This window comes from Cryptomeria japonica, chromosome 2 (assembly GCF_030272615.1).
Source record: "Cryptomeria japonica chromosome 2, Sugi_1.0, whole genome shotgun sequence".
Lineage (NCBI taxonomy): Eukaryota > Viridiplantae > Streptophyta > Pinopsida > Cupressales > Cupressaceae > Cryptomeria > Cryptomeria japonica.
Window position 1 is genome coordinate 391,006,760 of NC_081406.1, and position 144,179 is coordinate 391,150,938.

The window sequence follows — 144,179 nt, forward strand, 5'->3', positions numbered from 1 at the left end:
ATTAGCAGTGAGAAGGACAAAGAAATCTTCAGGAAGATGCAATCAATAGGAGTAAAGCCCCTTCCACGTGTGAGTCAAAGGGCATCAAATAAACTTTCAAACAATTGCAATTTGCAAGTGTAAGACAAACTGCTGCAACCTGTATCAGCTCCTCCCCTGCATGGTAGATTAAAGTCTTTTGAAGTTTCAATGCAAATGAAGATGAGCAGGTGTATTGCTATACTCCATTAGCAGAATGCTAAAGTCCACCTTGTTGTGCATAAAATGGATAAAGGCTCGGGAGACTTTCAAGCAAATGCTCTGGCAGATTGATCTCTTATCAATGCTAGTTGTTGGCCATAAGACCACGAGTTCTGTGTTAACATGGGCAATATATGTTTTGAGTCAGAAACCTACTTCACTGAAGAAAGCCCAAGAGGAGGCTGATATTTTGCCTGGAGGTTATAAGGTGGATGTTGGTCAAGATATAATGATTTCTGTTTACAACATCCATCATTCACCAATGGTATGGGATATGGATGATGAGTTCATACCTGAGAGGTTTGATTTGAATGGTCTCATGTCAAATGGGACAAACACAAACTTCAGGCTCATACCCTTCAGTGGTAGACCATGTAAGTGTGTAGGTGATCATTTTGCATTGCTGGAATCACTGGGTGCATTGTCAATCCTACTACAGAACTTCAATTTTGAGCTCATTCAAAATCAAACCAGTAGTATCCTCCATGGCATGTTGCAGAATAAAATAAAATTTTGAAGAAGTTTGAATAGCAAATGAATGCCGAAACCTTCTGTTGTGTAGAGAGTTGAAGAAGAGCATTGAGCTCCCAAGCCAATAAGAAAAAGCCTTGCCCTACGTGGTGGAGGAGAAGCAGTGTTAAAACCAAAGCAAAGGACATCATAAATCTTCCAAGCAATGTAAGTTTCAAAAATTGCCATTAACACTCTCAGAAAAACCTTCAAAACATTCAGTCTCAGGAAAAACACTTTATCCCACATTCATTGGGAATTGGGGTCTTTTGATATTTTTAAGTAATAATGCACACAACTAAGATGCCAAAGCCATCAAGGCTTTTGATGGACGGTGCCTGATGGGCGCCCAAGGTGGGCCCACGCGTGGGCGTGGATCCCAAGGCAACCAGAGGTGGCGATTGAGCGGCAACTAGGTGGACCCCACATGGGCATGCTTCCCAAGGTAGACTGGGTGAATTTTGTAGAGAAGGGTCGGCTTAACCAGTGAGTAGGTCCGAGATGATCCGACGAAGCGCGTTGATTCACAGGCCAAAGGTGCTCACCGGTTAGAGGCTGGGAAATGGCGAAAGGAAAAAAGGTCAACGAGTTAAAGACCCTACAGGTTCTGGAGATCAGACGGCTTGAGTGACTTCATGAAGGAAATTTGCTCACCAGTTAAGGTCTGCAAAATGGCGAAAAGCATCTCTGAAAATGAGCAAGGTGAAAGGTCGAGCAAGTCCCGAGCAGATCTACGGTGTGTGTGGTTTTGTGAGGTGAAGATGCACGAAACATACCGTCTGTGAAATGGCAAAAGCCAGGTGGCGATGACGTGGCAGGTCCAATCAGCAGTCTAGCAGGCAGGCCCCAATGAGGTGGTTGTCCGGTGGCACGTAGGTGGAGCTTAGGTGGCAATGACGTGGTGCCAAGGTGGTGCTGAGGTGGCCAACAAGCAAGCGAACACGTGGCAGAGTGATGAGGTGTCATTCAAGGTGGCGTCCAGTCAACCCTATCGACCAATCAGGTCCCACCACTTGGCAAGGCATCAGGGCACAATCAGAGCAAAAGTCAAAGTTAAATGCATGTTAATTACATAGTGCAAACTATATTAAAAATTCAAAAATTTAAATGATTGGGCACATGTGAATGATTAATTCGCCCAAGGTTGTATTTTTGGCCAAAGTATAAAGTATTATATATTGCCGGAAAGCTCTAGGAGTGAGGAATCCGATCAAGCAATTAATTTTAACAAATATGGGATATTTAGAGAGAAGTTTAAATTGTAAAGAAGAAGGTAAAGAATTTCAGTTAGAGAAAATAGACAATGGGCAATTTCGATTGCAGATTTGATCTTTCCTTCCTCTTCTTATTCTCAATTCTTCTCATTTGTAAGGGTTTCGGAAATTTGGAGAAATGCTCTAGATTTGATGGCTTCCATTTTCTGAATATCTTGACCCAAGTTTGTAAATGCTTTTGTTTGGTTTCAAGGTACAGAGGATTTGAGTGCAGCATTCAAGATGCATTTTCTAGTTGCAAGCTTTACTTGTGTCAGGCATGAGTAATTTCCCACCATATTGTCTCTGTGTATGCATTTCAGTATTATGAATTCAATCCTCAAGGAGGATGAAATTTGTCAATTTCAAGGAAGTTGTGTGATTGTTTGTGGGTATCCTTCAATGAAGGTTTTAAATTCTATAATCAATCATAAATAATGGAATGTGTCTCAGATTTGATAATGTTGTGAATGGATCTGAGTAATGCATTAATATAAGGTGTTAATGCAGGGATATTCTATAAGGAAAACAAATTTGCAACTGTAATTGACATATTTGCAATTCTGTGTGAGACTTTATTGGCCAATGAACAAGGCACTGGTCTTGCAAGTTTGGGGATGTTTTCAGATACACATTTTAAAAGAAAATATAATTTCCCTTCATGTTTAGGGGTGTGTGTTCCATTCTTTCAAAGCTCTATTCCATCTTATTGTTTGTATAGACCTAGCCACTCTGTAGTGTTTCCTAACCTGCTGAGCTTGTGAAATAATCTATCTACTTAGTGTTGATGTAGTTATGTGTCTGTAATCGTTGTATTTAATGCATCAAAAGGGTGTCCCCCCCTTAGTCTAGTAGAACCTGAAGTGCAGGAGGATCAATTAGGGTCCTATGTTATGTTGTCCAAGCCCTGATGTGTTTCGTAGACTGAAATTGGCCATTTCATAGAAGGATTGTAGGTGTTCTTGGGTTATCACTTTTTGGTGAACAACAAAAATGGTGACTCTGCTGGGGAAAATATGGATTCAAAAGTTTGATTGATAGGGTTAGAAGTTGAATGTATTCTTCATTCTATCAATTTCATATCCAGCCAGTCTATCCATTGTGTATGCACAGAGTTTGAGATTGATTTTATGGTGAAGGGAGTGTTTAGTGTTCTGGATCTGTAGAATGATATGTTTTCTCATGTCATATATTATGAAGGAGTAATAGTAAATTCATGCTGCTGAGTTGTGAGCAAGTCCTTGCAGTTGTATGCGAATTTTTCCCCAATTCCTTATTGGGTGGCAACTTTGTTGTTCATACCAGTGTTTAATGTCTATGCAACTAGTATTGTACAAGGTTTTTACGATTTTTTATATAAGTGCAGAGATATGGGTTATCACTGCTAATGTAGATCTACACATGAATTCTTCATCATAAAAGTTTGGTATAAAGTGCAGTAGAAATATATACATAGATGTGGTGTTGATTATTCCCAAATCTATGTGTTTGTGGCTTGGAGTGTTAATTGCAGCGAGATTGAAAGAGAAATAGAGAATTTAAATTTGTGATTTAATGGTATTTTGCTATTCAAAAATGTCCTCTATGCAAGAGGTGGTGACTCTATGATAAAAGACCGTGCTGAAAGTGGAAGTTAATCTTCAAATCTACAAGTTTTGTACAGCTGCAAATCTCCAGGTATTTTCAGAGGTTTTAAATGCAAGACATCTCTTCTGAAAATTTGAATGTGTAATGTTGTTTTCCCATTTAGTGAACAACACTAGTCTAGAGGGAAAGAAGAATCACAAAATTAATTTGCATATCTATGACGCTAAAGTATCCAGTGTATATGATCTTCCGTAGTATGCAAATTTGGAAAACCTTATGTCAAGCAATGTTAATGAATAGATTTGAATAAGGATATGTGCTTGAAGTTTTTTATCCAAGATTGTATAATCATTTGTGGGAGTAGGAAGAAATGAGTTGTGAAGTTTTTCAACCCCAATCTTATCCACATATGACCATGCCTAGTAAACCAGAACAACCATGTAATAGGAAAAGTTTCAGTATGAAGTATTATGCTGCTCTAAACTTTGAAGGTATTTCGGGTTACCCAAATCCCATACCCATAGAAATCAAAAAGTATTTGCCCATATTCAGTGGAAAAAAATCAGAATCAGCATGTCAACATGTGAAAAGATTTTCAGATTTGATAGGAGAGTTTGAAATTTGTCAGGAAGATATATCCATGAAATTGTTTGTTCAGTCATTGAAAGAGGATGCAAGGGATTGATTCTCTTTTTTGCCAGTGAATTCTATTACCTCATGGGAAGGATTGATTTCGGATTTCATGGATCAATTTGATGAAAAAATGAGTGATTATGATATGATGAAAGAGTTCACTTATATACAAATCAGGGAAGATGAATTGGTACCAACATTTAATATCAGATTTTCGCAAGCTTTGTCTAAAATTTCTAGAAAGTATAAATTTGATGATAAAGTATGTATGGATATTTATATGAGTTCTTTTTGTAAGAAGATGGGTTTCCTATTGAGAAACAAAGAACCTAAGACCTTGTATGAAGCTTTTAACATAGCTAGAGACATTGAAAATAATTTGAAATTTGGGATAGCCAAGAAATTTGTGTCTGTTGTAGTTTCTTGTCAAAGCACCTTCAATGGTGAAATACCATGTGAAGTTGAGCAAGTCATTCCGTGTCTAGGTGCATCAAGCTTTGCAGTTCCAAATGGTTTTGTTGATGCATGTGTTTCAAATTTGAATGAGAGTCAAGATCCTCTGCTGTTAATGCCAGTTGCCTCTCATAGTAATGATGGAATGATTAGTGTGCAATGTTGTGATAATGCTGATATGAAGATTGATATATACAAGGGATATGTACCATTTGATTTGTATGATGGTTATGTTGATTATGTGGCTGCCAATTATTAAGTTAATCATGCATCTCCTAAGGTTAACAATAGTGAAAATTATGGTAATAATGACCATCAATCTTTACATGTTGTTGATGTATTTGATGTTGAAATGCCAAGTACTGATGGATCACCAAATGTTGCTGATTATGTAAGTGAAGATGTGCAATATGATGAAAATCAGATTTTGTTTAAGTCTGATAAATTTGAAAATGAAATTATGAATGATGCTGATGATGTGTTCAGTGCAAGTATACCCAGTGATGAATGTGTTTCAGAATGGAGTGGTGCTACTGATTATGAGGACACTAAGTTCTATTCCCAACACCTTGAAGGTATACAAATGAACAATGAAGAGCAATTTCATAATGAGAATGATCTTGGCATGGGTTTTTCACTTTCTTTTGATTAGCAAATGAATGCCATTTATGCAGCTGATGATGATTATGAGAATTCTTATTATTCATCTTGTGAAGATGATATAAGAGAAGACCAAGTTATGTGCCTCGGTTATGAATCTGAAAATGAAAGTGTTTTTGAAGATAAGAATGTATGTGACAGTGCTGATAATGTTCTATTTTCAGATTTAAGTAAACCCATGTTTGAATGCTTTCAGAATTTGAGGTACCATGAAGAGAATGAAAATGATGATAGTATGCTTGAACCGGATATGGAGTTCTTTGCTTTTGATACTAATGTTCATGGTGCTGATTTCATTGATGAAAATGCTGAAGTTTTCCCTTGTGTTGAACAAGTTTGTAATGCTGATGAAGTTCCAAATAGTAGTAGCATGTGTGGCAAAGTTTTACTTGATGATGAAGATAAGAGGCATGGGTTATGTGATGACTTCTTCAGACCACAAATGGAAGTGTTTCAGGTGGATGTAAGCCTGGAAGAGAAAGACTTAGCTGAGCATTTGCTTCAGCCAGAGGTATGCATTCTTTTCCATGAATGGGATATTGAGAATGCGGAAGTTTGGAGTTTGATAGACAAGGAGAGTATAGAGTGTGATTAGCATAGTGAAGTATCACATCTGGATTGTAACATTTATGTTCCTTGTTTGCATCAGTTGGTTAGTAGTGTCCCTCATTCTATTGGTTTAAATGATAATAAGGCATGTGCTGATGGGAATTATAATGTTGAGATTGAATGCTTCATTTTTGAAGTTCAGCATGATGATGCCCTTACCAAGGATAGATTGATTAGGATAGTGAAGTGTATTGCAGCTTGTGGGAAGGCCTCTATTGTGGATTGTCTCATGTTTTTACTTGTGCTAAAATAGTGTGTGATTAGAAAGTTCAAAATTAGACAGAAGGTATGCACACCAGCTATTGTGGAAATGAGATGAAAGATGTTGATTATAAGGAGTATGCTCAGTTGTTATTGAAAAGTGCCTTTGTTTGGATCATGACATCAAGTGATGAGAATCAGATTTTTGACAGATGTAAATTCTAAGATTGTTTGAGCAGTTTATAATCAGTTGTCAGTATGTTTGTATATCTTGTATAGTTGCTTTGCTTTAGTTGTGTGGTTTTTAATAAAGTGCCCTGTTGTTTGGGTAGAATAAGGATGCCCTATTTTTGAGAAGAGAAGAGATATGATCCGTCTTTTGGATGGTCTGCTTAACCATAGATTCTTGATTCTTGTGTTGATCTTGCAATCAACCATCCCCAGTCAGAGCCACTGTTGGGACTCATTAAATTTGAGTCAAGTTTAGAGGCCCATTTCAAAATTTTGCCCTGCATTTCCAAATGATAAAAAATGAGTCAGTTTGAATGGCCTAGTTAGAGAGGGGGTAAAATGGAGCTAGTTGATTTTCAGGGGGTAAGGCTCGCGATTCATGTCCTACAACTTTAATTTGGCCTATACAGTGATGTGCAAATTTTAGAATTCAATTTGGATAAGTTTACAAGGTACCCATTTCGAGGGGTGAGCTGATAGTGCATTTTAGGCACAAATGCAGATTTTATTGAGTAGCCTACTTTGAGTGTTTATGTCCTTTGCCTTGTTGATTTTCATGAAGAAATTCAAAATGGATTCAATTGTATGCATAAATTTGAGTTATCCTGCAAAATTTCAAGTCTTAATGAATCCATCTGCTCAGTTTTTGAAGATCAATCCATTTGTAGTTTGTGTTTTGGCAAGTCCCTGTTTCGACAGCTAGTCGGAGCCCTGTTTCGCACAAGTGTAAAATTTGCCTTAGTGAGTGTTATGCCAGAATGTTTGTTCCAAGCTATTGTTGGTATAAAAATCAAGCTAGGTTTCAATTTTCAAGCCTCTGCCAATCCGTTTGATCGGTTTTCAAAAGGGTTCATTGAGTCATCATTTTCAGTGATCCATACTTTCAGTGCTATGTCAGTTAATGTAGCCATTTTCATGAGTGTGCCATTTGCACCCACTTAGACTTTTGGTCGAACTAAGAATCTAAAGATTTAATATGTACTTCAAGGTACCCATGTTTCAAATTTGAAGGCCTACAAAAGTCATTTGATATTTTTGAGAAAGGCATCATGTGTTGCTAGAACATTGACTTCATTAGGTCCGCAGTGTCGACAAAGCCAGTTGGCCATTTTCACCATTTAATATCTCTTCGCTCGGGACTCATCTTGAGAAACCATTTGGTAGAGTTCATCCTTGTATATCAGAGTACACGCCTATCAAATGGCGAGGTCCAGAAAGGTGTTTTGACCACTTTGAAAATTACATCTTCGCGATTAAATGCGAAAATGTGGTGTAATTGCCTGAAAGTTGTGAAACTCAGTTTAATGATCCAAAAATGATGTCGATCATTTCAGGAGGTGTGTTTGAGGTTCCTGAAGCATTTTAGAGGTCAGTTGCATGAAAATGAATTTTTTTTTAGTCGGACCCACTTTGGGGCCCGGCCTGGCTCATGCTCGAGGATTGATTTTGTCGGCGACTTTGTTTATTGGGGGAATTTCAGAATATATTTAAATGTGGATTGTAATCATGAGACATTTCATAAGAGTTGGAAAGACTGTAGACCTCCAAGGAATTTCAGATTGGCAGTTTTGAGAGGTTTTAATAATGTTCAAGTAATTGAAATTGCCAGGCTCCCAACCAAACTCCCTCCCACATGAGAATAGCCCAATGGAAATATTTGAAACTCTAGGCAAATGAAGATTAGCAGGTGTATATGCCAAATTCTCCTGCTGGAGTGTGGCATTGAAGTTTGGGGAGTACATTTTAAAGCTCAAGCAAATGCCAATTTTGCTTAAAACCAAATCTCATGTGGCATATTAAGCATATAAGTTGCAGCAAATGCCATTAGCAGTGAGAAGGGCAAAGAAACCTTCAGGTAGATGCAATCAATAGTAGCAAAGCCCTTTCCACGTGTGAGTCAAAGGGCATCAAATAAACTTTCAAACAATTGCAATTTGCAAGTGTAAGACAAACTGCTGCAACCTGTATCAGCTCCTCCCTTGGGTGATAGATTAAAGTCTTTTGAAGTTTCAATGCAAATGAAGATGAGCAGGTGTATTGCTATACTCCATTAGCTTAATGCTAAAGTCCTCCTTGCTGTGCATAAAATGGATAAAGGCTCGGGAGACTTTCAAGCAAATGCTTTGGCAGATTGATCTCTTATCAATGCTAGTTGTTGGCCATAAGACCACGAGTTCTATTTTAACATGGACAATATATCTTCTGAGTCAAAACCCTACTTCACTGAAGAAAGCACAAGAGGAGGCTGATATTTTGCCTGGAGGTTATAAGGTGGATGTTGGTCAGGATATAATGATTTCTGTTTACAACATCCATCATTCACCAATGGTATGGGATATGGCTAATGAGTTCATACCTGAGAGGTTTGATTTGAATGGTCCCGTGTCAAATGGGACAAACACAGACTTCAGGCTCATACCCTTCAGTGGTAGACCATGTAAGTGTGTAGGTGATCATTTTGTATTGCTAGAATCACTGGGTGCATTTTCAATCATACTACAGAGCTTCAATTTTGAGCTCATTCCAAATCAAACTAGTGGTATCCTCCATGGCATGTTGCAGAATAAAATGAAATTTTGAAGATGTTTGAATAGCAAATGAATACCGAAACCTTTTACTGCGTGGAGAGTTGAAGAAGAGCATTGAGCTCCCAAGCCAATAAGAAAAAGCCTTGCCCTGCGTGGTGGAGGAGAAGCAGTGTTAAAACCAAAGCAAAGGACATCATAAATCTTCCAAGCAATGTAAGTTTCAAAAATTGCCATTAACACTCTCAGAAAAACCTTCAAAACATTCAGTCTCAAGAAAAACACTTTATCCCACATTCGCTGGGAATTGGGGTCTTTTGATATTTTTAAGTAATAACGCACACAACTAATATGTCAAAGCCATCAAGGCTTTTGACGGATGGTGCCTGATGGGTGCCCAAGGTGGGCCCATGCGTGGGCGTGAATCCCAAGGTGACAGATGTGGCAAATGAGCAGCAACCAAGTGGACCCCACGTAGGCACGCTTCCTGAGGCAGACTGGGTGTATTTTGTAGAGAACGGTTGACTTAACCAGTGAGCAAGTCCGAGATGATCCGACGAAGCACGTTGATTCATAGGCCGAAGGTGCCCATCGGTTAGAGGCTGCGAAATGGCGAAAGGCGAAAAGCTCAGCGAGTTAAAGACCCTGCAGGTTCTGGAGATCGGATGGCTCGTGCGACTTCATGAAGGAAAGTTGCTCACTGGTTAAGGTCCATGAAATGATGAAAAGCATCTCCAAAAATGAGCAAGGTTAAAGGTCGAGCAAGTCCCAAGCAGATCTACGGTGCGCATGGTTTCGTGAGGCAAAGATGCACAAAACATACCATCTGCGAAATGGCGAAAGCTAAGTGGCGATGACGTGACAGGTCCAGTCAATAGTCCAGCAGGTGGGCCTCGGTGAGGTGGTTGTCCGGTGGCGCATAGGTGAAGCTTAGGTGGTGATGATGTGGCACCAAGGTGGCGCTGAGGTGGCTGACAAGCAAGCAGACACATGGCAGAGTGATGAGGTGTCATTCAAGGTGGCGTCCAGTCAACCCTATCGACCAATCAGGTCCCACCACTTGGCAAGGCATCAGGGCACAATCAGAGCAAAAGTCAAAGTTAAATGCATGTTAATTACATAGTGCAAACTATATTAAAAATTCAAAAATTTAAATGATTGGGCACATGTGAATGATTAATTCGCCCAAGGTTGTATTTTTGGCCAAAGTATAAAGTATTATATATTGCCGGAAAGCTCTAGGAGTGAGGAATCCGATCAAGCAATTAATTTTAACAAATATGGGATATTTAGAGAGAAGTTTAAATTGTAAAGAAGAAGGTAAAGAATTTCAGTTAGAGAAAATAGACAATGGGCAATTTCGATTGCAGATTTGATCTTTCCTTCCTCTTCTTATTCTCAATTCTTCTCATTTGTAAGGGTTTCGGAAATTTGGAGAAATGCTCTAGATTTGATGGCTTCCATTTTCTGAATATCTTGACCCAAGTTTGTAAATGCTTTTGTTTGGTTTCAAGGTACAGAGGATTTGAGTGCAGCATTCAAGATGCATTTTCTAGTTGCAAGCTTTACTTGTGTCAGGCATGAGTAATTTCCCACCATATTGTCTCTGTGTATGCATTTCAGTATTATGAATTCAATCCTCAAGGAGGATGAAATTTGTCAATTTCAAGGAAGTTGTGTGATTGTTTGTGGGTATCCTTCAATGAAGGTTTTAAATTCTATAATCAATCATAAATAATGGAATGTGTCTCAGATTTGATAATGTTGTGAATGGATCTGAGTAATGCATTAATATAAGGTGTTAATGCAGGGATATTCTATAAGGAAAACAAATTTGCAACTGTAATTGACATATTTGCAATTCTGTGTGAGACTTTATTGGCCAATGAACAAGGCACTGGTCTTGCAAGTTTGGGGATGTTTTCAGATACACATTTTAAAAGAAAATATAATTTCCCTTCATGTTTAGGGGTGTGTGTTCCATTCTTTCAAAGCTCTATTCCATCTTATTGTTTGTATAGACCTAGCCACTCTGTAGTGTTTCCTAACCTGCTGAGCTTGTGAAATAATCTATCTACTTAGTGTTGATGTAGTTATGTGTCTGTAATCGTTGTATTTAATGCATCAAAAGGGTGTCCCCCCCTTAGTCTAGTAGAACCTGAAGTGCAGGAGGATCAATTAGGGTCCTATGTTATATTGTTCAAGCCCTGATGTGTTTTGTAGACTGAAATTGGCCATTTCATAGAAGGATTGCAGGTGTTCTTGGGTTATCACTTTTGGTGAACAACAGTATATACAACAATATGTATTAATCCTTCCAGTATATAATAGGTAGATTAGCTCTATCGGTATAGCTTTAACTATTGGGATGACCTTGTGATGCTTTTGGTCCCTTTCGTCGGTATGGGTTACTTCGATGAAAACCTTGCCTTTTATTTCTCTTATCACCATAAGCTATCCTAAAACACAATCTCCATGATGACACACTTCATTGGCATAAGTTACCCTGAACTGAAAGACTTCATGCCAAATGACCACTCATCGGGATTACAATAACTATCAGCATAGGATAAACATTTTAGAATGACAAAACAAGTCATTATGATGACATACTATCAAATCACCTTTATCACAATAGGTATTCTGAAATGCATATGTCGAAATAGTTTGGTCTATCGACATAATGGGAATTTGTCATTCCACCTTCAATAGCTACTATGATACACATCCTTGGTCTTCTGGTTGGCATAGCTATTCTGATACAACGATGTCGGAGTAGTTTGTTCTTTCCCTTTCCTTTCTTTGTGCAAGTAAATACAACCTCTCTTTTTGAATATTCAATGCCTATTGTCCTCATTTTATATGCTGATAAGGAACCGAATAGTTCATCCATGAGAAGGTGTTTAAATCTTTAGCCTCTTCAATAGCAGAGGCCTTTGTGCCATACTTTGGATTGAGATATCTGACTACCTTTTTGATAATAACTTCATCTTTGACTTCTTCTCTAAATCCTCTTATGGTATTAATAGTCTCATCTACCCTTTGGAAATAATTTGCAATCTTCTCTTCTTCCTTCATTTTAAGGTCTTCACACTGAGTTCTAAGATTTTGCAGCTTAGCTTCCTTCACTTTGACATCTAAGTCATATTTTTTGCAGCGTGTCCCAAGTTTCTTTGGCAGATTTGCAGTGCATAAATTTAACAAATTCTATTTCTAAAAGACCCCTAAGAATAGCATTCTTTGCTTTGGTGTTGTATTTGTTGGTGCCCAAAACCAGAGATTGGGAAAACAAGAGGCTTTCAATCCTCTTTCTATCTCCACAATCGACCTTGGCCAACGAACGGGAATGGTTGAAAACCAATTTCCCCTACACTCTAGGCTTCACTAAAACTGGGCGGGTGTACCCCAATCTCCAAGAAAAAAAATATTGCTTCTTTATAGTGAATTTAAACTTGAGGACAAATGTTAAATAGGAATGACAATTTCCCTTAAACTTTTATTCAAATTATGTGCTTTAAGTATGCTTATTACTGAATGTTGGTAAACAAAATGATGAGAAAAATGTATACTGAAAAAGGAAACAACTTCAGGACTGGTTAGTAATTATGAACAAGGTAGAGATCACAAGTATTCAAAGATGCTTCTCAATTAAGGACCTTAAACATATATCAGAATTGTTCCAGAAATCAACACTAGACCAGTGCCTTCATCCGACAATTAGTCTATTACTTATGGACATAAATCTTGATCAGACCCTAGAGACAGTTTTAAAACTATCACTGAAATGGTTTCATTAAGTGTTGTGAGAACAGTAAAAACTTAACTTTACATTCAATCACAATAGCTTGTGATGTCACAAAACAACAAACCTTTATAAGATTTATCTAGGGGACTCAAACAAACATCAACATGAAAAGATAACACAATGATCAAGGAATTAGAAGTAGCAAGATTTATATATTGATCTTGAAAAACAATTCTGAATACATAAGCTGCACTCACAAAGATTACATGATTTCTCAAAAACTTTTTATTCTAATTTACCTTTCTGTTACATAAGACTAACAGTCCCTTGGCCCTTTTTTAAAACTGTAGATGATTGTCATTATCCCCTTTTTTGATACAAAATGACTCAATACAAATACATATGCCCAAGGACGCGAATGAAAGGACACACCCTTTCATTATCATAGACAAGTAACTGAACAACAACTAAACAAACTAACTAAAACATCAATTACATTACAAACATAGAACTAAAAAAAAAACTAAGACTTTCAGTCTAGCCGATGTCCACACTTCTGAATGTGCCACAAATAGCCCACATCTTTGTAAGTTGTAGCATTGAATATTGCATCCTTGGCTATGTTCTTGATCATGTAGAAGTGCTTGAACTGATCGACTGTGTCATTTATATCAACAATATCCATCTTGGCAACAGCTTGGGCTGCACTAAGTAAAGACTTACACTCAGAAAGCCATACGGTCTTATCCTTAATTACACCCTGCATCATCCACCAAACTGAGAACCCCATGCTGAACAATTTGCTGGCACTCGTCAAATTCAGATTTCAACTCCTTTGTACATTCATCATGTGTGACAAGCAAACCCTAAACCTTCTTCTTTACCTTTTCCCTAGTCAATGCATCTTGTAACAACAGGTTGAGTCTATCTCGAATTCTGGTGTTAGAAACCATATTGTCCATGTTCATCTGATATACACCCCAGAATTCATCCAATGCCTTCTTCATGTTATCATATCTCTTACTTATCAATACACAAGTAGTATCAGCCTCGATGCTCTTCATCTCCTTCTTCAACTCAGTGTGCTCATAAGCTCATTTTTCAAACTTCTTCTTCCAGTGGCTTCCTAAATCAATAATCTAAGGGATTGGATGCCCACTCCTCTTAAGGGTTTCCTCATATAAGGCCTTATATTTATTTTTCTCTGCTATCTCATGTTTCATCTGAGCCTTATTGAATTTTGGGATATCAATACCTATGTCAGCAGTGACCATAGGATCTACCTCTCCAACATTCAGACTCATCATATGACCAAAGGCTTAATCCACATCTATGATTTTTGGCCTTTTATACGGGGGGTACAATGCCCATAACAACATTGTGTGTTTATCTGGATCATATCTTCATCCAATGAATATATCACTAACCCCTTGGACATCCAATTTGAAGTCCTTATTGTCTGCATGTAATAAACTATCAAAAATAAATGATGCACTCAAATCCCACCCTAGGAAGAGAATAATACTTGCTTCCATTAGCAACAGCCTCCCTCTCTGTGGGGTCATTGTCTCGACTTCTACATTAATATTAGTCTTAATCTTCTACAACATTTCCTCCTTATTCTCTGGTATGATATTAGGCATTGCTTCCCTCAACTTCTTCCCTTTGTAGTGGTATAAGAAAGACTTAAACTCTTTAGACTTGATGAATTGATCATCTGAAACAATGAAGTGTGCTCTGTCATTCTTTCATCTATTTCTACATTTAGCACAATGAGGAGCTTGTCCTGTGCTTTTGGCTCCTTCTCTTTCTCACGTGCATAGAGCTTGGAAACTACTTTGTTCTCCCCTGAATCATTTTGAGCTGGCTCTCACTCAATGTTTTCTAGTCTCTCTCTTCTCTCCTCCAGTTTCTTCTCCAAGGTCTCCGTTACCTTTGCAAGCACCTCAAATGCATCCTCCTGATGAAGGTAATCTCCCAACCCTTGTCTCTTCCTGCATATGTGGATGTAGCCCTCAGGATCATAATTCACTCTGGATGTGTGCTAGAACAGGTTGTACTCATCCACCAGCTTCTTGTTAATAGCCTCGTATGCTCTAGTAGATACAATTTTGAAATCTAGGAAATGAAGTGTGCTAGGGAGAAATGCTTGCTTGTGTGCACCTTCTAAGTGTTTGGCATTAGAGAGACTTAATTTCCTTACAATTTCCAAAAAAGCAATCACGTCCGGTGCAGGCTTCCATAGCACATAGGGGTAACCTTCAAATCCATAGCACCGAACAAAGGTGAAATTTTGGCATGAGTACCAATCACCCCAATTGTGATTAACCTTCAGATTTTTGTGCTCATGAGGCCTAAGAAACCTCTTTACATCCTTAGAAAATGATCCCTACAGAGTCTCACTAAAGAGCAAGAAAATTGGCTTAACAAATAATTCTTCAAATTTGATGTAATGGGAATTTACATATCTGTAATCCCAGAGAGAAACCCATAATTGAACTGGTTGATCTTGTCCATTCTTCCCAACTATATTTACATTCAAACCCCCTAGCCATAACCCCCTCAATCTCCCATAAAATAAAACAATGTGCATTAACAGTGAATAATGCTTGAAGTGCTTGTCTAGATTTTCTTTTAAGTTCGGGAAGCCTTCATGAAGTCTATCCACTAGTTATGAAGCAAAATCAGAATCCCTAGGCTCATGTCTCTGAATATCTACTACTAAAACTAGTAGTCACATGCTTGCTACATCAAGAGTTTCAACTCCTCTAACCTGGTCACATGCCATATATGTATACTGTAAACATTTCTTGAAAATGGTCATATAATAAGGAGGACCATCCTCCTCTATTAGCCTCCCCCTCTCTACTTTGTGGATAGCGAGGTTCCAACCCTGGTATGTAGTATCCATTTTTTTGTATTCCTCTTCCAAATCCATAAAAGATAAGGGCACATTAGCCTCAAGATCCACTGCAAAGACCTCCTGAATTGTGGCTACTGCAAAGTGAACTAAAATGGTCCCATTGGGAAATAGAATGCACCACTTGTTTGTATCATAATGTCTTACCATGAGCTTCAATAAATTAATATTTACAAAGACATTAGGTAACACGATTTTACCTAAACTAGTCCTCCATGGGTTTGAAATCGGTATGGGCTTGACCCTGCGGAAGTAATGGAAAAGAAACAACTTGTGCCCTCAAATTGTTGTCCATACATCTCCAATTTATCTGTATCTATCTTCCAGCTGCTCACGAATAGGCAAATCAACCTTAGCTCTGCGTGACCTAGCTCCTGGAAAGCCCATCTGATCTATCATGTCTTGATATATTTTTCTTTGAGCCTCACTGACATTACACTTCAATTTTTTTGATGTGCTACTGGATATTTCAATGACCTTCCGCTTCTCTTTTGAGCTTGACCCTTCCATCTCTGCAAATTCTTTTCTCTATGCTTAACAACTCAAAATATTTCTCAATGAACACCTGATAACTTCTACAACAACTTTGTGTGAAATGTCCTTATGCAACACCAGTTATATATCCCCAAGAAGTCTAATCTTGCACTTAATTACTACAATCTTGATGGATCTGCTTTGTGTGGCATCAGACCTAACTAATGGATGCATTTAATGGAATCCATCTTATCAATTTTTTGCGTCATGACCTTCAATGGCTAATTGGCGAGATTTTTCTTGATGATTCAATTATTTGGCACCATTTGTTATGACTTTACTGCTTCTTACCTTTTGATCTGGACAATCTATCCCGACCAACTCATTGGGTCTTGGGATAGCAATTTTTCTCCTATCCCGATGGTTCATTTCATCCCGATGGATACTCCTTTAGTTTTGCCTTTTCTTTTGTTTTCATGATCCATCAGTATAACTCTCCCTGATACACCCGCCTTTAGTTTTTCTTTTACTTAACCCATCGGGTATTGACATAGTTCATTTTATGTCTCTTCAATGCCTCGATGACCTCAACTTTTCAATCCGCATTCTGACTAAGCTTCTTGCATTATCGACATAACTAACCCTAAAGAACTCCTTGCAACTCACAATCTGTCGTAACAATCCTATCGAGATTCAACATAGCATAAAAATTCCACTCCTGATGTCCCGATGAGTCTTTACTTCATGTTACTTTATTGATATAATTCACACTGCTATCCCCGTAGGTGCTTTTATCTTCATTGGGGGTTAGAATAGCCTTTTTCTATTCCTCCCAAAGTCTCGATGTCACTCTAATGCACTTTTATGCTTTACACCTCCAAGTCTGCTTTATCGGTATAGGTAATATTGATGGTTCCGCCTTCCGATTTTTCTTTGTCATCAGGGATTGGCCTAACTATTTTTGCACTATCTCGATATGGTATTTTTCTCTAATAGACCCGCCTTCAATTCCCCTTAGTCATCAGGAATCGGGCTAGATTTTTTTCATTATTTCCAATCTCCCGATGCTATAAGTCCATGATCTCTATTTCCTTTTCATCATTACAAGTTACACCGATGGCCTCATAGGTTATCGGTATAGCAATTTTTTCTTTTTTCCAATAAGATGATACATGCTGATAGAAAACACCCTCCTTCTGCCTCATCGAAACAAGCTATTTCGATGGTATGACTTTGCCAAGAGCGCACACTGTGTTGAGTATGTTCTAAGTGCTCCAATGAATCTGCCTTCTGATTTATCAGTATATGTCATGCCAATAATCCTTCCTTTGCTTGCCAATGATGTTTCATTGGGACTACTTATGTCGATAATTGAAAATTTGTAGCTTTGAGAAAATGAGCCATCCACCATGAATAATAGTGATCCCAGCTATCCCACAGGGTCTAATACATACTGAAAAACAACCTTAGATTATACCATAATGATTTCTCCACTGATAAATGCTCCCATACTAGATTCCTTGTACAGTCTATACTTAGTGCATGCCCTTAGTGTGCCCAAGTGATACCTTGACACTCTTGAAACAACTGATCCTTAGAGAACTTTCCCCATTCTAGTAAGGTTCTTGCACATGCAAACCCATAGTAAATGCTCATATAATAGGAATAGGGCCTACATATAGCACAAAATTTTTTGTAAAATATATGCTAACAATGGCTCTTTCTGGGGATGTATGTTCTCTTTACGGACATAGCAAGATCCTAGTTATCTCTAGAAAGCAGACCAAAATGAAAAATTTAAAACAAAAAGAAAAAAGAAACTTAAACTAATATGATACAAAAGTACTCCCTGCTCATCAAGAGAAAAAATTCTTAAGATACTGAGCATGAACCGGGAACTCCTGCACCTGGCCATCAGTATTCTGCAAGTAATAAGAGTTTTCTCCACTTTTTTCTGAAATGATAAAAGGTCCTAGCCAAAGCGCATCAAACTTTCCATGCTTCCCTTTATCCTGATCCTTGGCATTCCACTTTAACACCCATTCTCCTTCCTCAAATGACATGTCACATGCTTTCTTATCATGTAACTTCTTTACCATTTGTTGTCTTTGTAGATTTCTTTCTTGAGCTTCTTTTCTACATTCATTCAACTCAGCCAACGCCATCAATCTGTCCCCCATAAAGTTTACTTCTTTTGAAAGTTCCTCTATAACAAATTTATAAACTGGGAGAAAATTATTCAAAGGTAATCTTGCTTCTTTGCCATATACAAGCTCATGTGGAGAAAATCCTATGGAATTCTTAACTGTGACTCTATCAGCCCATATTGCTAAGACCAATTTTAAATCTCAAGCCTTCTTATTATTACCCAACATCCTTTTGATAATTTTCAACAAGTTTTTATTGCTGGATTCTACTTGTCCATTTCTGTGGGGATGATAGGGTGATGAATAGGACAAAGTGATGCCATAATTTTCACAGAAATCAAAGAGCTCATTGGACCTGAAACACATCTCACTATCTACCACAATTTTCTGAGGTACCCCAAATATAGTCAGAATTTTTTCCAAAAGAAACTTTATCAGAACTTTGTTGGTAGCTTGTCTTGTGGGAATGGCTTCAACCCACTTAGTAAAATAATTAGTAGCCACCAAAATCCATTTATGCCCACCACTAGATTTGTTTGATATTTCTCCTATGAAGTCAATACCCCACATCTGGAATGGTTCCTCTGTATGCATGAGTCTGAGAGGAATGGCTCCATTATACTTGAGCTTCCCTAAAAACTTTTGACAAGCCTCACATTTTTTATATAAGTATGACAATCCTTTAAAAATTGAGGCCAATAATAACCGGTATTAAGAATTTTATGAGCAGTGGTTTTAGCTGAGAAGTGGCCTCCACATACACCTCCATGTAAATCTTTTAAAACAACAGACACCTAACACTCATCAAGACACAATAAAAGAACACCATCTCTATTTTTCCAGTATAGGTCTCCATTAAGTAATACATATCTAGATGGTTGAAGCTTTAAAATTCTCTTTTGACTATCATTTAAGTTATCTGGACATTTCATGTATATCAAGTAATATATAATATTTGTATACCAGGGACACCTCTCAATGCTAATTTGTACATCTTCCAACTCTACCTCATTCACTTGTGCTGCTTCAAGATTGGATTCTCCCATCAATTTTTCCAGACCCTGACCTCTTAACAACTTTGTGATTTATAGATCAACATTGAAGTCTTGTATCTAGTTTATCCATCTGCATGTCCTTCAAGTATTTTCTGATTGTCTGAAGATGTCTTTAACAACATCATTTGGTACATAGGCAATAATGGTGGCACTAGCTAGATAGGGTCTAAAAGATTTCACAACTTTCACAAGAGCATAGGCTTGTTTTTCATTTAAATCATAATTCAATTCGGATGCTTGCAATGTTTTACTAAAGAATGCCACTTGATGTTCATGACCCTCATCATTTTTTTGTAACATGATAGCAACAATAGTGTGGAATGAGGCGAATGAAAAGACTTGAAAAGGTTTGGAGAAATCTGGTGATTTTAATACAGGGGTTTCCTTGATGGCTCTTTTGATATTTACAAAGGCTTCAAGAGCTTCATTAGTCCACTTTATTTCAGCAACCTTTTTCAACATTTTAGCAATAGGCTTTATGATTTCAGAGAAATTTGAAACAAATCTTCTTACAAAGTTGATTTGACTAAAATAAGATTGAATTGCTTTAACAGTTTTTGGGATTTGAATTTTGTCAATAGCAGCAATCCTTTCTAGATCAATTCTCACACCATCTTTTGAGACAATATGACCTAAAAATTTTCCTTCAACAACCCCAAAATGACATTTTTTAGGATTCAAAGATATGCCATATTCTAGTGCTCTAATAAAAATCTTTCCTAGATCATCACAATGATTTTCTACCTTTTTAGAATAAGCAGACATATCATCCTAGTATAATGCTAATATATAATCAATCATACCCTCAAAGGATACATCCATAGCCCTCTGGAATGTAGCTCTTGGATTTGTTAGTCCAAAAGGCATCCTAGCATAGACATAGGTACCCCAAGGTGAAGTGAAAGCAGTTTTCAATTTTTATGCTTCCCTAACCTTGACTTGATTATAGCTTGAGAAGCCATCCATCATAGATAACAATTCATTCCTTTTGACTTTCTGCAAAAGAGCCTCCATATTAGGTAAAGCATAGTTATCTATCAAGGATGAAATGTTTAAATTTCTAAAATCCACACACAACCTGATGTCACTGTTCTTTTTTCTAACTGGGACCAAATTGGATACCCATGTTGAGTTCCTTATAGGCTCAATAATACCAGCATTCCTTATTTTCATCAGCTCCTCCTTCATCTTAGGAGCCAAAGTAGGGTTTATCGACCTTTGTTTTTGTCTGAAAGGTTTTGCATCAGGCTTCAAAGGTATGCTAGAACAAATCTTCCATGTATGCTTTAAGGTCATCATACGACCAAGCGAAGACGTGCCTATACTTCCCTAGAAGATTAATCAATTATGTTCTGATTTTAGGTGTGAGCTTTTTTCCAATATATACTTCTCTCGGGTTGCTTTCACTTCCCAAGTTTATTTTTTCAACATCCTCACACCCTCCTAAATTGGGTCTGAAATTCACAACATCTTTATCATCAAACATTCTTTCAAACTCTATCAATCCTTTTGGAAATTTATTTGTTTTTAGATGCAATACCTCTTGCCTAAGTACCGTTGCTTTGTCATTCTTGTCCTCCACAAGTCCTTTCCAATCAATCTAGTGGTGCTCATACTGATCTTCACAAAATAAAAATTTCAGCAAATCCCTATCATCATTAAAAACTTGCCAACTTTTTACATTGTCAGGCACTGATGGTCTGGTCTTGATTTCTACTTGGGTAATATCATCCAAAGGAATGTCATTATGCTTGATAGCCAAGTTATCCATGAATTCTTCCCAAATATTATTTGATCTTTTAGTCCAATTGATGGAGAAGCGTTGAATAGTTCGACGCAATCTCAAACTTCGTTCCTGTAGTTTCTTAATTTTTCATTTTTTGCAGCAAATTTGCCTCTAACTTGTGAAATGGCTAATTCTAAATCACCATAAACCATTAGTAACTTAATGCCATGTTTATTTGCTAGTTTAAGTCCTAATAAGAGGGCCTCATATTTAGCAACATTATTAGTACACTCAAAAGTTAACAAGAAAGAGTATTTAAAAAAAAGTTCATTAGGTGAAATAAGTACAACTCCTCTGTTTCCTTCCTTACTACAGGCACCATCAAAGTATAATTTCCAAATTAAATTTTCATTTTGTTCAACTATTTGTGTAATTTTATTGATCTCTAAAGGTTTAGAAATACTTTCCTGAAAGTTGTCCATATCAGAATGGAAAAAGCAAGTCACTTCATTAGGGTCAACTTCTTCTATGAGGTATGGAGACCTTAGTTCTATGTTTATCCTCACCGATGTCCCTTCTACTAGAATATTAGCATAGGATAGATCAAGCTGGACGTGACCACCCACCAAATTTGACCATTTCCTAGACAACAACATTCTGTAGTTTGCAGGAACTTGCACCACTGTGATATCTGTCTTATATGTAGTATCTGGGCAAGTTGGAAACCTGAACTCTACATCTTTCATGATACCCACCATAGGTATAGATGTATTGTCCATGGCATAACACTTACCATAAGGTGTGTCAACATGCATTCTGAGTTCTCTCATGACATCTTTAGGCATGATGTTCATTGCTGCCCCTGAATCTATCATACAGTTCTTGACCATTTTATTGTTAATTAACAATGTCAAATAGAATGGATCAACTTGTGTGAGGTTTTTTGTGATAGATGTGCCTAAGTAAATCACTAGAGGATCCTCTTTTAACTTAGAAGCGTCCTTACTTAGATCACCAACATTTGATATAATTTTCAAGGTCTCATCCTTATATTCTGGAAATTTCATTACTTCAAGCAAGGGCAAATAAATTTTTACCTGAGACAATGCTTGAGACATAAAAGTTCCACAGTTTGAAGAAGGCTTACTGATTTGTTTTTTCTCTACTAGCTTGACGAGCTTTGGCATTTCAATTTGTTTAGTATTTTCCGGCTCTGTCCCCTTTTTGGAACCTACATCCTTACCCTTGGTTATGTTATTTTTTGTCCCACCAGATTTTGTGACTTTGGCAAAAATACTTGTTGTCTTGCCCCACTCATTGTCAACATTCCTATTCCTCAGTTGATAATTGCTTTTCACTTGTTCTATAGCTGTAATAGTGAAAGCTTTCTTTTCTTCTTCAGTCAGGTTTCTCAAAGAAGCCATTGCTTCCTCCTAAAACAATTTTCTCAAAGCAGGGATATCTTCATCATCATCATAAAAAACCTATTTTATGCTATATTGCAAATTATCTCTTCTTTGATGTACATTAGAATATTCTTGTTCTTCAAATAAATCCTCATTTCTTCCCCAATATGGATCAGATGAAAGGGCATTCACAGTTGGTTCATAATCCTCATTTTTATCTTCCTCTTCTATCAAGCCTTGAGCAATCATACATTGTTATACAACATGAGGCAAATTACATACATCACACCATGGATATTCATCTACAATGTTTGTGGTTTTCTTTAATTGATCAGGAGTCTCTTTGTTTATGTTAGGTTTTACTAGCTTTCCATCCTTTCAATTTGTGTTATATGGCATGTCTTGCAACCTTGGCCTATTGTAATTTATTTGTTTATTGTTTCTGTATGGTGACCTTTCATTAGGATTTTACTTACTCTTTAGGTCTTTAAGAATGTCCATGATCTAAGTAAGATCATCTTTCTTGGGAACCCTGGAGCTGTATAACTTTTGATCATCTCTCTTAGCAACCTTCCCAGTTGCCTTCCTATTATTTTCAATAGTAGCCGTTGTCTTGAATTCTTGTTGTAAGGTATCAGGTCTATGAGACAAAATCTCATAATGGGTTTTGTTGTCAAAAGCACTCAAATAAAATTTAATCAGAAATGAATCAACAGGTCTAACATCTCTGGGTATTCTATTTAATACTTTGTTAAATCTTTTATTAAATTCAACAACTGACTCATTTTGATTCTTCCTTATACTTGTTAATTCATGGGATGGAAATGAAGGATCATTGTGATCTCTAAATTCTTCCAAGAACATCATTATAAATTCCTTCTAGCTGCAAATACATCTATTAGGCAGGCTTCTATACCATTCTCCTGCATCCTCTATCAAAGATTGAACAAACAATTTCATGAATACATCTTCATGAGGAACCTCAAATTCTTCAATGATATTTTTTACATTAAATGCATGTTCTGCTGAATCAATTCCATTTCCTGAGAATTTGGTAATTTCTAATCTTAAATAATTAGTGATCTGATTTGGATAACCATCAATGCCAGTGAAATCCAACTATCTGTATCTTTTAATGATCAGAGGCTATCTACCAACATGATGATTGTTTTGATTGTTCATACTTCCTCTATTGAAGCCGCCATTGTTTCCATAATTACCATTGTTCCCATTGTTTCCACCACTACTATCATTGCCATTATTATTACCATTATTATTGTTCCTACCTCCACCATTGCCACTTCCATAATTGCCATTGTTACCTCTATTGTGTCCATTATTTTGATTGTCGCCATAATTACCATTGTTCCCATTATTTACTACATGGTTACCCCTATTTGTGTTATTCCAATTCCCATTATTTCTCCTATCTCGATTACTCTTCCATCCTCTTGCCTTTCTTCACTTTGATCGCTATGCACATCCCTCCATCTTGTACTTTCATTTACCAATGGGTTGTCATAAGTTATAAAAGGCTGGTCTATTCTTCTCATATGAGGGAGACTATACTTTGGAACTACTTGTCTACTTGCTTCACCTCTCTCTTCTTCTACCTTGTTTGTCTTGGGGCTTGAGATATTATTTCTCTCTATTCTGAGTTTCTGCAACACCCAATTTGGTTGCCTTTTAAGTGCCCTTGCCATCTTGGCATCATCTGCGTTCATATTAGCCATTCTAAGAATAAGCTCATCCAACTGTTTTGCTTCATGTTCCTCAGCAGTCATGATCTCATCATGGCTATGTCTACTATATGTCTACTATCTTTTGCATTTATTTTGTAGAAAGGATTTTCCTCTCTATTCTTAGGTTTGCGAGTAGATTAAGAATCTTCCTCCCTACTAGGAAATCTCTTAAATCCTTCAAATGCCATGTTTGATTTCTTCTCTTTGTTCCTTTTCTCAGGACTCAATTGAACAAGATCTTCTTGTCATTTGTGCAGAGACCTTCTCCCCTGCATCAATTTTATTGATAGATGTCTAGGGGTTTCTCTTATTTTCTCAAAATACCAATTATTATTCATGTATTGAAATGTAGAGTTGCCACCTCCTAAGAGGAAAATATTACCAACATAACTGATCTTCTGGGATCCTCCCTCTAGCAGAGTCAAACAAATTACTAGAGATTCTGAAACCTTTGTATAACAACTCCCCAATAGATTCGCCAATCTATTGGTGCCCAAAACCATAGATTGGGAAAACAAGAGGCTGCCAATCCTCTTTCTATCTTCATAATCGACCTTGGCCAACGAACGGGAATGGTCGAAGACCAAATTCCCCTGCACTCTAGGCTTCACTAAAACTGGGCGGGTGTACTCCAATCTCCAAGAACAAAAATATTTCTTCTTTATAGTGAATTTAAACTTGAGGACAAATGTTTAACAGGAACGACAATTTCCCTGAAACTTTTATTGAAACTTATGTGCTTTAAGTATGCTTATTACTGAATGTTGGTAAACAAAATGCTAAGAAAAATATATACCAAAAAAGGAAACAGCTTCAGGACTGACCAATAATTATGAACAGGGCAGAGATCACAAGCATTCAAATATGCTTCTCAATTAAGGACCTTAAACATATATTAGAATTATTCCAGAAATCAACACTAGACCAGTGCCTTCATCCGACAATTAATGTATTACTTATGGACATAAATCTTGATAATACCCTAGAGACAGTTTTAAAACTATCACTGGAATGGTTTCATTAAGTGTTGTAAGAACAGTAACAACTTAACTTTATATTCAATCACAACAACTTGTGATGTCACATTACAACAAACCCTTATAAGATTTATCTAGGGGACTCAAACAAACATCAGCATGAAAACATAACACAATGATCAAAGAATTAGAAGTAGCAAGATTTATATATTGATCTTGAAAAACAATACTGAATACATAAGTTGCACTCACAGAGATTACATGATTTATCAAAAATGTTTCATTGTCATTTACCCTTTTGTAACATAAGACTAATTGTCCCTTCACCCTTTTTTTAAAACTGTAGATAATTGTGATTATCCCCTTTTTTATACAAAATGACTCAATACAAATACATATGCCCAGGGACACGAATGAAAGAACACACCCTTTCATTATCCTAGAAAACTAACTGATCAACAACTAAACAGCCTAACTAAAACATCAATTACATTACAAACATAGAACTAAACAATAAACTAAGACTTTCAGTCCAGCTGTTGTCTGCACTTCTGAATTTTCCGCAAAGAGCCTGCATCTTTGTAAGTTGTAGCATTGAATATTGCATCCCTGGCTACGTTCTTGATCACGTAGAAGTGCTTGAACTGATCGACTATGTCATTCATATCAAGAATATCCGTCTTGGCAATGACTTGGGATGCACTAAGTAAAGACTTACACTCAGAAAGCCATACGGTCTTATCCTTAATTACACCTGCATCATCAACCAAATTGGGAACCCCATGCTGAAAAATTTGCTGGCACTCATCAAATTCAGATTTCAACTGCTTTGTAAATTCATCATGTGCGACAAGAAAACCTTGAACCTTCTTCTTTACCTTTTCCCTAGTCGATGCATCTTGTAACAACAGGTTGAGTCTATCTCAAATTCTGGTGTTAGAAACCATATTGTCCATGTTCATCTGATATACACCCTACAATTCATCCAATGCCTTCATCATGTTATCGTATCTCTTACTCATCAATTCACAAGTAGTATCAGCCTTGATGCTCTTCATCTCCTTCTTCAACTTAGTGTGCTCATAAGCTAATTTTCAAACTTCTTCCTCCAGGGTTTCCGCATATAAGGCCTTATATTTATTTTTCTCTGCTATCTCATGTCTCCTTTGCGCCTTATTGAATTTTGAGATAGCAATACCTATGTCAGCAATGACCATTGTATTTACCTCTCCAACTTTCAGGGTCATCATATGACCAAAGGCTTTATCCACATTGCTTCTTCATCTAGATCATATCTTGATCCAATTAATATATCAATAACCCCTTGGACATCCAACTTGAAGTCTTTATTTTCTGCATGTAATAAACTATCAAAAATAAATGATGCACTCAAATCCCACCTTGGGAAGAGAATAATACCTGCTTCCACTAGCAACGGCCTCCCTCTCTATGGCATCATTGTCTCCACTTCTTCATCAATATCAGCCTTAAGCTTCTACAACATTTCCTCCTCATTCTCTGGTGTGATATTAGGCATTGTTTCCCTCAACTTCTTCCCTTTGTAGTGGTATAAGAAAGACTTAAACTCTTTAGACTTGATGAATTGATCATCTGAAACAAATGAAGTGTGCTCTATCATTCTTTCATCTATTTCTGCATTTAGCCCAATGAGCAGCTTATCCTGTTCTTTTGGCTCCTTCTCTTTCTCAGGTTCATAAAGCTTGGAAACTACTTCATTCTCCCCTGAATCACTTTGAGCTGGCTCTCCCTCAATGTTTTCAGGTCTCTCTCTTCTCTCCTCTAGTTTCTTCTCCAAGGTCTCCATTACCTCTGCAAGCTCCTCCACTTCCTTTATTTCTCCAAGGTCTCCGTTACCTTTGCAAGCACCTCAAATGCATCCTCCTGATGAAGGTAATCTCCCAACCCTTGTCCCTTCCTACATATGTGGTTGTAGCCCTCAGGATCATAATTGATTCTGGATGTGTGCTGGAACAGTTTGCACTCATCCACCAGCTTCCTATCAATAACCTCGTATGCTCTAGTAGATACAATTTTAAAATCAAGGAAATGAAGTGTGCTAGGGAGAAAGGCTTGCTTGTGTGCACCTCTAAAGTGTTTGGCATTAGAGACACTTAATTGCCTTACAATTTCCAAAAAAGCAATCATGTCTGGTGCAGTCTTTGGTATCACATAGGAGTAACCTTCAAATCCATAGCACCGAACAAAGGTGAAATTTTGGCATGAGTACCAATCACCCCAATTGTGATTAACATTCAGATTTTTGTGCTCATGAGGCCTAAGAAACCTCTTTACATCCTCATAAAATCATCCCTGCTGAGGCTCACCAATAAAATTTGCTTAACAAAGAATTCTTTAAATTTGATGTAATGGGAATTTACATATTTGTAATCCCAAAGATAAACCCATTACTGAACTGCTTGATCTTGTCCATTCTTCCCAATTATATTAACATTCAAACCCCTTGGCCATAACCCTCTCAATCTCCCATAAAATAAAACAATGTGCATTAACAGTGAATAATGCTTGAAGTGCTTGTCTCGATTTTCTTTTAAGTTCAGGAAGTCTTCATGAAGTCTATCTGCCACGTATGAAGCAAAATCAAAAGCCCTAGGCACATGTCTCTAAATATCTGCTGCTAAAACCAATGGTCCCATGCTTGCTACATTAGGAGCTTCAACTCCTCGAACCTGACCACATGCCATATATGTATACTGTAAATATTTCTTGAAAATGGTCATATCATAAGGAGGACTATCATCCTCTCTTAGCCTCCCCCTCTCTTCTTTGTGGATAGCAAGGTTCCAACCCTGGTTTGTAGTATCTATTTTTCTATATTCCTTTTCCAAATCCATAAAAGATAAGGGCACATTAGCCTCAAGATCCACTACAAAGACCTCCTGAATTGTGGCTACTGCAAAGTGAACTAAAACGGTCCCATCGGGTAACACAATTCACCACTTGTTTGTATCATAATGTCTTACTAGGAGCTTCAAAGAATCAATATTTACAAAGACATTAGGTACCACGAGTTTACCTAAACTAGTCCTCCATGGGTTTGAAATCGGAATGGGCTCGTCCCTGCAGAAGTAATAGAAAAGAAATAGCTTGTGCCCTTGCACTGTTGTCCATACATCTCCAATTTCTCTGTATCTATCTTCCAACTGCTCACGAATAGGAAAATCCATGTGACCTAGCTCCTGGAGAGCCCATCTGATCTATCATGTCTTGATTTAATTTCCTTTGAGCCTCACTGACTTCACCCTTCAATTTTTTTGACGTGCTACTGGATATTTCAACAACCTTTCACTTCCCTTTTGAGCTTGACCCTTCCATCTCTGCAAATTCTTTTCTCTATGCTCAAAAACTTGAAATATTTCTCAGTGAACACCTGATAACTTCTGCAACAACTTTGTGTGAAATGTCCTTGTGCAACACCAGCTATATATCCCCAAGGAGTCTAATCTTGCACTTAATTACTACAATCTTGATGGATCTGCTTCATGTGGCATCAGACCTAACCAATGGATGCATTTAATGGAAGCCATCTTGTCAGTTTTTTGCATCAAGACCTTCAACGGCTATTTGGCGAGATTTTCCCCAATGATTCAATTATTTAGTGCTGTTTGTTATGACTTTACTACTTCTTACACTTTGATCGGCACAATCTATCCCGACCAACTCATCGGGTCTTGGGATAGCAATTTTTCTCCTATCCCAATGGTTCATTTCATCCCGATGGATACTCCTTCAATTTTGGCTTTTCTTTTGTTTTCATGATCTATCGGTATAACTCTCCCTGATACACCTACCTTTGGTTTCTCTTTTACTTAACCCATCGGGTATCGGCATAGTTCATTTTATGTCCCTGTGATGCCTTGATGACCTCAAAATTTTGATCCGCATTCTGACTAAGCTTCCTGCATTATCGACATAACTCACCTTCAAGAACTCCTTGCAACTCACCATCCACCGTATCAATCCTATCGGGATTCGACATAGCATAAAAATTCCACTCCCGATGTCCCGATGAGTTTTTACTTCATATTACTTTATCGGTATAGTTTACACCGATATCTCCGTAGGCGCTTTTATCTTCATTGGGGGTCGGAATAGCCTTTTTCTATTGCTCTCGAAGTCTCGATGTCACTCTGATGCACTTTTATACTTTACACCTCCAAGTCTGCTTTATCGGTATAGGTAATACAAATGGTTCCACCTTACGATTTTTCTTTGTCATCGGGGATCAACCCAACTATTTTTGCACTATCCTGATATGGTCTTTTTCTTCGATAGACCCGCCTTCAGTTCCTCTCAGTCATTGGGTATCAGGATAGAGTTTTTCATTATTTTCGATCTCCCGATGCTATAAGTCCATGATCTGCATTGCCTTTTCATCGTTACAAGTTACATCGATGGCCTCATAGGTTATTGGTATAACAATTTTTACTTTTTTCTGATAAGCTGATACATGTCGATAGAAAACACCCTCCTTCTGCCTCACCGGAACAAGCTATCCCAATGGTATGACTTTTCCAAGAGCATGCACCGTGTTGAGTATTATTTAAGTGCCCTAATGAATCTGCCTTATGATTTATCGGTATATGTCATGCTGATAATCCTTCCTTGGCTTGCCAATGTTGTTTCATCAGGACTACTTATGTCAATAATTGAAAATTTGCAGCTTTGAGAAAATGAGTCATCCATCATGAATAATAGTGATCCTAGCTATCCCACAAGGTCTAATACATACTGAAAAACAGCCTTAGATTATACCATAATGATTTCTCCACTAATTAATTCTCCCATACTGGATTCCTTGTGCATTCTATACTTAGTGCATACCCTTAGTGTGCCTAAGTGATATCTTGACACTCCTGAAACAACTAATCCTTAGAGAACTTTTCCTGTGCTTGTAAGGTTCCTGCACATGCAAACCCACAATAAATGCTCATATAATAGGAATAGGGCCTACATATAGCACAAAATGTTTTGTAAAAATATGTGCTAACAGTATTCATATTCCTTCTTGGCACATGGATCGGTAGGAGGAGTTGCTGGAACAGTGTACCATTTACCACAGACATCTAGACATCAAATCCAAGGGAAGACAAATAGGTCTCCATTCTTCTACTCCAAAAGGCATAATTGGTGCCATCAAATTTTGGTGTATTAGCAGAGGATTCATTCCTAGTCATTGTGTTCACAAAGTAGGATCTACCCAAGATAGAGAAATATTTTACTACGAGAAAACCTAGGGCTTTGATACCAATTCAAGAACACAAATGGACACTGAGAGGGGGAGTGAATCAATGTATTTCAAAAGCTTTAAGTTTAGTGTGCATATTTTAAGGATATAATGCAAACATAAACACACACAGACAAAGAGAACATCACATAACACCAGATGTACAAGGAAAACCCAATGTGGGAAAAACCTCAATGAGAATAGTTGTTGGAGTCTACTGATCCACTCTAGCCTCACAATGAATAAAAAATTACAATAGAGTTCTATTGATATTACACAATATTGTTACTTTGCCTTTGTCATCTATCCCGATAAGTGGTTCTTACTTTATATTCGACATTTCTATCCTAATATGATAAAATACGACATAAACTACATACAACCCGACATCGGCCTAACTTAGGCTAATAGAAATTTCCTCCACATGACTCGATATCAGCCTACTTGTTCTAATCAAACCATTAGAGAAAATATCACCTACACAACACTTTATTGGATGAATTATCCTGATATGATCACTTTTATAACCTACAACACTTGTTTCTTTGCATCCTCTTGGTATCCCTACAACACTTGTTGACATAAATGACAATAATTCCAACATGATGGAAGCAATTACACTATATGGAAGGACCAGAGGGAAGTTCACATGAAGTGTCTTGGAGATGAGTATTGCAAGATTACAAAGAATGTATACAATATTCTTCAAAATGGATGGTTACAGCTGTTGAGGTCAAGGATGTTGAACATAACATAAGAGCTAAGGAAGCATTGTTGAGTGCCTTGACCAATTCAGAGATGAAAAATGTGATGGGTCTACAGATTGCACATGAGATTTGGAAGAAGTTAGAAACCTTGTATGAAGGATATGTGCAAGTAAAATTAGCTAAGTTGCAGAGTTTAAAAGGGAAGTATGAGACATTGAAGATGGGAGAAGATGAAAGCATAACATCCTTTATGGCTAATGTGAATGATCTTGTCATGAACATGAGATGTGTCGATGGAACTCATGAAGAAGATGAGATTGTTACTAAAGTGTTGAAATCATTGCCTCCTGCTTACAAACATAAAGTAGTTGTTATTGATAAAATATGGAGTGTGACTACTATGACCAGAGACATGTTGGTTGGAAAGCTTATTGCATTTAAATTGAGTGAATTCGGAGAATCACATGGAAAATATGAGACTTCATTCAGAGCGTCTATATCCCAGAAGCAGAAGTATGATCCGGGAGAAAGTTCATGTTGGGTATCCAGATATGAAAGAGAAAAGAGAGAGATGGAAGAGCAGGGAACAGAATTGGATGAGCTTGAAGCCCTAATTGCTTGGACATTTCCTAAGGGAGCTGGTAAGTATGATGGAAAGTTGCCTTTAAAATGTTTCTCTTGTAATAAGATAGGAAATTTTTCTTTTAGGTGTCCTAAAAGAATGTCTACATATGATAAGCATGATTATTGTGAAAGGCATGATAGATTTGATAAGTATGATAGATATGAAAACCATGAAAATAATGATAAGCCCTATAAGCCTAACCGGAAGTTCAGATATCAAAAGAGGTTTTATTATGCTATTGATGAAGGTGTGATAGATGAATAATCAGAGAATGGGAATTCAGAAGATGAGTTTTTATTTATTACGTTCAAGGAAGATGATCCAATATCAGTGAATTATACAAGTTTCATTGTTGAGGAGAAAGATTTGGTTACTAAGATTGAAGAGAAAGATGAATGGGTAATTGAGAATGGTTGTTCACATCATTTGACAGGTGATAAAAGAAAAGTTATGAACATGGAAAAATATGATGGTGGTATAGTAAAATTTGGAGATGATAAAGCTTGTGCGATTCGTGGTAGAGGTTCTATATCTTTTAATGGTAAGCATAATACTGATGATGTCTTGTATGTTGAAGGTTTAAAGCATAATATTTTCAGTGTTGGACATATGGTTTACAAGGGATATGATTTGGAATTAAAGAATGGTAAATGCAAGATTCTGAATGTCTTCAATATAGAGATTGCATCGGTGACTAAGACTAAAGGTAATATCTTTCATTTGAATGTTGGTGAGAAAAGTTGTTTGATTTCTCAGATTGATGAAAGTTGGTTGTGGCATAGAAGGATGTGTCATATTAATTTTGTTTGCATGATAAGGATAAGTTCTACTCAAGAAATAGAGACTTAACTAAAATCATGAATCCACCTAATATGGTATGTAAAGAATGTTAGATGGGAAAGCTAACAAGAACTATATTTAAGAGTAAGTTGTATTCATCTAATGGTTTATAAGATCTCATGCATACTGACTTATGTGGTCCTACAAGAGTGAGAAGTATGAAGGGTAACAAATATTTCGTGTTGCTGATTGATAATTATTCTAGGATGATGTGGGTTACCTAAGGGAGAAATCAGAAGCATTGGAGAAATTCAAGATATTAAAAGATAAGGTGGAGACATAGACATGATTGAAGTTGAAATACCCGAGATATGACCAGTGAGGAGAATTTACATTAGGAGAGTTTGATACATTTTGTGAAAGGAATGGAATTAGAAGACAATTATCTGCTCCTAGAACCCCTTAGCAGAATGGAGTTGTTGGAAGGAAGAACAAAACCCTTTTGGATGTTGCCAGGACTATGCTAACTGAAGTAAATGTTTCACAAACCCTTTGGAAATAATTTGTTAGCACGGTTGTTTACACATTCAACCAGGTGCATATAAAAGGTGATTCTGATAAGACTCCTTATGATCTATGGTTTGGTCATGTTCCTACAGTTAGATATTTCAGAGTTTTTGGAAGTAAATGTTATATCAAGAGAGATGAGGGTATATGAAAGTTTGATGTAAGATGTGATGAAGGAATTTTCTTGGGTTATTCTACTAAGAGCAAGGCATACCAGTGTTACAATAAGACATCAAGGAAGATAATAGAGAGTGTAAATGTGAAGGTTGATGAATGTCATGGAAAGATGATTAGAGCATGTGAATATGAGTTTGATGATGAAGATGTTATTTCCAAGCCTGTCCAGAATGAGATCTTAAAGAAAAATACTCTGAAAGAGACATTTAATCTAGATATTGCTGCTTCCAGTGAAGAAGTTCCAGAGCCTAACAATCAAAATTAATCAAAAGACTCTAAGGTATGTAGGATTGAATCATTCAGAAAATCAGAGTATTGGTGATAAGAATAAAGGTGTAATGACTAGGAGAAGGATTGTTGCTGAAGAGATATGCTTGATTTCAAAGATTGAACCTAAAGATGTAAACATGTAAAGATGAGAATTAGATAAAAGAAATGGAAGAAGAGTTGAATCAAATTGAGAAAAATAACACTTGGGAGCTTGTTCTGAGACCTAAAGACAAGAATGTAATTGGCACTAAATAGGTGTTCCAAAATAAACTAAATGAAGTCGGTGAAGTGGTAAAAAAAAAAACAAGACTGGTATGTAAAGGGTGTTCATAGATGGAAGGTGTTGACTATGAGGAGATTTTTGCTCTGATAGCTAGAATTGAAGTTGTTAGATTGCTACTTGCATATACTGCTTACAAGAATTTAAAGGTGTATTAGATGGATGCTAAGTCAACCTTTTTGAATGGTGATTTGGAAGAGGGAGTATATATTGAACAATTAGATGGATTTTCTTTATCAGATGAAGGAGATATGGTATGTAAACTAAAGAAAGCACTGTATGGACTAAAGCAAGCCCTTAGAGCATGGTATGCTAGATTAGAAAAGTATTTGTTGAAGTTGGGATTGTTGGATATTGTTGGTCATTGCTGCTACTAGGATATGTTGTTTTCATTGATGTCAACATATTATGGTGATTTCAAATTGGGGAGATTCTCTAATCCTGTTTGTAGTGTTGGTTTGTTGATCACTATTTTGCAGAATCTGGTATATCCTCCAGTATATTTTGGTGTGATCAGATCTGGTGTTGAGATTTTGGTATATTGCTTTGGATGGTCTTGTGTATCTTCATTCTAGTTGGATCATGATTTGGTGCTCCACAAGTTATCTTTCTTCATGACATTTGATGATTGGTTGTGTTCTTGAGCTTTCAGACGTTAACCAATGAAGATTTGAAAAGTGGTGTTGGTGAAACTATTATGGATGATTCTAACATGTTTGTTGGTGTTTCTTAATCAAGTCCTATTTATTTTGGCAATTCACATTGATCATTGTGTGAGTTTTTGGTGGTTTCTATCAACAGGTGATGAATTGTGTGTTATGTGGTATTTCTGGTGGTTTAGCATGTTGCAGTTGATCTTGGCATGATTTTCAATGGAGTTGTGCATTTGGGAGTTTGATTTAGGACCATGCTATTCCATGCAAACCATTATATTAGTCTGGTGGTAGATCTTTGTATCATATGAAGTAATTTTGTAATTTAGGGTTGAGGGTTTAGTCGACCTTGTTGTCAAGGTTGATGAATTGTATATATAGGTGATATAGTCATGTAGTTTGCATTTTATTATGTTTGCATTATCAGAGAGAGGTTTTTGTGCAATCAATTGATTTATCCTTTGTTGTTGATTTTATGGTGAGATTAGTGTTGCAAGGAAGACATATGTGCTTAATTGAAACTATAATCAATCATTTGGAGATGTTATTCTTTCAGTTCATTTCTTTCGAATTGTAGTCTGAATCTTATTGTAAGTCAATGAGACTTCCCTAAGGGTTGTAGCCTTCTGAGAAAATATTATTTGAGCAGTGAACTCTAGGTAGTGTGCCTAAATGCATGTGCATTCCCCATTGCAATATTTTCACATACCACTCTAGAGTATCATCTTGTTGTGGGTAGATTCCCACTGTGGTTTTTCCCTTAACTAGGCTTTCCACGTCAAAATATTGGTGTTGTGTGTTTTGCTGTTAATTTGCTTATCTATCTTAATACATTGTAGTTTATCAAATCTATGTTTTGTGGTTAAGTGTGTTATCCCGATGAAGACTGATTAACCCCCCCCCCCCCCCTCTTAGTCTTTCCTCTTGGCTACTGCTAATAATTGGTATCAGAGCTAGATCCTCTGGTATAATATTAACTGCTTGATGAGATCTGGGATGACACCTCAAGGATAAACTTTAAGGATAATATAAGATTTGATGGAAGTAACTATGCTATATGGAAGGACCAGATGGAACTGCACTTGAAATGTCTTGGTGAAGATTATTGGAAGATTACAAAGAATGTCTATGTTGTTCCTCATAATGGACCATCTACTCCTGATGAGGTTAAGGAAGAAGAACATAATATTAGAGTGAAGTAAGCATTTCTTAGTGTCATGTATGATTCTAAGATGGCAAATGTAATGGTACTTTACACCGCACATGAGATCTGGGTGAAACTTGAGGTGCTGTATGAAGGTGATAAAAAAGCGAAGGTTGCTAAGCTACATAGTTTAAAAGGAAAGTATGAGACATTGAAGATGGGAGATGGTGAGAACATACACTCTTTTATGGCTAAGGTGTATGACCTTGTCCTAGGTATCAGATGTGTTGGTGGAAACATTGAGGAAGATGAAATTTTTGCTAAGGTGTTGAGATCTTTGTCTCCTATCTATAAGAATAAGGTTGCTACTATTGATGAGATCTAAATTGTGACTACAATGACAAGAGATATTTGATTGGAAATCTTGCTACATTTGAGCTGAATGAATTTGGAGAATCACATGGAATGTCTGAGACAACATTCAAATAATTTGCATCTGTATATAGAAAGGAGAAATATGATCCTGATGAGTGTAAAATATCTAGATATGAAAGAGAGAGAAGAGAGCTAGAAGAGCAAGAAAGGGAGTTGGATGAACTTGAAGCACTGATTGCTCGGAGATTGCCTAAAGGTGTTGGTAAGTATGATGGCAAGTTTCCTTTGAAATTTTTCTCTTGTAGCAAGGTAGGAAATTTTTCTTCTATGTGCCTGGAGAGAATGGCTAAGTATGATAGACATGATAAGTTTGATAAGCATGATAGGAATGATAGATATGACAAGCATGGGAAGTATGAAAACTATTACAAGCCTAACCGGAAGTTTAGAAATTAGAAGAACTATTATTATGTTGTTCATGAAGGTATTACAGATGAAGAATATAAAGGAGTTGAAGGTGTATTCCTTTCAATTAAGGAAGATGGACCTGTACCTATTGATTCCACTAGCTGTACTATTGAGGAGAAAGCTTTAGCTGCTAAAGTTGATGAGAAAGATGAATGGGTCATTGATAGTGGTTGTTCACATCATCTGACCGGTGATAAAAGAAAATTTGTAAGCATGGAAAGATATGATGGTGGAATACCCAGATTTGGAGATGACAAAGCCTGTGTGATCCATGGTAGAGGTTCTATTTCTTTTGATAGTAAGAATAACACTAATGATGTCTTGTATGTTGAAGGTTTGAAGCATAATATTTTAAGTGTTGGATAGATGGTTGATAAGGGTTATGATATACAATTCAAGGATGATAATTGCAAGATGTTAAATGCCTCTCGTATAGAGATTGCATATGGAACTAAGACTGAAGGTAACATTTTTCATTCAAATGTTGGTGAGATTTTTTTTTTATTGCTCAAATTGATGAGAGTTGGTTATGGCATAGGAGAATGTGTCACATAAATTTTAATTCAATGATTAAGATCTATTCTACACATGTTGTTAGAGATCTTCCTAAGATTGTTAAGCCTACTAATCTTGTATGTAAGGAATGTCAGTTGGGTAAGCAAAGAAGAATTTATTTCAAAAGAAAACAATATACATCTGATGGATTCCTAGATCTTGTGCATACTGACCTATGTGGCCCTACAAATGTTAGAAGTGTGTAGGGTAATAGATATTTCATGTTGCTAATTGATGATTATTCTAGGATGATGTGGGTTGTATTTTTGATGTGGCTTTTGTTCTTGAACATGAAGTTTTCCGGTGATACTTAGAAAGAATTTGAGATTCCTATGATTGGTGAAATGATTTTTTTTTTAGGTTTGTAGATTGCACAAACTGGAAAAGGTATATTCATATCTCAAACCAAGTATGTGAAGGAACTATTGAAGAAGTTTGGATTAGATGACTCCAAACAGGTTGGAACTCCTATGGTCACTGGTTGCAAATTTTCCAAGAATGATGAATCTCGTAAAGATAATTAGAGTTTGTACAGATCTATGGTCGGTGGACTATTGTATCTTACTTAGACTAGGTCAGACATTATGCATGTTGTGTGCATGGCTGCTAGATATCAAGTTGATCCAAAAGATAGTCATGTCACTGCTGTGAAGAAAATATTCAGATAACTGAAGGGAACCATGGACTATGGATTATGGTATCCTAGGAATGGTGATTTCATGCTTTGTGCCTATACTAATGCTGATTGGGCTAGTGATTTTGATGACTGAAAGATAACTACCAGTGGAGCATTATTTTTGGGTAAGAAATTGGTTTCATGGGATAGAAAGAAACAAGATTCAGTATCCTTATCTATTGTTGAAGCTTACATTGTTTCTGCTAGTAATTGCACTTAGGTAGTTTGGATGAAGCAAATGTTAAAAGATATCAGATTTATTTATGATGAGCCTAATGTTATATATTGTGATAATTGCAGTGCTATCAACATGTCAAAGAATCTAGTACAACATTCAAAGACTAAACATGTGTCAATCAAATATCATTACTTGAGAGAGCAAGTCAGTGAAGAGAAGGTGAATCTGGAGTATGTATATGCAAAGGAACAAATAGATGATATTTTCACTAAACCTTTGCCTACAGATACATTTTCTCTACTTGAGAGACAAGTTAGGGGTAGCTACCCCTCCTGATGAGAACTATATGCATTAAGTTGCATCAATCTCGTGGATTTCAGAGCTTTATCTTTTTATCTGGATTGATGAGCTGGTGTTTCTCCTCTGCTAGAGTAGTTTGTGTCTTGGGGAGAGAGATTCATGTTTTTGTTTTGGAGAGTTTGGTTTTCTATTTTGTGAACTTTGACATTATTGTCAAAGGGGGAGAGTGATCATGTGGAAAACTTCTTTCTAAATATTGATCTTAGAGGGAGTTTGTTGGAGGTATCTTCTTTTCATTGCATGGACTATTTTTCACATTCATATGTTGCCATCAATGCCAAAGGGGGATATTGTTGGATATTGTTAGTCATTGTTGCTGCTAGGATATGTTTTTGTCATTGATGTCAGCATATTCTGGTGATTGTAGATTGGGAAGATTCTCTATTCCAGTTTGTAGTGTTGGTTTGTTGATCACTATTTTAAAGAATCTAGTATATCCTTTGGTATATTCCAGTGTGATCAGATCTGGTGCTGAGATTTTGGTGTATTGCCTGGGATGGTCTTGTGTAACTTCATTTCAATTGGATCATGATTTTGTGCCCCGGAAGTTATCTTTCTTCATGATAGTTGTTGATTGGTTGTGTTCTTGAGCTTTCAGATGTTGACCAATGAATATTTGAAAAGTGGTGGTGGTGCAGATGTTCTGGATGATTCTAACGTGCTTCTTGGTGTTTCTTAATCATCTCCTATTTATTTTGGCAATCCACATTGATCATTGTGAAAGTTTTTGGTAGTTTCTATCAACTGGTGATGATTTGTGTGGTATGCGATATTTTTGGTGGTGTAGCATGTTGTAGTTGATCTTGGCATGATTTTTGGTGGAGTTGTGTGTTGGGGAATTTGATTTAGGATCATGTTATGCCATGTAAACCATTATATTGGTCCAGCAATCAATCTTTGTATCATGTGATGTAATTTTATAATTCAGGGTTGAGGGTTTAACCAACCTTGTTATCAATGTTGATGAATTGTATATATAGGTGATATAGTCATATAGTTTGGTTGTCATTGTTGTGTATGTATTATGAGAGAGAGGTTTGTGTGTGATCAAGTGATTTATCCTTCAGTTTTGAGTTTGTGGTGAGATTGGTGTTGCAAGACAAACATTTGTGCTTAACTAGAATTGTAATTAGGCATTTGGAGATTCTATTCTTTCAAATCATTTCTTCCAGATTGTAGTTTGAATCTTATTGTAAGTCAATGAGACTTCTCTGAGGGTTGTAGCCTTCCTAGAAAATATTATTTGAGCAGTGAGCTCTAGGTAGTGTGCTTGAATGCATGTGCATTCCTGATTGTAATATTTTCACATACTACTACAAAGTATCATCTTACCGTGGGTAGATTCCCACCATCGTTCTTCCCTTAACTAGGTTTTCCACCTCAAAATCTTGGTCTTGTGTGTTGTGTTGTTAATTTTCTTATCTGTCTTATTGGTGTAGTTTATCAGATCTATGTTTTGTGGTTAAGTTTGGTATTCTAATGAAGACTTGTTCACCCACCCCGCTCGGTCTTCACTCTTGGCTAATGCTAACAAGGATTCTATAAAGGTAATGTTGATAGTAATTTATACTTTAAGGTTGATAATTATAACAATTTGATTGTTGAAGTTTTTGTTCATGATATCATTTTTGGAGGAGATGATGATTTGAGTATGAAGTTTATTGATGATATGCAAAAGAAATTTGAGATGTCTATGATAGGTGAGATGAAATTGTTCTCAGGATTGTAGATTCCACATATTGACAAAGGCATTTTCATTTCTCAATCTAAGTATGTGAAGGAATTATTGAAGAAGTTTGGGCTAGATGATTTCAGACCTGTTGGAACTCGTATGGTGACTAGATGCAAGTTGTCTAAAATGATCAATCTCATAAATTTAATCAGACTTTGTATAGATCTATGGTTGGTGGATTGTTGTACTTAACTCAAACTAGATCAGATATTATGCATGTTGTTTGTCTTTGTGCTAGATTTCAAGCTAACCCTAAATAGACTTATGTTAGTGATGTGAAGAGGATTTTTCAGATACTTGAAGGAGACTATTGAGTATAGTTTATCGTATCTGAAGAATGATGATTCCATGTTATGTGCTTATACTGATGCTAATTGGGCAGATGATATTGATGACCAGAAGAGAACTATTGGTGGAGCTTTCTTTCTAGGGGAGAAGTTGATATCATGGTCCAACAAGAAACAAGATGCTATATCTTTATCTACTGTTGAAGTTGAATACATTGTCGTTGCTAGTAACTATAGTCAGGTAGTTTGGATGAAGTGGATGTTGAAGGATATTAGAGTTGTTTATGATGAACCTATTGTTATATATTGTGATAATTCAAGTTCTATCAATATTCCCAAGAATCTAGTAATGCATTCTAAAACAAGTCATGTATCAATAAAGTATCATTTCTTGAGGGAGAAAGTTAGTGATGAAGAATTCATATTTGAATATGTATCTACATGTTATATGCAATGACAGTCCCAAAGACACTGAGAGGGGGGGTGAATCAATGTCTAACCGGTTAATGGAATATTTGAACTTATTTATAACTTTGTAACCCAAATTAATGTATTGGTAAACAATAAATAATGCAGTAAAGATAAATAACAGAAACAACATAAATGCACACCATAACACAAGATATTTTGGTGAGGAAACCCGGTGTGGGAAAAACTTCGGTAGGATTTGTGACCCACAATATTTACTCACTAGCCAATATGAATAAATATTAGTTACAATAGGGGTCTGCACATGTAGGAAGGCCAACAACCTAGAGCTCACTACTGAATGAAAAAGTCTCACTGACTACAATATGGATAATTAAATCCAAGATAATGCATTTGTCAAAATAGCATCTACAATGCTTGGTTCAGTACCGGTTTAAGCTCAGTTAGATACCTTAATCAAAACCTGTCACTATCTTCTACATAATACCATTACATAATTTCCTCTCCATTCTATTACAAAAATGACCTATTAGATCTCATACATATATGAGTCTTTACAATACATCATGTCATCTTACAAATAATAAATTACATTTACAATACAATTCATATAAATAAAACTTTGTCTCATATCGACCTGAGTGCCGATATACTTCATTGCTGGTGTAATCTGGATGTCAGTGAATGTGCCTACCGGTGTCAGTGCTTGTCGATGTATGATTTCTATGAACCTATACAACATGTTACCAGTTGGTTTCCATAAATGAAAACATCAACCATTATCATTTGAGTGTAGAATTCCAACACTACAAAGGATCAAATTGCCGATATCTTCACTAAACTTTTGCTTGCAGATACATTTGTCTATTTGAGAGACAAGTTAGGGGTCTCTACCCCTCCTGATGAGAACTAGATGCATGGTGTTGCATCAATTTGATGGACTTCAGAGCCTTATCCTTTTATCCAGGTTCATGATTTGGTGCTACTACTCAGCCGGAGTAGTCAGATAGTAATTCAGATGTTCAAAGTTGCGAGTTTACCCAAAGGGAGAGAGATTGTCTTTCTGAGAGGGAGAGATTATCCTATAAAGGGGGAGAGAAGCATGATTTGTATTATGTCTTTGGCATTGTTGTCAAATGGCGAGAGATGCATGTGAAAAATAACTTTATCTTTGGAGCTTTGTGTGCATGATCTTAGGGGAAGTTTGTTGGAGTTTGTTGATGTTCATCTATTTCCTTTGCATTGATTGTTTGTCACATTCATACATTACCATCAATGCCAAAGGGGGAGATTGTTGGATATTGTTTCTTCTAGGATATGTTGTTGTCATTTATGTCAACATATTCCTGTGTTTTGATATGATTGGTGATCCGATATTTGCATTGAGTTGATCTAGCTGGTTTATCTATTTGGGATGTTGAATCAACTAGAGATACTTCATTATTTATTGATTCCATGATGCTATGTGGTGTTTTGTTGACTTGTGGATTCTGGTATAAAGATTGTTATTCTATGATGTGGTTGGTAGAGTTTGGTATTTGATCCATTGTGCTCCGATACGATCATATTTTTGGTTGCAGATTTGAGAGAATGTTTTGGATGTTCATGTATATCTACATTTTAGATGGTTTGTGATTTGGTGCCCCATAAGTCATCTTTCTAGTCTGAATTGTTGTTGTTAAGTGTTCTTGAGTGTTACCGTGTTGATCTAAGATTATTTGATTCAGTGGTGTTGGTTTTGTTGGCAACAACAATGAAGTAAAATTGAGAGGGGCGGTGAATCAGTTTTCACTGGATCTACAAACTTAATAAAAAATATAGATCTGATAAACTGCAGCAACAAAAAAGATAAGAAAATTGATTGCACAACACACAACAACAATATTTTGAGATGGAAAACTGAGTTATAGTAAAAACCATGGTGGAAACCTACCCACAATAAGATGATACTCTACAGTAGTATGTGTAAATATTACAATGGGGAATGCACATGCATTCAGGCACACTGCCTAGAGCTCACGGCTCAAAATATAATGACCCAGAAGGCTACAACCCTCAAGGAAGTCTCACTCACTTACAATAAGATTCAAACTACAATCCGAAAGGAATGAACTTTAATAATATAATCTCCAACTGCCTGATGATAGTTTCGGTTAAGCACAATTGTTTGCTCTACAACACCAATCTTTACTCAATCACAATGTCAAAGGATGAATCAATTGTTTGCACATACACCACTCTCTGATAATGTAGACACAACCATGACACCAAAATTGTGTGACAATACCACCTATGTATACAATTCATCAACCTTGACAACAAGGTCGGCTAAACCCTTAACTTTATAATTAAAAAATTACATCACATGATACAAAGATCGACCACCGGACTAATACAATGATATAAGTGACATATCATGGACCTAATTCAAATCTCCAAAGATGCAACACCACCAGAAATCACACCAAGATCAACTACAACATGCTACACCATAGGAAAACCACATAACATGAAGAACATCACTGGTTCAACAAAATCACCAATAACTCACATAACGATCAATGCAGATCATCAAAACAAATAGGACAAAATTAGAAAACATCGGCAAGCATGTTAGAATCATCAGCAACAACTGCACCAACACCACTTATCAAATCTTCATTGATCAACATATGAAACTCAAGAACACTCAAACAATAGAAACTATCATGAAGAAAGATAACTTGCGGAGCACCAAATCATGAACCATATGAAATGAAGATACACAAGACCATCCCAAACAGTCTCCCAAAGAATCAGATCAAGATTTAATCACACCTAAATATACCAGAGGAAATACTCAACTTTGCAAAGCACAAACTACAAAACCGGATCATATGATATGATAAATTAAGCTTCCTAGATTACCAAATCCAATACAAAAGAATATGGTGATACTATAAATACTCCATACACCAAAACATGATCCCAATAAACCAATTTGCAATCACCAGAGCAGGAATATGTTGACATCAATGACAACAACATATCCTAGCAGCAACAATGTCCAACTATCTCTCCCTTTAGCATTGATGGCAATATATGAATGTGAAAAACAATCAATGCATAGAAAGAAAATAATTCCAACAAAATTCCCCTAAGATCAAGTAGATAAAATATTTTTCTACATGCTTCTCTCCCCCTTTGACAACAATGCCAAAAATCTCAAAACACAAAACCAAACTCACTCCCTTAGATGAAGAAAACATGAATCTCTCCCCCTTTAAAACACATAACCAAACTACTCCACCAGAGGAGCAACACTAACTCATCAATCTAGATAAAAAGGATATGACTATGAAGTCCACCAGATCGATGCAACTCAATGCATCTAGTTCTCATCAAGAGGGGTGGATACCCCTACCTTGTCTCTCAAATAGACAAATGTATCTGTAGGCAAAGACTTAGTGAAAATATAAGCAATCTATTCCTTTGTAGACACATATTCCAACTTCACTTACTCTTCATTGACTTTTTCCCTCAAGTAATGATAATAGATTGACACATGCTTAGTTTTTTAATGTTGCACCGAATTCTTTGACATGTTTTTAATTATAAAAGAAGTGAGAGTTAGGGCATTGACCCTTTACATAGCATGAACTATCAACAACACCATTACAACACTAGAAAAACACAAAAATAGTTAAAAGCTAAAGTATTTTAGAACCAAAAAATAGCAAGAGTTTGAACCAACAAAACATGAGGGACATCGTCCCAGCCAAAGACAAGAAAAACAAGACCTAAGGGGTTGACTTGAAAACCCATATCATATCTATGACCTTGTTCCATTCATTAAAGAGGAACTTATATAGTTCCATGACCTCCTCCTTATTAGCATCATTGTCCATAATACGCTCTCTCAAGAGGGAGAGAGTTAGTGCCAAGCTATGAAGAACCTTCAGTCAAAATTTGTTAACACTGATAATCTAAGTATCACAGACCTCCGTCCTTTGTTTCAACTCTTTAACCTCATCAATGATGGCCTTCACATCCAGGAGTGGCGTCAACCTATCAATCTTATTCAGGATCACTGGGACCTTCGTACTAACAATTTAGATTTGGTCCATGGTAGGGATCTCCTGGGGGATTTTAGTCTTTGCAGCACTACCCTCCCTATTCTGCTCCAAGTTATCCACAGTCTTTGCAGCCAGATCCACTTCTTACTCCTTGGTAATCTCAACCATCTTTACTGCATCCTCAATAGGGGCACTAACTTCCTAGGCTCCCATGTCCTCTAGGCCCACCATTTTCATGACCTCCTTCGGGTCCACCAGATTGATCGAGACCTTAGGTTCCCTTTCCAGCTTTGCATTTCCAACATCCATCGGGGCCCCAAAAGTGTCCACATCCTTAATATCTTCCCCCTCCTTGTCATCAATATGTTCCTCCTCAACATCAGAGACATATTGGGTTTTTTCTTTTTTTCTTCGAGGAGCCCTTAGACACAAGTTTGTGGGATCTCCTCCTTCTTTCTGTGTCTAGAGAGGTGTTTTCCTCCTCCATATCATTCGATGAAGAATTTTCATTAATGATAATTATTTTGCACTTTGTCGGAGGTTTCCCTTTGCCCTTGGGGGGAGTTTGAAACTTATCTTTAGCAGTGGAAGAAGAGGGCACAAAGTGGGTAATTTCAGTGATAGAAACAAAGGGGGGAAATTGGGCAGCCACAAGAGAATTATGTGGGAATTAGAAAACCCTAGGAAAAATAAGGCCATAAGAGAAGGTCATGAAAGGTTTTGAAGCCAAGCAGAGGGTTGAACCAACTTGAGGTTCCTAGGCGGGTAGAGAGACCAATAAAAATCATAGAGCCTATAAATAAGGCCTTGGTGAAGCGGAATAGGTGGCTTGTCCCCATTCTTGGGGTTGAGGGCTTCTCTAATAGAAGTTTCCAGAGCATGCAATAAGAAGAAAGGTAAAAAAGCAGGTCATTATTGTGAAAGTGATTGAGAAAAGGAAGGTGGTAGTAATAAAATACCTTGAAGTGGCCTTCTAGTGTAAAGTATTTCTTTATCATCAAGCATATTTGGTTCCACGGGTGCTTTAGTTATTCATGGTCAAAACCACCCTACAATTTCACCGACTCCTCTTTATTTATGAAGAAATGTTTCAAACCTTCACTATTAGACACCTTCTCCCTTCCAGTGAGAGAATCGCAACTTGAGTAATTGAGTCCTATGAAACCTCAAAAGAGACACCCCCAATCGTGACCCTTCTCCTAGACCAAGAGGGCGCAAACTAAACTGAGAGTTTCTCATCGTGGCATGTAAGGCACTCCGTGAAATCCACAACCCAACCTTCCACAAAGTACTTCCAAATGAGAGCATCATTCTTAAAATTGTTTGGATGATCAGTTTCATAACGCACTCTATTACCCCTCATAGCCAAGTTGAAGAGCTCTTGTTTAGCAGAAGACACAATCAAATCCACGCTAAGAATGTTGAGGATGCAACTTTTAGAGGAAATATAATTAACAATTTCACAAGGGTCAGATAAATTAAGCCTGGGATGACTATCAAGGAGCCAAAAAGAAGAATTATTGCCATTAATGACATTGGAAATAGGGAACTCGTGAGAGTCATTAATCATAACAAGAGACAGGACCTTAGGCACATAGGAAATTATCTTGCAATCAAAGCTAGTTTGATTAATGATACGAGTGGCACATGGATTTTGCATACGGCAGGCCTTAAAAAAAATCCAGCGAGGCCAATATCTTAAGATGTCATAACCCTTCCAGTTCAGTATGAGGAGATGACCCCCAAAAGCATACCCAAAAATGATTACTGCATACACCTCACCTTTGGTGGCCATGCTGGCAGTACTCAACATATTCCCTTGTTGATTATTCCATCTCATCCAAATCTTGGTGGTAGTCATTAGCATATTCCCCATTTTAAAATTTTAAAAATAATTCCTCTCAAGACCCTAGAGCATCAAGAGGAAGTACAAAAGGAGGCTAAACAAGAGAATCAACATGGGAATGAATTTTGGTACCTTTGCCCTTCAAGACGGAGTTAACATGGGGAGGCAAAGAATTGTGGTTCCTCCAACATCTTAGGCCAATGTTCAATAATCCTAGGGCTGCCAAGGCATCAACAACCCCATTGCCTTCCCTATACACATGCATGATGTGAAACGAGTCAAGCCCAAATATGAGCCTAAGAATTGTTGGCAATTGACACTCATTTTATTGGTTTCAATATGTTGTCATTGATGGAAACATGTTTTGGCTTCATATTTTTATTTGGTTGTTTACTGAAAGACACTTCACCGGCACTGCCAAGTATCTTCACCAGTTGGGAGGAATTCTTTGGTTATCAGCATTGCAAGTTGACATGGTTCACATTTAGGATACCGATATTAGAGGCTGACATCATTTGGGAGATCTGGCATCAGAAATTGATTTTGATATTTATGTATTTATGTATTGAGCTGACTTGTATATTCATTTTGTAATTATCTATGTAAGCCGACATAAGGAATGAAGGATTGTAAGGGTATATAGGTCAGTTGATTAGATCATTTTATGAGGTATGAGGTATGAGAGATATGAGAGTGATATTTGTAATGCTAGGAATGTTGATTATGTAAGAGGTTATTCTGGTAAGGGTTTAGGGTATCAGAACCAGAAGAGTCAGAGCTTAATCGAAACTGTATTCAGGCATAGAAGATGCTATCATTGCAATTCACTCATTTCTCTGGATTATAGTCTGGATTGGTATGTAGTCAATGAGACTCCTTTTGTGATGAGTAGTGTGTTGTAGGCTATAAGCCTTCCTGCAAGTGCACACCCCCATATTTTGTAATATCTTTTCATATGGCTAGTGGATTGATATTGTGGGTCACAAATCCCATCGTGTTTTTTCCTCTTCGAGGTTTCTCACATATAATTATCGATGTTATGGTATTCATTTGTGTGATTGGATTATTGATTTCTCTTCTTTCAATCTTATATGTACCGGTATACTAGTTAGTGAATGCGTGTTTTAATAAGGTTAAAATTGATCATTCTGGTAGAACATTGATTCACCCCCCCCCTCACAGTGTTCTTGGATTCCAAAAATTGGTATCAGAGCCTTGTGCCTCAGAGGAATTTTAACATCTTGAGGGAGATCCTAAATCCAAAATCCATGGATATGAGTTTGGAAAGACAAATTGAGGTATCACTTGAAGATTATGATGCTGAAAGGATGAAGAACTTGAAGTTACAAGATGAATTAAATTCTTCTCAGGAATTCATTCTTATCCTACAAGAGAGGTTGTCATCTGTTCAAGCTAGGAGGAAGGAACTTTTGCAAAATAAGGATAATGATGAGAAAGATACCCTTAATGAAAGATGTCAGAAGCTGACTCAGGAGAACAATGTCATGAGGAATGAAATTCAAGCCCTAACTATGAGAATGTCAAGGGAGATTGAAGACCGAAGGAAGAAGGAAGAAAATCTCGCTATATCTCTGAAAGACAAATTTGAGGAATGTGTTAGGTTGGTTCATGAAAATGATACGTTGAGAACTGATTTAGTGCAATCTCAGAGTAATGAACAATAACTTGAAAGAAAAATGTTAATTCTTAGATATTATCTAACTATTGCAAGTGAATATAAAGAAAAATGAAAGTTTAGTTCAGCACAGCTTGATGAATTACTGAAAAGTCAAAGATGGAATGGAGATTCCAGTGGACTTCGATTTGAACATGGTCAGAGTTTTGGTACTACAATGAAGATAAAAACCAGAAGGCACTGATAAGGCAACTTAATGCTTACAAATTTAATGGTAGATGCTTTGTTTGTAATAAATTTGGTCACATGGCTAGGCAATGTAGAAATAGAGCAAATCAGAACTATGATTATTCTCCTGGTCAATGTTCTAAATGCAAAAAGTATGGTCATAAGACAGAAGATTGCATAATGAATGTTAATGTTATGCATGTGGAAAATTTGGACATATGGCTAATTAGTGCAAGTCAAGCAATTATACCGGTTTTAGCAAATCAATTCAAAAGAAAAATGTTACATATTATGTATGCAATAAGGTTGGACACATAGCTAAGTTCTGTAGATGCACAAATCCACCAGTTGGCAATGATGGATCAAATGATAAAGGGAAAGAGAAGGTTAATGAAATCCGACAAGATCATATCAAGAAATGGGCCAGGAAATTAGAAGATCAATTAGAAAATGGAAGTTCTCTGGTTACTCAACCGATAGAGGAGGTTTCTCCTGCATCGGCAAGAAGCTCATCCGATAAATGAGGCATATGCCTTAAGGGTAGGCAAATTTGATGATAATACTTCTTTAGCCTCGGAAAGAGGCTCTGGAATTTGTTCTCGACAATGGAAATGCTTATCCGGTATGGAGATGTTTGACCGAGATTTGGTATCCTTCATGGCAAGTGATTCATATCAATGATGGATTAGGGTTTTTCTTGGAGGTTATAAGGTTGAATTCACTTCATTTCTGATCACTTTACATTCAAAGTTACTAAGAGTGATTCAAAATGAGTCTAAGGCAATTCAGTGCTATCCAATAACTTCTTGAGTGATTCCACCAACGATCGGAAGAGTTCTTTAGGGTTTCACTAATAACTATTTATCAAGTACTTACCAATATTATCTTTCATCATGGAAGCGGGATCATCCTCTGCACCTAATTTTATTGTCAATCCTACTGTTGTTGAGGTTAAGGACCCTCCTAGGCCGATTTTCAAGCAATGCCCACATATTGCCACTTTGGATGATTCAGTTGGTGTATTTTCCCATGTCTCGAAAGGAGTTGTATATGTGGAAGATGTTAGATCTTAAATTCACTACCACATTGAGGATATAGGAACCAGTGATATCAAGAGCATGTATATGAGTGAGTTGATGGGATATTTTGGAAAGATCAAACCCGAGTATCAACATATTGAGGATCTAGGGTTTACTAGCATTTTGGATATCCCATAATTTGAAGATGAGATTGTTAGATATGTTTTGAACAAAGTGTATGGAGAATTCATCTAGTTGGACAGACCTTACAAGATTTTGAAGGAGGACATCAGGGCCATCACCGGTTTGCCTCAGATTGGACAGTGTCTGGAGAAGAAGATTTCTAATGATCAGGTCAACAAAGTCATCAGCGCAACTTCAAATCGGCATGTTGGTTCCCCAAACCACAGATTGGAAAACTTAAGGGTTTGCCAAATCCTCAACTAATTCAACAAGCCTTGGCCAACAAACAGGGATGGTCGAAGACCAAATCCCTTTGCACTTAAGGCTCCACTAAACCTAGGTGGGTATACCTCTTCCACTCAAGCACAAAAGAGATTGTTTAAAGTGCATTTAAGCTTTCTAGCAAATTAAAAAAACTAGCAATCTTTTGTTCTACAATTTATGCTTTATTAAGTGCTTTAAGTAAAATGCCTTTGAAAAGAAATGAAGATGATTGTAATAGTATATTAAGAATAAGAATGCTTCCAGGACTTAAAAGAAATATGTAAAGATCAGTTAATATAGAATTCAGGAAGAATTTTTCTCGATCAGGGACCTTGAATGCATGACCAACCAAAACCTTAAAAGATAAATAGCAGACTAGTGCCTCTATCTAGGGGTATTTATGATACTTTGTGGATAGAAAATCATATCAACTCCTGAGACAATATTAATTATCAACTATGAAGGTTTCAATATGTGTTACACAACAATAAAGAACCCGATCTCATATTTAATGTAAAAACATGTGATGGCACATCATAGTAAATCATATAATAGATTTATCAAGAGGACATAATAACTCATCAACACAGAAGTATGCACAATACTTAGGAAAACAAACAATGAAACTTCATATATTAATCCTTAAGAGATGATTGCATATACATGTTGTACCTGAAAATAATACATTACAGTCTTTTTTGCATAAAAAGATACCTCTTTGTTCTATAGACTTCCCTAATACATATAACTTGTAGTCTTGCCAGGCAATATGTGTTTTCTGAGTCCTCGATACCTTCTCATACAAAATGACTCATTATAAATATATATGCTAAAATATACGAATGGAAGGACACACCCTTCCATTATCCTATCAACTAACTGAATAGTAACTAAACAGCCTAACTAAATTATCAATTACATTACAAAAACTAAAACAAAGAACTAAGAGTTTCGATCCATCCGCTCTCCACATTTCTAAATATGTTGGAACTATCCTGCATCCTTATAGGTTGTAGCGTTGAAGACAACATCCTTGGCTACATTCTTGATCATGTAAAAGTTCTCGAACTGGTCGGCAGTGTCATTCATATCAAGGATATCTGTTTTGGCAATGGCTTGGGCTGCACTAAGTAAAGATTTGCACTCAGAAAGCCATATGGTCTTATCTTTAATTACTCCTACATCATCTACCAAATGGGGAACCCCACGTTGAAAAATTTGCTGGCATTCATCAAATTCAAACTTCAATTCCTTTGTAACTTCCTCATGTGTGACAAGCAGACCCTAAACCTTCTTTTTAACCTTTTCTCTAGTCGATGCATCTTGTAACAATAGGTTGAGTCTATCTCAAATTATGGTGTGTGAAACCATATTGTCCATTTTTATCTGATATACACCCCATAACTCATCCAACACCTTTTCCATATTGTCATATCTCTTACTCAGCAAAACACAAGCAGTGTCAACCCTGATGCTCTTCATCTCCCTCTTCAACTTAGTATGCTCATAAGCTAATTTTTCAAATTTCTTCTTCCATTGACCTTCTGAATTAGCAATTTGAGGGATTGGATGCCCACTCCTTTTAAGGGTTTCTTCATATACAACCTTATCTAGGCATTGTTGAATTTTTAAATATTAATACCTATGTCGGTCGTGACCATAGGGTCTACCTCTCCAACTTTCAGGGTCATCATGTGACCAAAGGCTTTATCCACATCTATGATTTTTTGCCTTTTATTGGGAGGGTATAAGGCCCACAACAACATTTCTTCCTCATTTGGATCGTACCTTGATCCAATAAAAATATCTTTTACTCCTTGGATATTCAATTTCATATCCTTATTCTAGCCTCTACAAGTAGTTGCCTCCCATTTTATGGGGTCATAGTCTCAACTTCCGTGTCGATATCTTCCTTCAACCTCTTCTTCATTTCTGCCTCATTCTCAATGGTAATATTTGGGACTGCTTCCCTTAATTTCTTACCCTTGAAATGGTACAGGAATGATTTGAACTCCTTAGACTTTATAAATTGATCATCTGATACAAAAGAAACATGCTCTATCATTCTTTCATCTATTTCTGCATTCAATGCAATGATGAGCTTATCTTGTGCCTCTGGATCCTTTTCTTTCTCAAGTGCCCAGAGCTTGGAAACTACTTCGTTCTCCCCTAAATCACTTTGGGCTAGTTCTTCCTCCATGTTTTCTAATCTCTGCCTTCTCTCCTCTAGTTTTTTCTACAAGGTCTCCATAACATCCGCTAGCTCTTCCACCTCCTTATTTCTACACATGTCTTCAAATTCATCCTCATGATAAAAATAATCTCCCAACTCCTTCCTCTTCCTGCTTGCATGGATGTACCCCTCGAGATCATAATGCGTTCTAGATATGTGTTAGAATAGGTTGTATTCATCCACCAACTTCCTATCAATAACTTCATATGCTTTGGTAGATACAACTTTAAAATCTTGGAAATGAAGTGTACCAGGGAGGAAGGCTTGCTTGTGTGCACCTGAAAAATTTTTAGCATTAGAGACACTTAATTGCCTTACAATTTCCAAAAAAGCAATCCTATTTGGTGTAGGCTTTGGGAACACATAGGGATACCCCTCAAATCTATAGCATCGAACAAAAGTGAATTTTTGGCATGAGTACCAATCACCTCAATTGTGATTAACCTTTGGATTCTTGTGCTCGTGAGGCCTAAGAGACTTCTTGACATCCTCACAAAATGATCCTTGTAGAGGATCACTAAAGAGCAAAAAAATTGGTTTAACAAAGAATTCCTCAAATTTGAGGTAATGAGAATTCACATATCTGTAATCCCAGAAAGAAACCCACAACTGCACTAGTTGATCCTGTCCATTCTTCCCTACTATATTTACATTCAAACCCTCTGACCATAATCCCCTGAATCTCCCATAAAATAAAATAATATGCATTAACAATGAATAATGCTTGAAATGCTTGTCTAGATTATCTTTTAAATTTATGAAGCCTTCATGCAGTCTGTCCACTAGGTACGAAGCAAAATCAAAAGCTCTAGGCTCATGTCTCTAGATATTTGCTGCTAAAACCAATGGTCCTATGTTTGCTACATCAGGAGCTTCAACTCCTCCAAGCTGGCCACAAGCCATATATGTATACTATAGATACTTCTTGAAAATAGTCATATCATAAGGAGGACCATCTTCCTCTGTTAGTCTACCCTTTTCCACTTTGTGGATAGTGAGGTTCCAACCTTGATATGTGGTATCCATCTTTTTGTATTCCTCTTCCAAATCCACAAATGATAAAGGCACATTTGCCTCTAGATCCACTGCAAAAACTTCCTGAATTGTGGCTATTGGAAAGTGAACAAAAGCAGTCCCATAGGGAAACAAAATGCATCATTTGTTTGCATCATAATGTCTTACCAGGAGCTTCAGTAAGTCAATATTTACAAAGACATTAGGTACCGCAAGTTTACCTAAATCGGTGTTCCATGGGTTTGAAATTGGCATAGGCTCATCCCTGTGAAGGTAATGAAAGAGAAACAACTCGTGCCCATGCACTGTTGGAGTACATCTCAAATGTCTCTATATCTGTCCTCCAACTTGTCATGAATAGGAAAATTCACCTTAGCTCTACGTGACCTAGCTCCTAGAGAGCCCATCTAATCTATCATATCTTGGTTTAATTTTCTTTGAGCTTCACCGACTTCACCCTTCAATTTTTTCATCGTGTTACTAGATACTTCAACAACCTTTCGCTTCCCTTTTCAGCTTGACCCCTCCATCTCTGTAAATTTCTTTACTCTATGCTCAGTAGCTCAGAATATTCTCTTAATAAACACCTAATATCTTATTACAATAGCTCTGTGTGAAATGTTGTTATGCAACACTGGTTATATATTCCAAGAAGTCCAATCTTGTACTCAATTACCACAATATTGATGGATTTGCTTCATGTGGCAATGAACCTGCTCAATAGATGCATTTAATTGAATCCATTATGTCAGTTTTTCACATCAAGACCTCCAATGGCTAATCGGCAAGACTTTTCCTGATGATTCAATTGTTTGGCACTATTTGTTATGACTTTACCACTTTTCACCTTCTAATCGGTACAATATATCCCAACCAACTTATCGGGTCTCGGGATAACAATTTTTCTCCTATCCCGATGGTTCATTTTATCCTGATTGGCATCCCTTCAATCTTGACTTTTCTTTTTGTTTTAACACTCCATCGACATAATTCTCCCTGATGCATTTGCCTTTGGTTTTCTTTTACTGAACTCATCAGGTGTCGGCATAGTTTATTTCATGTCCCTCTGATGCCCAGATGATCTCAATATATTAATCTGCATTTTGACTAAGTCCCCCATGCTATTGGTATAACTTACCTTGAAGAACTCCTAGCAACTCCCCATCTGCCTTAATAGTCCTATCGGGACTCAGCATAGCATAAAATTTCTTCCTCCAATGTCTCGATGAGTCCTCACTTAATGTTTACTTTATCGCTATAGTTTACACCGATATCCCCGCAAGCACTTCTATCTTCATCGGGGGTCGGTATAGCCTTTTTCTATTCCTCCCAAAGTCCCAATGAGTCTCCAATGAACTTTTATGCTTTATGCTTCCGAGTCTGTTTTATCGATACAGGTAATGCCAATGGTTCCGCCTTCCGATTCTCTATGACATTGAGGATTGGTCTACCTATTTTTGCCTTATCTTGATATGGTCTTTTTCTCTGATGGGACCACCTTCGGTTCCCTTTAACCATTGGGTATTGAGATAGACTTTTCTCATTGCTTCTGATCTCCCAATACTATAAGTCCATGACCCGCATTTCCTTATCATCACATGTCACACTGATGGCTTCATAGGCTATCGGTATATCAATTTCTATGTTTTGCCAATAAGCCGATACATGCCGATAGAAAACCACCGCCTTCTGCTTCATTGAAACAAACTATCTTGATGGTATGACCTTTTCAAAAGTGCACACCATTTTGAGTCTCTTTTAAGTGCTCTAATGCATCTACCTTATGTTTCATCAGTATAGGTCATGTCGATAACCCTTCTTTTGCTTGCCAATGCTGCTTCATCGGGATTACTTATGCCGATAATTGAAATTTTGCAATCCAACAAAAATGAGCCATCCATCCTGAATATTAGTGATCCCAACCTTTTTCACATGATTTGGTAGATACTAGAGGACAATCCTAGATCATACCATAATGACTTATCTACTGACAAATGCTTCCATAATGGATTCCTTGTGTAGTCTATACTTAGTGCATGCCCTTAATGTTGCCCAAGTGATATCTTGACACTCATGAAACAACTGATCCTTAGAGAACTTTTACCCGTGCTAATAAGGTTCCTGCACATACAAACCAGCAATAAATGCTCCTATGATAAAAGGAAAAGGCCTCCTTATAGCATAAAATATTTTGTAAAAATATGTGCTAATAGTGGCTCTTTCTCGGGATGTATGTTCTCTTTTAAGGACATAGGAAGATCCTAGTTATCTCTGGAAAGTAGAACAACATAAAAATTGAAAACAGAAAGAAAAAAGAAATTCAAACTATTATGATACAAAATACTTCCTACTCATCAAGAGAAAAAATGCTTAAGATACTGAGCATGAACCGGGAACTCCTCCACTTGACCATCAATATCCTGCAAGTAATAAGAGTTTTCTCCACCGTTTTCTGAAATGATGAAAGGTCCTGTTGGGACTCATTAAATTTGAGTCAAGTTTAGAGGCCCATTTCAAAAAAATTCTCTGCATTCCCAAATAAGTCAGTTTGAATGGCCTAGTAGAGAGAGGGTAAGATGGAGCTAGTTGATTTTCAAAGGGTAATGCTTGGGAAATGTGTCCTACACCTTTCATTTGACCTATGTTGTGATGTGCAACTTTCAAAATTTAGTTTGGATCAGTTCATCAGGTAACCATTTCGAGGGGTGAGCTGAAAGTGCATTTTAGGCATAAATGCAGACTTTATTGATTAGCCTACTTTGAGTGCTTATATCTTTTGCCCTGTTGATCGTCACGAATAATTTCAAATTGGATTCAATTCTATGCATAAATTTGAGTTATCTTGCAAAATTTCAAGTCCTTATGAATCCATTTGCTCAGTTTTCAAAGCTCAATCTGTTGGCAGTTTGTGTTGTTTGACAAGTCCCTGTTTCAACACCTAGTCGAGGCCCTATTTTGCATAAGTGTAAAAGTTGCCCCGGTGAATGTCATGCCAAAATGTTTATTCCAGGCTATTGTTGATACAAATGAAAAACTATGATTTGAATTTCAAGCTCCTGCCAATCCATTTGATCGGTTTTCAAAAGGGTTTCTTAGGCCATCTGTTTCAGTGATCCGTACTTTCATTATCGTATCAGTTAAAGTTGTTGTTTTCATGAGCGCACCATTTGCACCCATTCAAACTTTTGGTCAAACTGAGAGTTCTAAGTTTTGATATGTACTTCAAGGTACCTATGTCTCATATTTGAGGGTCTATAGAGGTCGTTTGATATTTTTAAGAAAGGCATCATGTGTTGCCTGAACATTGACTTCATCAGGTCTGTAGTGTTGACAAAGCCAGTTGGTCATTTTCGACAATTACTATCTCTTCGCTTAGAATTTGTCTTGAGAAACTGTTTGGTATATTTCATGCTTGTATATCAGAGTACACGCCTGTCAGATGGCAAGCTCCAAAAAGGTGCTTTGATCGGTTTGAAAATTTTGTCTTCGCGATTAAATGCGAAAATGTGGCACAAGTGCCTGAAAGTTGCAAAACTCAGTTTGGTGATCCGAAAATGGTGCCGATCGATTCTAGAGGTATGTTTAAGGTTCCTGAGGCATTTCAAAGGTTAGTTGCATGGAAACAAAAAAAAAATTTAGTCAGACCCACTTTGGGGCCCGATCTGACTTGTAGTTTCCCAAGGTTTTTGAATCAAGACTTAAATTGATATCTTAAACTATATGTTTCATATAATTTAAGTATAAAGTAAAACCAGGAGGGAGGAAGCTATTGTGACAAAATGTCGAGCATGCTAACTATTTCCTTTACAATTGGGGGCAAATTTGGCCTCACACCAGAGCACTACATTCTTAAAATTGGTGAAGGATCTGCAACAAATGTATCACTTTGTTCAATTTTGGAAGCATAAGTTGGTGTCTTGATCTGTATGGGTCTCATCCATTTTATATGGATGTATGAATTGGAAGGCAAAGCCATTAGAGTTTTAGCAAATGCCTTGGCATCTCAAAGCCCAATTCTGTGACTTTGCTAACATCCTCTTTACATGAAACGTTGTCATAGGTTGCAAAGACTTTCAAATGAATTGTGAAATTAGCTCCTCTCTTGTAGGCAGCGTGGTATATTAGGAGGCCACATTAAATTCTAAGCAAATGCAATAATGGCTGGTAGCATATGAAGATGGTATAACCCTCCATGGAATTCAAAAGAAATACCATCTACTCCCTATGACCCCTTGAAGCTTCGGCAAGCATTTGAGCAAGGGGCCTAGACTCATCCTTAGTTGCCATAGTTGGTGTCTGTCATTTGAAAGAGGCCAATGTTGCTAAATAGTGAGGAGCAAAGCTCCATTCCTTCTCCATCGGTTTAAAGGATTCCCCTGATTTAATGGCCGCAAAAGAAGTTGCCCAATTTCTGGGCACCATACATCATGAATTTAATTTTCTATACAAAACAGAATGGTATTGATGCTATTGAGGATGTCATCTATCACATTGAAACATTTGATGTCACCACTATGGGAGCAAGCACGCCCATGTTCTTAATGGCTCACAAAATTAAGTCTCTTGGCATAAAAATGGTTCTCTCTGGGGAAGGAGCAGATGAAATATTTGGAGGCTATTTGTTTTTCCACAAGGCTCCAAGTAAAGAAGAGTTCCACCGCGAAACATGCCACAAGATCAAAGCCCTTCATCTGTATAATTGCTTGAGGGAAAATAAGGAAATAGAAGCATGGGGTGTGGAAGTCCATGTGCCTTTTCTAGATAAAGATTTTATTAATGTTGTAATGGAAGTAGATCCGCAGTAGAAGATGGTGAGACCTAATTTTGGGCGAATTGAAAAATGGATTCTTCGCAAAGCTTTTGATGACAAGGAGAATCCTTTTCTCCCAAAGAATATCTTATATAGAAAAAAGGAGCAATTTAGTGATGGAGTTGGTTATAATTGGATAGATGGCCTTAAAGAGCATGCAGCTATACAGATTACAAATGTAATTTGACTCAGGTAAAATGAAATGATTGGCAATTGGATGCCAGTCAATCCCTCCCTCCGCGTGATGCAGCTATGTGTGAGGTGGAGTGTGAAGGATGGATGCTAAACCCCCTACGTGTGGTGGATGAGAAAGGCCGCCATTAAAACACTCAAGAAAAGCTTAGAAAGTGCAATCCCAGGCTTGAGCATTAATCCCACATTGGCTGGGGAATGTAACTTTTTGATATCTATATGTAAAACTCCACATAAGTAAAGTGTCGAAAGCTTGAGGCTTTTGATGGATGGTGTTAGTTGGGCACCCAAGCAGAACTGATACATGTGGGTGCACTTCCCAAGGTGACTGATAGGGCTGACAAATGTCAACAAGTAGACCCCACGCAAGCACAGATCCTGAGGTAGGCGGATTTTGCAAAGAAGGAGAAGATTAACCAGCGAGCAAGTTGAGGAGATTGGATGGTGTGTGTGGATTCGTGAAGGGAAGATGCATGCCGAATACCCTTTGCAAAATAGCGAAAAGCACATGCCGAAAATGAACATTAAAGAGTGAACAAGTTCAGAGGATGCAACGGCTGTTGCGACTTCGTGAAGGAAAGGTGCATGCTAGTTAGCCATCACGAAATGGCAAAAAAAAAATTGCAATCCGAGTGCCGTTTAGGTGTCGCTGACTTGGAGCATAGGTGGCAGTGACATGGCATACAGTTGGTCATCCAATGGTGCACAGGTGGCAATGATGTGGTAGACAGGTGCCCAACACATGGCGGATGGATGAGGTGTCATCCGAGGATCCCATCAACGAATTGCAGGTCACCACATGGCAGGATTTCTGAATATGCCATTGCGAAATGGTGAAAGATAAATTGTAGTCTAGGTCTCGCTGAGGTGTCGCTGACTTGGTGCATAGGTGGTGGTGACATGGCATACAGTTGGTCATCCAGTGGCACACAGGTGGCAATGATGTGGCAGACAGGTGGCAGACACATGGCAGATGGATGAGGTGTCCTCTAAGGTGGCGCCCAGTGGATCCCATGAACAAATCACATGTCACCATGTGGCAGGATGTCAGGAGTTAAAGTGGGTGAAAAATCAAAGTTAATTATATAGTGTAAACTATATAAAAAAATGGAAAAATTTAAATGAGAGAGGCATATTCAAAATTAATTCACCCAGAGGCTTATTTTTGCCCAAAATAGCAAGTATCATATATCATCGGAAAGCTCTCAGGATAAGGAATCCAAAAAAATAGTTAGTTTTAACAAATTTTGGATATCTTGGGAGCAGTTTCCATGGGAAAGATGAAGGAAGTGAACTTCAGTTGGAAAAAGAGACACTTGGCAAATTTTGATGAAACCTAATCTTTTTCCCTCTCCTTCATATTCCAATTTTCTTCTAATTGTAAGGGTTCCAAAATTTTGGAGGAAGTGCTCTAGTTTTCATAGCTTCCAGGTTTGAACTTCTTGACCCAAATTTGTAATATTCTCTGGTTTGTTTCAGGGTACAAAGATTACATTGCAGTCTTGGAGATGTTTTCTAGTTGTAGATCTACTTGTGTCAAGCATGAGTAAATTTCCCACATTATTGTCTCTATGTATGTATTTCAATTATTATGAATTGAATCCTTAAGGATGATTAAATTTGTCAATTTCAAGGAGATTGTGCGATTGTCTATTCAATGAAGGTTTTAAACTCTGTAATCAGTCATGAATAAATGGAATGTGTCCCAGATCTGATAATTTTGTGAATGGAATTGATTAATGCATTAGTATAAGGTGTTAATGCAGAAATATTGTTTAAGGAAAACCAATTTGTGACTAGGATACACTTTTGCAATTCTTTGTGTGACTCTGTTGCCCAATGAACAAGGCACTAGTCTTGCAGATTTGGGGATAGTTTCAGATTTATACAAATCAAAGACAAATCTATTTCCCTTCATGTTTAGGGGTTTGTGTTCTATCCTTCCCAAGCTCTGTTTCACCCATTATTTGTACAAGATCTAGCCAATCTGTATGTGTTATCTAATTTGTTGAGTTTGTGGAATGGTTTATTTGCTTCATTGATGTTGTCATGGTGTGTAAACGAGTTTGATTAAATGCATCAAAAGGGTGTCCCCCCTAGGTCTAGTAGAACCTAAAGTGCAGGAGTATCATTTAGGATCCTATGTTACGTTGTCCAAGCCCTGAAGTGTTTCATTGATTGAAATTGGCTTTCTCATAGATTGATTTGCAGGTGATCTTGGGTTAATCACTTTTGGTGAACAACAAAAATGGCGACTATGCTGGGGAGTAAATGGATATAAATGTTTGATTGATAAGCTTAGAAGTTGAATGTATTCCTCGTCTTGTCAATTTCATATCCAGCCAGTCTGTCCATTGTATATGCACAAAGTTGAAAATGATTTTATGGTGGAGAAAACGTTCCTTATTCTGGATCTGTAGAATGATATGTTTTTCATGTCATATTTTATAAAAGAGTAACAGTAAATTCATGTTGCTGAGTTGTGAGCAAGTCCTTGCAGCTGTATGCAAATTTTTCCCCAATTCCTTATTGGGTGGCGACTCTGTAGTTCATAGTGGTGTTTAATGTCCTTGAAATTAGTATTGTATAAGGTTTTTATGGTTCGATGTATAGTGCAGAGATACGAGTTATCACTGCTAATGAAGATTTACAGATAAATTCTTCATCATAAAAGTTTGATATAAAGTGCAGTAGTAAGATATACATAGATGTGGTGTTGACTATTCCCAAATCTATGTGTTTGTGGCCTGGAAGAATGTTTATTGCAGCGATATGGAAGGAAACATTAAAGAATTTGAATATGTGTTGAATGGAATTCTGCTGTTCAAAATGTCCTCTATGCAAGAGGTGGCGACTCTGAGGTAAAAGATAGTGCTAAAAGTGGAAGTTAATCTTCAGATCTATATGAGTTTACAGCTGCAAACACCCAGGTATTTTCAAAAGTTTCAATGCAAGATGTTTGTTCTAAAAATTTGAATGATTAATGTAGTTTTCCCATTAAAGGTAGTAGGAAAGGTTTTAGTATGAAGTATTATGCTGCTCTAAATTTCAGAGATATTCTAGGTTACCCAAATCCCATACCCATAGAAATTAGAAAATATTTGCCCATATTCAATGGGAGGAAATCAGAATTAGCGTGTCAACATTTGAAGAGATTTTCAGATTTGATGGGAGAGTTTGAAATTTGTTAAGAGGATGTGTGCCTAAAGTTATTCATCCAGTCATTGAAAGAGGATGCAAGGGATTGGTTTTCCTTTTTGCCAGTAGATTGTATTTCCTCACAGGAGGAATTGATTTCAGATTTCATAGACCAATTTGAAGAAAAAGTGAGTGATTGTGATTTGCTGAAAGAGTTCACATACATACAAATCAGGGAAGATGAATTGGTACCAACATTTAATATCAAGTTTTCACAAGCATTGACTAAAATTTCCAGAAAGAATAAGTTTGATGATAAAGTATGTCTGGATATCTATATGAGTGCATTTGATGAGAAGATGGGTTTCTTATTGAGAAACAAAGAACCCAAAACCTTGTATGAAGCTTTTAACATAGCTAGGGACACCAAAAATAATTTGAAATTTGGGATCTCCAAGAGGTTTGTGTTTGTTGTTGTTTTTTGTCAAAGTACCTCCAATGGTGAAATACCATTTGAAACTGATCAAAACATTTCATGTCAAAATATGTCAAGCCCTATTGTTCCGAATAGTTTTACTAATATATGTGAATCAATTTTAGATGAGAGTCAAGAATTGCTAATGTCAATGCCAGTTGTCTCTCATAGTAATGATGGAATGATTAGTGGGAAATATTGTGATAATGTTGATACGGAGATAGATTTATATAAGGGATATGTACCATTTGATTTGTATGTCGGTTATGCTGATTATGTGATTGCAAATTTTGAAGTAAATCATGCATCTCCTAAGGGTAATAATAATGAAATTAATGAGGATGATAACCATCGGTCTTTAAATGTTGCTGATGTATTTGATGTTCAAATACCAAATACTGAAGGATCACCAAATGTTGTTGATTATTTAAGTGAAAATGTGCAATATGATGAAAATCAAATTTTGTTTAAGTCTGATAAATCTGAAAATGAAATTGTGGATGATGTTGATAGTGTTTTCAGTGCAAGTATACCCAGTGATGAATGTGTTTCAAAATGGAGTGGTGCTGCTGATTATGAGGACACTAAGTTCGATTTTCAGCACCTTGAAGGTATACAGAGGAACAATGATGATAAAATTCAGAATGAGAGTGATCTTAGCATGAGTTATTTACTTTCTTACGATCAGCAAATGAATGCCAGTCATGCAGCTGATGATGGTTATGAGAATTCTTATTATTCATCTTATGAAGATGATATAAGAGGAGACCAAGTTATATATCTCAGCCATGAATCTAAAAATGAAAGTATCTTTGAAGATAAGAACATATGTGAAAGTATGGATAATGTTCTATTTTCATATTTAAATGAACCCATGTTTGAATGCTTTCAAAATTTCAAGTACCATGAAGAGAATGTGAATGTTGATAGTATGCTTGAATCGGATATGGAGTTCTTTGCCTTTTATATTAGTGTTCATGGTGCTTATTTCATTATGGAAAATGCTGAAGTTTCCCCTTGTGTTGAACAAGTTTGTAATGCTGATGTAATTCCGAACAGCAGTAGCATGGGTTGTAAAAATTTACTTCATGATGAAGACAAGAGGCATGGGTTGTGTGATGACTTCTTCATACCACAAATGGAACTTTTCCTGGTGGATATAAGTTTGAATGAAGAAGATTTAGCTGAGGATTTGCTTCAGCCAGAGGTATGCATTCTTTTCCATGAATGGGATATTGAAGATGCGGTTGTGTTGAGTTTGATAGACAAGGATAATATAGAATGTGATCAACATAGTGAAGTATCACATTTGGATTGTAACATTTATGTTCCTTGTTTGCATCATTTGCTTAGTAATGTCCCTCATTTTATGAATTTAAATGGTAATAGGGCATGTGTTGATGGGAATTATAATGTTGATATTGAATGTTTTATTTTTGAGATTCAGCATGATGGTACCCTTGCAAATAATAGAGTTGATTGGGATAGTGAAATGTATGGAAGCTTGTGGGAAGGCCTCTATTGTGAATTATCTCATGATTTCACTTTTGTTGAAATAGCGTGTGATTACAAAGTTCAAAATCAGATAGAAGGTATGCACACCAGTTGTTATAGTAATGAGATGAAAGAGGTGGATTATAAGGATTATGCTCAGTTGTTATTGAAAGGTTCCTTTGTTTGGATCATGGTATCAAGTGATGAGAATCATATTTTTGACAGAGGTAAATGCTAAGATTGTTTGAGCAGTTTATATTTAGTTGTGAGTATGTTTGTATATCTTGTATAGTTTTGATTGATTAAAAAATAGGTTTTAAGGACCCTAAACCATTACATCATGGAAAGAAAAAGAGCAGCAAAAGGATTAAAAGTCCGCATACATAATGACTGGCCAAAAGACTAGCGAATAGAAAGAACAGCAAAACAACAAAACACAGTAAAGAAACTGGGGAGACGCTACATTGCAATTTTCTTTAGCAGGTCCTCTGCCTTTATCACCAACTTATCATAGGTAGCCCCAATAGCTTTCAACTCTTCTAGATCCTTGTTCATTTTCTTTTCCTTCCTCTTGCCTCTGGTGCGGGTTCTAGGACCTTGAGCTTCCCCTGTACCTTCAGTGTCCAGGTCAATTTCCTGGATTTCCTTGTCATCATCAAGCTTACTGATGAGGGTATGAGTATTTTTGACCAAGATTTTAAGAATACTAAGGCTCTGCTCTGCGATATTCTTAAGGCACTCCTCAAATTTTTCCACTTTGGTGACTGTATCCAAGAGTGTTTTTTCACTAGTTTCCGCAAGGCTTTTTTTGTCCAACATCTCCTTTTCAATCTTCTCAAACCTGGGGTTAAAAGAATCTCTGATGTCTTCCGCTTTAGCAATAGTGTTTTTTAGATCCTCGATATAGTCAGCCATTGTATTCCCCTCTCCTATATTAATGGTCTCCAGAATCAGGACTTTGTTGCATAGTTTTTTATACTCATCCACAACTTTCTTGTAACCATCAATGAGCCATTCCATAGTTTTCATAAAACCATTCAAGCCCTCGGGAGGAGGGCCATAGGGGGGAGTCACTTTTCCAGGGGTTACCTGTTCATCTTTAGGGATATGGAGGGTAGAGATAGTGTCGGCAGCCCTGAGAGTCTCTTCCAATGTCTCCTTTTCCAGGCTGTGCTCGGCTTCTAGGGTCTTAGCTTGCTTGTCAGCTTCCGGTTCCTTGCCAATCTCCTCTTTTTTCTAATGCTTTTTCTGGGTCTGGGCTTGGTTTTTACTTTTCTTCTTCAGCAACCCTTTAGGGTTCTTCTTCTCCTTAGAATAATCTGAATCCTCTTCTTCCGAAGAGATGCTGATCAAGGCTTTGCTTTGAAGTTTTTTGCCCTTAGAAGATGAGGGTCTTGGTTTCCTCTTCTTACTACTCTCATACTCTGAATCATCAGAGCCATCCTCATTATCAGATGAGGAATCATTGTCAGATTCTTCCTCCTTCGAAAAAGAAGAATCAGACATATCTTCCTCAGAGTCCACAGAGGGCTGCATCCGGTTAATTTGACTGGCCTTTAAATGGTCATAAATGAGGACCATAAGGCCTTGGTGCATTGCGCTATCGCCCAGAGGATTCTCTTTGTAGGCTTTTAGGGAAGCATACATTGAGCAAAGCAAGAAATAAGGAAAATTCACCTTATCATTATGCCTAAAGTGGTTTAACAGAACAAAATGATACCCATAGACTTTCATAAACCTACCATCTAGGGTAATATACCACATTAAAACAAAGAGAATTTCCCACCAGGGTTTGGTAAAAGCCCTAGGCGGGTAATAGGTTTTGCTCAACTTTACCAGTCATTTTTTCTCTTTCTCAGTAACCGGGTACCTTTCAATGGCTTCCCTACTGACCTTCCTGTCTCTATAGAAGTTGCAGCCTTCCTTGTTGAGACCCGTAGCTTTAGCAATTAAATCTTCATCAATTTCCACCATTTGGTCACCCATTTTTAGCATGCCCTTCTTCCAATTTTTGTAGAAGAGGCTAGTTACCATTCCATCATGGTCATGGAGTCTCTCTATGAAGTTTGAGAGACCACCCTTTTGCAAAATACCCCACACCTCTTCCTTCTGTTTCCACTCATTGCAACTACTTGGCTCATATCGTCTCCTATTTCTGCCCATGATGTCGCTTCTCACAACCAAATTTTGAAACTTGCAGAGCTGGTAAAACATAGAGCTTTTCGGAGCTAAAACAAATACCCAGAAAGATGTGAGTTGTTGGCCTTAATGATCTAATTGATTAAAAAATAGGTATTGATGGCACTGATGTTATAATGAGTGATTTTCTCATTATAGAAATAAGTCGAAGTGCTTACATCAGTACTTTTCATTATTACCTTGCCAATCAAGAGTCTTTGGGGTACTTTTATATCGTTCATCACTTATGATTTGTCTGACATCTTCGGGGAGTCCGCTCTCACCCATCCACGTGGTAATTGTCTCATTTTTAACCGCCACATTGGCAGCCCAATCAGCAGAATAGTTGGCCTCCCTATAGATATGGGTGTGTGGGAGAAAAAGTGACACTAAGCAAACATGCCCTAATCTCACCTTCAATCACACATTTGTGGAATACGAAAGAGCCTAGAGGTATCACACAATTGGCTACTTCTTTTTGTGGAAGAGAGAGCCACGGGCTACCTATTAGGATTTCTATTCCTTTGTTGTAATTGCAAGATAAAATGATGCAAGTTCAATTCCTAACCCCAAAGTGCAAGTATGAACTAATAACAAGATTGCAGAATTGAACTTAAACTATGGAAAGTAGAAAGCTATAAACACAAGGACAAGACAAGAATGTAAATGCGTACCCGGTGTTAAAATCTGAGTGAAAATGTTCGGGACGAGGGTGCGGGCACCACTGTCCTGATTCTGCCCCTGAAACTGCTCCGAAAACTGTTGTTTTTGCACTCTGGAAAAGCTATCAAAAATGCTGAAAATGCTGTCTGTCAGGAGGACCAAGGCGCCCAGCGCCCCTATCCCAGGGACCAGGGTGCCCAGCGCCCCTGTCCTGGCAGGACCAGGGCGCCCCACGCCCCTGTCCTGGTCTTTTGCTCTGAGATTTGCTATGGAGTGCTATCTTGACCTGCTTTTCCCGGATCTATCACCTGCGGCGTCGTCCGAGTCCCAAAACCTAAACTTATATCTGAAAAGGGTATGGGTGGCTGTATAGGGTTTTGCCTTAGTCAAACCCCCGCTTCGGTGATTTCCACCTCCACGAATAGCCAAGTTGTATTGTAAAATGTATTGTGTGTGCAGACCTAGTGTGTGTGCAAGGTCCTTAAATGCAAGAAAGCAAACTAGAGCAACCTAGAAAGTAAACCCTAATTGCTTGTAAATGATAATGTAAATGCTCTAAATCAAGATGTAAAGTGATCTAAAGCATGAATAAAGGATATATTGAAGCTTATGCAAAGACATGAAAACAACATGAAATCATACCCAACCCTTAAGGGAGGAGTACAAGCCAATTTTCAGTCGGTAATCTCCTATTGTTCTTCAATGTCTCCCAAGCCCTAAATGAATGAAATTGATGAATGCTTGATGGATGGATGTTGAATGTTATTGAAGTCTTCAAAGATCTGCTCTTTCGCTGCATAGAAGGTCCTCGAAAGCCAAAAATTTGGATCCTTTCAAATGAAGAAAGAGAGCTCTTATATATGAAACCCTAGGTCTTAATTTCAACTTTTGGCCGACCTAGAGATTGAATCTCTCGCCAATTTCTTGGGGTTAAGCTTTATTTTATGATTGGATCGCGCTCCTAAAATTTTGGGAAAAATGTCCGGGACCATGTGCACTCTGGGCGCCATGGTCCTAACAACTTTTCACCAAATTTTTAGGGCCATCGGATATGGTGATTTTAGAGAGAATCCCGAAGTTACAGGTGATTTCGAGATGTTTTGACCCCCAAAATCAAGCCCCCAAGTTCAAAATAGGACCTAATTAGGATTTTTGATTAAATGATGTATTGGAAGAATAAAATGAAAGGGGCACACTTTAATGAAAGGGCCCAACTTTATGATGTGGGAGATGATGAAATAGAACCTTAGACCTAATTAATTTGACTAATTAAGTGCTAAAGGGGAAATGCAATGCAAAATGCAAAATGTGCCAAGGCGGGTGCTAAACTAGGTGTGAAATTGTACCACCCTAGCAAGTGCGTACAATTTACGATGCTACATTTAGCCCCCACTTTAGCGGTCATATGAACACTACGTGCATGTGCAAGCTAAAGTACAGAAAAGTAAACATTATTTGAAAAAGGATATATCCATAAGTCTGTCGAACGAAGCCCCTAGCGGTATCTGTAGTACACAGTTAGGAACCGCACCCTACAAAACACACGTTAGATCACAAAATCACCTAATGCTTACTAAGGAAGGTGATGAAAATTCGAGGGTAGCTATATGCCCCCCCTGTTTCGGCTTGCTAATTTTAGTGAGTTGAAACAGGGTATCATTTACCACTTCGAATTGTTAAAGAATATTGATGACAAATGCTCACAAGAAGATTTGATATGAGATCAAAAACTAATGGAGAATCATTTGGTAAGAAAGAGGACTAAATCTCAATTCCAACACAACAAAGAGTGTGAGGATTTGAGAGTTCTCTAACACAAGATGAAGGATGTAAATGGAAACAAAATGCAAAGAGAAGAAAAGAAAGGAAAAAAAGCATGAATACACACATTGGTGATCCATGAGAAGAATAGTGAGAGAGAAAACATGGACTTCTCGCCCCTAGATCTTGTCTAGGTGATCCATGTAAGGGAGGAGAGTGAGAAAGTCTAGCCTTATGCCGCTAGTTCCACTCCACCTCGTGCATGTGTGTGTAAGGGAGGTTAGAAGCATCTCATAGGAGTCTATGCCCGAGTATGCTACAACCTGTATATGTATAGTACAAAAACGTGACATCTCGCTCTAAGAGTCTGTGCTCTGGTTCCGAGAATGACCCATTGCTCAAAAAGTGTAATGTTTATGTCATAAGCAAAGTAGAACAAGGATACCTACCTTCATCACAAAAGAAGATACCCCAAAATGCAACAATGTCATAGATCCAAGCAAGAGAGTTTTGCACTCTTTAAGCAAGGGTAAGATAGTTGAAAAAGGGATATCTTGTAGTATGTGTAAAGGAGATCCTTAGAGGAGAAGAGATCTTTGTACAAAAGACACCTATCCCTGAGAGGAATTGTCTTAGACAAATATAACAACTTCCAGAATAAGACAAAGAAGAGAATAAGAATGCAATACTTCCATCTTTTGCGAGGTGAAAGTGATTCTTAATGAAGGATGACGCTCTTTTTAACCCAATTGGGAGAGTGAATTAGCTATGGATGTATTTTACCAAGTGCAAAAGAGGTTGTAGTCAAGGACTTACACCTCTTGTAAGAGAGAACCCTTGAACAAACAACAACAAATGCGTACAAGGCATAACATCAAGTAATAAAGTCCACACCATCCACAAAATAGGAAAAAGTGGATCCTGAGATAAAAATAAGGAAAGATCATTGCCTCCCAAGGATAAGGACAATGAGAAGGACTTACACAATCTTCTAGGGAGAGATTTGGACATAAGAAAAAGAAGAGATGTATGAAATCATTCTTGTCCCCATAGGAACAAGAAAATTAGGCTATTATGTTGCTTCAAAAAATATTATTGCACTTGAAATTGTACCATCATGAATGACAATGAGCCCCCAGTAAATGAGCTACCAATGTCACATAATGATGAGCAACATAATAGCCATTAATGTTATTTAAAGACATGATAGATTGAATGAGGTATTTGAATATGACATGCTAAATGCTCAACTATAAGTGAGATCAAAAACATGTATAAAATGATAAAAATTGAAGAAGAAAAGTCACAAGACATCTTAGAAAAGGGATGAGTGTAATTTATTAGAGCCTTATCCCTAGAGGAAAGGACTTTATGATGAATAGGAGATAAAGATTCATAAGTGGATTTAGAAATTTGAGGGGAGTCATAAAGAGATTTGTTCATCGCCAAGATTTCCTTATGAGGGGAATGAGAGTTGATAGAAGTAGAAGATGATTTAGTTGAAGTGAGATCCTCATCACTACTAAATATAGCATTCACATTGAGAGATGGTCTTTTAGATGCTTTGGTACGTTTGTAGGGATTATAGCCGAGTCCAAAGGCATAATTGTGAAAATTAGTCTCTAGAGGAACTTTTATCCCTTGTTCATGAGTGCCACAACCATTTCCATGATACCCATGCTTAGCAAAAATGCGAAAACCACGACCATAACGATCAGCCATTTTAGGAAGAGAAGGTGGTTTTTCATAAGACAAAGAATCAAATTCTTTAGAATTAGAGGTGTGAGGAGAAGAAGTTTGAGAAGTGGCCACAAAATTATTACTCATAGGTTCTGGTAGGATTGATGGATCTCTAATTTCTTCCTTCTTTTTAACTTTAAGCTCTCTAGGAGGAACCCTATACTCACCTACGAAGGTGGGAGTGAAATCAAGAGATCCCCAATCATCTTCTGTGAGAACCTTTTCAGGATCAAAAGCCTCTTCATGTGTAGATTCAAGTTGAGAAGAATCTTCATCCAAAGAATTTTGATTATCAGAGGGTAAGGATTCATCCATAGGTATCTTGTTCAAAGAGTCATTACTAGAAGAGGAAGGCTTAGATGTTTGCAAACAAGCTTGGAGATTAGTGTCACCTATCAAGGTATATGTCTTATTGTTGTAAATGAATTTAACTTGTCTATACAATGTAGAGGGGACAGCTTGCATACTGTGAATCCAAGGCCTCCCTAATAACAAGTTGTATGTTAGATTTCCTGACATAACATGGATAGGAGTAAGCAAAGTAACAGGTCCCACTGTGATGGGTAAGGTGATAATACCTAATGAAGACTTAGCCACATTATCAAAGCCTCGAATGGGACGAGAGTCAAGCTCAATAAGGGATGTATCCACATTTATCTTATGCAATAGATTAATGCTAGACACATTAAGGCCAGAGCCATTATCTACCAGTGTTCATCTTATAGCAGTGTCATTTATGATAACCACAATCATTAAGGGATCATATTGTTGTTGAATTTCACTAGTAGGCAACTCATCTTGGGTAAACACAATTTGAGCTTTAGGATTCATCACAGAGTTAACAAAAGACACTATATTACTAGATGTATTAGGTGGAGGAACATTCAAATCTTTCAAGGCATCTTGTAACATTCCATGATGAGTGGAAGAAGTTTGGATCAAATCCCAAAGGGATATCTTAGCAGGGGTAGCTTTAAGTTGTTCTATGAGATCATATTCCTTACCGAGAACTTGTGAAATACGTGGAGCTTGGGGAAGAATAGGTTGGGAAGGAGGAAGTGAAGTTGGGATAACTGGAGGAGGATTAGGTTTCCTATTGTTTCTAGTATTATAAGTATGGGCAACCGCATGATAACTCTCTCTAGTCAATTGCTTAGCATACTCATAAGAGCTCTTAGAGGAATAACCTCCTTGCACAGTAATAACCGGTTTCTTAGGAGTGCAAAAAGAATAATTAGCATAACCACCTTGAACCACTAAGATAGGCTTATTTAAAGGTTGAGAATTTTGAGAAAGACAAGCACCTTGGACAGTGAAGAGAGGTTTGTTAGGTGTTTCATTCACATGTATCAAATTGATTGAGGATGGTTTAGAGGAATGAACAAAAGTGTTGGAAGAATTATTGATAGTCTTCTCTTGCACTAAAATCTTATCACAGATTAAATCAATTTTAGGAGAGAGACAAGGGGTAGGCATTGATGTTCTAGTAGGAAGAATAATACTAGGAAAGGTCATATCATCCTCTATCATCAAAGGATCTACATGGGTAATAAACTCTCTAGGAGAAGGATCAACATTACTCTCTAAAGTCTCACTTTTGAGAGGGAGATCTTTGAAAGAGATGTTAACCATTTTGCTTTGAACTAGGGTTTCCTTATGACTAGAACCAAGTTGAGGAGAGGGAGATGATTTATTTTTAGAGGGAGAATAATTGAGATTCAAGGAAGGGGAGAAACTATCAAGGGAGTTTCCAATCTTGATTTCATCCCCTTTGGCTAGGGGTAGAGAATAATCTATACCTTCTTCTAATGGTTCATCCCAAATAGTGAGGTTGTTGAAAGGAATGTTTGAAGTATTGTCAATTTCGGGAGAGGAGATAACATTGTTTATTAATTCCTCATCCTTAGGAGGGAGAGCATCAATAGATGTGTTAAACTCATCCTCTTTTCTCAAAATATGTTCAATAGGGGAGAGAGAATTAAGGAAATTGCTTATTATTTCATCTTCTTTCTCTAAGGGATGCTTATGGGTAAGACCAACTTTAGGAGAAGGGTAAGCATTTACCATTAATTCATCATCTCTAGTGGGAATTTTGTTGGAAAAGGAAAGGCCATCACTAGGAAATGTAGGGATAATGTCATCTTCTTGCACAAAAGGATCCTCATGAAGGGAGTGTTTTTTAGGAGCCACAAAGTCATCAAGGGCATCATCCAACAAAGAATGATCATAAAAAGGTTTATATTTTGATTCAAAAGGAGATATCTCTTCATAGAGGGGATCATTGAAAACAACCATGTTACTAGATTTAGTGGAAGAGCTGATAGGAATGTACCCTTGAGAGGAATCATTTGACTTATCTTTCTCATCACAACGAAATGGCATAGTAACAATGTTTATGAGTTTTTGGTAAAATGAAGGTTTGGTATATTTAGGTTTCAAAAATTCATCTAAAGCTTCATCTAACTCATAATCATCACAAATATGAACATCTTGCAACTAAAAATCTGACATTTTGAAATTGCATAAAATTTTAAACACAATGCAAAGAAACACACTTTTTTTTTTTTTCTTTTTAATGAAAATGAAATGAAAACACACTAAATCTAGATCTAGATCTAACAAATGCAATGCAAGAGGAAGCAATGATAGATTCACGTCAGGTTCACCAAAATGTGTGGGAGAAAAAGTGACACTAAGCAAACATGCCCTAATCTCACCTTCAATCACACATTTGTGGAATACGAAAGAGCCTAGAGGTATCACACAATTGGCTACTTCTTTTTGTGGAAGAGAGAGCCACGGGCTACCTATTAGGATTTCTATTCCTTTGTTGTAATTGGAAGATAAAATGATGCAACTTCAATTCCTAACCCCAAAGTGCAAGTATGAACTAATAACAAGATTGCAGAATTGAACTTAAATTATGGAAAGTAGAAAGCTATAAACACAAGGACAAGACAAGAATGTAAATGCGTACCCGGTGTTAAAATCTGAGTGAAAATGTTTGGGACGAGGGCGCGGGCGCCACTGTCCTGATTCTGCCCCTGAAACTGCTCCGAAAACTGCTGTTTTTGCACTCTGGAAAAGCTGTCAAAAATGCTGAAAATGCTGTCTGTCAGGAGGACCAGGGCGCCCAGCGCCCCTGTCCCAGGGACCAGGGCGCCCCACGCCCCTGTTCTGGTCTTTTGCTCTGAGATTTTCTATGGAGTGCTATCTTGACCTGCTTTTCCTGGATCTGTCACCTGCGGCGTCGTCCGAGTCCCGAAACCTGCACTTATATCTGAAAAGGGTATGGGCGGCTATATAGGGTTTTGCCTTAGTCAAACCCCCGCTTCGGTGATTTCCACCTCCACAAATAGCCAAGTTGTATTGTAAAATGTATTGTGTGTGCAGACCTAGTCTGTGTGCAAGGTCCTTAAATGCAAGAAAGCAAACTAGAGCAACCTAGAAAGTAAACCCTAATTGCTTGTAAATGATAATGTAAATGCTCTAAATCAAGATGCAAAGTGATCTAAAGCATGAATAAAGGATATATTGAAGCTTATGCAAAGACATGAAAACAACATGAAATCATACCCAACCCTTAAGGGAGGAGTACAAGCCAATCTTCAGTCGGTAATCTCCTATTGTTCTTCAATGTCTCCCAAGCCCTAAATGAATGAAATTGATGAATGCTTGATGGATGGATGTTGAATGTTATTGAAGTCTTCAAAGATCTGCTCTTTCACTGCATAGAAGGTCCTCGAAAGCCAAAAATTCGGATCCTTTCAAATGAAGAAAGAGAGCTCTTATATATGAAACCCTAGGTCTTAATTTCAACTTTTGGCCGACCTAGAGATTGAATCTCCCGCCAATTTCTTGGGGTTAAGCTTTATTTTATGATTGGATCGCGCTCCTAAAATTTCGGGAAAAATGTCCGAGACCATGTGCACTCCGGGCGCCATGGTCCTGACAACTTTTCACCAAATTTTTAGGGCGGTCAGATATGGTGATTTTAGAGAGAATCCCAAAGTAACAGGTGATTTCGAGATTTTTTGACCCCTGAAATCAAGCCCCCAAGTTCAAAATAGGACCTAATTAGGATTTTTGATTAAATGATGTATTGGAAGAATAAAATGAAAGGGGCACACTTTAATGAAAGGGCCCAACTTTATGATGTGGGAGATGATGAAATAGAACCTTAGACCTAATTAATTTGACTAATTAAGTGCTAAAGGGGAAATGCAATGCAAAATGCAAAATGCGCCAAGGCGGGTGCTAAACTAGGTGTGAAATTGTACCACCCTAGCAAGTGCGTACAATTTACGACGCTACAATGGGAGATATGGCATTTTTTAAAGGTTATAATGATGTCAATAGCAGAATTGATTATGTTGTGAATCGACCATGAAGGTTTTGAAGTCCCATTGAGGCACTTTATTATATTATTTGAGTCCCCTTCTATCCATAGATAGGGGCAATTCCATTTTTTGGCTAGGATAATGCCTTGAAGAGCTGCCATAGCTTCCGCTTTATGAATTGTTTGGGTTCCAATAGGGACAACAATCATCTCTTTGCAGATTCCTATATGATCTCTAAGAATAGCTCCATAGCCTGAAGGACCTAGGTTACCTTTGGCTGCACCATCAAAATTGATTTTGAGCCAGCCTTGGGGAGGGGTTTGCCATTTAGCTTCAAGCCTTTTATTGTAGCTGAGATTAGGACCATCGGTGATCTTCATATTCCAAGCCCTTAAGATATTTGACTCCAGGGAGTTATTTGAGTAACAAGAACCCTCCATGATTCCCATATTTTCATGGATAGCCCTTTGAATTTTCTGGAAAACAGTATCTTTATTTAGGGAGACATCCATGAAGATTCGGTTGTTTCTTTCTTTCCAAAGACCCCACAAAATGTGAGGAAGAGAGAGCTACCACATACGTCTCAAAAAAGAGTTAGTCCATTGAATTTGTCAAGAGGAGAACAAATCTCTGATGTTGCTAGGAAAGACCCAAGCTAAACTAAAGCTCTTGAGGAAACTTTCCGAAATAGAAGCTGAGAAAGAACAGTGGAGGGCAAGGTGGTCCACAGACTCTTCCTCTTGAAAGAACAACACACACCTATTTGGAAGGGCAAAACCTCTACCTTTTAGGTTGTCAACAGTAAGGATCTTATTTTGGAGGATAGTCCAGAAGAAAAAATTGATTTTGGGAGTGAGACCTTTTATCCATGCTTTAGACTAGAAAGGATTTATAGGAGGGGGGGGGAAAGGACACAATACATCGAAGACACAGTTAAATTACCTTTGGGATCATGTTTCCAAATCAAGGAGTCCTCTTCATTATTCAACCATATAGCAGATAGATGGGTCTTGAGCTTAGAAAGGGTAGGGTGGATAATATCAATGTTCTGCCAATTGTTCCCATCCCAGTAATCTGCCACTAAGGAGCCAAAAGAGCCAATACAGGAAGGGGCATGGGAGGCCCATTCATGGGAGTCCATTAAGGGTTTATCAAAAAGCCAAGGATCCTCCCAAAATCTAACTTTTTTGCCATTTCCAAGTTTCCATATCACTCCTTTAGCAATCACATCTTTACATTTAGAAACATGGTTCCAAATATGGGATCCATTTATGCTGAAGTCTGAATTAAGAAAAGAAGAGAGAGAAGAAGATAGAAGAAAGTACTTACTTCTCCAAATTTTGCACCATTCAGAACCAGAATGAAACCATCTCCAAGCTTGTTTGGACAAGAGAGCTTCATTTACAGTACGAATCCTCTTGAGACCTAGACCACCTTTGCTTTTCGGCCTATAGATCTGATCCCAAGCCACCAAGGACATTATTTGCTTTTCCTCAACCCTAGACCATAGGAATCTTCTTTGAATTTTCTCAATTGCTTCAGCATACTTGACTGGAATTCTAAAGAGACTAAGAGCATAAATAGGAATACTTTAAAGAGTAGCCTTAAGGAGTAGGAGCTTACCAGCTTGACTTAAGAGGGCCCCTTTCCAACCTGCAAGTTTTTTGTGAAATTTGTCAACTAGAGAACTCCAGAAGGAATCAGGAGGGGCAATCCCCATAGGGAGTCCAAGGTAGGTAGCAGGAAGGTCAGCATTCTTACACTCCAGAATTCTATTGATCCTCTGTTGTCTTCTCTCTAGAGTATTAATGAAAAAGACATCACTTTTGGCCCAATTAATAAGCTGCCCCGTAGCAGAGGCAAATTTACACAGGGTACTCTTCAGTAATTTAGCTTCTAAGATACTTGATTCCCCCATAATAATTGTGTCATCAACAAACTGCTAGTGGGAACATATAAAATAAATAGAAGAAGGTTGGAGGCCCTTGAAGGACCCTTGCTGTACCAAATTTTCCATGGTCCGACCAAAGCATTCTGCCAAAATTATGAAAAGGATGGGGGAGATAGGATCTCCTTGCCTAAGACCTCTCGAGGCTTGGAAAAAAGTAGAAGGAGAGCCATTGACAAGAACAACAAAAGATGCAGAGGTAGTAAGTTAGGAGAAAAGATCCACAACTCTAGGGGTAAACCAAAAAGAAGTGAGAACTTTCTGAAGAAGAGACCAGTCAACCCTATCATAGGCTTTGGAGAGGTCAAGCTTAAGGATGAGACCCTGCTTCTTATCTCTAACAAGAGAATGAATGTTCTCATGAACTGTAATAATGGAATCAAGAATTTGTCTTCCAGGAACAAACCCATTTTGCTGGTGTTTAATTAAGGCAGGAAGGATAGACAAAACTCTAGTAGTCAGGACCTTAGAAATAATCTTGTAAAAAGAGTTGCAGAGGCTAATAGGTCTGAATTTGTCCAAAGAGTCAGCACCTTGAATCTTGGGGATAAGAGCAATAAAAGTACTATTGATTTCTTTCAAGAGTTTTCTAGCCCCAAAGAATTCCTTAACCCCATTGGCAACATCAGTACCAATAATATCCCAAAAATCTTGAAAAAAGAACATTGGGAAACCGTCAGGTCCAGGAGCTTTGTTACCATCAAAGGAGAAAACAACATTTTTAATTTCTAAGATAGTGGGAATGGAAGAGAGGGAGGCATTAATTTGAGCATCAATGAGACAAGGAATGTTCTGAAGAAAAGAGGATTGGGCTTCAACATCTAGACTGTGATCCCTCTTTAGGAGATCTGAGAAATACCTCTTAGCTTCATTCCTTATTTCATCCTCCTTGACCAGCTCTCCACTTTCCACAACTAACTTGTTCATTCTATTGACTACTTTATGCTTGATAGTCAACATATGGAAGAATCTTATATTCTTGTCCCCTTCCTTGAGCCAAATACATCTCGATCTCTGCTTCCAGAACATTTCCTCTTTGGCAATAATGTCATGGTATTTTTTAAGGATCTCATTTTCATCAGCAATAGACACAGTACTGAAACCATCCATCTAGATCTGGTCCTGTATTTCTTTAAGGTTTTCTTGAATTTTACTCTTAGCCTCAAATATATTCCCAAAACTGGTTTTATTCTAGAGTTGAATGTTGTCCTTCACACTTTTGAGCTTCTTAACAACTTTGAACATAGCCATTCCCTCAACTTGGATACTCCACCATTTCTGAATATTTCTTTTGATGTCGAGGTGAAGGGTCCACAAATTTTCAAATCTAAAGGGAAAGTTTCTCCTTCTATTGATCAAGTCAGCAATGAAGGTGATAGGAAAATGATCGGATCCAACCCGAATGTGGGCAGACAAAGAATAGAAGTACTGACTATACCAGTCATCAAAAATGTGAGTTCTGTCAAGATGTACTTGGATAAGGTCATTACCAGTTCGTCTGTTAGTCCAAGTGTAATTGCAACCCTGTATCTCCAAATCATTAAGAGCTTGGGAGTTAATAAAATCCATGAGGGCCATCCTACTTTCCAGCTGAGGAGGACTACCTCCAAATTTTTCCTCCTCTTTCAAAGGTGTATTAAAGTCTCCCATAACCATCCAACTAAGATTTTTGAAGCTGTCCCTAGCCTGGATGATCTTTTTCGAAAAAGAGTTTCTTGCCTTTAAGGTATTAGGAGCATAAATGTTAGTGAGAACCCATGAAGAACCATCTTTTAGGTGCTCAAATTTGATACAAGAAAAGTTACTTTCTTGATTAATGACCTGACCTTTAACAGTGTTAAGATTCCAGATGGTAGCAATGCCTCCAGAAGCACCCTCAGAACTGCCCCCACTAACATTACCATTTTTGAAGAACTTCAAAGATTCAACTTTTTCTCTACTCATTTTAGTTTCTTGAATAAGAAAAATGTCAGGATTGCTATCTCTTCTCATATTCCTAATAATATCATGTTTATGGGGATTATTGAGTCCCCTTATGTTCCAAGAAATAATCTTCATAGCTACTTACCAATTCCTAGCTCCTTGAGAGTTTTTTGAGTTCCATCTGCTATGTTCTTGCTGGCCTCCTTGTCTCTAACTTTGTGGTTAGAGGGTCGTCCTAGGGAAGAGGAAATGTATCCCACATCAACCTGAGCTATTCTGCTGGATTTCCTTATTAGAGAAGTTGAGGGAGTTGTTGCTTTCTTGTTCCTATATTTTGGTTGCTTCCATTCTGTTTGTATCACAGGAGCCGCTTTCGAGTTGATGAGGATTTTGGAAATTTCTTCTTCACTACCCCATTTAGGAGTTCTGGAGTCAGTTGAAACATTTCTCACTGTTCTTGAACTCTGATCCAAATCTGAAGGATTCATACCCAAAATTGCACATTTTTGGGCTTCTTGAATTTCAAAACTCTGATCCGAATCTGAAAGATTCATACACAAAATTGCACATTTTTGGGCTTCTTGGATTTCAAAACTTGGCATGGCTAGAGAAGAGTCAGTCCTTTCCACTTGGGGATCAACGATCTCTCCTTCCTTAGGTTGGTAATCTCTTGCTTCCATTGCCTTGCTTTCATAAGTGTCATCAACCACTTCAGCTATCTCATTTGGAGGATCATTCTGATCTTTCATATCCTTTTTTTGAGTTTTTCTTATGGGATTGGCTTTGGTTGTTTCATTTCTCTCTGCTTCTTGTATTGTGGGCCTGGATAGAGTTTGAGGCTTCATTCTATTCCCCCAAAGGAAAAAAATGATTGGAATTTTCTTCCTTATTTTCTGGGTTTTTAACTTGCCACACTCGTTTCTTTGGCAACTTTTGACTTTCAGTCTGAGGTTTAAGCTGCTTGGGTTCCACCTTTTGCTTGTTTGGGTAGGATTTTGCCCAATGACCTACTTTTTTACAATGGAAGCACGTGAAAGGAATAGTTTCATATTCGATATGTTGTTTCCAGGTTCCCAATTTTGAAACTAGGTCTATCTGTTCCGGCATATCTGCCTCAGGGACTACTCCAACATAGAACCTTGCATGGGTTAATCTTCTTTTTGAAGCAGTGACTGGGTCTATAGAGAGCCGCTCGCCAAAAGAACTTGCTATTCCAGAGAAGATACTTTCTTCCCAATATTCAAGAGGCAATCCTGGAAGCTTTATCCAAACTGGAACTTGGGCCAGAAGAGAATCATTCATATTTAGTTTTGGATGCCATTTTATAAGAACTAGAGCTATCTTTCCTACCATCCAGGGGCTCCCGCACAAAATCTTAACCTTATCTTCTTCACATGAAAAGGAAAAAGATAGAAGAACTTTGGGTAGTGCCGAAATTTCAACATTTCCTTTAAGGGCCCATTTTTGTTTGACATAGGCCCTGACAACTTCTATATTAGGGCACGAACCCATGAATTTTCCTACCAAGGAGTTCGCAATACTATTGATATTATGGCCCAGAACCTGGTCAGGGATAGAGATAGCAAACTTACCACCAGAAGGGTCAAAAATATTCTTAACAGGAGGAAGGGAGGATTTACCAGTTGGTCTAGTTCCAAAAAGGGAAGACCATTTCTTTTTCTCCCTCCCGCTATCCACGGAGTCATCTTGTGGAATGGGCCCCCCATTGGACCCTTCCCCCAGATGCAGAGTACTATAAGACTGTGAGTCAGCAACAACACCTGGGAAGTCTAGGGGCTTGTCCTTATTGCCAATAGGACTAGCACCATTGATCTGGCCGATCTCACCATTGGAACTAGGGTTCCCGCCTTGTTGAGAATTTGAAATTTGAGCTCCCGCTCCCGCTCCCACTTCCGCCATAGCTGCTTTATTCCAACACTAAAGCATCCTGGTAGAGATTGTATATCTTGTATATTTGCTTTGCTTCAGTTGTGTGGTTTTCAATAAAGTGCCCTGTTGTTTGGGTAGAATAAGGAAGCCCTGTTTTTGAGAAGACAAGAGAGTGACCTGTTTTTGGGTGGTCTGCTTAAGCATAGATATCTGGATTCTTGTGTTGATCTTGCAATCAACCATCCCCAATTAGAGCCACTATTGGGAATCATTAAATTTGAGTCAAGTTTAGAGGCCCATTTCAAAATTTTCTCTGCATTCCCAAATAAGTCAGTTTGAATGGCCTAGTAGAGAGAGGGTAAAATGGAGCTAGTTGATTTTCAAAGAGTAAGGCTTGGGAAATGTGTCCTAAACCTTTCATTTGGACTATGCTATGATGTGCAACTTTTAGAATTTAGTTTGGATTAGTTCATCAGGTACCCATTTTGAGGGGTGAGCTGAAAGTGCATTTTAGGCACAAATGCAGATTTTATTGATTAACCTACTTTGTGTGCTTATATCTTTTTCTCTGTTGATCTTCATGAATAATTTCAAATTGGATTCAATTCTATACATAAATGTGAGTTAGCTTGCAAAATTTCAAGTCCTTATGAATCCATTTGCTCAGTTTTCAAAGCTCAATTTGTTGGCAGTTTGTGTTGTTTGACAAGTCCCTGTTTCAGCACCTAGTCGAGGCCCTATTTTGCATAAGTGTAGAAGTTGCCCCGGTGAATTTCATGCCAAAATGTTTATTTCAAGATATTTTTGATACAAATGAAAATCTATGTTTCAAATTTCAAGCTCTTGCCAATCCATTTGATCAGTTTTCAAAAGGGTTTCTTAGGCCATCTGTTTCAGTGATCCGTACTTTCATTGTCGTATCAGTTAAAGTTGCTATTTTCATGAGCACACCATTTGCATCCAGTCAGACTTTTGGTTGAACTGAGAATTCTAAGTTTTAATATGTACTTCAAGGTACCTATGTCTCAGATTTGAGGGTCTACAGAGGTCGTTTGATATTTTTAAGAAAGACATCATGTGTTGCCTGAACATTCACTTCATTAGGTCCGCAGTGTCGACAAAGCCAGTTGGTCATTTTCGACAAAGACTTAAATTGATATCTTAAAGTATATGTTTAATATGATTTAAGTATAAAGTAAAACCAGGAGGGAGGAAGCTATTGTGACAAAATGTCGAGCATGCTAACTATTTCCTTTACAATTGGGGACAAATTTGGCCTCACACAAGAGCACTACATTCTTAAAATTGGTGAAGGATCTGCAGCAAATGTATCACTGTGTTCAATTTTGGAAGCATAATTTGGTGTCTTGATCTATTTGGATCTCATCCATTTTATATGGATGTAAGAATAGGAAGGCAAAGCCATTAGAGTTTCGGCAAATGCCTTGGCTGCTCAAAGCTAAATTTTGTGACTTTGCTAACATCCTCTTTACATGAAATGTTGCCATAGGCTGTAGAGACTTTCAAATGAATTGGGAAATCAGCTCCTCTCCTGCAAGCAGCATGGTATATTGGGAGGCTACATTAAATTCTAAGAAAATGCAATAATGGCTGGTAGATATGAAGATGGTATAACCCTCCATGGAATTCAAAAGAAATACCATCTACTCCCTATGACCCCTTGAAGCTTCAGCAAGCATTTGAGCAAGGGGCCTAGACTCATCCTTAGTTGCCACAGTTGGTGTCCATCATTTGAAAGAGGCCAATGTTGCTAAACAGTGAGGAGCAAAGCTCCATTCCTCTCCATCGGTTTAAAGGATTCCCCTTATTTAATGGCCACAAAAGAAGCTGCCCAATTTCTGGGCACCATACATCATGAATTTAATTTTCTATGTTGAACAGAACAGTATTGATGCTATTGAGGATGTCATTTATCACATTGAAACATTTGATGTCACCACTGTGAGAGCAAGCACGCCCATGTTCTTAATGGCTCGTGAAATTAAGTGTCTTGGCGTAAAAATGGTTCTCTCTGGGGAAGGAGCATATGAAATATTTGGAGGCTATTTGTTTTTCCACAAGGCTCCAAGTAAAGAAGAGTTCCACTGCAAAACATGCGTAAGATCAAAGCCCTTCATCTATATGATTTCTTGAGGGAAAATAAGGCAAAAATAGCATGGGGTGCGGAAGTCCATGTGCCTTTTCTAGATAAAGATTTTATTAATGTTGTAATGGAAGTAGATCCGCAGTAGAAGATGGTGAGACCTAATTTTGGATGAGTTGAAAAATGGATTCTTCGCAAAGATTTTGATGATGAGGAGAATCCTTTTCTCCCAAATCATATCTTGTATAGACAAAATGAGCAATTCAGTGATGGAGTTGGTTAAAATTAGATAGACGGCCTTAAAGAGCATGCAGCTATACAGATTACAAATGCAATTTGACTTAGGTAAAATGAAAAGAGTGGCAATTGGATGCCAATCAATCCCTCTCTCTACATGATGTAGCTACGTGTGAGGTGGAGTGTGAAGGATCGACACTAAACCCCCTATCTGTGGTGGATGAGAAAGGCTGCCATTAAAACACTTAGGAAAAGCTTAGAAAGTGTAGTCCCAAGCTTGAATTAATCCCACATTGGCTGGGGAATGTAACTGTTTGATATTTATATGTAAAACTCCACATAAGTGAAGTGTCGAAAGCTCGAGGCTTTTGACAGATGGTGCCAGTTGAGTGCCCAAGCGGACCCCACGCATGCGGGCATGCTTCTTGAGGTGACCGATAGGGCTGACAAATGGCGACAAGTGGACCCCACATAGGCACGGATCTCGAGGGAAGCAGATTTTATAGAGAAGGAGCAGATTAACCAGCGAGAAAGTTGAGGAGATCGGATGGTGCACATGGATTCATGAAGGGAAGATGCATGCTGAATACCCTTCATGAAATAGCAAAAAGCATGTGCCGAAAACAAACGTTAAAGGGTGAGCAAGTTCAGAGGATCCAATGGTTGTCATGACTGCGCGAAGGAAAGGTGCACGCCAGTTAGCCATCGTGAAATGGTGAAAGATAGATTGCAGTTCGGGTCTCGTTGAGGTGTCACTGACTTGGCGCATAGGTGGCGGTGACTTGGCATACAGTTGGTCATCCAGTGGCACATAGGTGGTGATGATGTGGCAGACAGGTGGCCGACACATGGCAGATGGATGAGGTGTCATCCAAGGTGGCGCTTAGTTGATCCCATCAATGAATCGCATGTCACCAAATGGCAGGATGTCAGGAGTTAAAGTGGGTGAAAAATCAAAGTTAATTATATAGTGTAAACTATATAAAAAATTGGAAAAATTTAAATGAGAGGCATATTCAGAATCAATTCGCCTAGAGGCTTATTTTTGGCCAAAATACCAAGTATCATATATCACCGGAAAGCTCTCGGGATAAAGAATCCAACCAGATAGTAAGTTTTAACAAATTTTGGATATTTTGGAAGTAGTTTCCATGGGAAAGATCAAGGAAGTGAAATTCAGTTGGAAAAAGAGACACTAGGCAAATTTTGATGAAACCTAATCTTTTTCCCTCTCCTTCTTATTCCAATTTTCTTCTCATTGTAAGGGTTCTAGAATTTTGGAGGAGGTGCTCTAGTTTTCATGGCTTCTAGCTCTGAACTTCTTGACCCAAATTTGTAAAAAATTTTGGTTTGTTTTTGGGTATAGAGATTACATTGTAGTTTTGGAGTTGTTTTCTAGTTGCACATCTACTTGTGTTAGGCATGAGTAAATTTCCCACATTATTTTCTCTATGTATGTATTTCCATTATTATGAATTGAATCCTTAAGGAGGATAAAATTTGTCAATTTCAAGGAGATTGTGTGATTGTCTATAGGTATCCTTCAATGAAGGTTTTAAACTCTGTAATCAGTCATGAATAAATGGAATGTGTCCCAGATCTAATAATTCTATGAATGGAATTGAGTAATGCATTAGTATAAGGTGTTATTGTAGGAATATTGTTTAAGGAAAACCAATTTGTGACTAGGATACACTTTTGCAATTCTTTGTGTGACTCTGTTGCCCAATGAACAAGGCACTAGTCTTGCAAATTTGGGGATAGTTTCAGATTTATACAAATCAAAGACAAATCTATTTCCCTTCATGTTTAGGGGTTTGTATTCTATCCTTCCCAAGCTCTATTTCACCCATTATTTGTACAAGATCTAGCCAATTTGTATGTGTTATCTAATTTGTTGAGTTTGTGGAATGGTTTATCTGCTTCATTGATGCTATCATGATGTGTAAACAAGTTTGATTCAATGCATCAAAAGGGTCTCCCCCCTAGGTCTAGCAGAACCTGAAGTGCAGGAGGATCATTTAGGATCCTATGTTACATTGTCCAAGCCCTGAAGTGTTTCATTTATTGAGATTGGCTTTCTCATAGATTGATTTGCAGGTGATCTTATATTAATCACTTTTGGTGAACAACAGGTCCTAGCCAGAGCGCATCAAACTTGCCATGCTTCCCTCTATCTTGATCTTTGGCATTCTATTTTAACACCCATTCCCCTTCTTTAAATGACCTGTGACATGCTTTCCTATTATGTAAAGCCTTTACCATTTGTTGTCTCTATAGGTTTCTCTCCTTAGCTTCTCTTCTACATTCATCCAACTCAGCCAATGCCATCAATCTGTCTTCCATAAAGTTTGCTTCTTTTGAGAATTCGCCTATAACAAATTTGTAAACTGGGAGCAAGTTGTTCAAGGGTAATCATGTTGCTTTTCCATATACCAACTCATATGGAGTAAATCATGTGGACTTCTTAATTGTCACTCTGTCAGCCCATATTGCTAAGACCAATTTTGAATCCCAAGCCTTCTTATTATTACCCAACTTCCTTTTGATAATCTTCAACAAGTTTTTATTGCTAGATTCTGCTTGTCCATTTCCCCGGGGATGATAAGGTGATGAATATGACAAAGTGATACCATAATTTTCACAAAAATCAAAGAACTCATCTGATCTAAAACACATCCCATTATCTACCACAATCTTCTGAGGTACCCCAAATCTAGTCATAATGTTTTCCAAAAGAAACTTTATCACATCTTTGCTGGCAACTTGTCTTGTGGGAATGGCTTCAACCCACTTAGTAAAATAATCTGTGGCCACCAAAATCCATTTATGTCCACTACTAGATTTGTTTTCTATCTCACCTATGAATTCAATACCCCACATCTGGAATGGTTCCTCTTTATGCGTGGGTCTGAGAGGAATGGCTCCATTATACTTATGCTTCCCTGAAAACATTTGACAGGCCTCATATTTCTTGATATAAGTATGGAAATCCTTGAAAACTTGAGGCTAGTAATAACCAGTATTAAGAATTTTATGAGAAGTGGTCTTGGCTGAGAAGTGACCCCTAAATACACCTTCATGTAAATATTTTAAAACAACATAAGCTTGACACTCATCTACACATAATAAAAGAACACCATCTATATTCTTCTAGTATAGGTCTCCATTAAGTAATACATACCTAGATGTTTGAAGCTTTAAAGTTCTCTTCTGATTATCTTTTAAATTATCTGAACATTTCATGTATTTCAAGTAATATACAATATCTACATACTAGTGACACCTTTCAATGATAATTTGTACATCCTCCAGTTCTACCTGATTTACTTGTGTTGCTTCAAGATTGGATTCTACGATCAACTTCGCTAGACCTTGACCTCTTACCAATTTTGTGATTTGTAGATCAATATTGATCTCTTGGATCTAGTTTATCCATCTGCATCTTCTCCCAGTAGTTTATGTTTGTTTGAAAATGTCTCTAACAACAACATTTGGTACATAGGCAATAACAGTGGCACCAACTAAGTAGGATCTAAAAGATTTCATAGCTTTCACAAGAGCATAAGCCTATTTTTCATTCAAACCATAATTCAATTCTGATGCTTGTAATGTTTTACTAAAAAATTCCACTGGCTGTTCATGACCCTCATCATTCTTTTGTAACATGACATCAACAATAGTATGGAATGAGGCAAATGAAAATACTTGAAAGGGTTTAGAGAAATCAGGTGATTTTAAAACAGGGACTTCCTTGATGGCTCTTTTGATATTTATAAAAGCTTCAAGAGCTTCATTAGTCCACTTTATTTCAGCAGCCCTTTTCAACATTTTAGCAATGGGCTTTATGATTTTAGAGAAATTTGACACAAACCTTCTCACAAAGTTAATTTGACCAAAGAAAGACTAGATTGCTTTAACAGTTTTTGGAATTTGAATTTTATCAATAGAAGCAATCCTTTTTGGATCAATTATAACCCCATCTTTTGAGACAATATGACCTAATAGTTTTCCTTCGGTAACCCCAAAATGACATTTTATAGGATTCAAAGATATGTCATATTCTAGTGCTCTAATAAAAAAAAATTCCAGATCATCACAATGATTTTCTTCTTTTTTAGAGTATGCAGTCATATCATTCTGATATACTGCTAAGATATAATCAATCATGCCCTCAAAGGCCATGTCCATAGCTCTCTAGAATGTAGCTCCTGCATTTGTCAGTCCAAAAGGCATCCTAGCATAAACATAAGTACCCCAAGGTGTAGTGAAAGCAGTTTTGCACTTTTCTGCTTCCCTAACTTTGACTTGATTATAGCCTAAGAAGCCATCCATCATAGATAACAACTTGTTCCCTGTGACTTTCTGCAACAAATCTTCCATGTTAGGCAAAGCATAGTTATCTTTCAAAGATGAAACATTTAGATTTCTGAAATCTACACATAGCCTAATATCACCATTTTTCTTTCTTACTGGTACTAAATTTGATACCCATGTTGAGTTCCTTATAGGCTCTATAATCCTTGCATTTCTCATTTTCATTAACTCCTCCTTCATCTTAGGAGCCAAGGTAGGATTTATAGGCCTTTTCTTTTGTCTAAAAGGATTTGCATTAGGTTTCAAAGGTATCTCGTATTGGAACAAATCTTCTCTATATGCTTTAAGGTCATCATATGACCAAGCGAAAGCATGCCTATACTTCCTCAACAGATTAATCAATTTTGTTCTAATTTTTGGTGTGAGCTTCTTTCCAATATATAATTTTCTTGGGTTGCTTTCACTTCCCAGATTTACCTTTTCAACCTCCTCACATGCTCCTGAATTAGGCCTGAAATTCATCATATCTTTATCATCAAACATCCTTTCAATTTTTATCAATCCTTTTGGGATTTTATTCATTTTTAGTTGCAATACTTCCTGCCCAGGTATAGTTGCCTTGTCATCTTTTTCCTCCACAAGTCCATTCCAATCAGTCCGTTGATGCTTATATTTATCTTCACAAAATAAAATTTTTAGTAAATCCCTGTCATCATCAAAAACTTGCCATCTTTTTACATTATCAGGTACTGACGGTCTGGTCTTAATCTCCACTTGGGTGATGTCATCCAAAGGGATGTCATTATGCTTGATAGCCAAGTTTGCCATGAATTCTTCCCAAATATTGTTGGATCTCTCAGTCCAATTGATGGAGAAGGCGTCAAATAATTCAATGTGATCCCAAACTTCGTTCCTTTAGTTTCTTAATTTTTCATTTTTTGCAGCAAATTTGCCTCTAACTTGTGAAATGGCTAATTCTGAATCACCATAAACCATTAGTAACTTGATACCATGCTTATTTTCTAGTTTAAGACCTAATAAGAGGGCCTCATATTCAGCAACATTATTAGTACATTCAAAGGTTAACAAGAAAGAGTATTTAAAAAAAAATCATTAGGTGAAATAAGTACAACTCCTGCTCCATTTCCTTCCTTACTATAGGCACCATCAAAGTATAATTTCCAAATTAAGTTTTCATTTTGTTTAACTCTTTGTGTAACTTTACTAATCTCTAGAGGTTCATAAATACTTACCTGAAAGTTGTCCATATCTGAATGCCAAAAGTAAGTTGATTCATCAAGATCAACCTCTTCTATGAGATATGGGGATCTTGGCTCTTTGTTTATCCTCACTGTTGTCCCTTTGACTAGAATGGTAGCATAGGATAGATCGAGCTAAACATGGCCACCTACCAAATTTGACCATTGCCTGGACAACAACATTCCATAGTTCGTAGGAACTTGTACGACAATGATTTCAGTTTTATATGTGGTATCCGGGCAAGCTGGAAACCCCAACTGCACATATTTCATAATACCCACCACAAGTACAGACCTGTTGTCCATGGCATAACACTTACCATAAGGTGTGTCAACATGCGTCCTAAGCTCTCTCATGACATCTTCAGGCATGATGTTCACTACTGCCCCTGAATCTATCATATAGTTCCTGACCATTTTATTGTTAATTAACAATGTCAAATAGAATGGATCAACCTATGTGAGGCCTTTTGTGATAGACGTGCCTAGGTAGATTACTGGAGGATCCTCTTTGAAACTAGAAACATCCTTGCTTGTATCACCAACTTTTGATATAATCTTCAGGGTCTCATCCTTATATTCTAGAAATTTCATTACTTCTAGCAAAGGTATCGAAACGTTTACCTGAGATAATGCTTGAGACATGAAAGTTCCACAGTTTGAAGAATTTTTACTGATTTGTTTCCTCTCGACTGGTTTGACTAGTTTTGGTATAGACCGTGCAACAACCAACCATATTGCATGCATATATTTAAGGGCATAATTGGAACACTATGCCTTCTAGATATGCCTTCGCTACCTTTGCTATGCATGCAAGGAATCTTACCACTTTGAGGAGTCTAGCCCGCTACCTGGGGCTGTTGTGTTCAGTTTTCTTACTTTCGAGATCGAGAGCCTACCTATATCCATCCTGAACTTCTGTTGTCCAGATGTTTGTGAAGGCAAGGCTCCCGAGAGAGATCTCCCCATTTCCTAATATAGTAAAGGGCGCAGCAACAAAAAACCCGGTGTAGTTTGTTTAGTTTTTTCCGGTTCTACCCCTCTCTTGGCACTTGCATCCTTTCCCTTGGTGATGTTACTATTGGTTCCACCCAATTTATGACTTTGGTGAAGATGCCTGTTGGCTTTCCCTACTCATTAAATACATTCCTATTCCTTAGCTGGTAATTACTTTTTACTTGTTCTACATCTATAATAGTAAAAGCTTTCTTCTCCTCTTCAGTCAGATTTCGCAAAGAAGGCACTGCTTTCTCCTGAAACAATTTTCTCAAGGCAGGGATATCTTCATCATCATCAGAAAAAACATGTTGTATACCATATTGCAAATTTTCTTTTCTTTTATGCACATCAGAATATTCTTCTTCTTTAGATAAATCCTCATTCCTTCCCCAATATGGATCAGATGAGCGGGCATTCACAGTTGGTTCATAATCCTCATTTTTATCTACCTCTTCTAGCAAGCCCTGGGCAATCATGAATTGTTATGTAGAATGAGGCAAATTACATACATCACACCATGGATACTCATCTACAAAGTTTGTGGCTTTCTTTAGTGGGTTAGGAGTCTCTTTGTTGGTATTTGGTTTTACTAGTTTTCCATCTTTCCAATTTGTGTTATATGGCATGTCATGCAACCTCGGCCTATTGTAACTCATTTGCTTATCATTCCCGTATGGTGGCTTTTCATTTTGATTTTTCTTACCCTTTAAGTCCTTGATAATTTTCATGATTTGAGTAAGATTATCTTTCCTGGGAACCCTGGAGTTGTACAACTTTGGATCATCTCTCTTAGCAACCTTCCTAGCCACCTTCCTATTATTTTCAATAGTAGCAGCTGTTTTGAATGATTGTTGTAAAGTGTTAGGTCTATGAGACAAAATATCATAATGAGTTTTTCTATCAAAAGAACTCAAATAAAAGTTAATAAAAAATGAATCAACTGGTCTAACATCTTTGGGTATTCTATTTAATAATTTATTAAATCTTTTATTGAATTCAACAACTGATTCATTTTGATTCTTCCGTATGCTTGTTAATTCATGGGATGCAAATGAAGGATCATTCTAATCTCTAAATTCTTCCAAGAATAGCATTACAAATTCCTGCCAGCTGTAAATACATCCGTCGGGAAGGATTCTATACCATTCCCCTACATCCTCTATCAAAGACTGGACCAACAACTTCATGAATACATCTTCACGAGGAATCTCAAATTCTTCGATGATATTTTTTATATTAACAACATGCTGCTCTACTGAATCAACTCCATTTCCTTAAAATTTTGGGATTGCTAATCTCAAATCATTAGTAATCTGATTTGGGTAACCAACAATGCCAGTGAAATCCAATTGTTTATATCTTTCAATGATTAAGGGTTGCCTGCCACCATGATGGTTGCTTTGATTGTTCATAATTCCTCTAGTGAATCCACCATTGATGCCATAATTTCTGTTATTACCATTGTTTCCACACCCACTATTATTGCCATTATTGTTACCATTGTTCCTACCTCCACCATTGCCACTTACATGATTGCCATTGTTACCTCTATTTTGTCCATTATTTAGATTGTTGCCACACCCATTATTTCCTATATGGTTGCCTCTATTTGTGTTAATCCATTTCCCATAATTTTCCCCATATCCATTCCTTCTTCCATCCTCCGACCTCTCTTCACTTTGATCCCTATGCACATCCCTCCATCTTCTATTCTCACTCACCAAAGGGTTGTCATAGGTTACAAAATGTTGGTCCATTCTCCTCATATGAGGGGGACTATATTTTGGAACTACTTGTCTACTTTCTTCACCTCTCTCTTCTCCTATTTTGTTTGTCTTGGGGCTTGAAATATTATTTCTCTCTATTCCTAGCTTCTGTAACACCCAATCTAGTTGCCTTTTAAGTACCCTCGCCATCTTGGCATCATCAGCACTCATATCAACCATCTTAAGAATAATATCATCCCACTGTTTTTCTTCTTGTTCCTCAGCATTCATGATCTCATCATGGCTATGTCTATTATCCTTTGGATTTATTTTATAAAAAGGATTCTCCTCTCTATTCTTAGATTTTCCAGCAAACGAAGAATCTTCCTCCCTACTAGGAAATCTCTTATATCCTTCAAATTCCATGTTTGATTTTTTCCCTTTGTTCCTTTTCTTGGGGCTCAACTAAACAAGATCTTCCTGTCCTTTGTGCAGAGACCTCCTCCCCTGCATAAATCTTAATGACAAATTTCTAGGAGTTTCCCTTAATTTCTCAACATACCAATTAGTACTCATATATTAAGGGTAGAGTCGCCACCTCCTAAGAGGAATAATAATTTTTTAAATCTTCTGGGCTCCTTCCTCTAGTAGAGTCTGAAACAAATTACCAAAGATTCTGAAAATTTTTATTATAACTCCCCAGCAGAGTCGCCAATCTATTGGTTCCCAAAACCACAGATTGGAAAACTTAAGGGTTTGTCAAATCTTCAACTAATCCAACAAGCCTTGACCAACGAACAGGGATGGTTGAAGACCAAATCCCTCTGCACTTAATGCTCCACTGAACCTAAGTGGATATACCTCTTCCTCTCAAGCACAAAAGAAATTATTTAAAGTGGATTTAAGCTTTCTAGAAAATTACAAAAACTGGCAATCTGTTGTTTGGAAATTTATGCTTTATTAAGTGCTTTAAGTAAAATGCCTTTGAAAAGAAATGAAGATAATTGTAATAGTATCTTAAGAATAAGAATGCTTTCAGGACTTAAAAGAAATATGTGAAGATCAGTTCATATAGAATTCAGGAAGAATGTTTCTCTATCAGGGACCTTGAATGCATGACGAACCAAAACCTTAGAAGATAACTAGCAGACAAGTGCCTCTATCCAGGGGTATTTATGACACTTTGTGGACAGAAAATCCTATCAACTCCTGAGACAATATTAATTATCAACTATGAAGGTTTCAATATGTGTTACATAACAATGAAGAACCCAATCTCACATTTAATGTAACAACATGTGATGGCACATCATAGTAAATCATATAACAAATTTATCAAGAGGAAATAATAACTCATCAACACAGAAGTATGCACAATACTTGAGAAAGGAAACAATGAACCTTCATAAATTAATCCTTAAGAGATGATTGCATATACAAGCTGCACCTGAAAATAATCCATTACAATCTGTTTTGTATAAAAAGATACCTCTTTGTTCTATAGACTTCCCTAATACATATAACTTCCAGTCCTGCCAAGCAATATGTGTTTTTTGAGTTCTCGATACCTTCTCATACAAAATGACTCATTATAAATATATATGCTAAGAGATATGAATGGAAGGAAACACCCTTCCATTATCCTAACAACTAACTAGAAAGTAACTAAACAACCTAACTAAATTATCAATTACATTACAAAAACTAAAACAAAGAACTAAGACTTTCGATCCAGCCGTTGTCCATATTTCTGAATATGCCGCAAATAGCCTACATCCCTATAGGTTGTAGCATTGAAGATTGCATTCCTAGCTGTATTCTCGATCATGTAAAAGTTCACGAACTAGTCAGCAGTATCATTCATATCAAGGATATTTGTTTTGGCAATGGATTGGGCTGCACTAAGTAAATATTTACACTCAGAAATCCATATGGTCTTATCTTTAATTACCAATGCATCGTCTACAAAATGGGGAACCCCACGCTGAACAATTTGCTAGAATTTGTCAAATTCAGACTTCAATTCCTTTGTAACTTCCTCATGTGTGACAAGAAGACCCTGAACCTTCTTTTTTTACCTTTTCTCTAGTTGATGCATCTTGTAACAGCAGGTTGAGTCTATCTTGAATTCTGGTGTGTGAAACCATATTGTCCATGTTCATTTGATATACACCCCAGAACTCATCCAAAGCCTTTTCCATATTGTCATATCTCTTACTCAGCAAAATAGAAGCAGTGCCAACCCTGATGCTCTTCATCTCCCTCTTCAACTTAGTATGCTCATAAGCTAATTTTTCAAATTTCTTCTTCCATTGACCTCCTAAATCAGTAATTTGAGGGATCGGATGCCCACTCCTTTTAAGGGTTTCTTCATATAAGGCCGTATACTTATTCTTCTCTACTATCTCATGCTTCATCTGGGCTTTGTTGAATTTTGAAATATTAATACCTACGTCGGTCATGACCATAGGGTCTACCTCTCCAACTTTTAGGGTCATCATGTGACCAAAGGCTTTATCCACATCTATGATTTTTTGCCTTTTATTGGGAATGTATAAGGCCCACAACAAAATTTCTTCCTCATTTGGATCATACCTTTATCCAATAAAAATATCTTTTACTCCTTGGATATTCAATTTCATATCCTTATTGTCCAAGTGCAGCAAAGGATCAAAGATAAATGAGGCACTCAGGGCCCAACCTAGAAACACAATTATTCCAGCCTCTACAAGTAGTTGCCTCCCTTTTGTGGGGTCATAGTCTCAACTTCCATGTCGATATCTTCCTTCAACCTCTTCTTCATTTTTGCCTCATTCTTAGGGGTAATATTTGGCACTACATCCCTTAATTTCTTACCCTTGAAATGGTACAGGAATGATTCGAACACCTTAGACTTTATAAATTGGTCATCTAATACAAAAGAAACATGCTTTATCATTCTTTCATCTGTTTCTACATTCAGTACAATGATGAGCTTATCCTGTGCCTCTAGATCCTTTTCTTTCTCAAGTGCCCGGAGCTTGGAAATTACTTCGTTCTCCCTTGAATCACTTTGGGCCGGTTCTTCCTCCATGTTTTCTAATCTCTTCCTTCTCTCCTCTAGTTTTTTATCCAAGGTCTTCAAATTCATCCTCCTAATGAAAATAATTTCCCAACTCCCGCCTCTTCCTGCTTTCATGGATGTAACCCTCGGGATCATAATGTGTTCTAGATATGTGCTGGAACAGGTTGTATTCATCCACCACCTTCCTGTCAATAAATTCATATGCTTTGGTAGATACAACTTTAAAATCCTGGAAATGAAGTGTACCAGGGAGGAAGGCTTTCTTGTGTGCACCTCCAAAATGCTTAGCATTAGAGACACTTAATTGCCTTACAATTTCCAAAAAATCAATCATGTCTAGTGTAGGCTTTGGTAACACATAGGGATACCCCTCAAATTCATAGCATCAAACAAAAGTGAAGTTTTGGCATGAGTACCAATCACCTAAATTGTGATTAACCTTTGGATTCTTGTGCTCGTGAGGCCTAAGAGACTTCTTTACATCCTCACAAAATGATCCCTGCAAAGGCTCACCAAAGAGAAAGAAAATTGGTTTAACAAAGAATTCCTCAAATTTGAGGTAATGAGAATTCACATATCTGTAATCCAAGAAAGAAACCCACAACTACACCGGTTGATCCTGTCCATTCTTCCCTACTGTATTTACATTCAAACCCTCTTACCATAATTCCCTGAATCTGCCATAAAATAAAATAATATGCATTAACAACGAATAATGCTTGAAATGGTTGTCTAGATTATCTTTTAAATTCATGAAGCCTTCATGCAGTCTGTCCACTAGGTACGAAGCAAAATCAAAATCTCTAGGCTCATGTCTCTAGATATCTACTGCTAAAACCAATGGTCCTATGTTTGCCACATCAGGTGCTTCAACTCCTCCAACCTGGCCACAAAGCATATATGTATACTATAGATACTTTTTGAAAATAGTCATATCATAAGGAGGGTCATCTTCCTCTGTTAGCCTCCCCTTTTTCGCTTTGTGGATAGCGAGGTTCCAACCCTGATATGTAGTATCCATCTTTCTGTATTCCTCTTCCAAATCCATAAATGACTATAGAGTGAACAAAAGAAGCTCCATCGAGAAACAAAATGCATCATTTGTTTGCATCATAATGTCTTACTAGGAGCTTCAATAAGTCAATATTTACTAAGACATTAGGTACCACAAGTTTACCTAAATCGATGTTCCATGGGTTTGAAATTGGCATAGGCTCATCCCTATGGAGCTAATGAAAGAGAAACAACTCATGCCCATGCACTGTTGTGAGTACATCTCCAATTTCTCTGTATCTATCCTCCAACTAGTCGCGAATAGGCAAATTCACCTTAGCTCTACATGACCTAGCTCCTGGAGAACCCATCTAATCTATCATATCTTGGTTTGATTTTCTTCGAGCTTCACTGACTTCACCTTTCAATTTTTTCATCTTGGTATTGGATACTTCAACAACCTTTTGCTTCCCTTTTGAGCTTGACCCCTCCATCTCTGTAAATTTCTTTGCTCTATGCTCAATAGCTCAGAATATTCTCTCAATAAACACCTGATATCTTATTGCAATAGCTCTGTGTGAAATGTTATTATGCAACACTAGTTATATATTCTAGGAAGTCCAATCTTATACTCAATTACCACAATCTTGATGGATTTGCTTCATGTGGCGATGGACCTACTAAATAGATGCACTTAATTGAAGCCATTATGTCAGTTTTTCACATCAAGACCTCCAACGGCTAATCGGTGAGACTTTTCCTGATGATTCAATTATTTGGTGCCATTTGTTATGACTTTACCGCTTTTCACCTTCTGATCAGTATAAGATATCCCGACCAACTTATCGGGTCTTGGGATAACAATTTTTCTCCTATCCCGGTGGTTCATTTTATCCTGATGGACATCCCTTCAGTCTCGGCTTTACTTTTTGTTTTAACGCTCCATCAGCATAATTCTCCCCAATGCATTTGCCTTTGGTTTTCTTTTACTTAACTCATCGGGTGTCGGTATAGTTTATTTCATGTCCCTCTGATGCCCCGATGATCTCAATATACCAATCCACATTCTAACTAAGTCCCCCGCACTATCAACATAACTAACCCCAAAGAACTCCTAGCAACTCCCAATCCACCTTAACAGTCCTATCGAGACTCGGCATAGCATAAAATTTCTTCTTCTGATGTCCCGATGAGTCCTCACTTAATGTTTACTTTATCGATATAGTTTACACCGATATCCCCGCAAGCGCTTCTAACTTCATCGGGGGTCAGAATAGACTTTTTCTATTCCTCCTAAAGTCCCGATGAGTCTCCAATGAACTTTTATGCTTTATTCTTTTGAGTCTATTTTATCGATACGGGTAATGCCAATGGTTATGCCTTCTGATTCTCCATGACATCGAGGATCGGTATAGCTATTTTTGCCTTATCTCGATATGGTATTTTTCTCTGATGGGCCCGCCTTCGGTTCCCTTTAGTCATCGGGTATTGAGATAGACTTTTCTCATTGCTTCCAATCTCCTGATACTATAAGTCCCTGATCCGCATTTCCTTATTGTCACAAGTCACACCGATGGCTTGATAGGCTATCAGTATAACAATTTATACATTTTTTCGATAAGACAATACATGCCAATAGAAAACCACCGTCTTCTGTTTCATCGGAACAAACTATCCTAATTGTATGACCTTTTCAAAAGCATGCACCATGTTGAGTCTCTTTTAAGCACTCTAATGCATCCGCCTTATGTTTCATCAGTATAAGTCATGCCGATAACCCTTCTTTTGCTTGCCAATGCTACTTCACCGGGATTACTTATGCCAATAATTGAAATTTTGCAATCCAGCACAAATGAGCCATCGATCCTGAATATTGGTGTTCCCAACCTTTTCCACATGGTCTGGTACATACTAGAGGACAATCCTAGATCATACCATAATGAATTCTCTGCTAACAAATGCTTCCATAATGGATTCCTTGTGCTGTTTATATTTATTGCATGCCCTTAATGTTGCCCAAGTGATATCTTGACACTCCTGAAATAGTTGATCCTTAGAGAGCTTTTACCCATGCTAATAAGGTTCTTGCACATACAAACCAGCAATAAATGCTCCTATGATAAAAGAAAAAGGCCTCTTTATAGCATAAAATATTTTGTAAAAATATCTGCTAACACGGTGATCGATGAGCATTAGCACTATCATCTACAAAGATATCAGATTCAGAAGCATGGTCATTGGTTACAAGGTAACTCAATCAAATCATCCAAATTTTGTTTCTAGCTCCTGCATTTAACCAACTCATAAGATCATGAGGGAAAATAAGAAGTTAGATCTTTGTAGATGGATGTTAGATGAATTGTTAATTAACCTAGGGAAGATCAAAGGAGAGAATAAGGAGACATTCTAGTATAGAAATCTTACTTTCTATTTGATGTTATTTTTCATTAATGAAACTCTCAATTTTGGGAAGAGATAATGGGCATTTGATATCATGGTAGGAAGACAAGTAAAACAATCTATTGCTAGCTTGGGTAGTCAGCAAGATGATAAAGTTTGGTGTTATTTCAAGGCATTCCAGAAGACAATGAAATCTAGAGAGAGGGTTTCAAAGCACATTGTTGAGAAATACTCAACCGAGATCTACTTAATGGTTAAGAAAGGTGAAACTTTGATGGAAGGAGTCAAACCCCGAAAGATATGGATTGAGGAAATGGGTTATGAAGCTGGTGCACAAATTTTGGATGCTTATGCATAGTTGCTAATTGACACAGCTATTGATGAAGCTGAGAAATATTTTGGTACAAACTGAGTTTAACCGGAAGAAGAGGGAGAAACAACAAGGTAAGGAAATCAAATTTGTGGAATAGGTATCTCAGGACATCAAAGCATTAATAGATTTTGTTCCAGAAAAAGGAAGGAAGACAAAAGCGCCTAAAGATTTCATTGAGCCTATTCCATCAGACTCTAGAACTAAGAATGACACACCCTTAGCATTCAAGAGGGTATTGAGGAAGAAAGGTGAAGAGACTAAGGAGGAAGCAAGGAAGAAACTGGTTAGGAAGGTAACAATCAAGCTACCGACAAAGACAAGAGCTCCAAAGGAAACTCCTTTTGTCCCATCCGGTACTGGAAGAAGAAAGAAGATGTATGACACCAATGTTGCACTTGTATCTGGTAATGTAACTATTATTGCACCCAATACTTGTGCAGATTTGGTAAATGAAATAACTAAGGATGGTATGTTGAAAAATGTACAATTCTATTATGAGCATTTAGATGATGATGAACAAAGAGAAGTTGAGGAAGAAGTTTTGTTGTATTTGGATATTTATAAGAAAGCCTTGTTAAAAATTGAGAATCAAATACCAAAACAGACAAATAAGATGCTAGAAGATTATCAGCTATGTAGGAGGACAAGCATATAAATATTGAAGAGTTGTTAACTACTTGTGCAACCATTACTCCAGAGGAGTTGGATATGACTCTTAAGGTTGCAGACATAAAAAAATTTCACAGTAAGCATAGGATAGTTAGTCTTATGTTAGGTAGGGTTCATGAGATAGTCACTAAGACCCACAAGGCATGGGTTCAATTCTTTGTTGCAAACCCTAGTTTTTATACTTCACTCAAAGCTAAAATTATTACTACAGACATCTCAGTTGAAGGGAAAGGTAAAGGTATAATAGGTACAATTTTGAAGGATATTAAGATATTTGATATAGAGCCCTAAGTAGAATATAATGTATAAGACACAGAGGTAATACTAGAAAATGTAGATATATCAACAGATTCAGAGAGTGTACAAGTTACAAATCTTGAGGACAAGAGTCCTCTAGATCAGAATGTACAGGTTGAGGTCACAGTTCATAAGGAGGAACCGACAGTAACTGATATTGCACCAAGTGGCGAAGCCACCGATGCAAGAGAGGAAGCTATAAAAGTTAATAAACCATCAAAGGAGAAGAGAGATGAATCCAGTAGGGAACCGATAATGAGCAAATCATTGTTGTCAATTGACACCTCATAGGTAGAATAGAAAAGGATAACAGAGATGAGTTCTACTGATCTCATAATGATGGCTACACAAAAGATGATGAAGGAAGGATATAAGGACAAAGGAGTTATTGATCAGTCTATCCCTATTTTTCATAGACTTGTCTTGGAGTGCAAATTTGACAAGGGAACAAGCCCATCCAGCAAGCTCAAAATAATTACATAGCACATTTCAAAGGACTTTCAATATTTACAGTAGATATCAAACTGGTAGGCATTGGAGAGGTTTGCACAAGCTAAGAGAGATACTTTTGATCAGATGATTAAGTCAGAGAAGAAAGAGATTAATGATAAACTAAATTTGATTGATAATGCTTTGAAAATGTACTAATATTTATAGAGTATGTTGTAACATAGGTTTACTTACTGCTAATAATGGGATTAAGGATATTCAGGAGAAAATTGTAGGTATAAATTCTTTTGATGGAAATTTTTTTTTGACTACATCCATAGATGGTCAGATTTTGGTATTGGAAGCCCAAGTTTCAACTCTTCAGAGGGAAAAAGATAAAATCATTAGGAGAGCTAGAGGTCTTAGAGGATTGGTGAGTCCCCGGTTGGACTTCTTAAGTGTACATAAGAAAGAATGCATTGATTTGGTTGGTAGGCCCACACACACATATCTTAATGAGAAAGAGTCATATGCTCATATTCTTAATGGACTTGTATATATTTATGGCACATTCAAATCAAGTTGGGATACCTATCTAGAGCTTTTGGAGAAAGCTTATCTAGAAATCTTCAAGTATATTCAGCTCCCGTAAGGTATTTTGGGACATTCTTTGTACAGACTTTCATTCTTCGTCCCAATTTTTGGTATTTTTTTGGCATTGATGTCAAAGGGGGAGGTATAGGTGATAAATATATTCTTGGCATCTGAAGGTATGGAATATTTTGTTTAGATCATGATCAAAGATGGATATTTAGCTCAGGGGGAGCAGTCTCAAGATGAAATAGATAGATGGAAACCATTATCATTTTTCACATGAGTGTTGCCATCAATGCCAAAGGGGGAGATTGTTGGCAATTGACACTCATTTGATTGGTTTCAATATGTTGTTATTGTTGGCAACATGTTCCGGCTTCATATTTTGGTTTGGTTGTTTACTAGCAGACACTTCACCAACCCTAGCAGGTATCTTCACCGTTTGGGAGGAATTCTTTGGTTACCGACATTGCAGGCCAACATGGTTCACATTCAGGATACCGGTATTGGAGACCAACATCATTTGGGAGATTCAGCATCGAAAATTGATTTTGATATTTATGTATTTATGTATTGAGCTGACTTGTGTATTCATTTTGTAATTATCTATGTAAGCCAACATAAGGTATGAAGGATTGTAAGGGTATATAGGTCAGTTGATTAGATCATTTTATGAGGTATGAGGTGTGAGAGATATGAGAGTGATATTTGTAATGCCAAGAATTTTGATTATGTATGAGGTTATTTTGGTAAGGGTTTATGGTATTAGAACTGGAACAGTCAGAGCTTAACTGGAACTATATCCAGGCATAAAGGATGCTATTCTTGTAGTTCACTCTTTTTTCTAGATTGTAGTCTAGATTGGTATGTAGTTAGTGAGACTCTTTTTGTGATGAGCAGTGTTCTCTAGGCTGTAAGCCTTCCTACAAGTGCAAGCCCCCATATTTTGTAATATCTTTTTCATATGGCCAATGGATTGATATTGTGGGTCACAAATCCCACTATGGTTTTTCCTCTTTGAGGTTTTCCACATATAATTCTCGATGTTATGGTATTCTTTTGTGTGATTGGATTATTGATTTCTTTACTTATTTCAATCTTATATGTACCAGTATATGGGTTGGTGAATGCATGTTTTAATAAGGTTAAAATTGATCATTCTGGTAGAACACTGATACACGTCCCCCTCTTAGTGTTCTTGGATTCCAACAAGAATATCCTTGATGATACTTTCAATAGTCTAGTTGAGTTTTTTATTCTCTTTGATAGCATCAACAACGATGTTAGAGTCCCCTTAAATGTCAAGATTCATTATGCCCATGGAGAGGGATAACTGGATTCCCCAAGCCAAGGCCATAGCTTGCGCTTGATTGCTAAAGTGGCCATTCAAATTCCCTACATAAGGAGTTACTAGAGCCCCACTGTGAGTTCTAATAACATCACCCCAATTCGCAAGGCCCAGATGAGTTGTCTCATCGAAGTTGAGTTTGTAGCAGCTAGGAAAAATGGGGGATATTATTTCACATGTTAATATCACTAGAATTATCTCAATATATGGCAGTAGGCACATCATAGACAACTTTGGTATCTTGCAACATTTTCTTCATCCAAACCACCTGAGTGTAGCTACTAGCAGTAGGAATGTACTCAGCTTCAGCAGTAGATAAGGACACTTAATCCTATTTCTTACTATCCCATGAAACCAATTTCTTACCCAAAAAGAAAGTACCACTGGAAGTACTCTTCTAGTCATCAACATCACTAGCCCAATTAGCACCAGTGTAAGAACATAACATGAAATCATCTGCTGGTATTATGGATATGTTGCATTGGTTTTGACATTGATGTCAACACTTATCCTTCTGGAGATCTTTGGTTATGTTCATCGGCAGGTTCAGTGACTTATGCACAGTCACCGGTATCTGGTTCACCTGCACTGAGGATGACTTGTTATCATCTGGAGATCACTTGGTTATGTCAAAGATATGGTTTGGACACTTGGTTTTGGAGGTTTGGTTATTGGTCTAATCGGGTTGACATATTTGTTGTTACCATCAAATTGGTCTAGGTTATGGACTAGCAAGCGTTATCTATTCCAGATTAGCATGACACGTTATGGAGATGGTTTAATCAATTAATATTGTTGTTGAGCTGACATGATGCATCGCATCTTGACTTACTTGTAATAGATTTTATTATATTATTATTAATGAGTTGACCTACACATTTGGTCCTAGGTTCTGGTATATATGTAAGATCTCAATTGTGAGACTGATATAGGAGATGAGATAAGGTATTATAAGGTTGTGATATTTGGTATATGTGAATATAAGAAGAGCTACTCATGCAGACATCATTTGAAGATTCAAGGAAGGTTTGAAGGAGACAATCAGAGCCTAACCGGTACTGAATCTAGCATTGGAGATGCTACTTTGAGCAGTACATTATCATTGGATATAACCTTGCAATTGTAGTCAGTGTGACTCTCATTTTGTGATTGAGCAGTGAACTCTAGGTAGTTGGCCTATCTGCATGTGCAGACCCCATTTGTATACACATACTATCTGTAGTAGTATCATTTGATTGTGGGTAAGGTTTCCCACCATGGTTTTTCCCCTTACAGGGTTTCCACGTACAAATCTTTGTGTTATGTGTTGTGGATATTGTTTCTCTTTCTATTTCATGCATTAAGTTTCACTGGTACTGTTATTAACTGTTAATCTATTTACCACCATTAAGTTTGGTTTACCGGTATTAAGTATCAAGTTTGGTTAAAGTATATTTGGGTTGAAATTAATAGATAACTGATTCATGCCCCCCCCTCTTATTTGCCTCTGGGTCCTAACATCATCATTCCTCAGATACCACAAACCATAATCCACAGTCCCCTTCAAGTATCTAAATATTCTCTTTCCATCAGTGACATGACTCTCTTTTGGATTAGCTCAATATCTAGTAGCCATGCACAGATGATGCATAATGTTTGGTCTAGTCTGAGTAAGATATAGCAGTCCACCAACCATAGATCTGTACAAGCTCTAATTAACTTTCAGAGATTCATCATTCTTAGACAATTTGGAGCCAGTCACCATAGGAGTTCCAACCAGTTTGGAGTCATCTAACCCAAACTTCTTCAGCAATTCCTTCACATATTTAGTTTGAGATAAAAAAATACCTTTTCCTATATGTGAAATCTGCGATCCTAAGAAAAAATTCATCTCACCTATCATAGACATCTCAAATTATTTTTGCATATCACCAGCAAACTTCATGTTCAAGTTATCATCTCCTCCAAAGATAATATCATCAACAAAGACTTCAACAATTAAGATGTTATCATTCTCAATCTTAAAATACAGAGTACTTATCTAATCTATCATATCAGGCTCTAGGGGCTTGTTTCAATCCATAAAGAGATTTCTTCAGTTTACATACCATGTCTCCATCATCTAATAATCAAAATCTATCAGGTTGCTCAATGTAGACTTCTTCCTCAAGATCACCATTTAGAAAAGATGACTTGACATCCATCTGATACACTTTGAAATCTTTATAGGTAGCATATGCAAGCAACAGTCTAATAGCTTCAAGTCTAGATACTGGAGAAATAGTATCCTCATAATCAATCCCTTCTTTCTATGAATATCCTTTGCATACCACTCTTGCTTTATTTCTGACAACTTCACCAGCTTCATTCAATTTATTCCTGAATACCCATTTAGTACCAATTACATTTTTATCTTTAGATATAGGCACAAGCTCCCATGTGTTATTATTTTCAATTTGATCAAATTCTTCTTCCATAGCTCTCATCCAATTTTCATCTTTTCAATCTTCAACAACATCTTCAAGTTCAACTTGAGAAATCAAACATACCTCTTCAATAGCTAGCCTTCTTCTAGTCATCAAACCTTTATTTTTATCTCAAATAATTTGAATTTTTGAATGATTCAATCTTACAGACCTTGAAGTATTTTGATTATTCTGATTTTCAGGTTTTTGTACCTCTCCCTCAGTAGTAGAAACATCCAGATTAACTATCTTTACTGGATCATTCTTCTTTGATTATTCAATCTAAATAGGATTTAGAGCAATGTGTTGGCCATCATCATATCCGCAAGCTCTCATTTCTTTTCCAAGGTCCTCATCCACCTTCACATTTTCACTTTCCACTATCTTTCTCAGTCTCTTATTATAGCACTGGTAGGATTTTCTCTTTGTAGATTATCCCAAGAAAATTCCTTCATCACTTCTTGCATCAAACTTTCCTATGTCGTCATCTCTCTTGATATAACATTTGCTACCAAATACTCTAAAATATCTCATAGTAGGAACATAAGGAGTCTTACCGGTATCACCTTTAATATGAACTCAATTGAATGTGTAAACAACAATGCTAATAGGTTCTTTCCAATAGATTTTCAGAACATTCCCTTAAATCAACATAATCCTTGCAGCATCCAAGATAGTCATGTTGTTCCTTTCAACAACTCCATTCTGCTGAGGGGTTCTAGGAGCAGATAATTGTCTTCTAATCTAATGCTTCTCACATAATGAATCAAACTCACCGAAACAAAATTCACCTCCTCTATTAGATCTTAGACATTTCACCTTCAATCCTGACTCAGTTTCAACCTTTGCTTTGAATATCTTGAATTTATCTAATGCTTCAGATTTGTCCTTTAAAAAGACAACCCACATCATCTTGGAATAATAATCAATTAGCAGCATAAAATATCTCTCTTCCTGACACTTCTAACATTTGTAGGTCCACATAGGTCAGTATGCACAAAATCTAGCAATCCATCAGATGTATATGGTTTTCTCTTGAAAGAAATTCTTGTTTGCTTACCCAATTTATATTACTTACATACCGGATTGGCATGCTTAATAATCTTAGGCAGATCTCTAACAACTTGTGTAGAACTAATCTTAATCATTGAATCAAACTTAACATGATACATTCTCCTATGCCACAACCAACTTTCATCAATCTGTGCAATCAAATAACTTCACCAACATTGAAATGAAAAATATTACCTCCAGTCTTAGTTCTAGATGCAATCTCTATACTAGAGAAATTTAGGATATTGAATTTACCATTCTTGAATTGTAAATCATAACCTTTGTCAACCATATGTCCAACACTCAAAAGATTATGCTTCAAACCTACAACATACAAATCATTAGTATTATGCTTACCATCAAAGGAAATAGAACCTCTACCACAGATCACACAAGCTTTGTCATCTCCAAATCTTACTATTCCACCATCATACCTTTCCATACTCACAAATATTATTTTATCACTAGTCATATGATGTGAATAACCACTGGAAATCACCCATTCATCTTTTTCCTCAACTTTAACAACCAAATCGTTCTCCTCAATAGTGTAGCTAGTGGAATCAATAGGTACTGGTCCATCTTCTTTAATGGCAAGAAACACAACTTCATCTCCTTTTGATTCTTCATTTGTAACACCTTCATCAATATCATAACAACATTTCTTCTGATGCTTATACTTCTGGTTAGACTTTTAAGGTTTATCATACTTCTCATATCTATCATTTATGTCATGCTTATCAAATTTATCATGCCTATCATACTTAGCCATTCTCTCCAGGAACCCAGAATCAAAATCTCCTACCTTATTGCAAGAGAAATATTTCAAGGGCAATTTTCCATCATACTTACCAGCTCCCTTAGGCAATATTTGGGAAATCAATGCTTCAAGCTCATCCAGTTCTCTTTCTTGCTCTTCCATCCCTCTCCTTTCTCTTTCATATCTGGATATTCTGCATTCTTTGGGATCATACTTTTCTTTTCAGATATATACACTCTAAATGTTGTCTCAAACTTTCCATGTGATTCACCTAATTCACTTAGCTCAAATGCAGCAATCTTTCCAACCAACATATCTCTTGTTATTGTACTCACACTCTGAATCTCATCTATAACAACTACCTTATGTTTGTAAGTAGGAGGCAAATATCTCAGCACCTTAGCAACAATTTCATCTTTTTCAAGGGTTCCACTGGCACATCTGATACCTAGGACTAGATCATTCACCTTATCCATAAAGGTATTTATATTCTCATCTTCTCCTATCTTCAGCATCTCATATTTTCCTTCTATAATCTGCAACTTTTACTTGTTTATCTCCTTCATACAAGGTTTCAAACTTCTCCCAGATCTCATGTGTAGTCTGAAGTCCCATTACATTTGTCATCTCTAAATTAGTAAGGGCACTCAAGAATGGTTCCTTTGCTCTAATGTTATGTTCAACCTCCTTGATCTCATTAGCAATAACTGGTCCATTCAGAGGAGCAGAATAGGCATTCTTCTAGCTCTGATACCAATTGTTGGCAACAACAATGAAGAAAAACTAAGAGGGGGAAGGGAATCAATTTTCACCAGATCTACAAACTTAATCACAAATACAGATCTAATAAACTACATCAATAATAAAGATAAGAAATTTGATAGCACAACACACAACACCAAGATTTTAACGTGGAAAACTCAGTTAAGGGAAAAACCACGGTGGGAACCTACCCAAAATAAGATGATACTCTATAGTAGTATGTGTAAATATTACAATGGGGAATGCACATACATTCAGGAACACTTCTTAGAGCTCACTACTCAAAAGATAATGACCCAGAAGGTTACAACCCTTAGGGAAGTCTCACTGACTTTCAATAAGATTCAGACTACAATCTGGAAGGAATGAAATGAATTAATAGCATCCCCAAATGTTTGATGGCAGTTTCGGTTAAGCACAATTGCTTTCTCTGCAACACCAATCTCTTCTCAATCACAATGTTGAAGGATGAATCACTTGTTCGCACATACACCACTCTCTGATAATGCATACACAACCAAGACACCAAAATTGTATGACAATACCACCTATTTCTACAATTCATCAACTTTGACAACAAGGTCAGCTAAACCCTCAACTTCACAATTATAAAATTACATCACACGATACAAAGATTGACCACCAGACCAATACAATGATATACATGACATATCATGGACCTAATTCAAATCTCCAAACACGCAACACGCTACACCACCAAGAAAACTACATAACATGAAGAACATCACTGGTTCATAAAAATTACCAATAACTCACACAATGATGAATGCAGATCCTAAAAGAAAAAGGACACAATTAGGAAACACTAGCAAGCACGTTAGAATCATTAGCAACAATTGTACCAACACCACTTATCAAATTTTCATCGATCAACATCTGAACTCAAGAACACTCAAACAACAACAACTGTCATGAAGAAAGATAACTTGTGGAGCACCAAATCATGAACCATCTAAAAAGAAGATACATAAGACCATCCCAAATAGTCTCCTAAAGACTCAGATCAAGATGTGATCACACCGGAATACCGAAGGAAATACTGAACTCTGCAAAGCACAAACTGCAAAACCAAATCATATGATATAATCAATTAAGCTTCCCAAGTCACCAAATCCAATACAGAAGAATATAATGATACTATAAATACTTCATACACCAAACCATGATCCCAATAATCCAATCTACAATAGCTAGGGCAGGAATATGTTGACATCAATGACAACGGTATATCCTAGTAGCAACAATGTTCAGCAGGTGCAGCTATTGCGGATGGTTCTAATGTGCTTGTTGGTATTTCATAATCATGTCATGTTTATTTTAGTGGTTTGAATTTATCCTTATGCATGTTCTTGAAAATATTCTGGGTCTGGTTATATTCTTCATGTTATGCAGTATTTTTGGTAGTGTAGCATGTTGCGGTTGATCTTGGTGAGATTTCTGGTGATGATGTGTACTCGAGGATTTGGTTTAGGTCCATCCTATGTCGTCCATGGGATTGTATTGGTCCAGTGGTTTATTTATGTATCATGTGCTATAGTTTTGTAATTGAGGGTTGAGAGTTTGGTTGACCTTGTAGTCAAGGTTGATGATTGGTATAAATAGGTGTTATATTCATGCATTTTGGATGTTGATGTTGTGTCTGCATTATCAAAGAGTGGTGTATGTGTGCATAAGAAAATTTATCCTTCGGTATGGTGTATTGAGAAGAGATTGTTGTAGGACAAAGAAATGAGCTTAACTAAAACTGTCATCAAGCATTAGCAAATGCTATCTTTGCAGTTCATGTAATCCAGATTGTAGTCTGAATATTATTGTAAGGTTGTGAATTTTCCTTGAGGGTTGGAACCTTCTGGTTCATTGTATTTGAGCAGTGAGCTCTAGGAAATGTGCCTAAATGCATCTGCATTCCCTATTATAATATTACATATACTAATGCAAAGTATCATCTCATTGTGGGTAGGTTCCCGCCATGGTTTTTCCCTTAACCGGGTTTTCCATATCAAAACTCTTGGTGTTATGTGTGTTGTTTTTGTTGCCTTTATCTTTATTCTTGTTGCAGTTGATCAAATCTAAGATTGTGCTTAATTTGTTTAATCTGGTGAAAGCTGATTCATCCCCCTCTCAATTTTCCTTCATTGTTGTTGCCAACATTTGTTATTTAATTTGCTTTGTTAAAATGGCTCCCTATTCTTTAGGCTTATCTATTGTAATCCATGGGTTATTAAAGCTGCATAAGCCATCATGCAAATGGATTATGGAAAATAGCATGATAGTACTATAACAACAACAAGTGGTGAAATTTTTGGGTAAAATTCCTACCCACCTTTGATGTGGGTTACAAGCTTCTTGCTAATATGTTCTAAATGGGATTTTTGGCCTTTGTTGTTAGAGGTTTGTTCTTGACCAGTTGTTTGTAGCCTACATGGCTTGTCTTTATATAGGGTCAACACCCTTGTTTTGTCTCTTTAATATTAAAAAACATAAGATAGTGATAGGGTATTACATAAAAATAACATAGAAAATGAAGGTATATGGGATGAAAATGAAATCAAGTAAACTAAGACCTAATTCCACTATCCTGCACACATTGGAATACAAAATAGCCTAAGGAGATGATTCACTTTGACTAATTCTTGCAATAGAGAGTCAAGAAATATCTTTAGGGTTTCTTTTCCTTTGTTTCTATGAAGAGGAGATGTGCAAAATGTAATGAAATGATCAACTAGGCTAGAGATATGAGCAAAAATGCAAATGTAAATTTAAAACACTGAAAATTGCAATCTAAAACTGAAACATAGAGTACAAGGAAATGGAATTCAGATGTGCACCTTTCACTCAAATTTGAGGCTAACTAAGCAAGACCAGGGTGCCACGCCCTAGTCCTTGATACAACAAAGAGTTGTACTTTTGGAAATTGCTGCCTGAGAGTCTATATTGTTGAACTACCAAAAAAAGTTACAAAATAAGAAAGTAAATCTAGAATTGTACCCTATGCTTGGAGAGTAAACCCTAAAATAATGTAAATGTAAATATAAATGTTAGGATAACTGGTCAATAACTGAGAGGGGGGGTGAATCAGTTGTTAACAAATTATATCCATCAAACCACTTAATAACCTTTAGCCAAAGCATATAAACATTAAGTATTGGAATAGCAAAAACAAATATCGGTAGACAACACAACTTAACAATAAAACAAATAATCAACACAATGCAACCATACCACATAACACAATGATTTGTACATGGAAAACCCAGAAAGGCAAAAACCATGGTGGGAAGCCGACCCATAGTCAGATGATACTTCTATAAAAAGTATGTGATATAATGAGGGGCCTGCACATGCAGGAAGGCACACTGGTTAGATCGTACTGCTCATTACAAAAGAGTCTCACTGACTACAAAGAGGTTATAACCACCTCGAGATGATTGGACAACAATCCAAAAGAATGAACTATTAGAGATGGCATCTACCATGCCTGATTATAGTCCTGGTTAAGCTCAATACCGGAGGTCTTTGACCTCTTATTTAAACCCAATTCGATCTTGAATGATCGACCAAAACAACTTCACATATGATAATACATTTCCATTCCATACCATGATCTACAATGAGATATTACATCAATTTATACCAACCCTAAGGCCTAAACCAATTAGGTCAGCCACCTAAAAGATATTACAATAAGATCATTACATACATCCATATTACAATGATATGCCATGTCAGCTTAAGACCAAAACAATAATAACCAATCCATAAATCATCCTCATAATGTGTAGAGAACACATTAACATGATACCGTTCCATAACCTACATAGGTACTAGACCTAATCTAGGTCCACCACGCCAAAGCATTGTCTTCAATCAGTTGAGGCATGATCAAAAAACATCTTCAGCATCCTGAAATCCATGTAGAAGCCGCACCAACACCACTTATGCATCTTGTCCAAGATTATCAATAAAAGATATGTCGGTAAGGTTTTACCAGTGTATGATAGCATCGATCACCAAGTCAATACTAACTAACCAAAACATACTCCAAGAACATGTAACACATAAAATCAAACATACCCCATTGATCCAAACATTCTTGAAGTGTCCAATAGATAGTCCCTTTTTCTGGTAACACTAGATCTTCTGTCGGTAACCAATCATAACAGCTAGTGTTGACATCAATGACAAAACATCAATGCAACACATAATCAATTCATCCATAATGCCAACAGTAAATGCTTCAAACCACAAATGCAATAATGGGCATAAAGCATAAATGTAAATATGAAAATGATTGTTATGAAACTCATACAAAGATATGAAAATAACATGAAATCATACCAAACCCTAAGGGATAGGTACACACCAATCAACAGTCGGTGATCTCCTATTATTCTGCAATATCTTCAAATCTTTAATTGATGATGAAAATGGTTGATGAAGATGATAAATTCTTGATTTTCTTACTAAAGACTCTGCATAACCTACATTTTCACTTCATAAGAGGCTCCTTCAATTTCTTGTCGATGGATCCTTAAAATGAGGAAAAGAAAGGCTATATGTATGAAACCCTAACTTTATTTTTGATCATAGGCCAACCTATAAATGATATATTTTCATAGAAAATCAAATTTAAACATTAGAATACCGTCAAAACATGATCCTGAAATTCAGGGAGAAAAAGTAGGGACCGGTGTGAATCGCATCGATCCAACCAAATTTTTTCTAAATTTTTAGGGATGCAAGGTATTCTAATTCTAAAGTCAATTATAGAAGGATGTGATGATTCAATGTGTTTAGGTATGCCAAATCGAGTCTTGAAGGTTGAAATAGGACATAATTAGTGCTTTTGATAAATTATTTAACTGAAAGAATAAAATAAAAAGGGGCACACTGAGGGTAAAGGGCCCAATTTTATGATGTATGGAGGAATAAAAGAAGACTTTAGATTTAATTAAATTAATTAATTAAATTCTTAAAGGGAATTTGAAATGCAACATGAAAACACACTAATGCATGTGCTAACCTAAGTGTGGAATTGTACCACCCAATTAAGGGTATACAATTTACGATGCTACATTAACCCCCACTTTAGCGGTCATATGACACTACGTGCATATGCAAGTTAAAGTACATAAAATTAAACATTCATGAAAAAGGATATATCCATAAGGTTTCAAACGAAGCCCCCAATGGTATCTACAATACATTGTTAGGAATCGTATACTACAAAACCGCATTGTTAGATAGAATCACAAAATCACTGAAATGCTTACTAAGGAAGTGATGAAATTTGAGGGTAGCTATATGCCCCTCCTTTTTTGACTTGCTAATTAGTGAGTTGAAACAGGGTATCATGTAACGCCCCACCAAGAAACCTCGAAGGGATTAAACTAAAACACTAGAAAGGAGTGTTAATAATTTATTTTTTTAACTTTAATAAGTTAATCGATACATGAAGCTAAAAATTACGTTTAGATTGTTGGCATTTGCATGAAGACTAGATTAACGATATGCTATGTTGTCATTGATGTCAATTAACCGATAATGATATTGTTGATATTGTTGTAATATTGTTTTGTAACCAGTAGGATGAGCTAGTGAAGGAAACTATAACCGGTAGGAAGAATTTGTGGAGTGAATCGGTATTTCTATATATTAGAGAGTTGAACCAGTAACTAGTAAACCCTACCTGTTGTTTTTGATAAACCCTAACTGATTAAGTTTGGTGAATTGGTTATATTGGTTTACAATCTGATGATGAGCGAAAATGATTATGATATGTATGATTATTGTATGAATACAATTTCAAGTGATTTTGGCGAGTTGTTCTACTGGTTTTTGTCTAGGGAATGAGCAAGTATATTGCATATAATGCAAAGCGTGTGATGAGTTACTAAGTTCGATGAAACGGTGATCAAGGAGTGATCAAGGTTTTATTAATTGATGTGCAAAGATTTCTATGTAATCTAACGATCACACTTGAACCGACTTGTTTGTAATCTCTATGAGAATTTGGTTTTTGTTGTGTTACCGACCTAATTGATTTGTTTATAAGGTTGATGAAGTTGTTTAGTTTCAAAGTTGGAAAAGAGTTGGCAAAGATCAATTGAGTGTGTGGTTGCCGAACTGGATGATGTATCTGTAGTTTGAGTAAAGGCAGATAGGAGCATAAAAAGGATCTGATCAAGCAAGTGTAGTTCTATTCAAACCGATCACCAAACTTCTATTGTTTTCTAACAATTATAGCAGAATTGAAATCCCCTAACCAAGTAAGCTCTACCAAGCTTGGTACTATTCAAATCCTCTAACAAGGTGATCCATTAGCTTGGATTTTCAAATCCTCTACCAAGGTTACTCCTAATAGGGTATTTCTTCTAACAAGGCATTGTAATCAATCCCTTAACCGGGTGGTCCCTAATAGGATTTGTTCATAACAGGACTTTTGTAAAGCTTTAACAGGCTAGGCTCCTAACAGGGCGAACTTCAGATAGTTATCTTGTGAGTCTCATCTCACCGTGGTTTTTCTCATTTGGGCTTCCATGTCAAAAATATTTGTGTCAAGTGGTGAATGTTTTTATGGTTATGTTCTTATGGTTGATTTACTTAACTACTTTGATAATTCATGATAACCAAAAGCATTGAGAAATGAAGTATGTTGACATATGAAAAAGTATTTGGTTATTTATGAGATTAAAGTTGTTTACTGTTAATTTGTTATAACATTCAACCAGTTTATCTTATGAGTTTTTATGTTGACAGTGGTATTACATTGATAGTTCTAAGTTTACTTTGAGAGATTGATTTTGAGATTGGTGAGGTTATTATCAGTTTTTCTATCTACTGATTTACCCCCCCCCCCCTCTCAATAGTTGACCAGATACTTAGTCTTTCATCATACCATCATAGATTACACAAGAGAAGACTTAACTTAACACCTAAAGGGTTTCCCAACTTCGTTAACAAGATTTAAACTAACATTTCTTAGCATTAATTAATCCAATTAAGCTGATTAAACATAAAATCATAATTACATTTAACCAATGATTAATTCATCCATTAGTATGAGATTTTATTAAAATGTCTAAGTTTCATTCATGAGGATTCTATCCATTACAACATATAATGTTTTAATAAAATATATGCATTTAACATTCAATTTCCATTCATACATTTGTTTTGCATCATAAGATAGAAATAACATTACATTTCACTAGATTACTAAGTCTCAGATAATCACATAATGTTTACAATTTACATCTTGCCACGAAGGCATACGTATCAAATTATTACAACTGACCATATAAGGTCCATGATAGACAAAGAATGATCCAAGATAACAAATAGGATCCAACTGGATTAACAAGATGTTTGAATCCAAGCGCAATTGGAACACCTATGAAGCCAACTCTCGCAAGAAGGAACAAACACACTCGATGGAAAGTGATACTACCACCTGACCATGTGGCTCAAAAATAACCACCCCACGGTGCTAGGAGATAGAAATAAGGCCCACTAGCAACCTACGAGGTATCCACACACATGGTCAAAACACAAAATCGAGAAACTCACATATGGCATAAACTCGCAGAACATGACTCCACAACAAAACTCAAGTCATACAAACAAGGCTACACACTAGTGACCATAAGAGAAAAGTGTCATCACATAGCTTGGTATGGTTATCCTGACAAACCTCCATAGGTACCGACCCCCATCTTTAGATATCCTGGTAACCTCTCCCGATTTCCCAGCCCATCCAAGTCTCATGTGTACCCAAACAATCCTTTCATGAGGACAAGGTTGTTGGTTTTCCATTCCACGCCTTCTCACCACATCCTGAGTCTATACTAGCACTCAACCATGAGCAAGGTACAATTATCTTACTTAATGTTTTATTTACCCAACCCCCTAATGTATTATTAGGTTATCACTTATATACAAATTTCAAGGGGTTATCCTGCTAACCTCTTTGGGAAAGGCCCCCACTCAAAAGCCACTCTCCCTTATGAAACTAAACAAAAATGTCCTAGCAAACTCCAAAACCAAGGTACCAAATGAAGTCACACAACGTAGTTCAAGACAATAGAAAACACTTGGTCATACAAGCGCTTGCACGTAGGTTAAACCAAATGACATAGCTTAGTCAATTCACATGACCAACCAATGAAAAAGACCACATGAAAATGTCTAATTCCATTAAACCAAGGACTTGCAGTTTCCAAATTAAGTGTGGAAACAACTAAATTAAAACAAGCACCTTCGCTAATCTAGAATAACATTTTTTGTCTCTTTCATTTTAACACAAAATTGACCAAGGTCTTCTAACTTCTCTAAGTTCCAAAATAAACCATTTAATAATAACCATTTCATTACTTCAATTAACAATTCAATCATTATCAACTTTATCCATTTCAAATTTTAACCAAAAGAACTTAATCTCTACAAATCAGAGGCCACAAAAATATTTATATAATTATACATATATATATAAATATTATATATATATAAATATAAATTAATTCATTTATAGACTAAATCTAATATTTTTTATTTTATTTTTTTCAAAATAAAATACTCATTTTTTTTCCTCCAAAATAAAATAACCCTTTTTTTTTCCACATTCCCCCCCCCCCCAAATTTTTTATAATCATATAAAAAACATATACCTAAACAAACACACACACACACACACACACACACACACACACACATATTAAATAATTAAAAAAATTCTTTAAAAAAAATGACGCACCTTTCAAAAGGTGTTGCCACGCAACCCTGCCAAAGGGAGGCAGTGGCTTGGGGGCCACGATGTGCCCCTCTCCCCCCCTCCCCCCATAGCCAAGGATGTGGTGGGTGGCCACGCCCTATGGGATGGGGAAGCCATGGCTCCCCAACCATGGGTACGTGGTGGCCCATGGCCCACCACGATACACACAATTATATTTTTTTAATAATATTTTTTTAAAAAAAACCCAGTCAACATAATAAATATGTGAACTAGTAAATTTTTTTAACAGCAACTATAAAACCCAAAAAAAAAAATTTCTAGCAACTATAAAACCTAGTATAACTATTTTTTTACCAATAAATTCTGGAAAACAAACCCCACCAAAATTTCAAATCGATTTTTTTTAAACAACAAAAGTTTTGTAACATCAAAACAGGGTATATGGTTTTTTTTTTCTATTTCTTTCAACAAAAAACAATTTTATTTCCCCAAATTTTCCCAAGTTTGCCCAAAATTAAAAAAATTGCCATCATAACCCCCTATAAATCAATAATGGGAAATTTAAAAATTAACAAACTAACAGGGAAACTACCAATTCACTAAAACAAACATTATTCAAACACCCATAACTTCCAGAAACTAATTTTAAACCAGGATTTCACAAACATAAAAAGGTTCAAAAATTCTAACCTTGAGCTTTCTAGGAAGACAAGTTGAAGCAGAGCAAACCTCCAACTTTAATCCAAAATTCTCAGACACAATATCTCCAACCAAAACACATAGAGCAATTCCGGAAAATATTTCCCCCAAAATGGAGAATGAATGTTTTTAGAAAAAATTACCCATTTTATAAAAACTTCTCCCCAAAATATCTTTTAGGTCACATTTTTAAACATTTAAAATAAGAAATGAAATATTTATTTTCTTTTCAACACAATGCATTTATTTAAATTTTTAATTGAAATAATTTCTTCTTCTTCTTTTGTTTTTAAAACATAAAAATCAATTAACCAATATATATATATATATAAAACAACTTTATTTCTTTTTTTTAAAATCAATTGAAAACACATAATATAAAATTTCACTATCTAACTCAACAATTCAATTTTTAACTATTCAAATAAAGTAATTGATTAATCTATTAAAATATTAAAATACACTTAATCGTTTATTTCAAAATTAATTTTAAAAACACATAACACGCAACAACAAAGCAAAATAGAAACACAACCCACATACCAACAAAAAGGGATGGTTGACCAACGATTGACACTGCTTAGTGATGAGCAAAGCTAAGGGTAAAACTCAGGGCTTTAAGACTATCTCCTCCACTACCGTTGGATTATTTAGGTACGCTCAGACCTATGGGACCGGGTGAAGTCAGTACCTTGTACCTGCAATTCTTGCATCACCAATTCATGCATACATATATATATATATACATATACATATATATATAGATATACATATATATATATATACATACATATATATATATACATATATGTACATATATGTATATATATACATATATGTATATATATGTATATATATATTCAAACACGGTAGACACACTGGTGAAGGAGAATCATGATGTTCCCTATCTCACCGAAGTGAGTGAAGGAAAATCATCTCCTCGCACCCCATACATTTACACACAACCATGATAACATATACATAATGCATCTCACACATTAAATAAATGTGTTAGTCCATTATCATTAATCCAATAAAATAACATCTAATCATCAATGAGGGAAATAATGCGTAAACAACATACATTGAAACTCAAATTAAAGTATAACACAACATAGCATAATATCTGAGTAAAATATCGCCATATAATGTATCCACTAATATCCACTAAAAAAGTCAACTATAGTCAAAACAAGTATCTAAAAAGTCTGATCGAGGGAGGGGTACTACATCCTCCCCCCCCAAACTAGGCTTACTCCTGGAAGCCTAAAACAGATACGAGTATAGCTCTCTCATCTTCCCTGCATCCTTCCATATAGTTGAGGTCTCATCATTTGGGTCACATAGGACCCTTACCTAATCGAAGGTACAACCCCTGAGGGTCAAACCTCGACGCTGCAGAATGTGCATGGGCTCCATGGAAAATTGCTCATCCTCAACTTGCAATGTGTTCCAATCAAGAAGATGGGTCACACCAGGGTGATAAGGTCTAAGAACATAAATAGAGCCCATACCACCTATCAGCCTGTCTAGAAGACGTGAGCCCATACCGCTCCACAATGGAGGATGATATAAAGGAATTAGAAGAACCCAATTCAAATAGTACTAAGATAGATATACCAGCCATGACACCTGTAGTCTTGATCATGGTGCTATGGTGCTCTTCCTAGCAGTTATAAACTATCGCAAAAACTCTGTGGGATCGAGTTACATCCCTACTTGTAGGCTCTGACGTTGTCATTCTCTGACTAATAGTCTGATGTGAACAATGTGAAGCTATATGGCCATACTGACCATAGGAGAAACAAGCTCCCCTATCGGGTCCTCTACCTCCAGTTGGCCCACTGGACTGCTGGAAACTTCCCCTACTAGGGGCTTGAGAAGCACTCCATGAGGACTGTCCTAGGAAACTTTGTCTAGCCTTATGTGAGTTCCTTTCCTTCCTAAACTGAGGGTTCCACCCATGCTAACCCTAAAACTGTTTCGGCCTGGACTGAAATTTATGCTGCTGTTGCTGACCACCCTTAACGAGTGTCTGAGAACTCCTATATGATGAAACAAACTGAGACTGATTACCCCTAGTCCCAGATCCACTAAAAGGTGCATTGTTAGTCTGTACCCCTGGCTGACCACCATGTGCATGCAAAATATTCTGCTCTACTAGCCTAGCTTTCACCACGACTAATTCAACTAATGTAGGTTCAAATACTTGTACTCCCAAACTGATGCGGTCATTAAGACCTCTCATGAAATGTTCTACCAACATCGCCTCATAATTACCAATACCATTATATTATTTAAGCTCATAGAATCTGTGCTCATACTAGTCAACAGTCATGCCCAACTAGAATAACTCATGAAACTCATCTGCGTGAGGCTATCTCCACTGTACTGAGAGAAATTGAGCTTTGAACCTCTCTAGGAACAACTCCCAAGACACTGTACCAATTTCCACACTGATCCTCTTCTCCTCCAACCTCCACCAATAAGAAGAAAAATCCTTGAGATGCATAATAATGCACCTCACCTTGGTGTTACTACCATACGGATGCATGTCAAAACACTTATCCAAATCGATGATCCAAGTCTCAGCCTCAAGTTCACTTCTCGAACCATCAAAAGTAGGAGGACAGGATCTCAGAAAATCCCTCATATGACCCATGGTGACTGCCTCTTGGTCCATTGCAACCTATCTCCTCCTGGGAGACCTCTGTCTCCACATGATCCTAAAGGTGATTCTCCTTGAACTAAAGATTACCCTACTGCTCGGCCTTGATTCTAGGACCAATTCAAGATAATACCACCTAGAACATCTATCATAGCTCCTCCCTTTTGAGGACTTTTTGTACAGTATGTTTCTCACTATGTTGGCTAACCTCCCTATGCTCACTCTAGTGAACAGACTGAACCTACTCAACACTCTCATGAGTAGGCTGCAGTGAAGGACTCTGATGACCTGAACTATGGCCATGACCCCTACCTCTACCATGATCACAACTACAACCATGACCTTTACCTTTCCCAGCCATAATCCTAACAACAACACAAGAGCAAAAGTCTAGATCTACAGGAAGGATACTAACAAGCGAAACAAAAACACTAAGACTTAGAAATAGGTCTATTTGAATGTGCTCAATTTAAAACTAGAGTTCCCAGTATTGAAACTTGAGCTCTAATACCAATTGTAACGCCCCGCTAGGAAACCCCGAAGGGATTAAACTAAAACACTAGAAAAGAGTGTAAATATTTTTTTTTAAAAAATTTAATAAGTTAATCGATACATGAAATTAACATTACATTTAGATTCCACAATGGAAGACTTAACTTAACACCTAAAGGGTTTCCCAACTCGGTTAACAAGATTTAAATTAGAATTGCTTATTATTAATTAATCCAATTAAGTTGATTAAACATAAAATCATAATTAAATTTAACTAATGATTAATTCATCCATTAGTATGAAATTTTATTAACATGTCTAAGTTTCATTCATGACGTCTCTATACATTACAATACATATAATGTTCTAATAAAACATATGCATTTAACATTTAATTTCCATTCATACATTTGTTTTGCATCATAAGATAGAAATAACATTATATTTCACTAAATTATTGTCTCAAATAATCACATAATGTTTACAATTTACATCTTACCATGAAGGAATACATATCAAATAATTATAACTGACCATATAAGGTCCATGATACACAAAGAATGATCCAAGATAACAAATAGGATCCAACTCGAATAACAAGACTTTTGAATCCAAGCGCAACTAGAACACTTGTGAAGCCAACTTTTGTAAGAAGGAATAAACACACCCGATGGAAAGTGGCACTAGCACCTAACCATGTGGCTCAAAAAGAACCACCCCATTGTGTTAGGAGATAGAAATAAAACCCAGTAGAAACCTATGAGGTATGCACACACATAATCAAAACACAAAATTGATAAACTCAGATAAGGCATAAACTCGTAGAACATGACTCCACAACAAAACTCAAGTGATACCAACAAGGCTACACACTAGTAACCAAAAGGGAAGAGGTTCATCACATAGATTGGTATGGTTATCCTGGTCGGCCTCCATAGGTCCCAACCCCCATCCTGGACTATCCTGGTAACCACTCCCGAACCCCCAGATCCATCTAGGTCTCACATGGACCCAAGCAATCCTTTCATGAGGACAAGGTTGTTGGTTTATCATTCTAGGCCTTCTCACTGTATCCTGAGTCTATACTAGAACTCAACCATGAGCAAGGTACAATTATCTTACTTAATGTTTCATCTACCCAACCCCCTAATGTATTATTAGGTTATCGCTTACCTATACAACTTTTGAGGAGTTATATTGCTAACCTCTTTGGGCATGGCCCCCACTTGAAAGCCACTCTCCCTTATGACACTAAATAAAAATGTCCCAGTGAACTCCAAAACCAAGGTACCAAACAAAGTCACAGAACGGAGTTCAAGACAATAGAAAACACTTGGCCATACAAGCCCTTGCACGTAGGTTAAACCAACTGGCAAAGCTTAGTAAAGTCACATGACCGACCAACGAAAAAGACCACATGAAAACATTTAATTCCATTAAACCAAGGACTTGCAATTTCCAAATTAAGTGCGAAAATAGTCAAATTAAAACAAGCACCTTCACTAATCTAGAATAACAATTTTTTTCTCTTTCATTTAAACACAAAATTGACCAAGGTCTTCTAACTTCTCCAAGTTTCAAAATAAATCATTTAATAATAACCATTTAACTACTTCAGTTAACATGTGAGGAAAGATCATAGGCAATTGAAAAAGTATTAAGGAGGGAGCAAAATGGGCAAAATTTTGCATGCTAGGGTTTTAGAGCATAGGCATTGTTGGGGCAAGGAAGCCCTTTGTGATCCTCTTCCACCTCTAGATCCTTTTGGCGTCCAGTCTGACCACATCCCGCAATGGGTTTTTTGAAATGGTAAATGGGTTGATGTGTTTTCATGGGATCAGTCAGAATGGCATCGAGGGCATCCTGGAAGGTTGAAATCATCTTATTTTAAAGGTTTCTTTGGGTCTCGGAAGAATTTCTCTGAACATTCTAAATCCTGTGGGCTTGAGGGGTTTGGAAAAAACGCTCGAAATAAAAACTTTCTTCAGAAGGGTTCTCGGTGGAATTCTGCTGGTTTGGCTCAACCTAAAGCTGTATTACCTTCTAAATTGAAAATGAATAAACCCTTGGTTAAAGAGCCTTTGGCTGAGAAATTTTGGTGACCGATGCCTAGTATCTCTGTGGTTGAAGCTCATTTTGATAAGAAAGCTAGGGACTTGCACTCCTTGGTGGTTCTTATTCAGGTTTAGGGGGATAATATGTTGCTTTCCAAAATCCATCACAAAATTCACTCTCTCTAGTATGGCACACTTTACTTCCAGGTTCTTTCTGTGAATATCTTCATTGTCATTTTTTATTCTGTGGATGCTAAACAATAGGCTTTGGAAAAATCATATTTTTTGTTGGGTCGTAATTTAATCTTTGTGGAAAATTGGAAACCATTTTTTTCGGCATCGCAAGATGTTGTGAAATATATCCCTACTTGGTTCTCCTTGCCTGGTCTTCCCTATGAATTTTCAGATCTGGATATTTTGCAAAAAATTGGGGATTCTTTCAGGAAATTTATTCATTCACATTTAGTTTTTGAGGATGGGGTTTTTAGGGTTAAGATCCATGTTTTGCTTTCTTCGTCCTCTATTGTTCCTTCCAATTGTAATTTGAAATCGATTGATGGTATTTGGCGTCAGAGTGTTGTTCATGATTTTACTTGGTTTTCTAGGGCTTCTTTGGTTATGGAGTCTGCCCTTTTTGCTTCTCTTAAGGGTTTGTCTTTTGAAGACAAGGTATCTCGGCCTTCAAAATTTCATAATTCAAAACCTGTTACTCCCTTGTCTAATATTTATGTTGGGAGTTGGCCAGAATCCCCTCCTTTGCAAGGTTCGGCTTTTGTTGACAATGTAATTGGTGCTTCAGTAATTCAGAAGGATGGAGATGGTGCGACGGTTTTAGGATACCCTTTTCCTATGAAGGATGGCTTGATCATAAATTCTCAAACAAATGCTCACCCTGCTATTAATTGTATGGATTCCTTCCTTCCTGATGCAGACTTAATTTCTAAAGTTCAAAAAGTGGTTTTTGACCATAACATTACCTCGAATTTGGTTGTCACTGATAAAGTGGTGGAAGCAATTGATCAGGATTTGGTCAATTTAAATTCCTCCTTGGTAATTCCCCCAACTGGTAATCCTTTTTATATTCTCTCTGATAAAGCCCAAGAGGATGACAATTCCTTGGGTGTAATTGGGGATGGGGATGGGAATGCGGGTTTTATTAATAAACATCTGGTTCAATTCTCTTTATCCCCTACCTCTCCATCTCCTTCTCCTGCTAAAAGAGGTAGGAAGTCAAAGGCATTCTACACGCAGTTAGAGATTGATGCTAGTATTCAGTCTATGCTCTTGAGCTCGAATTTGATATCAGGCATGAGAAAAACAAAATGTAGTCCTTCGTTTACTCGGTCTGTTGCCTCCAAGCATAGCTTGAAGGCTGAGTTGGTGAGTGCTGATTTTTCAATTGAGAAGAGGGGAGAGATTACCTCCCCTCAAGAGAAATGAGGATCATGTCTTGGAATTTTAGGGGCTTAAATGCCCCTAACAAAATATGCCTCATTAAATCACAGTTGGATTTAATGAAGTGCGACGTGTTACTTTTGCAAGAGACTAAGTTAAGTTGTCAAGGTGCTGATTTTTTGTTTTCTAAATGGAAGATTTCAAATTTTTGTGTCTCTCCTTCTGCAGGGGCATCTGGGGGTTTGGCTCTTCTCTAGAATGATGTGTCTATTGAGTTAAATTTGGTTGTTTCTTCTCCCTTCTAGATGTTGGCTTTGGTAAAAAGTCATATTTTGAATGTTAAATGTAGGTTGTTCAATGTTTATGGATCAATGTCAATTGAGGGTAAGAAAGCTTTGTGGGATTCTTTATCCATTTCCTTCTCTTCCCTGCATGGGTAGTCTATGGTTTTTGGTGGGGACTTTAATGCCATTTCCTCTGATGATGAGAAATGTGGGGGTATTTTGCCCAATAAGCGTATCTTGGAGGATTTTTCTGCTTTCATTCATAATAATGATTTGGTGGATTGTAAAACCTTGAATGGTCCGTTTACTTGGACTAATAGGAGAAAATATTTCTCACAAATTGCTGAAAGACTTGATCATTTTTTGGTTTCTGCCAATTGGATATCCTTTGATGTGGATGTTGTGGCTTCGGTTTTTCCTTATGCTGGTTCTGATCATTTTCTGGTTGTCTTATCTATCTTGGATGACTGAGCTCCTGATCGTTCTTCTTTTAAATTCGAACCAATGTGGTTTCGAGATCTATCTTTTCTCATGCTTTTACAATCTTGGCGGTCCTCGTCTCCCTTTGTTTATGGAACTAGGATGGCACCTGATAAGGCTCCTAGTCCTGATGGTTTTACTGCTCTCTTTTTTCAAAAATGTTGGTCTTTCCATGGGGAGGACCTTCGACTTTTTTTTGAAGAGGCTAGGTGCAATAGGTCTATTTTGAAGGAACTCAATTAAACTTTGATTGCTCTCATTCCAAAATTAGAGAATCCCAAATCTTTTGTGGATTTCCGCCCAATTGCTTTGTGTAATACCTTATATAAAATTATTACTAAGGCTATTTCCTTATGGTTTGCTAAGCTCATTCTGAAGATTATTTCGGGGGAACTGGGGGGATTTGTCCCTGGTAGGGAAATGACAGAAGGGGCCATTGTGGCACATGAGATTCTGCATTCTATTTCTTAGCTATCTATTTCAGCTATGATTCTAAAGCTAGATATGATGAAGGCTTATGATAGGGTAAGTTGGTAGGCCCTGTTGTGTGTGCTTAAAAATTTTGGGTTTGGGGTTAAATGGGTCAAATGGATACTGGCATGTATTAGCATGGCCAGGTTCTCTGTGATTTTGAATGGTTCTCCATGTGGTTTTTTTGCTTCATCTAGAGGGCTCAGGCAAGGGGATCCATTGTCTCCTTTTTGTTTATTATTCTGGCTGAAGCTCTTAGTAGAGCCATCTTAGGAGCTAGGGATAGTGGCATCTGGAAGGGGATCTCTATTCCTCATATGGCTACTAGTCATACTCATTCTTTATTTGCAGACGATGCATTATTGTTTGGTAAAGCTACTATGGGGGAAGCTAAGGTCATTAATAGGATCATTTTGGATTACTCTTCATTCTCTAGTCAGAAGGTTAATCGGGCCAAGTCTAAAGTTTTCTTTCTCAATATCTCCCCTTTGGTGCAGTCTAGGTTGACTCATTTTTGGGGTTTCTCTATTGGCTAGTTCCCTTGTAAGTATCTAGGTGTCCCATTTTTTACTGGTTTAGAGAAGCATAGCTTTTGGGAATGGATTTCGAGGGCCATTTCTTCAAGAATACTTTCTTGGTCTCATAAGTGGTTATCTTTTTTTGGGAAAATTGTGCTTATTAAAGCTGTTTTAAATGTGGTTCCAATCTATTTACTATTTGTTTTAAAGGCTCCTAAGAAAGTTATGGTTCCTCTACATTCAGTATTAAGGTCTTTTATATGGAATGACAATGTTAATAAGAAAGGTAGGATTCCTCTGTTGGCATGGGATAGGGTTTGTGCTCTGAAAGATAAAGGGGGTGCAGGGGTTAAGGATTTTGGTAAACAGAATTTGGCTCTTGGTGCTAAGTTAGTTTGGAAACTATATAAATAGCCCTCTTCTAAGTGGGCATCTATTTTGTCTACAAAATATTTGAAAAACTGTTCTAGGGAGGCCATTTTTACTGCTTCTTTGCTCCCTAAAGGGCCTGTTATCTAAAATTTCACGGTTGAGTGCAGAGTTGTCCTCGCTTATCCATAATGGTCGAAAGGCTAGATTTTGGGAGGAAGTATAGAATGGTTTTCCTACACTTTCTAGCCTTAGGGATTGGTCACCTCTTATGTCTCTTCTCAAATCTTCTTGGGGTATATTTGTGGCTGATTATTTTTTTGTGGATTCCTCGGGCCTCTTACCTGTGGCTAGATGGAAATCTATTGATTTTCTTTTGGTGGACCAAGATATTAACTCCACTTTTGTGGATGAGCTTAAGAAATTCCCATTGCTCTTTTCAGAGAAGGAAGATGAGCTTATTTGGACCTATTCAAAATTAGGGGAATATTCGGTTAAAGAGGGGTATAATTATTTGTCTGTAGGTTGTAAGGGGGTGGATTTTCCCTATAAGTTATTTTGGCATGTTGCCTATCTTCCAAAAGCAGGGGCTTTTTCTTGGTTGGCCATTCAGGATAGAATTCTAACTGGTATGAAATTGGATAGGCTTGGCATTACTGTTGTTTTTTCTTGTGTTATGTTTGGAGGGTCTCTTGAATCAGTAGATCATCTTTTTCTTCATTGCCCCTTTGCTTCTCATTGTTGGTACAGGCTATCTAACAAGTTAAATTGGTGTTCTATTTTAGGCGGTGACCTTAGGTCTCATTTCATGAGTTGGCCTCTATTATATCCATCTTCATTTTATGCTTGTCTTTGGATAATTGCTCCTTTTGTTCTGATCTCGAAGATTTGGCTTGAGAGGAATAGCAGGATTTTTAGGAAACACTCTACCACTTTGCAAAAGGTGATCTTCTGTATTGAAAATTCAATCTCTGAGACTGTCTTGGCCTTCATTTACAAGGGCATTAGTCTGCAGAATACTTTTACACCATGGGATAATTGGATTACTAGGCATTGGCCAGCTTTACAGTCGCTCCCTTTGTGTGGGGCCATTTCTAAAACAAGGTCTTCATTAATGAATAGGAAAGAGGTGGTCTGGCTACCTCCCCCTGTTTCTAAGTATAAATTGAATTTTGACAAAGCATCCCATGGTAACCTTGGGAAATCCACCATTCATATTGTGGTATCTGATAATAGGGCTCATATTATTAAAGCATAATGTCAATGTATTTCTAGCGGGACTAATAATGTGGCTGAGCTACATGCTCTTTCTTCTGGGCTTGATTTGCTCCTTTCATTGCACCATTTGGATGTCATTATAGAAGGTGACTCTCAGGTTGTTTTTTATATGGTCACTAATCACTCATCGCATTCTTGGCATCTCAACTATTGGTTGGATAAGATACTTGCACAACTTGAGTTTTTTAATTCCTTCTCTATAGTCCATTGCTATAGGGAAGCTAATAAGGTGGCGGATTTCTTGGTAAACAAAGCATTAGATGAAGATATCTAGTCTTTGTTTGATGTGGACTCCCGTGTTTTACCCCCTCATCTGGTTTGATTGACCATAACCTATTGGTTGAGTCTCGACCTAGTATCTTGTTGGTAATTATAACCAGGTATGCAGTTTAATGTGGTGGTGTTGGTGGCCTTCTTGGTATTTCATATCTCCTCATTAAGCCTACATTTTTGCTTGTAATTCCAGCTAGGGTACTGGTTGGGATTTTGATTTTATGGGTTGGGGTATTTGGTGCGGGGGTGCCTTGTAATCTTGTTCCTCACTATTTTATGTGCATGTTGCTTGGGTTTTTTGATTGTCTGAAGTATGATTTCTCTTGTATAGCTCGTACATGGTTTTTAATTATGATTATCTTTGAGCTTTGTACTTAATGACTAGGCAGCTCGCTTGAAGATTTATGATTGTTTCATTATTTCCTTTGTGGTGGCAGACTTGGAATCACTTCTTTTTCATTTGGGGGATCTCATTCATGTGACAATCTGGTTACAATTATGTGTATTTATAGTCATGCTTTTTGAGAAGAAGTTCTCATTATTCTTTCTTGAGGTGGCAGTCTGTGGTTGTTTTTTCGCACGTTTTGTCGTGGGCTTGCTTGTGTTGATATATCTGTCTCATCCTTTGGTGGCTGAGCTTGTTCTTCTATGATGAAATTTGATGTCTTTATAATCCTGATTTCTTTTTGTTTCACATTATCTCTTTTATGCAGTATGTGGGATATAGAGTATTGTTTCCTATTAAGCAGCATGACTTCCAGGACTCATGATTTTGATGATGAAAATCTTGGCCGTCTGTTTCAATTTTTTTCTCTGGTTTTCACAAAGTTCTAGGCAAACGATGGCTGGTGGAAAATGCAGGTTGTTTTCTTGTTGAGTTTGCATCTCATTTTATTACTATCTACATGGAATTTCTCTTGGATTCTTCTATGGTCAGAGCTCTTTTTGATGCATACTTCTATCCCTACTTTTATTCTGCTGTTGATTTGGATAATGCATTGTCTCTCTATCATTTTGAGTTTGGCATTTTTGCTTATGGTGGTTTTCTACCTTATTCTCAATTAATATCTTCTGGCTAGAACAGGGAACTTCTTTCAATTATAAGAGATGGCTTGATTTCTAACCTTTATGATGATACTATGTTTTCTTTGGTAGCTTTGTTAGATCATGTCTCGCCAGATATCTTGGCAGTGACTGTCAATGTGTTTTTAGGTATTCATGTTCTTCTAGACTCGTTGAAAGAAGTGTTGTCTTCTCCATCTTTAGTTTTGCCTCTTCAGATGGTGCTTCCTGTAGTTTTCAATGATGATGTTATCCTCCCTTCCTCTCCTCCATTGGAAAGTACTAGTTCTTGGTTCCTGCATTCTTAATGTAATTCTCTCATTCAGAGGAATTTTGTACTCTTTCTGTGGGGTTTGGTTTTTTGCTGCCCAATATGGCGATTGTGGAATCCTTGGGTTGGCCTCTTATCTAGTTTTATTATGCATGAGCAAGACTGGAGTTTTTCTTTACCTAGTTCTTTCCTACCGGTGCTCTTTGAACCAGGTTTTAAAAACTTATAAAAATTAATAAAATTTAGTAGTTCTCCACTTTTATCAAAGAAAAAGACTAAAAAAATACTACTTCAGTTAACAATACAATCATTATTAGGTTTACCTATTTCAAATTTTAACCAAAAGAACTTAATCTCTACAAATCAGAAACCACAAATATATTTATATAGTATAAATTAATTCATTTATATACTAAATCTAATATTTTTCTCTTTCTTTTTTTCAAAATAAAATACTCATTTTTTTCCCTCCAAAATAAAATAACCTTTTTTTATTTTTTTAATTAAATAATAAAAAAAAAAATTAAATTTTCTTTTAAAAAACAACGCACCTTTCAAAAGGTGTTGCCACGTAGCCCTACCAAAGGAAGGTCGTGGGTTGGGGGCCACGACATGGTCCCCCCCCACAGCCAAGGTTGTGGTGGGTGTCCACACTATGGCTTCCCAACCATGGTGCCCCCCCATGGGATGGGGGAAGCCACAACTCCCCACCTATGGGTACGTGGTGGCCTATGGCCCACCTCGATACACCCAATTATATATATTGTTTTTTTTAAAAGAAAATTTTTAATTGTTTTTTTCTAATTTTTTTTTTTAAATCCAATCAACACAATATATGAACTGGTAAATTTTTTAAGAGCAACTATAAAACCCAATATAACTATTTCTTTAATAGTAAATTTTGGAAAATAAACCCCAGCAAGATTTAAAATCCAATTTTTTTAAAAAGAAAGGTTTTTTAACATCAAAACATGGTATATGGTTTCCTTTTTCCATTTCCCCAAATTTTCCCAGGTTTGCCCAAAATTAAAAATTTTGGCAGCATAACCCCCTATAAATCAACAATTTGGAAAATTTAAAAATTAACAAACTAATAGGGAAATCACCAATTCACTAAAACAAATTTTATTCAAACACCCATAACTACCAAAAACTAATTTTAAACCAAGATTTCACAAACACAGAAAGGTTCAAAAATTCCAACCTGGTGAGCTTTCTAGGAAGACAAGTTGAAGCAGAGAAAACCTCCAACTTTAATCCAAAATCTTCAGACACAATATCTCCAACCAAAACACACAGAGCAATTCCAGAAAATATTTCCCCCAAAATGCAGAATGAATTTTTTTAGAAAAATGTACCCATTTTATAAAAAATTCTCCCCAAAATATCTTTAAGGTCACATTTTTAAACTTTTAAAATAAGAAATGAAATATTTGTTTTCTTTTCAACACAATGCATTTATTTAAATTTTTAATTGAAATCATTTCTTCTTCTTCTTCTTCTTTTTTCAAACATAAAAAATAATTAACCAATAAATAAATATATATATATATATATATATATAAAGATAAAACAACTTTATTTCTTCTTTTTCTAATCAATTGGAAAAAACATAATATAACATTTTGCTATCTAACTCAACAATTCAATATTTAACTATTCAAATAAAGTAATTGATTAATCTATTAAAATATTAAAATACACTTAATCATTTATTTCAAAATTAATTTTAAAAACACATAACACGCAACAACAAAGAAAAACAAAAACACGACCCGCATACCAACAAAAAGGGACAGTTGACCAATGACTGACACTATTCAGTGATGAGCAAGGCTAAGGGTAAAACTTGGGGCCTTAAGACTATCTCCTCCACTTCCATCAGATTATTTAGCTACGCTTAGACCTATGGGACCAAGTGAAGTCAGTACCTTGTACCTACAATTCTTGCATCACCAATTCATGCATACATATATATATTCAAACACGGTAGACACACCGATGAAGGAGAATCGTGGTGTTCCTTGTCTCACCGAAGTGAGTGAAGGAAAATAATCTCCTCACACCTCATACACTTACACACAAACATGATAACATATACATAACGCATCTCAGGCATAAAATAAATGTGTTAGTCCATGGTCAATAATTCGATAAAATAACATCTAACCATGAATAAGGGAAATAGTGCATAAACAACATACACTGAAACTCAAATTCAAGTATAAAACATCATAGCATAATATCTTAGTAAAATATCACCAGATAATGTATCCACTAATATCAACTGAAAAAGTCAGCTATAGTCAAAACAAGTATCTAAAAAGCCTGATGGAGAGAGGGGTACTACATATCATGTTTACCACATTGAATTGTGAAGGAAAATTTTATGACAAATGTTCAAAACAAGGTTTGATACAAGATCAAAACTAATGGAGAATCACTTGGTAAGAAAGAGAAATAAACCACAATTCCAACACAACCAAGAGTGTGAGGATTGGATCTCTCTAATACAAGATAAAATATTAAGAAGAAAATGCAAAATTAGGGTTTGGAAAAGAATTACCTTTTATATTCTATGCAATAAATGACATAAAATGAAAATTAGAACTCAAAAAAGGAAAGATGAATCTTTAGGAAAATAGATAGGAGATAGAAATATCATTCTTGCCCCCCAAGTATACAGACAAGGACATAAAAGAGAGATCATATATAAAACAAACACTCTTCTAGAAAAAGGAAAGAGATCCTCATCAGGGATATGCATGTTCACAACATAGAAGGGTTCCACTCAATGAAGAAAAGAATTTGATGAATGATTATAGACTTCCACACCCAAGTGTGTGTGTGAAAAGTGGATAAATTATGTAAGTTGTAAGAGACATCACTTCAATTAAGTCATTGCATTCATGGTTAGACATGATGAATAATGATGAACAATAAATATCCAATAGGTACTGAGAGGGGGGGGGTGAATCAGTAGAGACAAAAAAATTTCCAACAACTTAAACTGCAAAGACTGCACTAACTGGCAAACATCATCACCAACCTAAATCAAGACAATACCGGTAAAGCATAGTAAGATTGTAAAAGACATAAACCGGTAACACTTAGAACTTCTCAAAACCTAACATCTCATCTCAACTTCACCCATATGCTTAAGCAAGTAATACATCATAAATACAATGACCATTAGATCAGCATACATTACCGCTTAACAGAAAATACTAAAACATCACATGAAAAAGCATCACACATAACACATTGATTTTTGATGTGGAAACCCAACTGGGAAAAACCACAGTGGGGATGAATACCCACAAGTTGTTCTTGATCTCTTATGAAGTCCGCTTTGTTAGGAGCCTAGTCCGGTTAAATACTTTACAATAGGTTCTGTTAGGAACCGATCCTGCTAGGGATCACCCAGTTAAGGGATGGCTAAATACCCGGTTAGAGGTTAAAACCCTGTTAAAGGTTACCTCACAAGAGGATTTGAAGAACTCAATGATTTTGAGTCACCCTGTTAAAGGATTTACAAAAAGCCTATTAAAGCTACCCGGTAAAGGGATTTTCCAACTGCTCAAATGGTTAGAAGTCAACAGGTAATACATTGATCTGATAACAACACTCAATGCCAAGGCAGATCCATTTCAGTTCCTTTACATCTGCAATCACACTCTACAGATCTCTACTTACTTCTCCGGTCTAGCAAGAATCACCTCACATACATTCATTTGCCAACAACTTCAAATGAAAATCATCATCGACCTTATAGACAACAATTAGGTCGGTGGCCAAAACCTAAAACCCTAAGCATCTAGGTTAACAATATAGTCATTCCAATCCTGATCGTTTAATCACATTACATAGGGCAAAACAATCTTGAACAAATCTCAAGACGTTCTTCATCATTCGTTCTTCACCGCTTCTAGAAGCTAATAACCCATCACATGCTCTCCACCATTTACTAACACTTTGCACAGTCCCGAGGTAGATAGAATCAATATTCTTATGCAAGATCCTCAAGGAAATCCTTCATGCACACAAGGCTGACATGGAAATGTGATATAATCTTCATTTCAATGCTAATTCACCATAGGATGTCGTCAATCGAATTGCATAGACTTGGAATGCATCAGCCGAAAACCCTGAAGCTGAAACTACCAACCGGTAGTCATATCAAGTGAAACCCTGATACAAACTTTGCATATACCGGTTCACTTGCCAGTTTACTTACTTCAACATACTGATTCACACTTCATCATATTGGTTCACTTGCCAGTTTACTTACTTCAACATACTGGTTCACACTTCAGCATATTGACATCAATGACAACATACATTATCATCATGTCATCAAACTCTGCACATATGCCTCCAAGACAGATATAACCATGAATATCAAAAATCATAACAAATTGACTTATTGCCTTCTAAAAGATGTGAGTATAGACTTGCTCTCGGATTTGTCTAAGCAATACCAGTGACTAGACTACACCAAGACAAAGGATTTAATCTATATGAGCAGAAAATTTAAGCTAAATGGATTGAATATTAAGCTATATGAATGAATAATAAGCTAGATGAATGAATATTAAGCTAAATGAATGAATATTAAGCTAAATGAATGAATATTAAGCAATCATGATTAAACTAAATATGCAAAAAGCTAAACTAAGATGCAATAATCTCAAAACACAATATCTTCAATTACTCTAGAGGAAAAACTACACAATAACAATAAATCTCCAAGGTGTTTTGAATTAGAGATAAAGGCTGAATTTATAGAGACTCAAAGGAGAGACCAATGGTCAAGATCGATTAACAATGAGCGGTTGAGATTTCTCAAGAAAAAAACACAGTTTAGGTTAATTGAAATAACTGAGAGATCAAATTAAGTTAATCTTGAGATAGATTCCAATTATAGCTTGATTGAATGCATTTAGATTATAAGTTCGAGTTTGCATTGGAGATAAATTTAGTTGATTCCATGCACTTGAGATAAAAATAGGTGATTCTATGCACATTTCTTTAATTTTCTCAAGATTTTTATTTAGAAAAAACCTTTTCAATGCCACTGAACCTCTTTCCTCAAGAAAAGCTTTGAGTTTTAGTTTTAGAGAAAATGATTAATTCAATTTAATTACTTTTTTTTTTAATTTCTCAAGTTATCTCAATTTTAGAAAAAGAAACATCTTAAGTTTTATTTGTTCTCTCAATTTAATTATTTTCTTTTGTTTTCAATTTAACTCTGTCTTTTGGAGATTAATTCTTCTTTTTTGTGATAAATCTCTTTTTTTGTTAATTAATTTCTCTTTTTCTTTAAATTAATTCCTTTTTTGTGATTTAAATGGAAAATTAATTTATTAATTAAATATGCTAGGATATTTAATTAAATAAATAAGAAAATTGATTAAAATGATTTACTTGAAATGATTTAATTAATTAAATAAATATTTAATTAATATAGAGTGATTAATTGCCATGTAATATTAGTGATTGAAGAATTAATTAATTAGGAGCTCAAGGTTGATTTAATTGCCTTTGGTTAGGACCTTGGTGATGTTGTCGAGATTAGGGGTCCATGGTTTAGGTGACCATTTTTAGGGTATTACATTTGCCCCTATTTGAATTAATGTGTGATCAATGCGTTGGTTCAAAGAATAGTTGATGTCAAATAGATATCAGTTCTGAACTTGATGAATCAAAAATTGATGAAGAGCGAGATGTTCAACTTGATTTGAAGCGATGAAATTGAACAAATTGATTAAAGTGATACCAATCCTGAACTTGATTGAACAAGGACCAACAAAGAGAAAGATATCATTCTTGAACTTGATTGATCAAGAAACAAGCACCGATCTAGAACTTGATTGAACTAGATTGAGTGAGAGATGCAACCAATTTTGAACTTGGTCGAACAAGAACCGACTGAGCAAAGCAATAAAATTGATTCCAAACTTGATTGAACAAGAACCGATTAGGAAGAGAAAATGTCCAACTTGATTTGATGTGATGAAATTGAACACCTATTTGAAAATTGATTGAGATAAGGACAAAGATTGATATGCCCTTAGAGATTACTCTATTTGAAATCGAATAATCTCAACTTGATATGACGTGATTTAGTTAAGATGCCCCTAGCAACAAGGTTTAGTTGATTTTATTTCTTTGAAACGATTTTTACTCGACTTTAGATGAAGATTTGAAAAATTTCTCGACTTTAAATGATGATAATCATTGAAAATATTTAATGAGTATTCCCCCTCAGGAGAGAAATCGAAAGATAGCGAGGGTACAACGATTTGAGGCAATTTTGAGAAGATGAAAAAGATTTAGCGGTGATGATTTTTTTGAGCATGAAGATTGATGTAAGAATTAATTTGAGATCCGAAATGATTTGAGATCAGAGTTGAATTGAGCACAAAATGACTCAAAAATTGACTTGAGGATGAAAGTGCTAAGTGGTCACCATCATAAAATTTAGACTAGAAAATTGACGTCAGATTTGAATTTCTATCCCAAAAATGGACTTAGGACAGTCGATTTAGCTTAAAGTACAAATTTTATGTCCATCAGAGCAAGTTTGAAAATTAGGGTTTGGGCTATTTAAAGGGTTCAATGTGTCATTGTCAATTCATTTTTACCTCTCAAAGTTAAAAATTTGAAAAACCTCTTACAAAGAAAAATAGCGATTTCGATTCAAGAGCATCGATTCGAGCACTAGAGATGACATAATCCACTGTGAAATTACGACCCAGCAGTAAGTGATCGATCTTTAGCCTTTTGAATTTCAAATTTTTGAATTTTTGTTGAATTTTTCATTTTCAAATTCCTTTAAAGTCATGTTTGTCATTTTATCATTCGGTGTTATACATTTTATCGTATGAGTTTCTGGAATTTTTTGTTTTATCGTATAGGCATGTAGGGTTTGTTGTTTGGTGTTTACCCTTCTTTCATATGAGTATGTTCATAAGAGACCATTTAGTCATGCAACATGATACTATTTGTCATATGAGACTGTTTAATCATTCAATTCGTAGTGTTTGCTCATACGAGTTTCTTCTTGTCTATGGTAGCTCATATGGAAAACAACAAGTATTTTTTAAGGTCGAAAGAGTAATTTTTTATTTTGAATGTTGTAATTTTGGATTATTTAGCATGTTTAACACATTCTTAGCGTAAATTTGATCACGTACTGATGATTTGTGTGTTTAATTTTGCAGATTCAGTTTCTACATATTCAGTTTCGGTGCATATATTCGTCGACGATGAGACTAGTGTGTTATATTCATCAGCGATGAAAATGAGTAACTACTAATGCAAATGTTTATTTTTCATGCAATAATATAAATGCAAATAAATATATAATGAAATGTATGGATCTATATAAGATGCTCATGTATGCAACTAACATCTCAATACAAAGATGCTCATAAATGCAATGATTGCTTTAGACTCTCATTGAAAAGATAAAGAGATCATTGTTATCATGTCAAAATCGCTTGAAATGCATAAAATTTAGAATTAATGCAACCTAAACTTAGTCACTGGATTTGGTATGCTTAATTTTTATCACTAAGCTTTTTACAAACACAACAAGCAAAATAGTGTTCCTTCCTTTATAGATGCAATATTAATTATCTTGTCCGCAATGACCCTTTTATCATTCCTATCCTTGGACAGATTATGCATGCATCTGGATTGCACATTAAAGAAATTCCCTCAAAATAGACAAAGAAATTACTCTAACCTCCTTGTAGCATAAAAATAAGCAAAGTTGAGGTATGTGTGGTGATTTCACCTTGATGTGAAGGCACTTATCACAAACACCCAGCATATTAGATGTTTCCAGATCATCAGAATCACACCTACAAGAAGAAAAAAAAAAAAGTATTATGCCCCCAATCCTTTCTCCTGTTAGTCAAGATAGACTTCCTAGAGTTACTTAAATGGAATAATAATCGAAAACCAATTTAAAAGACAATAGACAAAGAAATTTTCAATCATGTCTCAAACAGTTTAATGATTGTTTTCAATAGTCTTGTTTTTCTTGTTTACTCGGTGATAAAACTCTTTAGTATTTTGGAGACACGTAACTGACATAGATTAGATGACCTGGTACTAATGATAGAAAGATGACTTGGTTGAATTGCTTAGGACATGTAAATTGATCATTCGAGCTCCCTAAGACTAGGATTTTCATCAGTTTCAAGCCATGAGGGTTCCAAAATGAACTAGGATGTCACAAAAGGGACTAAAAGATATCTACAAGCTAAAGTAGAGATGAAACACTTCAGTACAAGAGATAAGACCAACCTAGACAAAATCTAGCAGCCATACTGATCTATGCCATTGTTTTGATTTGATCATTGATAGAAATTTTTGGTTTCAAAGAGTAAGTACCTCGTATAAGACCGAACTATCTAGTTTTGAGTGTACGCTTCCTTGTATAAGAAATGTTGATGTTTGATAGAGTTTGATAGATTGATTAACAAGACATGTGATAAGTTTGGTTGTAGACTTTGAGAGTTTTCCTGTTGTTGATTTGGATTGATGGACGGTCTATGCTTTCTTGCTTTGATTTTTTTAGTTTTTTATTTTGTGAGCTTTTTTTATTTTTAGGATATTGTTTAGGACATTTTATGATTTTTAATGATTTTCTCAGCTATGCCCTCAATATGCAGACCTTTATGACATGATGATCTGCAGAATGCATATGGAGACAATGAAGTTTTGATATGGCCTATGTCAATGCAATATGCATGATGAAGATGCATTTCCTATTCAATAAAGGATGACTATGTTTGCTTAGTATTTAATACACCAATTGAATTGGAGGTGCAAAACAGTTCATTGATAAGTGGTCAATTGATCCTTAAGGTCCCTTAGAACATCCAAATTAACACACTTAGTGACTAGGATTTACAAATAGAGACATGGTTAACATCCCCATTAGTTCTTGAAACTTTGACCTGCTTTTGCCCATGTGAGTGCAAATGAGTGAATTCTTGCTCCTGTGTTCACAAAATATCCTTAGCATTCTATATGAATTTCTACATGGATTATTCTAACTTTAAAAGCATCCCGAATAGAGCCTCGCTACTAGCAAGCTTTTAGAGCTCCGACAAAGTTATAGACTATAATTTTTCAAATATTGCTCCATTGCCAGTAGGTGTTCATAGCCCTAATGGAGTCACCCACATGTTTCCATAGTCAATATTTTTGTCGCACTTGTATGCATGATATTTTAGTTTATATCATTTCTCTTTTGCCTTAATATGGATATTTGGCATAACACTTTTTCTTTTTTTATCTTCTTGCCTTGACTTGTAAGTAATGAAACCTACTTGGGTGTGACAATTACGGCAACACTAAAGTAGAATTTTAGATTTTTCACTAGTCATATGATCAACTAGATGTCTAGAATTAATTATTGTTAATGTGTTTGAGATATAGCAATTGACAGATTTTGGGTTAACAAGTCTCAAATAGTGAAATCACTACCCAACCATAAGTAAAGCGTCGTCATAGGGTGATGTTGAAAATGAATGACCTTAGGACCTCAAAGACTTCATGTCCTAATATCTAAGAAATGAGATGACCCTTGTTTTCCTTGAATGCAAACAAATGATAAACTTGGACATTTACGTTGTTTGATTAATGTTACTATATGTTAATGTAGAAATTGTGTGAATGCGATGCATTTGAAAAAAAAACTATATGTAATGCAGTGCTTTTAAGAAAATGACATGTAGTGCAGAAAGAAAATGTTAAACTAACCTAGCCCTTAGATATAATATCATTTAAGGTGCATTTTATTCATAGGGTCAGGGAGTTTTGTGTAGGTAGTTTATCGGTCTAGTATAAAGATGTCTTTCCAAGAAGGACTCAGGTAAATGTACATGTCCAGCATCTCCAATGTTGATTTCCTTAGTTTTTTTTTTGATTTGGTGATGAAACTAGGGTAAAGTCTTATGCAAAGGATTGGATAAGGGGTATGGAAGGATGAAAAGGAGGTGTTGGATAATAAACCAGATATTAAAATTTTGGTACAAGAGTGAATGCAATTTTTTGCGAGATCGCCATTGGCACACATCTTGAGAGATGGTGGATTGTTGGAAGAAAAAGGGATCTCGGATTTTGAGTTTAGGATGGAGGATCAACCAGGGATTTTGGGACATAACGATCCAAAATGGATGAAGGAGGTAATGGAGAAATAGATTTGGAAGGTTTGGATGGAGAAACAATAATCTTGGATGTTGATTTGGATTTTTCTTTAGACTTTTGTGCTTCAAGGAGAGGCTTAGGGATCCACATGGTTTTTGATTTTTTATGCTTTTGTAGTTTCTTGGAAAAAATTGTTTCTACAAGTTCCTTAGGAACCCATATAGCTTTTGATTTTGTGATGTAGAGTGGGAAACTAGAACTAGGCCTAAATAGGGGTTTGTTGACCCGGGTGCACAAAGGAGACTTCCAAACTTGATTGGAAGGTTAGGGTGAGTTGTGCTAGGTGTGAAGCACTTTAAACCCTCTCTTGGAAGTGCAATTGGTGATTGGTTTTCATTAGATCATGTAGAACCCTATTTGTGAGATTGTATTAGGCCTTGGACTAGGCATAAGAGTGGTGATTTTGGGTCTTCTATTCTTCTAGTTGACCAGTCTACATCAAGTGGTATCAGAGCCAAGAAGGTTCTTGAGGGTGGAGGAAGAAGATTGAGAAGATGTCAGAAGGAGAAGACACCAGTGATGGGAGAAGGATGACCAATGTTGAATTAGCCAAGATGGTAAGAGAGCAGGTAGAAGCAAACAAAGAGATGAGAAACAAATTGGACAAGTTGAAGGGTAAGATGCACAAGAAGCAAGGAGACTCTGATGAAGAAGAAGAAGGGAATGATGAAGATGCCCTTTTGTAGGTAAGAGAGAGAATACCCAAAGATTTGAGAAGTTTCCTTGAAGCCCTCGAGAGAGTAGGTAGCAGAGACAACAAAGGAAGCCTACCTATGTTCACTGGGAAGATGAACCCAGAAGAAGTCATGGATTGGCTAGATGCCTTAGAGAACCACTTTGAGTGTGAATATGTGCCTGGGAACTAGAAGATGAATACTTCTAAGTCTAAGATGAAAGGATCCACCCTTAGTTGTTGGAACTTCTTAGAAAATGAGAGAGTGGAAGAAGGGAAGAACCCCATCTCATCATGGAAGAGGATGGTTGTAGAGGTCAAAAAGCAATTTGTACCTAAGGATTATGAAGTGACAATGCACAAGAAGTTGCACAACCTAAGACAAAAGGATTTGGATATGAGTGGATACACCGAGGAGTTTCACATATTATCCCTAAGAGAAAAGGTGCCAGAGAGTGAGAAGCAAAAGTTGGCAAGACACATGAATGGCCTCAAGTATGCCGTTCAAAATGAACTAAGTCTCTTCAATTCTGAGACAGTTCATAAATATTATCAAATGGCATTAAGAATTAAAGAAAAGTTCAGAATAAAGGGAGACCAATGAGGTAGAGGAAGAGGAGGAAACTTCAAAGGAAGTGATAGATTTGGTGGAAGAGGAACATCTCCTAATCCACAAGGAGAGTCAAGTAATTAGGAGCTAGAAGGAGAAACAAGCCACAAGGGTAGTTTCAGAGGAAGAAGACCAAATGGAAAAGGTATATTTCGAGGTAGAAGAACCAATGTGTTCACCAGAAGGTGCTTCATATGTAATCAAGTTGGCCACCAATCATTCAAATGTCCAAAAAAGCAAGGTTCTAACAGTCAAAGTGGAGAAAGAAGAGTTAATTTGGAACAAGAGGAAGACACCCAAAGTGTGAAATTACCTTCAAGGCATGTAGATCCAGAGCAAGGGGAGTGTCTAATGTTCCAAAGGACCCTCTTGAAGGTACCAACCACCAAGGAGCCACGACAGAGGAAGGCACTGTTTAGAACTACTTTCAAGGTAAGTGGAAAGGTATGTAGAGTCATTGTAGACTCAAGGTCAACTGATAATCTTGCTTCAATAGAGAAGTTCTAGAAATATTAGATTGAATAAAATCCCTCATCCTTGCCCCTAAAAAATCTCTTGGTTGAGCAAAGAGAAGCAAGCCCTAGTAAGTGAACAAGTTTGGGTGGATTTTCAGATAGGTGAATATAGAGACAAGAATTTTGTGTGATGTTGCAGAGATGGATGCTTGTCATTTACTCCTAGGAAGACCATGGCAATATGATGTAGACTCGAGGCATGATGGGAAGAAAAATATCTACAAGTTGACCAAAGATGGTGTGCAGTACACTATGACCCTACTACTAGATGATGGTAAAGACAATCATGTTGTGACAAGTGTCATGTTAGTAGGTAAGGAGGAGTTTATGCAGACAATCAAAGGGAAGGATACCCCATGATTTTCCATAGTGGTGAAGCCAAGGGAAGAAGTGAGGAAGAAAGAAGAAGACAAGGTGCAAGAGAGGACTACAGGTCCTAGAGAGGTGAAAGAGTTGTTGGAAAGATACAGAGGTATAGTTCCAGGAAGAAAACTAGAGACCCTACCACCTTTCAGAGATGTAACTCATTGCATTGACCTCATACCAATCTCTACATTTCCCAACAAAATAGCATACAAGTTAACCCCTAATTAGAATGAAGAACTTGCAAGGCAAGTACATGAGTTTCTAGAGAAAGGGTTCATAAGGAAGAGCATTAGCCCTTGTGTTGCCCCTGCAGTATTGGCCCCAAATAAAGAAGGTACATGGAGATTATGTATGGATTCAAGAGCCATAAACAAGATCACAATCAGGTATAGGTTCCCTATGCCTCATATAGAAGACTTGATGGATTGTCTAGCAGGAGCCAATTACTATTCCAAGGTGGATTTGAAGAGCGGCTACCATCAAATTAGGATAAGAGAGGGAGATGAGTGGAAGACAACCTTTAAAAAAATGAAGGACTTTATGAGTGGCTGGTTATGCCTTTTGGCCTCTCAAATCCTCCTAGTACATTCATGAGACTCATTAATGAAGTCTTGAAACCCTTTATCAATCATTTTGTTGTTGTATACTTAGATGATATCTTGATTTTTAGCAAGAATAGAGATGAACATCTAATACATTTGGATTTGGTGTTGAAAAGGTTGAATGAAGAGCAGTTGAAGATCAATTTGGAAAAATGTGTCTTCTTACAGGAGGAGTTAGTGTTTCTTGGTTTTGTGATCTCCAAGAGTAGCCTCAAGATGGATCCATCCAAGGTGTAAGTAATCCTCAATTGGCCTACACCTAGAAATGCAAGTGAGGTAAAGAGTTTTCATGGTCTTGCAAGCTTCTATAGGAAGTTTAATAAGAATTTTAGTGGTGTATGTGTACCTATGATTGACACTACAAAGGGGGGTAGAAAATGTTAGTTTGTATGGACTAGTGAAGTAGATAAGTCCTTTGAGTATTTGAAAAGAAGGGTAGCAGAGCAACCTATATTGGTTCTACCTAATTTCCATAAGGTCATCACCATAGAATGTGATGCAAGTAACAAGGCAATAGGAGGAGTCTTGAGTCAAGAAGGTAGACCAGTAGCCTTCTTTAGTGAAAAATTAAATGAAGCCAAACAAACGTATTCAACTTATGACTTGGAGATGTATGCAATGGTCCAATATTTAAGGAAATGGAGGCATTATTTGTTGCCAAAGGATTTTATAGTCTATACTGATAACGATGCTCTGAGATTTTTGAATAGACAGGACAAGTTGAACCACCGACATATGAAGTGGATGGAATAATTTCAAGCATTCACTTTCACCATCAAGCACGAGAAAGGAGTGGCAAATATGGTGGTTGATGCCCTTAGCAGGAAGAACTTGACAATTGTGGAGATTCATCTGAAGAGCATAGGAATTAGTTCCATGAAGGATATGTACCAAGGAGATGAGGATCTCAAAGAAGCATGCCAAGTGTGCAGGGAAATGGGTGACAAGTACCACAAGGAGTTCTCAAGCTTCATTTTCAAAGGTCTACTTTTCAAAGGAAGGCAACTTTGCATTCCTAAAGGCTCCATGAGAGAAAACATTGTGAAAGAGAAGCATTGTGGGGGATTGGAAGGTCATTTTTGGATTGACAAGACTCTTGAATTGGTTAGAAGATTCTACTTCTAGCCTAGGATGCAGACTAAGATCAGAAAGTATGTGGAAGGTTGCATGATTTGTCAAAAGGCCAAAAGTAGAAGTTCAAATGTAGGTTTGTATACTCCTTTGCCCATACCAAACAAGCCATCGGATTCAGTCAACATGGACTTTTTATTAGGACTCCCAAAGACCAAACAAGGTTATGACAACATTTATGTAGTTGTTGACAGGTTTTAAAAAATGGCTCACTTTCTACCTTGTAAAACCACTCATGATGCATCTCACATAGCAGGTATATTCTTCAAAGAGATTGTCAGGTTGCATGGTTATCCACTATCAATCATCTCAGATGGAGATTCTAAGTTTTTTGGGAATTTTTGGCGAACACTTTGGAGAAGGTTGGGTACCAATCTGTCATTTACATCAATCTATCATCCCTAGTCTAATGGGTAGACCGAGGTCATCAATAGGTCACTTGGAAACCTATTAAGGTGTCTAACTAAGAATAAAGGAGCTACATGGGATTCAATACTTCCTCAAGTAGAATTTTCTTATAATGACCCAGTGAATAGGAGCACTGGTCACAGTCCCTTTAAAATAGTGTATGGGTCAAACCCGAGAGGTTTATTGGCGTTGAGAGATGTGAAGGATTTGGAAAGAAGAATTGTACAAGAAGAAGACTTTGTAGAAGTGATGAGAGACATACACAAATAAGTAAAGGATAGGTTGGAACAAAACTTAGACAAATACAAGCATGCAATAGATAGGAAAAGAAGAGATTTGCAGTTTAAGATTGGAGATATGGTGATGATTCATCTCAAGAAGGAGAGACTCCCTAAGGAGAAATACACCAAGTTGATGATGAAGAAGATAGGTCCTTTCAAGATCATCCAAAAGTGTGGCAACAATGCCTACAAGATTGATCTTCCTCCAAACATTGGTCTCTCTAAAACTTTCAATGTTTCAGATATATATATGCATATAAAGGTCATGCTATTGATATGTGTGATGCAGGTCAAGATAATTCTAGTAGGGAAGAAATGTTACAAGACCTACCTAACCTTGAAGTTGAGAATGTACTTGAAAAGAGGGTGAGTAAGAAAACAAGGAGGCATACCTACTATGAGTACCTAGTCCAATGGAAGAACAAACCCTTAGAAGATGCAACCTAGATGACAGAGCGGGCCTTGGAGAAGATTGGATGCAAGGTTCCAGATTTGCCAACTCAAGAGACTTCATATTTTTATAGCCCTAGGAGTATGGTGTAGGGCACCCTCCTAATTCCATTATTGTTTGAGCGCTAAATAGGTTTTAGATCCTAGGTTGGTGTGTTGGATCCTCTTGATGTAATAAGGAACCCATTGTAAGGCCAATTGGCTCTAAGGTCATTTATAAACCTAGAGATCAAATTAAGCCATGGGGTTCATGTAGTATAGGAAGCATTTTGATAGGCTTTTTTGAGTATTTTTAGGCCTAGAATAGGTCTACAAGTCCATTTGGGGACTTTGGCATGTCAAAAAGGTCAAAAATGCAAAGTTGTAAAAAGTTGCTCTAAGCAACATTTCCACCGACTGTGGAAAAGAAGTTCCAATGACCATAACCATTTAAAAATAGTTATAGCCCTTGGGGGAAGGCCTATTTAGGCCTCTGAGATCATCCATGTTGGTGTTGGAAAATATATGTAAAGATTTGTTGGATTGAGAAACAATAAAACTCAATTTTTTCCCAATTCCTGCAATATTATGTATAGTACAATCTGGCAAAGGATTTGATTTAATGAAATTTTGAATTTGTTGTGTAGTGGTGTGAGTCAAGGTTATAATGCAAGTGGTCTGACTCCATTTGGCATCGTTTGGAGCGAGTAGTGGTCAGTTTACTAAAAACTGTCATTCAAAACCCCAGTTCATAGAGCTTCACCCAAGAGGTGGCCCTAACCTGCAAATTCCATTGCGCAACTCAACGGCCTTTTGGAAAATGAAAGTTAAATTAGTCTAAATTCATATTCCAAAAGGGTGGAATCAAGGAGTGAGGGTTGGTGCGGTCACCACCAAGCCCTAGGCTAAAGAAGACAATTTGTTTAGTCTAGACTACAAGGAGGAATGAACAAATAGTAGCCAAGGGAGTGTATGGAGACTAGTTTGATGGTTGATTTGGTACATTAGAGGATAGGGGAACATGTCAAAGTGATGAGTTTAGTTTTGCAAACCCATTCTCAAGTGGTTGCTTTGGAAAACAAGCCTAATTAGGCCTATTGGGCATGTGTCCATAGTAGGTGCTTAGGGGTGTTAGAGAAGAGTCAAGCCTCAATATCTTGGGATTGTACATAAAACCCAAAAGGGTATTCAAATATATAAATTTTTCCAAAGGTGTTTTTCAATAAGTTTAAACAAAGCTGGAAATACCGTTTTGGCAGGGCTACTAAAACTAGGCCTAAATAGGGGTTTCTTGACCCGGGTGCACAAAGGAGAATTCCAAACTTGATTGGAAGGTTAGGGTGATTTTTCCTAGGTGTGAAGCACTCTAAAACATCCCTTGGATGTACAATTTGTGACTAGTTGTCATTAGAGCATGTAGAACCCTATTTGTGAGGTTGTATTAGGCCTTGGAGTAGGCATAAGAGGAGTGATTTTGGGTCTTCTATTCTTCTAGTTGCCCACTCTACATCCTTTTTCTTTCTTTTTCTTAGTGATCCTTTATTTCCTTCTAGATGGATGGAAGGTTTGTGTATATGTATTCCTTTGTTGATCCTGCACAAGGGATGGAGGAATATAGTGTCCTAAACTAGATGGAAGAGATGAAGGGGAAGGCGTGTACTTGGATTTTGGTTTAATAGGGATACCAACATCTTGAGGAATTTCATTGAGGCCATGACCCTTAATATTTTCTTTAACATGGAGGGGTTCTTTCTTGTGAAGGTCTACCCCTTTGCGTTTATAAATATTTTAACTTTTAGGATCATGAGAGGGCTTTGTAGGCATGATAGATCATTGAGGTGAACATGGAGGATTATGACAAGGAGATGAAGGTATACTTTGATCTTGACATGGAAGAGGACCATTGTATAGACTAGTAAGTGTGTTTGACTCTTTATTTTGAATAGGATTGTTTGAAAAGGTGGAAGAGGCATCATGATCTTGCTTAGGAAGGATGCTTTGCTCTTGAGATGGAAGGGGGTCATCTTGGAAAAAATAGAAAGTTATAATGGGATCCTCATGGGATTCTAGGGAGGTAGGATCTTTTTCAACCATTGGATGGGATGGCCCTTGAGATAGCCCTTGAGGGTCAACATGAGAAATTCATCATTAGGCTCATCATTTGAGGGATATGGTATGGATTGTTGTTGAGAAGTCTTAGGAGATGGAGACATCATGGAAGAGATGGAGGCGACATGTGGGCCATTACTAGACACAGGTTCATCATTTTGATCATGCTTGGTAATGACATCTGGTTTCTCCTTAGGTGAATCATTATGATCTTCAATTTCAATAACACCATCATCAAGGAGGTCTTGAATTTTATCTTTTAATTTCATGCACATTGAAGTCTTATGTATGTTATGCC

The 144,179-nt window shown here is 36.9% G+C and overlaps 2 pseudogenes; both read left to right on the forward strand.

Annotated features, from left to right (window-relative positions):
• The first annotated feature begins 31,347 nt into the window (after positions 1-31,347).
• LOC131027078 (asparagine synthetase [glutamine-hydrolyzing]-like) lies at positions 31,348-58,098 on the forward strand (annotated as a pseudogene).
• A 22,784-nt stretch (positions 58,099-80,882) lies between these two features.
• Positions 80,883-82,087, forward strand: LOC131027071 (asparagine synthetase [glutamine-hydrolyzing]-like; annotated as a pseudogene).
• Positions 82,088-144,179: the final 62,092 nt, after the last annotated feature.